Here is a 109,065-nt window from a genome sequence, read left to right on the forward strand (position 1 = left end):
GCAGCAGAAGGAACCTCCTTTGCAGGCACAGAGCTGCTGGACGCCATGGCATCCCCTCGCATCATCAAGACTCACATCCCAGCTCACATCTTGCCCAAATCCTTCTGGGAAAATCGCTGCAAGGTAATGGGTTGGAGGCGACACACCTGGAGGGACCCAGCAGAGATAAAGGGGTGACTTGCCCTGAGGGGACTTTGCGAGTCCCCATGTGTCACTGAGCCCTCTGCAGATGATCTATGTGGGGCGTAATGCCAAGGATGTGGCCGTCTCCTTCTACCACTTTGACCTGATGAACAAGTTGCACCCCCACCCTGGGACGTGGGACCATTACCTGGAGGAGTTCATGGCTGGCAGAGGTGAGACAGGGCACCTGCGGTGCAGGTGGGGACCCTGTGGATGCTGTCACCCAGTGACTCCCCGCTGGCCACTCTCTCCATACAGTGGCATTTGGTTCCTGGTACGACCATGTCAAGGGCTACTGGGAGCGGAGGAAGGATCACCCCATACTCTACCTTTTCTATGAGGACGTGAAGGAGGTAGGGCACTGAGTTGGTTGGTGATGTGGGGTCTAGGGGATGATGCGGGGATGATCATCAGCCTCTGTCCCACAGGACCCCCGCCAGGAGATCGCCAAGGTAGCCCAGTTCCTGGGGAAGGAGCTGCCAGAGGCAGCACTTGACGCCATCACCCGACACACCTCCTTCAAAGCCATGCAGGACAACCCCACCACCAACTACACCATGGTGCCCATACACCTCATGGATGTGGGCATCTCCCCCTTCATGCGCAAAGGTGAGTGTCCCCGGGGTCCTGTCCCATCGTGTCCCCTCGGTCCCCACTGAACCCCACCTTGCCCGGCCCCAGGCACCACAGGGGACTGGAAGAACCACTTCACTGTGGCCCAGAGCGAGCGCTTCGACCAGGACTACGCACAGAAGATGGCGGGGACTGACCTGTGCTTCCGAACCCAGATCTGAGACAGCGTCACCTGGCACCCTCACATCCGAACTGTGCCAATGGCACCACCGCCATGCCGGGGGCTCCTTTCCATCCCCTGGGACTGCTGCAGAGAAATAAAACGTCCTCCCTGTCCCCTCTGAGTGATGCTCAGTGCCCTGTGCCTGCTCCGACCCCCACCTAGGGCTGCTGGCCTCTCCTCAGTTGGTGTCACCACACGTCCCCAGGGAGATCACCCTGTCGAGGGCTTAGATTGCGGGGTGACAATAAAACCCTGGCAGATGTATTGTTAACCTCCTCTCCCCCCACTTCCATCTTTTGCCCCTCCCTCTCCCCCCTTCCCACTCAGGACAGGCGATCAGGAGGAAAGGAAGGACAGAGAGAAGAGAGTTGGAAAAATTAACAATGTTTTACTAATGCTACTAATAAGAATAGAGAAAATAATACAAAATATACAAAACCAATCTTGAAAGTCTCAGCAACTGCAGAGCCGACACCCAAAGTCCTGGATTGGACTCTGCAGCCAACTGGAGCTGGATTCAGTCTCTCACTAGGCCTCAGTTCGCAGGGACGACTAGCAAGGTCCTCTCCTAATGTCGGCCATAAGCAGAAGGGAAAAAGGGAAAGGGCCGAGATCCTTGTGATCTCCCACTTTTATATGAAGTATTCACGTGAATGGAATGTTATACACAGTTGGTGAGTTTCTTGGTCACTTGTTTCTCGTTGTCCCTCTCGCAAGATGTCCATCCGTGCTTATCAATAACTTTGCATTCCATTGCTAGGTTTACCAAAACATGTATCCGGTTCTCCAGGAAAATGCAGCTAATATGAAGGCTTTAGCTGACAGGTAAATTCACTAAAAGAGAAACTTGTTTTTTAACAAAACGAGGACACACCCCCAGCACCTCGTGGGATAGAGGATTTTGGCAAAACTGTGTGCAGGGAAGGCACTGGCAGGATGCAGGCAACAAGAGGTGGCCTACCCATCCCCAGGTGGGGGGACATGGGATGGGACACAGAGGATAGGGAGTCAGGGGGCTGGTGGGGCCAGACTGGTGGGTCCCAGCCTTACCAGGAAGTCAGTGATCAATAGGTTGTCCCCAACGCTTGCTCCTCCCTCTGGCACACAGCAGCCCTGGCAAACACTGCTCTGGCCACCCAGCCTCTTCCCTTCCTTCTCCTCCTGGGAACAGCCACTGTGGGCTCTGTGTCTCCCTGTCCTCCCGCTGTCAACTCCCAGTTTCACCCACTGGTGTCACCCTTCTGGCACAGAGTGTCATAGCATTCGGTGAGGTGGGTGCCCTGGGGCTGCTGCCTTGGGGAGTGGAGCTGAGTGGGTGGGGGAGAGTTTGGGGACCCCCTGCTGACAAGGAAGGGTGGCTGGGCTCAGGCTCGCAGGGCTGTGGGTTTGGGGGACTTTGGGGTGCAGCTGATACCCCTGAGCCCCTCCCACGGCGGGGGGTGCTGCCATAACCCTGGCAGCTGGTTCCCTGCCCCCCTGGGGTGCTGGGTCAGGAGGGAACGTGCCTGACTTGGGTGACACCAGCACTGAACAGGCATCCCCAGCCCTTGCTGTGGCACAAGGTGGGGCTCCTGCTGCCCCACCCCTCTCCCCAGTGTTTGGCACAGCAGGAGCCTGTGGTGACCTTGGGTCCCTGCACCAGAGGCGTCACCACTGCTCCCCAGTGCCAGGTGTCGGGGTTGTCCTGGCTGTCAGCCACCCTGGGAAGGCCGGAGCGTGTCCCCCTGCCAGTGGCCCTACACATGTCCCTGTCTCCGTCCGGATGATGGATTGGGGTAGCCACCTGTGGCAGCCCTGGCACTGTGTGCATGGCATCCCCATGGTTTGCGCCTTCACCTGGCCTGGAAGCAGAGTGGCACTGGGGCTACCGGCTGCAAAATGGAGTTAAATCCCCTTATTTTGCAAAGTGCTTGGAATTTGGCTGTTAGAACCACAAACACAAAGTGGGGGGTGGGTGTCACCACAGAGTCTTCCCTACCTGAATGGGTGAGGAAGAAACAAGGAGAGAAAGAGAAGATAAAGAACTGTGATCCCTCCTTAAGAGAAATGTCATTTTAAGTCATAATAGAATGATTACAATGGGTTTCTGGTTCTCTCTCAAATGCTGGGAGCTCCTCTGCATTGCATGATGCAGTTTCCCTATATTTCAGTAAAAATAACTCAAGCAGAGCTATCTGGTGACCCGTGGCTCCAGCCACTTCTGTTGTAAAGAAACCACATGGGAAAGTCGCTCCTGAGCCAGATGCGATTTCTCTGTGTCCAGTCACTCTGTAGTTTCGCTTTCTACAAATCTGCCTTTGAAGCCCTGGCTCTTGTGATGCTCAGTACATCCCATAGCACATTGCACCTCCTCCAGGGATTCACTTTTCCTCCACAACTTGCTATTTTAGGGTGGTTGACTCACGTATACAACTTGTTCCTTGGTATTTGTTCCAGGCATTTTCTTGCCTTCCTGAATCCCTTGCACACCTGTTGTTTGTTGCTTCTTGGATATAAATCCAGACCTTCCAACCACCCCCACTTTGCTCCTTAGACATTTGCACTTGGATAAATTGAACATGGATATTTGATTACCCCCTCAAAAAAAAAAAAATCTCTGGTCTGTTAGATGAGTTTTTGATGACACCTCTTCGGATAGTAGCTCTTATGTAATGCGAAGGTGCACATATGGTGTTCTGAGAAGTGTTTTGTTCACTACTGTCAATGAGAACAAGTTGGTTATGGTTTTTTTAATAGATACATCATTTGGTCCCAGCTCAGAGTGCAACCCTAACAATACCTACTCTCTGTGCTCTTGAAACAGCACTCGTTAGCAGCCAAAGAGACGCAATGTAACCAACTAAGGGAGTCTAACATGTCTGTGGCAGAATGCAAACCCCCCTCTCTCCCCCTCCCTCCTTCAGTATGGAAGGAGTAGGCACATCTCCCTCTCTCTCTGCTACTTGAGACTAACAGCTTCTTTTGTTTGGCCCCAGAGCACCCTGGCCAGGGCCATTAGGAGAAGGGAGTGCGGAGGCGCCACTGAGCTGCTGGGCGCCTGCGGCCAGTGTGGGGGATGTTTGGAGGCTTCAGGGGCACCCACAGCCAATGTAGGGGTGCAGAGAAGCTTCTAGAATGCCTACAGTCAGATCTGATCATATAAAAACGGGATTCTCGTCGAGACTCCGCTCATTCGCGGGTCTCTCGGAGCACAAGCAAGATGCTGCCGCTGAGAGCCCCCCTCCCCAAGATGGAGACTCCGCTTGCCCTGCCGCCACGGGTGTGAGTAAAACTTCTCGCAGGATTGCGAGTATATTTATACTTTCCGTGCAAATATGCACGTGTAAAATTAATCCTCGCAGAATCGCGAGTGTATTTTCCTTCTGTGCACATATGCACGTGTAACTTTCCGTGCACATTTGCACGTGTAACTTTCCATGCTCAATACGAGCACGTGTATAAATTATTTCCTCGCACAATCGCGAGTGGCCGCCGAGAGCCCCTCGCACAATCGCGAGTGTATTTTCCTCCCGTGCTTCCACATAAGCACGTGTAATATTCCGTGCACATTTGCACGTGTAAGTAAATTAACCCTCGCAGGATTGCGAGTGTATTATAAATTTACCCTCGCGGAATTGCGAGTGTACACTTCCCGTACTCACTACGAGTACGTGTATCTCTTTAAAAATAATCCCACACCGTGTTTAGGCAAGTGTGTACTTCTCCGGGACTCAGGGCCGGCTCCGGCATTGTTTTGAGTGAAGCCACGTGCATGCACACTGTGGACCGCCTGTTGTATTAGTTGCTGCCCCTTAGTAATTTTCCTCCACTGATATCCGAACCTTTATTTAAGTCACTTTTGGAGTGCTAAAACCCTGTTTCTCACCGGTTTAATAAAAGTTGTTTTGGACTCTGTTGTCCCTTCAATTAACCTCGCGGTGCCTCCGTGACAATTTTGGCGCAGCAAGCAGGGTATCAGAAATGGAGGAATTATTTAGAGGGTTGAGTAACATTTCTGCAGCAACTTGGCGTCTCGCCATGTGTTTCCTTCTGGCCGTTTGGTTTAACTTAGCACGGGATGTGCGTAAACTTGGCTTCCAAAGAGAGGAAGAAGTTTTGCGGCAAAACAAACGCGCGGACTTTTTGAGTGAACACCCCTCCGCCCCCCCGCTTCTCGACACTGAAAACAGTGTTGAAAAGCAGTGTTGACGAAGAAAAGGTAGAAAGAGAGGATGTGCTCTCTCATTGAAATGGAGACGTGTACGTGCTTTGTTTGTGTTGCCCCGTGTGCCGAGGGTGATCGGATATTGTTAAGTGGTAGTTCGGACGCTTCCCCACCCCCTACCAACAGAACAGCCCCATGCTGCCCATCGCAGTCGAGACCGCGACCTGTCCCTAGCCGCGGTGTCCAGACGGTCCCCGCCCAGTACCGGCAACTCGGAGGGTCCGGCATAGCAAAGCCCGACCTCGCGAGTGCTGGCGACCGCTCCGGGACTGGCGGCGCGAAACGGAGCAGCCTGAAAGAGCTGCTAGAAATACATGTCCAGTATGGGCGTGACCCAAAAAACGGAGGCAAACTTCCCCCCGTAAAGCTTCTGCCGCCTGTCCGCGCACCTTCTCCCGGCTGCCCCCCCCCCCCCTCCCCCGCCACCATTCCTGGTATCCAAGTCCTGGTAGTGTGGGGCGGGGCAGCCCGGCCTCGCGAGCACTGGCAGGCAACCACCTTCCCCAGGTTGGCCACCTCCCCCGACTCGCTGCGGGCAGGAGCGCCCCCCCCACTCTTGCAAACTGAAGTAAAAAAAAAAAAAAGCCGCGACTTGGGACCAGCGACCCCGCCCCGGCTCAGTGCTCTCTCTGAGAGTCAGAGGCAGCTCGCATTAGGATCCGGCAATGTGCCTCAGCACTGCTGCTTACTAAAAGTAGCTGTTAATATTACTTGTTATCAAAAAATTAACTGGCACTCCACTGCAGCTAAATGGGGCATTATGGAGGTCATTAATGATTTCGATAAAGAGTCAATAACAGGCAACAACTCGATAAAGACCTGCCCCCAAAACAAATGTCCAAGAGATAGTTCCTGCTCAGAAATTTCTGAGCTAGTTCAATATGTTAACTATGAAAGACCGGTTCCAAAGGGACCGAGATATGTTTTTGTGTTTTCTTGCAGGGCGAAGGAAGATGACAGGGTGGAAGAGAAGTACAGATGCGTGTATCTCCGCAACAAGCTGTCTCATATTAAGAGACTAATAGGGGATCTTGATCAGCAGCAAGCAGAGTCATGGCACTAGTCTTTGCTTCGGCCTGGACATGTGAACGAACTGTAGCTTATTTATTTAAAACTTAGGATTAGTTGCTCTAAGATTCTTTTGCATTCAGTATTAGCAGACTTAACTACTTTTGTTGTTGATGTTGCTTTTATGCATATTTGAAGCTGCTTTTTCTGGTTCCTTCTTTTCTTCAAAACTTATGTTTGTCCATTGGAATAGCAAATTGAAATGTCCTTGGGTAAATATAAGGCTGTTTTCTGGTTTGGTGTAAAGTTTTAGCTACACCGGTTCCCCATTGCTGCAGCAGCCGGGGACCCCACGTGGCCTACGGGTGTCTGGGTGCGTGTGATTTAACATGTGTGTGCACGAGTGCCTGATGGGGAATGCAAAATAAAGCTGCTACTCTTAGGTAAGCCAAACGCTCAGGTTAAAACAACTGATGAGTGTTGCTGTAGGTTTTTCCTGCAAAATCTCTGTTTCTGTTGTGGAAGAAGATCCAGCTAACACCAGCAAGGGATGGAAGAGCATCCAGATGCCTTGGAAACAACACCAACAATGACGGGGTGGAAAAGGATCCAGCTAACACCAGCAAGCCATTCAGAAGGAAGGCACTCACAGGAATGGAAACACTAACGAACTGTGACTGATGCTGGTACTCAATAATTACCTTGGGCGATTGTTGATTGTTGTAATTACTTCAATTCTATTGTTCATTGTTATTAATAACTGTTTTGCAGGGGTAAGTCAACACATGAGATATGGTGATCCACAGTGGACATTAAGGCTCACCGGCAGAAGTGTCCCCTTTTTACTTTGGAGGCAAGAGGTGAGTGCCAAACCACTCCAGAGCTATATCAGATCATGACTGTAGTCACAGGGTGGCAGAATGCAAACCCCCCTCCCTCCCCCTCCCTCCTTCAGTATGGAAGGAGTAGGCACATCTCCCTCTCTCTCTGCTACTTGAGGCTAACAGCTTCTTTTGTTTGGCCCCAGAGCACCCTGGCCAGGGCCATTAGGAGAAGTGTGTGCGGAGGCGCCACTGAGCCGCTGGGCGCCTGCGGCCAGTGTGGGGGATGTTTGGAGGCTTCAGGGGCACCCACAGCCAATGTGGGGGTGCAGAGAAGCTCCTAGAATGCCTACAGTCAGATCTGATCATATAAAAACGGGATCCTCGTTGAGACTCCGCCCATTCGCGGGTCTCTCGGAGCACGAGCAAGATGCTGCCGCTGAGAGCCCCCCTCCCCGGGATGGAGACTCCGCTTGCCCTGCCGCCACGGGTGTGAGTAAAACTTCTCACAGGATTGCGAGTATGTTTATACTTTCCGTGCACATATGCACGTGTAAAATTGATCTTCGCAGAATCGCGGGTGTATTTTCCTTCCGTGCACATATGCACGTGTAACTTTCCGTGCACATTTGCAGGCGTACTCTCCGTGCTTAACACAAGCACGTGTAACTTTCCATGCACATTTGCACGTGTAACTTTCCATGCTCAATACGAGCACGTGTATAAATTATTTCCTCGCACAATCGCGAGTGGCCGCCGAGAGCCCCTCGCACAATCGCGAGTGTATTTTCCTCCCGTGCTTCCACATAAGCACGTGTAATATTCCGTGCACATTTGCACGTGTAAGTAAATTAACCCTCGCAGGATTGCGAGTGTATTATTAATTTACCCTTGCGGAATCGTGAGTGTACACTTCCCGTACTCACTACGAGTACGTGTATCTCTTTAAAAATAATCCCACACCGTGTTTAGGCAAGTGTGTACTTCTCCGGGACTCAGGGCCGGCTCCGGCATTGTTTTGAGTGAAGCCACGTGCATGCACACTGTGGACCGCCTGTTGTATTAGTTGCTGCCCCTTAGTAATTTTCCTCCACTGATATCCGAACCTTTATTTAAGTCACTTTTGGAGTGCTAAAACCCTGTTTCTCACCGGTTTAATAAAAGTTGTTTTGGACTCTGTTGTCCCTTCAATTAACCTCGCGGTGCCTCCGTGACAATGTCATGCCCCAGAGGTTTTGGGCAGATGTAAAGAACCTGCAGCTGGTTTTGAGGCCAGAGGCGGGATGGTAGGAGTAACTGTGCCCTTGGAAGCCCCATCCAGCACAAGGAGGAATACAACTCAGGTGAAATCCTTGATGCTCACAGTACCAGTGAGCAAGGGGGCTCCCATATCACACACAGAGGGGTCTAGACCCCCAAGCAGGGGGTACCCGAAGCAGAGGATATTCCTCCTTCTCTGTCACCACCATCTCACTCCTCCAGCCTTGAAACACCATGAGCAGCCCCCTCCAAAATCCAAACCATGCCTCCACTGCAAACAGAGGAGTTAAATACAAATTTCTCCTGACAAAACACCTCCAGGGATGAAACGACATCCCTCACAGTCACAAGGGGAAGCCCAAGTCCAAACCTCCCAACCTTGTTTCCCAGAAGTGAAGGGAGGCGCCTTCACCTACCTCCAAGACAGATGCACAGAAACGCTCCTCCACACCCGATTAGCAGGTGAAACACTTGTGGACCCAGGTACAAACTTCCTACCAAACAGCAAAGCTTTCCTCCTGCAAGACACAGATGTGGCTTAGGACCTCGAACACACTGCATCTGAATAAGCAAAAATGATTTCTCATCATGTGCCCTGGCCAGAGATCAGCTTTGCTCTGCTTCCAAATTTCTTTAAACCAGAAAGCCAGCAGGGAGCTATGGTGCAGCAGAAGGGTCATGTGCAGTTGGTGGATTCAGCCAAAATGTAGCAGGGATTTCAATTTACTTCTCATTTCTCTGCAGAGCTATGAACACCCAAATGCATTATTGCATGTCTATTTATATTTATTTATAGCATATTATATTTGGACCTGTTTGAGAGGGACCAGAGGAGCCATCGAAACGATCCAAGTCTGGAACAGCTCTGCTGAGAGGACAGGTTGAGAGAGTTGGGGGTGTTCAGCCTGGAGAAGAGAAGGCTCCCGAAGACTTCATTGCAGCCTTTCTGTGCTTAAAAGGGGCTGACAGGAAAGATAGGGACAGACATTTTAGCAGGGCTTGGTGTGGTAGGACAAGGAGTGATGGTTTTCAAATAAAGGAGGGGAAATTTTTTACAGTGAGGGTAGTGAGACACTCGCCCAGGTTGCCCAGAGAGGAGGTGGATGCCCCATCCCTGGAGACATCACAGGCCAGGTGGGACAGGGCTCTGAGCAACCTGATCTGAGTGAAGATGTCCCTGTTCATGGCAGGGGTTGGACTGGATGAACTTTGAAGGTACATTCCTACCAAAACTATTCTATTTTATTTTCCTATATTTATACATTATCACTTGGCTCAGTGTGATAGTGCTGGCCAGTCCCTCAGGGGGACCTCTGCTCCATGACAGCCTGGTCTTTGCACAAATCCTCTGGACCAGTTTAACTCCTGGACCATAAACAAACTCATCCAACTCATTATTAGTGAGCTGACCTGGTACAGGGCAAGGCTTGGCACAGGACTATGAGCAACCCATGGGGAGGTGGAAGGCAGAGTGTGACTGCTCCTTTCCAGGCTGGTGAGCCATGAGATGAGTCCCACCACACTGACATCCTCGCTGTTTGCAGATTTGCTGATCTCTGTAGCATTCAGCTTCCCCTTGCCGGGGTCAGACAGATGCTGGCAAGACAGGGATGTGCCATATCTACCGGCAGATTCAGCAAGTGCCCACCACTGTGCCTCACTCTAGAGCTGGCAGTGACACACTTGGGCAGGAACATATGCCTTGGCCTGGATCCTCTCTCATTTCTTTTTTTTTTTTTTCCTGTGTGTGTGCCTACGCATTTACACACTGATGTGTCTGTGCAGCATCAGAACAGAAGAGAGTTCATCAAGTCTTGAACTGAATCAATAAAACCACATGGAATATCATCAGCCTAGTCCATGGTGTTTTTGTCCTGCAGCTGCAGGGTAGAGATTTTAAGATATAATTTAGCTGAGGAGAGTGGTTATGATAAGGCTATTCCAGCTCATTAACTTTTCTACAATTTCCTTATTACCCCTGGGGATTACATGGGAGTAGGCTTTTACTGAGCATGATGCACATGTACCTCTGCAAAATTGCTCCATCTACTCACTTTTGTTGGTACTTGAGGATGAACCAACCTTCAACATTCAAGACTTTAAAGTCTGCTTTCAGTCCAGAAGCTGCTTTTTTGCACTAAGTGAAAAGAAAACCAGAGTTGTTTAGTGCTTCTCAGGGCAAAAGCTTCCATTTTCTACACTGGCACTGGATTGTTGGGGTGCTGGCATCCCAGTTTTCTGGAAGTAACACAGGTGCTATGTATACCATCATCCGTATTCTGCAAAATTATGTGGAAAACACTAATTTATATCACCTAACTTTTGCACAACTCACCTTAACCTCAAAAAGGCTGTCGTTATTTAACAAGGTTGCATCAGGTCCTGCAGCCATTTTACTTAGTAATGCCACCTCTGTGAAATACAGACACCTAACACCACCCAGTTTCTTCAGCCCCACTTTACTCTCATTTACTGGATTTTCTCCTTTAATCTTCTCAAAATATTTATCTTCTCCGTATTAAGAGTAATCTGAGTATCATCTTTAAAAGCTGGCCACAGAAACCAGATTAATTTAACCCTCTGGTTCCCCTAATAGTTGCTCTGCTTTGTTATGGAGAAATTAGTTGCTGAGGGGCTAGGAGCTAAAGCAAAGTTTCCATCTGCCCTGGCCCACATGGAAATGGCCTTTCAATAGTTGCTGGAGAAGCTTTAAGTTTCTTATGGGACTAAGCTAGTTCTATAAACTAAGCGAACCCTAAAAAAAAAAAAAACAACAAAAAACCCACAAACAAATTACCCTGAATACAAAGATCTGTGGAGAGATCACAGTGAAACTCCTGGCTGTAGGGCCCAATTACTGATATACTATACCGGGGGAATTGTTTTGAAGTCTGAGAGATTTGGAGGAGTCAGGCTGAATATTATGGACAAAATTTAAAAGGCATGGTGATGCATCTTTAGATTCCTATATTTTCAAGTCATTAAAAACTTCCCTAGATCTCCACAATCAAGGGCCACACAGGCAGCACAGGTAACACACCAACTTTTGAAAAACCCCACAAAACCAACCACAAGATTTTCTCTTTGTTCTTGTGGACAGTTTATAAACAAGTATTATTTAACAAACTTTTCTTTTTTTCCCCAGCTGGGACCATAGAAGGGGTGAAAAATGTTTTTAAGCAGTCAGATATTGTATTTCTGAGCTACAAGGTACAAAGTGCTTCTCAGAATCTGGCTATATAATATGCCGTAGCATGGGGAAAAACATCTTGACTATTATTCAATTACTGGAGCACAACAAAGCAATGAATAATCCCATAATACCTGCCTCATTGTGGTCATCCCATATTGTATTACTTCCTATTGAAAAACAGGGTGGAATTTATTGAAGCTGCTTCTGCTCAGCACCCAACCTCACCAGAGCTTCCTGGGCACAGAGGACATGAGACACCAAAGACAGAGGTGAACCAGCAAAGCAAATTGCACCTTATGACTCTGAGCACAACACTGACCTACCTTGGAAGACCCAGCTAGGTAAGAGCTTTTTTTGCTACATTCATCCCCCAAATTGTGCTGGATCAAGTGAACCATTTCACACCTGGGGTTTAGTTGTCACTTTTGATCCAAGTGGTTAAGAGCTCCTTCCAGGACACCACACCTTACACTCAGGCACTGACCTTCCATGCAAGACCCACACCAGAAGATGTAGAGTTTGCTCCAAAAAGAAATTTCAGCAGCCAGGAGAGCCTCAGATCAGTGTTTAGACCCCCAAACCAATCCCTTAATATGGCCAGGTTGGTGCTCACCTGCCCCAGAGAGCAGCAATGAGCTCCCTGCTTCAGGAGTTGCCCAGGAGTGGCTGGAAACCACCTGCCATATAACAAAACAAAGTACATAATATTGGCATTATCATCACCCAAACAAAGGATTTGCTGCCTTCTCTCAGCAGGGGGGGACAGGGCTCTGATCTGGGTGAAGATATTCCTGCTCATGGCAGGGGTTTGGACTAGATGAGCTTGGAAGGTTCCTTCCAACCCAAACCATTCTATGATTCGGTTTCCAATTGTTTCCAATAGAATACAGGCATTTTAAAGTCAGATGTGGTTCATACATTCTCCAGCAAATCTCAGGACATCTCCAATGTAGGCAGCAAGGCCACCTGTTTGCTAATACTTACCAGTAAATCTGCCAGAATTTACTGATGCAATAATTACACAGCAAGAAGAGACTCCCTGGTATTTGCTTTCATTTCCATGATAAGTGTTTTGCTCTTCAGAGTAAAAACTACAAAAGGTATAAAAAAAATAAAGGATTAAATTCTTCTCATGGAAAGCAAGGAGCCTGAAGTCAGTAGGGACTTCTGACATCAGTGGAGATTGCTGCCACCCCTCCACTAGACATGAGGAAGAAATTTTTTACACTGAGGGTCGTGAGACCCTGGCCCAGGTTGCCCAGAGAGGTGGTGGATGCCCCATCCCTGGAGACATCCCAGGCCAGGCTGGATGGGGCTCTGAGCAACCTGATCTGGGTGAAGATGTCCCTGCTCATGGCAGGGGGTTGGACTGGATGAGCTTGGAAGGTCCTTTCCAACCCAAACTATCCTGGGACTCTACAATTCTACCCAAGGAAAGGAGCTATCTCAGGGGAAAACTAACAAGGTAGAAGGCAAAAAGGGAAAAGTTAACACAAACCATCCTTTTTTGTCCTTTCAGACCCAAAAACAAATGTGGATTTGAAAGACCCTACCTGTGCAGCTGCAAACTCCTGCCTTTGCTCAAGGTGCTTTTAAAGAACCATCTGCACACAGAGGTGGAGTGTTCCCAGTTGGAAAGAGATACTCCTGGGTTATCTAGCACTTAACCCTACCATGGCCACAAAAGCCACCAGCTCTCAGAAATACCTCCAGCTGCTCCTTCTTCAGGTCACTCTCCTAGGGCCTGTCTCCTGTGGGAAGGTATTGGTCTGGCCAACAGAAGGTAGTCACTGGCTGAACGTGAAGATAATTATACAGGAGCTCATCCACCGCGGGCACAATGTCACCATCCTGGTGTCCAATGCTTCCCTCTTCATTAAACCTGCTGAGGCCACAGAGAAGTTTGAGGTCTATAACGTGCCCTTTGAGACAGACACCGTTGAGAACTTGATCGGGCATGTAGTGGCACTGTGGCTGGATAACAGGCCAACCACCTTGACCTTCTGGCAGTTTTACAAGGAGCTGGGAAAACTATCAAAAAACTGGAACCAGATGAACAGGCTGATGTGCGATGCGGTGGTAACCAACCAAGAGCTGATGGCCCGTCTGCAAGAGTCTGTTTATGACCTGGTGCTGTCAGACCCCGTGACCCCTTGTGGGGAACTTGTGGCTCTCAAGTTGGCCATCCCCTTCATCTACTCACTGCGCTTCTCCCCGGCCTTCACCCTGGAGAGGCACTGTGGGAAGATCCCCACCCCACCGTCCTACACACCTGCAGCCCTGTCTGAGCTCACCGACAGCATGTCATTCAGCCAGAGAATAAAAAACATCTTGTCTTATCACCTGCAAGACTACGTTTTCCAGAGCTACTGGGGAGAATGGGATGTCTACTATAGCAAGGTCCTAGGTAAGCCTTCTGCTGCTTCACTTCTCATTAATCTGGGGCTAGTTCTGTTTAATCTCTTCATCAATAATCAGGACAAGGGGATCAAGTGCCCCCTCAGTAAGTTTGCAGATTACACCAAATTGGGTGGGAGTGTTGATCTGCTGAAGGGCAGGAAGGCCATACAGAGGGATCTGGACCAGCTGAATTGATGGCCTGAGGAGGTCAATTGCATGAGGTTCAACAAGGCTAAGTGCCGGGTCCTGCACTTGGGTAACAACAACTCCATGAACGCTACAGGCTTGTGGAAGAGCGTCTGGAAAGCTGCCCAGCAGAAACAGTCCTGAGGGCACTGGTCAAGGAATGGCTGAACATGAGCCAGTGTGTGCCCAGGTGGCTAAAAAGGCCAACAGCATCCTGGCTTGTACCAGCACTGGTGCGGCCAGCAGGCCCAGGGCAGTGACTGTGCCCTGTACTGGGAATTGGTGAAGGTCGAACCTTGAATCCTGGGGTTGGTTTTGGGGCCCTGCAGACATGAAAGACCTTGAGGTGCTGGAGTGAGTTCAGAGAAGGGAATGGAGCTGGAGCACAAGTGTGATGGGAGGCAACTGAGGGACCTGGGGGGTTCATCCTGGAGAAAAGGAGGCTGAGGGGAGACCTTCTCACTCTCTGCAACTGCCTGAAAGGCGGTTGGAGTGAGAGGCAGGGGGTGAGTTTCTGCTCCAAAGTAACAAGCAGTAGGACAAGAGGAAACAGTCTCCAGTTGCACCAAATGAAGTTTAGATTGGAAATTGGGAACTATTTCTTACCAGAAGGGGTTGTCAGGCATTGGAACAGGCTGCCCAGGGCAGTGCTGGAGTCACCATCCCTGGAGGGGTTGAACAGATGTGGAGATGAGGTTCTCAGGGACACAGGTTAGTGCCTTGGTTGGGTTAATGGGTGGACTTTGTGATCTTGAGTGTCTTTTCCAACCAACATGATTCTATACAGCCTCAAAACCTGCAGAGGTAGGAAATTGGCAGGGTTGCAAAGTCAAGGTCTGAGGGAGGCCAGCAAGAAATTTGTCATTATATGTGGAAAAAGGAATGAGCCACCAGGGTCCATCAATCACAACCACCCCCCTGGCAGGGTGCTGTGCTGTTATGCCACTGTATCGAGACAAGGATCAGTGGTCATCTCCATTGATGGATTTGACATTCACCTTTTTTTTTTTTTTTTTTTTTTTAAATGTGGAGGTTGCAGCAACATCCACACTATATAGGGGCCTCAGCCAGGAAAGCTCACATATTTGCCCTCAAGTGTCTGCTTTACTCATCTTTCCAGATTACTGTGACAAGGAGGGGAGGGCTGGTGAATTACAAGCCAACCCTGCCACCCTCCATAGCAATACTGAAATGCATGGTGGCTTCGTAGACTCCGCTTCCATCCCTGGGCATATGAAACCAATCCTCTCCACACAAAACCCGTTTTATTTAAAATATACCCTCCACCCATGAGCAAACAGTGAAAGCAACAAGTCATTCGTCACAGGATTTTCTTCCAGCCTGTTTTGAGTAAATACACAGAAAAAGGTATTTAGGTAAGCATGAGTCACATGTGATCAGCAGGCCCTTTTTCCTAACCTCACATTGAACTTGTGGAAAAAAGGAGCACTTCCAAATCCCACCAGGTTCAATTGCCTGCAAACACTTGCAGGCTTCAGGACTCCACAAGTACACCAAGCTGTTGGCCTGTCTGCAGCCGAGGAGGTATCTCACGTTGTCTCACAGCCCAGCTGCTTCCATCACCCTGGAAAGGATGCTCTAGGCAGCACAGAAGGAAAAACCTGGCACAACAACATGATTAGGAAAACAGCAAACACCACAGGAGCCCAGCAGTGATGGTTTTGGGCACAGTGAAGAGGGCTTACATTATTTCTTAGAGGCACATCAGAAGTATTGACCACCAGTAAAACTGTTTAACAGATTTTCAGGCTGCACTTGTGCATTTTTGGCACCTAGTAGCAGGTAGGACAGTCCACACCATCACCTGCCAGCCCTGGCCTCCTGTGATGCATGCTCTGGAGAATGTAAGTTCATATGAGGAGAGTATGATTTGATACTGGAGTCACCTACCATGGAGTTTCATTCACTTCAGGGACAAACTTGTAAGCTGCATCCCTGGATCACCATCTTAAGCACACCATGAACTGACACTCAGTGGCTTTATAAAGCTAAGCATGCCCACACGGTGGGTTAACATGTCCATCCTCTCTTTGAAACACAGAGGAGAAGTCACATCTTCTACCAAAAAACAAAACCCCAAAACCCACAGAGACCATAATTAGACAGGCACAACAGGACACAACCCTTCTGGGACCAAGCCCCACAAGGCTCACCGCTCTCCCCGCTACTCCAGAGCAAGCCCATCTTCCAGCTTCAACACATTCCTGACCACCAGATGGCATCGGCTGGCCCCAGCCACCCTTTTACCCCAGGGAAAGACACAGTTATCCAGGACGGGATTTCACACCAGAAGAAGGCAGCATCACACAGGCCCAGCCCAGTGTGAAGTCAGCCCACAGGGACACTTTCACACAGGGCTGGCGATGGCTGGGAAGGAGGTGACAGTGCTGTGGTTGTTGGCTGTGTTGGGTTGGGGGTCTGGGGGGAAGGTGTTGGTGTGGCCAGCTGACAACAGCCACTGGCTCAACATGGACTGCATACTCCAGGAACTTGTGGTGCGGGGCCACCAAGTGACCGTGCTGCTGCCTTCGTGCTTCCTCATCCTCGACCCCACTCAACCCTCACCTTTCCAGTTTGAGGTGGTTAAGGTGCCGATCACCAAAGAGGAGATGGCTGCATCACTAGAAGAAACTTTTTATTTCTTCTTTTACAAGGAGAGAACACTACCTGCCTGGAAAAGTATTTACGAGGCAATTCAAATTATGTACAAGCTGGAGAATTTAACCAAAATCATTTGTGATGAAGTCCTGAAGAACAAAGCACTGCTGGAGAGGCTGAGGACATTCGGCTTTGATGTTTTCTTGATAGACCCACTGGTGCCCAGTGGGGAGCTGGTTGCTGAGAAGCTGGGGATCCCCTTTGTGTACACCATCCGCTTCTCCATAGGCAACACGGTGGAGCGGCACTGTGGGGCACTCCCGGCACCTCCTTCCTACGTCCCAGCCACCCTCAGCCACTTAACAGATAGGATGTCCTTCCTGGAGAGGCTAAAAAACACCTTTACCTACACCATACTGGATATGATGTACCATTACGTTCTCTGGGGAAGCTGGGATCAATACTACAGTGATGTTTTAGGTAAGGCTGCTCTTATTTCCACATATTACACCTGCTGTACACACTAAAGTTCTCAGAACTTAAGAGTGAAGGCACAAATTATAATTAAAATATCCCTGAACTCTTCGCTCTCCAGAATTCTTGTGCGAAATCAAATGATCCAGTTAAATACAAGCCTTACCTGTTTATTTACACTGGTAAAACAAAGTCCATACAGATATCTTTGGAGTAGGTAAAACACTGCTAAAGCCACAGCAAACAGGACTCATGAGTCATGGCCATACATGAATCAGGACAAAGAAAAGTGAAACACACCCACTAAACACTACTACTGAATTAAAAATTTTGAAATAGAAATTAAAAATGGAAAACTACATAGCAATACTACCTTATATTTCCGCACAGCACCCTTCTCACTCCCTGGCTCAGCTGGAAAGGAAACGTAAAGGCTTCCTCTGGTCTACTAAAGGCTTGGGAGAGCAAATGACCCTGCATGCCAGGAAAAGTGGATACAACTGAGACCAAATTTGCAGTGACAGAAGGCCCTCAGCAGAGTCAGGGCTTGTTGGTTTTCTAATAATATTTAAAAGAAGTGTTAGAAGTTAGCTGTGTTTATTTTTTCCTATAGTTGTATAAGTATTTTCACATTTTTGTTTGAAGTATTTATTATTATGTTTAAAGGAAGCAGGATAAATATAAATGTTGGACAGATAAAATTGATATTATTTTAATGTGAGGTTCTACATTTTTATTTATTTTTCACTAGTATGATGTAATTTTGCTGTGAAAACTAAGTTGTCAGGAAATCCTACTATTATCACATTTGGCAGAGGCTACAAAATCTTGTGTTGGGAGGAGCACTGTTCATTGATGCCTTGTGTAAGTCTCAGGCCTGCTTAGATTTTGTGTTGGCTTTTTTATTAACTGTAAAATGTGAGGTTTGGCATTTAAGACGCAAATCAGTGCTCCTCGCTTTGTTTTTCTCTCTGGCAGCAGCCTGATGCTGGAGTTAACTCTACCAAGACTTCTTCCTTTCAGCAGTGTTTTAGGTGAATCACTAGTTGTGAATCACTGCAGAACACTTTTCACCTAGTGAGGAGATAAAAACTATACCTGACTTTACAGGTAGGTTTGTTCTTACAGGGTGAGGAAGCAAATTTAGGCTGGACTCAAGTGATAATACTGGGCTAAATGTTGTAGCTGCTGGAAATGTCTCACGGGCTGCTCAAGTGTTTCCACAGCCTGAGTTCCCGCTTGGTACAGGCAAGTGGAACTTCACCTTGAAGATCTGGTATGAGACATATGACATACTGGTTTTGGCTGGAATAGAGTTAATTTTCCTCATTGTAGCTTGTGTGGGGCTACAGTTTGGATTTGTGCTGTAAAGAGTGTTGATAACACAGAGGTGTTTTAGTTATTACTGAGCAACGTGTGTGCAGCATGGAGGCTGGGGGTGCACCAGAAGCTGGGAGGGGACACAGCCAGGACTGCTGACCCCAACTGACCAAAGGCATATTCCTCCTGTACCACATGATGATCTGCTCAGCAAAAAAAGTTGGTGGGGGGAAGCTGGCCAGGGCTGCTGTCACTCAGGGACTGGCTGGCCATTGTTTGGCTGGTGGCCAGCAAATGTTGATTTTGCACTACTTTTCTCGGATTTTTTGTCATTGTTTTGCTCATTAAGCTGTCTCTGTCTCTTCTCACGGGTTTTCTAACTTCTGCCCTTCTAATTCTTTTCCTCTCCTCCTGTGGGGGAATGAGTAAGTGACTGTTGTGCTTAGGTGCCTACCAGGGTTAAACCACAACACTGCGCAAGGGCTTCTGGGCCTCATATGCTGCAAAAAGCACTTTGTGCTCAGCAGAACCAGGAATTGCCTTTATTTCAAGAACTGGAGGAGACCCCAGCACAGGATTTGCTGCTTGCCTAGCCCTGCTGTGTATGCAGTTTTGCTTTCTGACATGCCCTCTTACCAAGCTTGGCACCAGGCAGATCTCACTTACTGGCTGGCTCTGATGTGCTGGCACACAGGAGCAGTGAATTGCTCCCAGCTTGGTCAGACTGCGGCTGTACACAGACTGCTGAGATGAAGGGGCCAAGGCTCACCTGGCTGCTGTGGACCTGCATGTGCTGCTGGAGCACTGGCTTTTGTGGAAAAGTGGTAGTCTGGCCCACTGATGCAAGTCACTGGATCAACATGAAAGTCCTACTGGAAGAGCTTGTTCACCGGGGTCATGAAGTGACTGTGCTGGTGGCTTCAAGCAACCTGCTCATCAACTACCAAGACACCTCCTCCCCCTTCACCTTTGAGGTCCTGCAAGTCCCCTTTTCCCAGCAGAGCCTGGATGCTCTCATGGAGGACTTCCTCAATTTATGGCTGAATGAGGCTTCTAATCTCTATTTCTGGGAGAAAATGCAGAGGCTGAAAAAGGACTTGGAGATCTTTTCCTACATATCAAAGCAGACCTGTGACACCTTGGTGATGAACCCTCAGCTGATAGCAAAGCTGCGGCAGGCCAAGTTCGATATTCTGATCGCTGACCCCCTGGCTTTAGGTGGGGAGCTCGTAGCGGAGATCTTAGCAATCCCTTTTGTCTACAGCTTCCGCTTCTCTGATGGGAACGTGGCAGAGCGGCTGTGTGGTGGGCTCCCGTCCCCACCTTCTTACGTGCCTGCTAGCACAAATGGGCTGACAGACCAGATGTCCTTTGAGGAAAGACTACAGAACTTTCTTTTCTACCTTTACACAGATTTATTTTTCTTGAAGTTTTGGCAAGATGAATGGGATGGGTACTACAGTAATGTCTTAGGTAAGGCAGCTGTTGAGTGGTCTCTGCTCTTGCATAGGTTGTGCCTTTTGAATGTTTTGGGAGCTCAATGGCGTTGTCTCAATATATTCTTTCTTAATGGCCAGCAGAGATGGTAATCCTGTTTGGGTCATATGGAGGTTGTGCTTTCTTTTTTAGGTCTGGTCTGGTCTAACAGACATCAGTGTGGCTTTGCTCTTGTTCCTTTTTATGGTCTTTATGGCACATAGTTTCAATTTTTGCCAGTGACGATACTGCTGCTCAGCTCTTCCAGTGAGTTGTGTGCCCATTTTAGTACTTATGGAGGAATTTGGAGGACCGTTCTTAGCTCTTCATTTTGATGATAGGTACTCCTGCAATTAAGATAGAGCAGATAGAGGCTGGAGGGCAAAATCATTCTTTAACATAGTGTAAGGCCCTGGAGAGACAGCTCCATTGGCAACACAGGGATGGAGTTAACCCTGTTCTGACTAGGAACACTGGCTGACTTTGGGCAAGTGCAGACCATAAAAGCACACTTGGTCCACATTGTGTACATTGTCTGGAGGTACCGCCTTACAACCCTGCTTAGTACATGATGCTAAGCCTGAGTTTCTACTCTCCAAGAATAAACACTAAGAACTGTCACCTTCCCCTTCACCATCCAGAGTTTGAAATAATCTCCTTAAACTATATAAATACCTGAAAGTCCTGTTCCAACACAGTACAGCTCATGCTCGAGACAAAGTCTATCAAAGCGACCTTTGGAGTTCAATGGACTTTGAATCCTGCACAGAATATCTGTGTTTAGGCAGATAACAACTCAACAGCAAGCACAAGGACGTTTATCCTGTTGCACCCGTTTTCCCTGGTTTGAGTTTTCCTGCCATGTTAAGACTTAATTACACCTTCCTATCACTCTAGTTGTAATGCAAGCTTAATATTCACTCCAGTAAGTTTCTAATTGCCTCATTACTATTTAAGTTAAAATAATAAAAATGTACTAGTGTCAATTTTAATGCTGATCAAGTAGTATAAGAAGATGCCCTACAGATAATTTTTCTTTTGTTGCTTATTTTGCTTGGTTCCTGCTTGCATTAGTCTGGCTGTGGACAACCATTAACCAACACTTCTAACCCTTTTACTCCCCAGTTACACTTTGGTGGGAAAATACTGCAAAGACAACTTGCAACATGTACCTGAAAATAGGTTACTTTTCCAAATGAGAAGCTATAAAACTGTGTGGTGTTTTTTGTTTGTTTGTTTGTTTGTTGTTGTTTTGTTTTGGTTTGGTTTTTTTCCCATAGATTGATTTTGAGAGACACTGGATGTTGCACAAAATTACACTGAAAGCATCTAGTTTTGGTCAAATTCTCTCAATATGTGTTGGAAGGAGATAAGCCAGTCACCAAGAAAAGTAGGGTTGACTGAACCTGGCTTTTATTGTAGCCTGAGCAGCCACCGACTGAGTCACCATTTGAAAGATGCAACAGAACTTTGTTTAAAACCTTTCTTTCTCCTTGACTGCTGATCATCGATTTGTGATTATTTTTTTTTTTTTAATTTGGAACTAAGTTTTCTGTGATAGTTCTCTTCCTGTGCTTGTAGTAATAACCCACTTTGAGGTAATGAAGTCGTTTAGCAGTACAAGAATGGCATTTCTGTAACACAGGAACTAAACGTTTCCCACTTACTCATGTGCTGCTCTTAATTAATCCTGAAGGTTCAAAATCCTTTTGAAGATAGTATTGCCTTGTGGCAACCTGCCAAGGCCAAACACAGGGTAGGGCAAGGAAGAGGTCTGGATTTGTCCATGTTTTAATTTCATGCACGATTTGATAGACTACACTGACTGGGAGTGCCAAAAGACAAAGGTAAGGCTCCTGTTTCACAATCTACAGCAAACAAGACCACTCCTGTGCATGTTGTAAACCCCTTGTACCTTGCCCATAGGAAGGCCCACAACCCTGTGTGAGACAATGGGGAAAGCAGAGATCTGGTTAATCAGAACATACTGGGATTTTGAATTTCCACGCCCTTTCCTGCCCAACTTTGAGTTCGTTGGAGGACTTCATTGCCAGCCTGCAAAGCCGTTACCAAAGGTATCCTGACTTGGTTCTGCCATTGGTTGGGTATCTGCCTCGCTGAACAAAAACTGTTTCTCTCCCTGATCATCACCCATGCAAGTCGTGGCCTGAGAAAGCTGACTTTTGAAGAAGGTTCTCTGCTGCCGGTGTGGAGCACAGAGCTATTTAGCAATTTGTCCTGCTTTGTGCAAACTGAGGGCTGGGTTTACAGCTTGCTCTCTGAAAAGATGAGAGCTGACATCACCCGAACCAAAGGTGGTGTTTATTTTAGGAAAAATAGGTGCTATCTCATAAGATTCATTTCTATGATAGAGACTTGCAGCCTGTGGTAACATTGAAACATTCAACACAAAAAGGCTCTATGAAGGGACAAATTCTTCAGGCAAAGCAGAGTTGAGACTTGCAGAAAGAGACTAGGTATAAATGCCTTTTCTACTGTTGCTTAGTTTAAGACATCTTAAGGGGAGTAAAATGCTCAGTCTCCAGCTTATGGTCTGATTTGACTGGAAATACTAAGGAGGCATTTGAAACTCCCAGATATTGATGACACCAACATGACATGCTCAGGTCTACATTATTGCTCCTGTAGGAGCCTTAGAGGAGACAGGGTAATTTCAATGCAAGTTGTTTACTGAAAAAACAAAACAAAACCAAAAACCTTGCAACTCTTCCTCCCTCTCCCCTGTAGCAGGGCTTGAATCGGGGGAATGGATAACTCTTCCCTTCTGGATGATATTGCTCCATTTCACATGACACTAGCTAAAAAAAAAAAAAAAAAAAAAAAAATCAGGAAGACCTATTGGTCTGATTTATATAAAAGCCACTCAGCAGTACCTGCTGTATTGCAAGCAATAGGAAAATGGATGACTAGCAAAGTGATGGCACCAACTTGATGCATCAGGATGCTGCAAAGCCCTGCCATTTTTCAGCACTCCTTCCCACGGATTTGTGAAATGAGAAGTTCTTGTTCTGGGAAAATACAGAATCTCGACTGGCTGTGCTAGGGAGGGTGTCACAGGGTACAGCCCTGTCACTCCCCTGCCAGGATCCATTCCTGCTCCCTGTGCTCTGGAAGAAATGTGTCCTGAAGCTGCTTGACTTGCTTTCTAAAAGACACCTGTATCACCTGTATCAATCAAAGACATCCTGTCACCTGTATCAATTTGTCATGCTCCTTCTTGGGGACAACCTGTCTGTTTTGTACAAGGTCAGGTCTATTTTAGTAATGCCCTTCTGTCAGCAGAGCTGCTCATATACCCCGATCATCTTCTCGATAAGCTAAAAAGATTATTCTCTCTGTTGACAGAAATCTGTATAATCTACAATGCATAATTACTCTTAATATGTTTTCTGCCTCTCCTAGGAAATGGAAGAATTCGTTCAGAGCTCCGGGGAACACGGCATTGTGGTATTCTCTCTTGGGTCGATGGTCAACAACCTCACTGATGAAAAAAGTAACATCATTGCCAGAGCCCTCAGCCAGCTTCCACAAAAGGTGAATTTTCTTTTTAGTCTAAACCAGCTTGCCTTGTTTGTTTTTTTTTTGTCACCCTGGGTTGCCTTCAGCGAGCCTTTGATGTTTCGACCAGCCAGTTTTTTCATCTGCATCTCTGCTGGATGTGCCATGGCTGGGAAGTTGGGCTCTGCAGAGAGGCAGTTTCCTCACTGGGAGTTCTGGTGTTTCCATTCCTCTGAACCAAATGACATGGAGGTGCGTCCATAGGCCGGAGTAAAAAAATCACTTAATGTGATTTTTATAATGAGCACATAATAACCAAAGAGCTAAACTGGAGCCTAAGCTATTTGAATTACTGGGAAAAGGTATGTGGGTTGGAGATAAAGACCTACATTACATGTAATAATACAGAAGAGCATGTCACATGCACTATGTTTATCTTACTCTTCCTTTGTTCAAGGTCCTCTGGCGGTACAAAGGGAAAAAGCCAGAAGCTTTGGGGTCAAATACCAGGATTTATGACTGGATACCCCAAAATGACCTGCTTGGTGAGCCTGAGTCTATCTGTGATCATTGTGCCCTTGGAAAAACTGCTTCCTCCTTTGTTTTTCCACTAAAATGGCTTATTTGGTGATAAGAACCACATAGTGCTTGTGGTGACAGTTTTGCAGCTTAAGCAGCTGAGGTTTGCTCTTGGAGCCTTTATTTCCTAGCCTGCCTTGGGCTTTAGGGTGAGTGGCTGTAAAAGAACGATAGAACAGCCTGATCTGGGTGAAGATATCCCTGCTCATGGCATGGGGTTGGACTAAATGAGCTTTGAAAGTCCCTTCTAACCAAAACTATTCTATGATTCTATGGATCTCTAAAGTCAAAGGCCCTGTCTTACAGAGCCCAGTGGCAATTGTCTGGAAGGGCTAAGAACCACCCATGGGCAGCAGTAAATATCAAAATAGCCGTGTACTCTGCAGCTGGGTTTAGCCTCTGCAGTCTTGAAAATGCTTGACCCAAGACAGGCTGCAGCAGGGGACTGTTGTGAACCTGAGACGATGCAAAACTGAGAACTGCACAACAGCAGAAGAGCTGAAGTCAGTCCGAGCTAGTCTGGAGGAACATGCCAATTCACATACTGCATTCAAACAAGAATGTGTGGAAGCCAAGTGTCCCAGCTCTGCCAATCCTAGGGTCGGGGCTGTTCCCTTCTCTAGCAGTGCATCTCCCCAGGTAGTTTGCTACGTTTGTGTCCCAGCAAATGCAGCCTGCCACAGCTTTGTCACACGTGACTTTCCCTCCCTGCTCCAGGCCACCCCTTGGCAAAGGCCTTCCTTACTCACGGTGGGACCAACGGGATCTACGAAGCGATCTACCATGGGATACCCATGGTTGGGATTCCCATGTTTGCTGACCAGCACGACAACATCGCTCACATGAGGGCCAAGGGAGCTGCAGTGGAGCTGGATTTCAACAGGCTGACAACGCAGGACCTTGTCAATGCACTGAACACAGTCATCAACAATTCCACGTGAGTTTTGTTCTTGCCATACAGCAGGAGGAGGTTATTAAAACCTTGGGCTGTTTAATGTGAGAAATTCTGCTGGCTCTTCCAGGCACCAAAAATACTGAGTGGTTGGAGTTTGGGTTTCAGATGAAAACCATCCTGAGAACTAGCATCTCTCAAAAAGGAGAGATCAGTAATTTGATTTCCTTGTACTACATTTTGTGATCCCTTTGAGACAAATAGTTCTTGGAAAGCCCAGAGCAGCTCCTGAGAGTTTTCTGCTCTGTCTCCCTCCCATATTCTCTGTCAGTCTAAATTCTCTGGAGGCTCTGGCTGACAATTTTACTTGTATTAGTCTCCTCTGTCTGCAGCCACAACAATTCTTTCTCTTGGCTTCTGAGTTATAAATATCCTTAGGTTATACTGGAACAAAAAATGCTGCAAATGTTTTCATGTTGCTTTTTTTAAAGGAGTGTTTGAAATAATTTTGAGTAACTTTTCTTTGCAGAAGATTGGCTTTGTCTGTTACTGTTTGCAACCCAGCTTCATGGCTTCAAGCAGATAGAAGTAGATTAGTAGATTTGATCAGTCTCAAATATATTTAAATAACACTGATGAAAGCAAAAGCAGGGCTGTTTACCTTCCTCAAGAAGACTGTCAGTTGCTGAATGGGTTGTTATGGGTTGTTTCAGGAATTGGTGACAAATCTCTGGGTTTTTTGTTGTTTTTTTTAATTTTCTCCAGCTATAAGGAAAATGCCCTAAGGTTATCCAAGATACATCATGATCAGCCAATCAAGCCTCTGGACAGAGCCATCTTCTGGGTTGAATTTGTCATGCGTCACAAAGGAGCAAAGCACTTGAGACCAGCCGCCCACCATCTCACCTGGTACCAGTACCACTGCCTGGATGTTCTGGTGTTCTTGCTCACCTGTGCAGCCGTTGCTGTCTTCATTCTTGTCAAATGCTGCTTATTTTGCTGTAGGAGATGTGGCAGGATAGCGAAGAGGAAGAAAGACTAGACATCCTGTTCCCACCAGTGCTTTTTCGCCTCCTAGGCTGATTCAGCAAGGTGTTTATGCACATTCCTTGGTAAATAAAATTATTAGGAGGTGCTTATCATGAAGCACTCTGTTGAATTGAGTCATGCTGAAAAGCTGTTGTGGGGTAGAGCTGCCTGCTTAGCCAGCAAATTCCTTCTGGCATAAATCAAACTGAATTATAGTTGCTTTATCCCTGTTAGCTGATCACATGGGGTTCCTAGAATGGTAACTGCTGCTTTAGCATTTCAAGTTTATTTTGGTATAGTTCATAAATTCAGCCTTGCCTGTGTTGTACTGCGAGCCCCCAAATCTGAAAGTAGTCTCCTCACCTTAGATCTGCCCTCTCCTGTAATAGCTCTTTCCAAATTGGACAGTGCAGCTAAAGTCACAGGCTGCCAAAAACAGCCAAGATGATAAAAAACTGGGAGCTGCAAGTGGCTGGTGAAGGCTGGATCACTTTTTTACAAATGCACTATTTGGGGAGTGAGCAGAGACCAGAGTCCTAAAACAAGCAGGGAAACTACTTTTCTGAGAACCATTTCTCTTTTCCATTCAGTATATGCTTAGAGTCATACTGCACGGGCAGTTTTGCAGCACTACAGGGGTGTGAAAACAGCTTCTGTGTGGCAGCAGCTTACCCATCTTAACCCACAAATGCCTCTGAGCTACATTACCTGAGAAATGCAGGAAAACCTCTAGAGATGGAACATGCCAGCAAGTAACATCACATGTGTGAATGGTGCAATAGTCCCTTGCCTTTCCTGAAATACTGAGAGGGAAAATAATGCTCCTCTTGGCTCAGAAAAGAGTGGTAGTACATGCAGAACTTGCTCACGATGCACTTACTGATGAAAGCTTACTAAAACAATGCTAGTTTAGCCCTCCTATTCCAGGTAAGGCTATTCTGTGGCCATGTCAGCTTACTCAAGAAAGAACTTGCTCAAATTTTAATGGATGTTTGCTGTATTCTGGAATGTTGCAGAATTGTTTTCAAACAAAACAGGCTGAGAAGACATGTTATAATTGTTTTAATAATTACTGTGTTAACTTTTTTATTGGCATTGTCAATAGCTTCAGCTTCAGGGCTGCTTAAATATCTTCATACAAAAGCTTAATAAACTGCTTCCAAACTAAAGAGGGGTTAGAACACCATAGCTCTTAAAAGTGCTTCTCACGGTAATACCCACTTCTGGTACACTGTTCCTATGGTGATGATGGAATGATACGCAGACATATGCATAAAAAGCAAAGTAGAACAGCACAACATTTAGGGCCCAGATCTGAAAGGTTCACAGAGCTAGGTCCCTAGGTTCAGCTCTATAGCACATTGCATCACTAACAGCACTCACTGTCCAGCTTCTACAAGCCAAAGACTTGCTGAGGGTGTTGGTTCTGTCAGAAGGCCAGCAAAGCTCCCAACACAAACAGCAGACACTGGTCACATCAGGATAACACAGGGCACAGCAACAGGATAGCAGGAAAAAGCTGGGCAGAGAAAATGCTCTGCAGTTACTTCAAGGAGGTGCTTCTTCTCTGTAACTTACTCAGAGCCCATATTACTGTCAGATCTCAAAAACATGTTTCCACAACTGTCACACTGTGGGGCCAACTGTATATCGCAGTTTATAGAAACAGCTACAGCTACTCAGCTCTGCAGTGTTGGAGGAAGCACATGTGAAACCTGGCTTTGTTACATGAGAAGGTACTGAAGCAAGGTTATGAAGAAGTCCACTGATGACATACTACCCATACAAGTTTTGCAAACTAGGAAATTGCTGAAGAAACTAAACAACTTCCACTACAAGTTTGCCTTTTTTCCACAGTTTTACCATCAGCATGTAGAATCAGGTAATTCCTAGTTAAGAGAAATAACAATTGACATGGTAATCACTACAAAGCAGATGGGGTACGAGTCTGGAAGTCACAGGACTAATGCACTCCTGGCAGATAAGAATGACTACAGCTGAGGACAGCCTATCGATAACTCAAAGATCATTTGATTAAATTAAACATGTAGAGCCTCAATAACTCCGATTATCTGCAGGAGCTATAAGTAGCTACTTCACTGTGGAAACAGAAAAGAAATTACCTGTTATTTCAGCCACCCTTTTCCTAAATTCAGCCTTCAATTTCACCTATCACAAGACCCTTTAAACTATTTTTGAACAAAAATAATTCCCTAGAACTGCCAGAATCTATCAAAGCTGTCAGGCTTAGAAGACCCAAGAAACCCAACCTGGAGTTTTAATCATTTGAACAGTTACCAATTTATTTATATATATATATAAAAATGGTAGCAATGTAGAATACAGCAATATTTTTCTAGTTCCACACACGCAGGTTGTGAACATTCCAAGCAACATGTACATTTTAGAAGGAGACTAGACAAGAGAATTGACCAAAATGTTACTGAACTTGGGAAGATTTTAAAAAAAAGGTTAAAAATTAGATATCAGTAGTGTCTTCTTAATATTGCTTTAATCACTGAAGACTGAAAAAACACTTGACTTTACAGACAGGGTTAAAAACCAGGAGGAGGTTGGAGGGAAATAAAAAAAAAAAAAGGCTGCTACAACACTGCCATATAGTCAAAAAATCATACTTCAATATTTGCATACTTGATAGCAGCATTCTCCCACCGAACCATGTGAAACTACAGGAAGAAAACATGAAAGCAAAAAGAAAAAAAAAAAAAAAAAAAGGCAGTTATCCATCAGTATTCAAAAACTGAGAATGAAGTCACTAAGTAGATGAATGCTTATTGAGAATTAACCAATATCTACATTCTTAGCTGTTTCCTGTTCTGCTCCAACAGAAACGTCAAGTTGCGTGTCAGCTTTATGCATTTTATTTTTGGCCGATTTGAGTTTTTCCAGTTCATAGTTCACTGCATGCTTGGAATAGAGAGGGTTGTTATAAATCCTTCTACACAATGAACTTCACGCAGACAGCTGAAAATAAAAGGTACTACTTGTAAACACACAAAAAATACAAGTTTTGTTTGTTTGTTTCAAGTGAGCACGGGGTCCAGATAGATTATCTTCGGTATCTACCTCTTTCACCTCTGTCTCTGTCCCGGTCACAAATCCTCTCCCTCTCCCTTTCCCGATCACGACCTCTGTCACGTTCTCTGTCTCTTCTGTTATCTCTAGGACGGTCCCGTTCCCGCTCTCGGTCCCTCTCCCGGGGCCTGCTCCTCCTACCGCTGACAACTGCTTGCGTGCGTCGAAGAAAGTCATCTACTCTCATGTCATAGTCGTGCTGTGATGAAAGGATAGCTGTTTATTTTCTTTCCCAGATTAAAACACCCTCCCTTATCCACAGAACTGGCTGCAACTCTTGGGAAAGCCAAGTATTAAAAAAAAAAAAAAAATTATGTCCACCATCCACAAGCACAAGTTTCTTCTTTCATCTTCAGGGCTGCACCATGTCTGTGCTTCCACTGTGCAGAAGCTGAAGTTCAAATGCCAGATACCAGCAGCAGAACTGAAAGCTAAGCAGCCTTCAAAACCAGCTAAGAGAAAATATTTAATCATCTGCTGTGTTTTTTGATGTGCCCGTAAAGTTATAAACCACAAACTTTTCTGCTGATAATGTAATTTGCTGTGCATGAATGCAAGTAACATCACAGGTGTGTCCTTGTTCAAAGTGGGCTTCAGCAGGAAAAGTTCACATGGAAAACGTTTGAAAGACATGTTAAGCAAACACTTCAGTTTCTGGGAATTTGGCACTTCTACATCACCTGGGAGAGAGAGCCTTTTCAAAGATGCCAGAAGCCTCTAGTTGATCTAAATAACTGACTTTTCCAAGGAAAACTAAACTGCACTTTTAAAACCTGTATTTTCAAAGTCAACAAATCTCAGGTTAGGCTACATCTGTACCCAATTCCTCCTGCTCCCCCTCTGGCCTGCATACTTGTCCCCCCTGCCCCGCTCTGTCTTTGTGGATACTTACTACTCGTTTGTCCCTGTATCTTGCATCATGTGGTACAGGATGATGTCCTGAGTAAGGAGGGTGAGCCTGAGGTGGAGGCGCGTGGTGTTGATAGTAAGTGTGGTGTGGTGGCTGCTCCATACCCGGATATGGTGGCTACAAGAAAAGTTACAGGATTGCTGAGTGCACCCAAACAAGGGAATGCATGCAAGGCTGAGAGCTGGGAATTAAGAGCAGAGGTTACTTTCATTCAGATAGAAAACATGACACCCAGATATCTAATCACAGCCTCCTAACTGAACAGCAGAATATTTTCATGTTGCTTTCATGGAAGTTCGGCCAACAGCCTCTTCAAACCCCAAACATATCTGCCCCAAAGTTATACAGCAGATAAACTCTGGCTACTTAAAAAATCAAAATCAAACCAACCACATTTAAGATCTATACATGTAGAATATGAATTTCATCCAAACTAGTGAGCTCTTACAGAAACAAGTCTTTTTAGGGCTGTTCCTTATGTATATATTCCTATCTTAAATGAACAAACTTACTCGGCAAGAAAAATTGTTTGACAAAAGGCTAGCAGATTTTTTTTTTCTCTAAATCAAGACATCCCTTGGCTCTTCCATCTTTTCAATCAGCAAAGCCTTGCTTTCCCATATTACCAAAGCATCTCTGGCCATGCTGTTGTTCAAAAATGAAATACATGGAAGTGCTAGATTTTAGGATGACTACTTGGACAGCATGCAGAATGGGTAAGAGGGGGAGAAAACAGGGTAGTATGTGGAGACCTAGCTGGGTTTGTAAAATCAGTTTCCTCCCAGTCTGACCACTTTGTTCACTTCCTTCAGTGATGACAAACCAGAGTTGTGTTTCAGCTGCTAAAGATGAGAGGCTACAGTAGCATCTCCACATCTGGTGATGCCTTTTGCTCATTCACAGTATAGCCAAGAGCCAGAAGACTCATTATAGTTATTAGAAATCAGGACCCTCAGGGCCAGAATTACTAAGTATAACCAAAGTAACTAGTTATAATGACCATTCCTCCTGACAAATGGAAGGCAAAGTAACAGTTGAATATAAGCATAAGCGAATTATCTGTTAATTTCCAAGTATCTAGTGCTATACTTATGTACTCGTACATGTGCTTATCTAACTGGAAAAGAAGTGCATTTCAGCGGAGGCTGCAAAACAGCAAGACTTATTCTGACTCCGCTGTGCAGTACATTCTGCTGTTTTCCTGCGTGTGTCACTGCTACAGCCAAAAGCAAGCCACTGCGTAACACCAGAGTATGTCAGGCTGTTCCACGAGCCTCTGCAGCAAGTCCACCTCTTTGATGCATTTTTTGCTTGAAAGAAAGCCAATTACTATGAGTATTTAGTGGAATACAGAATTTCATCATACTCTCTTACGTGGGCTAAAGGAGCACTCTGTTGTTTCCTCAGGGCTTTCAGTTTCTCATAGGTTCGAATCAAGTCAGATTCCTGCTGCCATATGACTTACTAGAATGCTGGACTACTGTCAAGAGCTAAGCAGATTACAAAATAATTGATATAAATAATTTTTACCCTAATATTTTTATGTAGTTACAGCAAAGATACATTTTAGTAAAAGGGAAGAGTTGAGCGCAGATCCGACTTTCTAGGCTTCTCCAGCGGGGAACAAAAAAAGCCATATTTTATAGAGAAAAAGTGAATTCAACAAGACACAAACCATTCCTTGCCATGGTGGTGGTGGTCCCATGTTGTGGAATTCCCTCACGTAATCATTGTAGGACTAAAATGAAAGACAGTAATATTAATATTTGTGATGTGTGTTCTTTGGAAGCGCTGAAAGCTGAATATAAAAAGTTCTCCAAAAGTCCACATGCACCAACTTACCCCATTTAAAAATACATCTCGTCGAACTCCTGAAAATCGTCTGTTGGGAACAAAAATTTGTAGAACTAAATCCAATTTATCCATAAAGACAAGTCACCAGGGCATAAAATGAATAGCATGAACACACCTTACCTGTCTATTTCGGGATATCTGGGATCCTTTATATACCCTGTTCGAACATCAAGCAGTATTAATTCAATTTACCATCTCATGACAACAGTCTTAAAAAAATACACACATTAGAAACTACCCTTTCATTTTGTGCCAGTTACAAAGCTGTACCTACCTAGCATTACCCTCGCTTTCAAGATAACTCTCAAAAACTTACAACTTCTTGCAGACAGTACGGAAAAATAGCATAATATGGTAACAAAAAAATAATATAGATATATCCATAGGAACTTTCATACAGTACAAACAAATATGCAAGGGGTTATCTGTGCAAATAAAGACTTGAATTTTAGCCAAACGAATGGGGAATGCCCACAAGCTTGAAGGGTATGGTCCCTTGGCAGTGCAGTCAGCACAGGGCTGTAACTACTTATTAGCCCTGTATTTAACAGAATCTGTTCATCTGATCAACTCTCAGAGCTGATTCCTAATAGATTTTGGACACAATGTTACAGAGAAAATTAAGAGCAACCTAAAAAACATCTGGAAAAGCCCCATAGGGTGAAGAATTGTTACAGCTTTGGTAAATCCCAGGAAGTAAACTTTTAAGAGCTCAGTAAAATGGTGTAAAACACGAGGCATGCTAATAAAATAATGCTTCCAAGCTTCATTATTAAAAAAACCCCAATTGTTCTATACTACAAACAAGGGTCTTGGAAAGTCAGGGAGCAGCAACACCACTTTTTTTCTATCCAAGAACACAGGCTTTGCAGTGAAGCTGAACAAATGAGGGTAGGTTCTTAAGAAAGATTTAGAAATCTGCTACTGAAGGAATGGCATATGTATTTCTAATAGCAGTGAAGCAAGACTCAGTAGATGACAATTTGGTGACATTTTCTTCATAATTGCTTTCTGAAAAGAAAAAAAAATCTGCGATATTACTAGTGTTGTTTCTGCATTACCACAGCAAACATTTCTTTCCAGAGAACAATAAAAATCTCTTTCTCAAACTCACAATTAGACCCTCTTGTAAAATGCAGTGAAACTTCCCCCTCCCGTCCCTCATCTCAAGCTTGTCAAAAAAATTCTCTCTGAAATCATAATTGAATATCATCTCTAAACACAGGCTGCTAGTCAGGCACTCTCAGCTGATTTTCCCAGTTGGAAACTTCTGGTGAACACTTTAATTTGATGATTTGTGCACTGACAAGTAGGTCAAACCAATTATTGTGTCCTCAGGCATTTCAAACTAGCCCACATTAACAAAACGCTTGAGAGGATCGCTCACAACAATTCTGAGGTTCTTGAAAGGGCTCTGTCTAGATTAACTCAGCTCTCTCCCTCAAAGCAGCAAAACAGTGTCACCAACTTGTGTGAGAGGTGGGTTAAACCAGCAGGCAGCACCTGGGACAAGCTCCATTTTTTCTATCCTGGTCATAACAATATTTACTTTTTTACTTATGAGGATACACTGAAAGAGAAAACACTTGTGAACTGGTGCACAGAAATCTTCATGGTAAGATATTAACCTGGTCTTTGGTGAAACTCAGGGGGATAGTCAATCCTTGGTTTCTTTCTGCTGTTATGAATATCATAATCTTCTGGTCGACGCCTACACAAATTAGATATCAGAGATTAAACAAGGTTGCTTGGAGCATTTGTCACAGCAGAATACCTCACAGGAATAGCTTGAGCTGCCCAGGATCTCCATTTAATCATTCTGAATTCCAGCTGCTTCAAAACATTCTACAGATTTAAATTTGAACTCAAATAATCAGGAACAGTCTGATTAAACACCCTCCACTGTCACTTTCTGGCTACAGGAGCTTTGATAGTTAAGGAAGAAAGTCTACCCCACTGTACCTTCATAACAAACAAACTGTAACAGATTTGCCTAAAATAAATTCAGACTTAAGCTTTAACATCACACTTTCCACACTACATTTTTAAACAACCTATTGGATAATGGAAGAATTTACATCACTAAAGACAGTGAAAATAGATGGCAAAATGTATCACTATAGTCAGAAGACATGGACATTGCTGTATTTGCTAGCTATGAGGTAAAAGGTTTAGTTCTATAACATTTATTTATAAAACTCTGCATGCTTTGTGAAATCGACTCTTTCACTGTAGCTTTTCTAAACGGGTAGGCCAATAACATTATTTCTAACAACTTCTGTTCTAGGCAATTTATCAGCACTTCATTCGTGCCTTTTACAGAAAGTTTAAGAATGCTTAAGAGTCCTAATTAAAATAATTGGGGCTCCTTTCAACACAGCCAGCTCTTTTCCAGAAAAATGCTATCTTTAAGAACTCCGCTCTCAGGGAGGAAGCTTGCTTATAAAAGAGTTACATTCCGTTTGACTGTTATGTTTATTAAAGAACTGACTGCTGATTTTGCTCCATTGAGGTACATGAACATTAATGGGAGACTCCAATGCTAATATAACAATGTTTCTCAAGACAAAGCAGCTGCAAATTAATTCCCACCCCCACCCCAGCAATATAATTCCTTACGACAAAGACAAGAAATTAACGTTTTCTAAAATTGCTTAATTACTACGCAATTTGCTCATTGAGCAATAAGCTCATGTAGCTTTTAGTTTTATAAAAAGTCATTTCTCCTCCCCCTTCCCAACTTCAGTATTTAAAGCCCACCATACCCCGTTACTAATATTTTTAAAATGAAAGCAGATTCTTTACTATGAGCAAAAAGCCCAAAAACTAAAACATGTGCATCTACAGCAAAATCAGATCAAGGAAAATAAAAAGCTGGTGTAAAGAATAAACATACCGCTTTCTTGTAGTTTTGAGAGTGCATTTACGACCGGTATAAAATATGATAGAAACAGTTCATATAGTAGTCCAACTACTGACTTTAAGCTGTAAGCCACACACATAAATGGAGGCCCTGGCAGGCTTGAGAAGGTGTGGTGGTGTTAAATGTATAGTTTGCAGTCCATTGCAAAACCTTCACTTGTATATACTGTATTGCACTGGAAACCTCTTAGCTTAACTTCAAAAGGCATCTCGGTGTTCAGTCCTTTAAAGCCAAAAAAGGGGGGTGCTGCCAGGTTTCCTCCTACCTACTTGTTACAGTGTCCTTTTTTTTTTTTTTAAGCTCAAGGAAATGGGGACTCTTGTTGGGTATCTGTACCTACCACACGATGTTTCCACAAAGAGGAAACCTAACCAAAGGTTTCAGCCCAAACCATACATCAGTCTGTATGCAAAGTGGCTACACAGGGAAAAGGTGTTTGGCAGAATGGCCAATATCAGTTCTTTGTCAAGACTTCTCCAATCCTGTAACAAGTTAAACCCCCTTTTTTTCTCTGGAAAAATGATGTTAAGTTCATATAGCAGTGATCAATAACCATGTCGATCCTCTAAAAACACTTTAAGTCCACAGGTACTGCCAGCATCTGGAAAGGTTGTATAAACAGACACAGCAACAGCCATTCTTTTGGTTTGTTGCCGGGTCTCCAAGGGCCACTTGATCCCTTTTGAAAAGAACCTACTGTTGGCAGAAGCTCAGCAAGATGTGTGAATTCAGTGGTTACCATGTTAGAGAATATTTGGCAATGGGTTTAACACATCACGGTGACAAAATTTGAAACAGTCCAAATAATGCTCCTCTTGAATATCAAAATAACTTAAATATTTTATCCCCAAAATGAGGCGGCATCTTCTGCAAAATTCTAAGTGATCCTTATAAAAGTCCCATATTTGATAGGGCTTATCTCCAGAGACACACCTGAAAGAAAAGGCTTTTACAAGATATTAACACATTTTTGGCATATAAATATTTCCTTTTCTCCATCTAGCCTGCTCATAATCAAGCCAAGCTTACCTACAGCTAGCATTACACATTGCATTATCTCAAGAAATGATCTAGTCTAAACTAGACAGCACTTTAAGAGCTTTTTTTCTGCAAAAGGAAAGATCCCCATTTTCCTCTTGAAAAATGACAGACTGGGGAACCATGTGAAATCCTCAATGAAGCCACAAACTTGTCCATGCAGCTTGATTTGAGGATTTTCTCTCTTCTTTATCGCAGGGAAAGCTTTGACGAATCACATTCCTCCATCACGTTATTCTGATACATGTGCCTATTATCAGTCCAAAGAACGTTTCTAACCTTCCCACATCCCGAATGGGGTCTCGACGGGATGGGCGTCCTCTTGATCGGGGTTGTGAGTGCATTCTTCTCTTGTGCCTCATTTTATGAATGACTTGATACAAGTCAATACTTTCATCAGGAGGGAAGAGAAGACAAAGTTGGGTTCCACATTCCGGCTCAATTTCCTAGAATTAGTTAGAAGTTCAGTAGTGGTTTATAAACCAAAGAAATGTAACTCTCCCCAAATACAGTGACAACAAACATTAAAAAATAAAATACACTTGAAAATTATTTCAGTATCACTAGAGACAGCGCAAATTTACTTACATTACCCTTCACTCTTTAGGAACTACTTAGAACTTTCATAAAATAGTCCGAAACTTGGCGCAACCATATCTTCCCATGAGACATGCAGGCCACATCACTGTTTTGCTACAAAATCAGAGGACTGTTTTTCAACAAAGAAAATTATCACCTATTACAGAGAGAAAAGTGACACATGTAGGAAAATATCCATCCCAGCTTCATATATAAAGCCATGGCCTGACGAAGTTGTCTATTACTGCTCAAAAATGAGTTCTTCAGTCTATGATAGGTCCAGAAAAAACAAGAGCTCAATGCTTGACAGCAGTCAAAACAAGCAAATTGCATGTTCAGGATTATTAGGAAAGGAACAGAATGAGAAAAACATTATATCACAATGAAAGTTCATGTTCCACACACACCTGAAATACCGGGTGCAGTTTTGAACTCTTTATCTTAAAAAAAGGAAGACAGTAGAAGAGAAAAAGTTTCAAAGCAGGGCACCAAGCGTAACTGAATGAGGGCAACAATTCCTACATACAATAACTGAGCAGGATGGGTCTCTTCAGCCTAGAATAAAAAAGGAATACATGGGGTACATGGGACAAGATGGATACAATGGGAGTGTCCGACACCACAAGTTGCCTGGAAGAGATTGGCACACAGATCAATTTGTTCACTCCCTCTCCTGGTATAAGAACTCAGGGCCATCAAAGGAAGCTAGCAGCAACCAGGTACCAAACAATCAAAAAAAGTGCTTTTTCAACTTGGTGTCTAGCAGGCCTGGGGAACACCTTCCCAAAGGATATCATAAATGCAAGAAGGTCGGTGTATACATCCTCAGAAAGAGGGATCCATTCAGGGTTACACAAAATGTAAATGGATAAATAACAACCACTTTGGGAAACAGTCTGAGTTGAAAAGCAGGGAGAGCAAGCATCAGACAATGCCTGCCCAGTACCCAACACTACAGCAATTTTACAAAAGAATACTAAAACCCACATTCAGAACTCTACAGTGAAGAGAACAAAACATTAAAAAAGAAAATCCACTTCCTTAATCATGTAACAGAAACAAAGTTAATTGATTTTTTAAAATTTTTACTAAAATAAAAACAAGATAGAAAATACCGTTTACTTTTGTTACCCAACAAACCATTGTCTACAGGCAAAATAATGCACAGAGTTTACATTTTCCAGACAGTAGGAAGATTAAGCAGCCTCCCATCTTGGCCTAAGAAAGTAGAACTCTGTATATTAGTCGATGCTGGGCTACTTGATGACAGCAGCACTCTGTTATGTCTGACAGGACACAGCCACCCCACATACAATTCACTTAGCATATACTTTATAATGGTAGAACCAATGCCTTAAGCAATACAGCAGATAAAAAAGTGCAACACGGAACGCACCTGGAAATATCAGAACATGTTGAAAACTGACGCTATAGATGTTTGCACACCATATAATGCAAGGCATGTTACATTTCAAACTCAAAATACCACATAGCTTTCAAGCACCAAACACTGTTTATCACAAAAATGCCAATAAAATTGGCACCACATATTCATAGAATGGTCTGAGTTGGAAGGAACCTTAAAGCTCATCTAGTTCCAAATCCTCTGCCATGGGCACAGACACCTTCCACTAGACCAGGTTGCTCAGAGCCCCATCTAGCCTGGCCTTGAACACTTCCAGGGATGGGGCATCCACAGCTTCTCCAAGCAGCCTGTTCCAGGGCCTCACCACCTTCATGGGTAAGAATTTCTTCCTTACAGCTAATCTAAATCTGCCTTCTTTCAGTTTAAAGCAATTAACCCTTGTCATTTCACTACATGCCCTTGTAAAAACATGTTGTCTTCTATTTCCTTCTTCCCCAAAAACATTCAAAATAAGCTGAGTGCCTTTGTCACAGAACTGCAAGTACCCTATCTAAAAAGATTCCAAATCTTCCGTACATACAAAGCAGTAAGCAGGCACTACAAGATGTGGGTTATAGAAAGGAAAAATTAACAAACCTGTCCATCACGTCCAATCTTTACTGGCTTATGTTCGTTCCAAGGATTCGTCAGGTGAGCAGACTTAGTGAATGGCAATTCACGCCTAAATATGCAAGTGGCATAATTTATAGTTTTGCCTCTATTTTTTATACAACAAAAAATTAAAAATGCATACAGCAGGACATTACATATAGAAAAATCCTGTTACCCCTTTAACTGTAAAGTCTCTGAATTAATGTATTACTACATATTATGTATTAGTAATGAATTAGTATGAATTAAAGATTTCACTTTGAATTATTCCAAAACTAACTACTGTAGTCCGTCCTACAACAGCCTATCTTATTAAAGAGCTGAGGTCTTTTTGTCTCTGTACAATATTGAGATCATGCTTGCTTATTATCTCACCACCTGAACATGCGGACCAACCTCTATGCGAGGTGGTAGCTCACAGTAGCAACTGAAACAAATCCCTGAGCGTGTGACCTAACTACAAAGCTAAAACCGCTTTGACCTGGAGGCTGGAGTCAGCAACTTCCGGAGGACCTTTCCAACCTAGATTTTTCTATAATTCAAAGCATTACCTTCCCTGTATTTAGTCTTTCTGCCAGCACAACTGCTTATGCAACCATGCAATTTATCTCACAGGAGAGATACAGCCTGTTTTCTTAAGAGAGGTTTAAAACCTTTCCTCTAAGACCTGCTCAGTAACATCAATGAAGATACTGCTCATGTCCCATATATTATGCAATATGTGTACTATTTCATATGTTATTTTAGAGTAGTAGTGTTTTCTTTGTTCAGTCAGACACCAAGATGTCAGATGAAGACAGAACTGTCCTTACAGGATTTTTTCCCTGTTATCCACAGCTGTCTATCCAAGTGACCAGCTGTTTCTACTCAAAGACTTCAGAATATGGTCTTCTGGTTTCAGTGCAAGAAATCGGTGAAGGACCACAGTCAAGTGTAAAATAAAAAAATCAAAAACTCTAATTATTTGTCTACATTTAAAAACCCAGTATTTTCTACAGTGCATGTCAGGTACAGACCTGAGTTCCAAACTCAGTAACATTGTGGTGTGAATTTGGGGAAGTTAGAGGACAGATCACTGGTTGCATCAAGTTTTCAAAAGGAAGCTGTCAGCACTCAGGTGAGTAATACATAGAAATTACATTATAATGCCTTGTTACTAAACAGCAACATAAATGAACATTTTTTACCTGCAAATCCAGTCAATTTTAAAGACACCTCCCAACATTTTTGCATTCATTCCTGCAGGCAGCACCCAGTGTATAGGTGATCCTCCATGATGGGACTCTGAAGACAGTCTTGCAAATCCTAAAGGATTTAATATGAATTGTAATAAAGACACCACAGAAAAGCTATTGCAGATAAAACTGACTTTCACTTACCTTGATAATAGCTCACTTTCTCTTACCTTGGAATTTGCCACTCTCTCTTACAGAAAAGATCAAAATAACACTCCTCGCTGATCTAAAAGCAGCATTAAGTTTCTTCTCATTCACTGGAAGTGTTGACCATACTCCCTAAAACAACAATAACAAAAAACCACCCCACCCCACCAACAAAGTATAAGAGTTAACCTCAAGTGATTTAGCTAACAGAAGTATATATTATAGATGACAAAAACAAGACCAAACAAGTGTTCTGGGATAAAAGATAATGGAAAGCAAAAGGCATTGCTAAATTCAGTTCCTTCAGAAAATAGTTTTAGTCTGCCCCATGATAAAACTTCTAAAGCACTGGCCTTTCAACCTTTTTTTGAACACTGCAGGTGCATTTAGACCACCTGTATGGCTTCAGCTGTAATGACAATCATGGGCAGATATATGACAATATCTGTCTTTAGTATTTTTAGTCTATGTTTTAAGTGACTTTGGGAGTTCATGTATTATCTAATATACATAAATTATGAAAAACCAGCAGCATTTACACTGAAAGGTGGGCATGCAGACTTCAGCAACCTTCTTTGTATGACAGGTTTGTTAAAGACAGATTGCAGACGTTAAAACGCTTTTAGAGAAAGGTCAGAAAGATGAAAGCCACCAGAGCGATGTTTTAAATTGGCAAGACAACTCCAAGCAGTTTGTCCAGCCTCCCACATCCCCACTTGCTAATTCTTACCTTTTCTTTTTCACCAGCCACATGCAGCCATGCATAACAAAACCCAGGCTAGTTTAGGGTATCAACTAAGCTGAGCTACCAATTTACCAGCTTGCTGTGTTAACTCTTCAAAAGATCAGCTCCCTAATATACCTCTCTGGGCAAACTCAGAAGACAAGTTTATGTTGGTTTAAGATGTTCAAACTTCAGCCTCAGAATACCACCCAGGAGCTACCAGATGAAATGTTCCTCCCCTTCCTTTTTTTCTTGAAGACATGTTCTCATGTCCCACTCTGTGCTCAGATTAGTGCTTGCCTGATCCTGACAATTCATTAGAGTCATCAGAGAGCTATCTGTTTTTTCCAGTTATTATATTAGCTGTCAGTCAGCTGTATACTGCTTTAGGCTGCTTGTGAAGCCCTGCCATGAACTAGAACAACTTACTACGTTGGCATGACACAAGAGCCAGTTTCAGGAAGTGCAAAGGCAAAGCAGTGATGCCTGTACACTGAGAAACAACACATCTGCTCCTAGAACTTTAGGAATAAGGATACTGTTACAGCCCCAAGCCTGGAAGCACAGAAAATATATACTCCTCTAGAGACCTAAAGCAAACAGCAGTCAGAATGGTGTTCACTGCACACACCAGACCTAAAGCCAAACCTGTCTAGGAATTTTAAGATGCATTTAATCAGTTTATTGCTAGAAAATCTTAATTGATAGAATTATCTACTCTGTGTATATTGTAGAACAGCAAATCAGCTGTTTTCTCCAGAAGCTGTTCCAAACAACACGTGCAAAAACAAAACCACCAGAATGGCCTAGTGCCATTCCTCACAGCTGAATTCCCCTGCTCTGGAATTCCCCCAAAGACCTCCCTTACACTAGCACTGCCAGGCATACATTTCTGCAATAAGGCTTCAGATCCCTGAATCAACTGAAGAAAATTACTTTTATAGCATGAACCCAAAGCCAAAACCACCTTCTGAAGCTGCTGACAGTACAGCAATATGCACACAGGTACCGATGAAAGGGAGAAAATGCCATCACAGCATTCCCAGAGTAGGTTCGCCTAGGGCATTATCAAACAGATTGAGGCCTCTCTAACTCTACTCTTGTCAAGAGAAATGACTGATGGTCTAGAAACTTTTCCAGGCTACACTGGAAGCAGCATTGCAACCCCTGAAGAATCATGGAGCAGTAGCTTTCATCCTTGTCTCTACCAAGATCTGAGTGATGGTATATATTATATTGATATATAATGCATATATCAAAACGCTTTTCTACAGTGAAGGGGATGTGTCTGAAAACAAAGCAATCAGTTTGAAGAAAGTTCAACATACCTTTGCTTTAGCAAGTGATACATTTTCATGGTTATTACTTTTGATGAGAAAGAATCTTGCATCCTGGAGAATGTATTTAAGTTTACTTGTTTGGTCTGAAAAAAATCAAAAGTGTCTAGTAAGCTGAACTGTATATATTTACAGTTGTCAAAAATGTTGCTTTGAGTGTAGATATTTGTTTGCTTCTTTCAAAAATATACTGTATCCCACCCAGTTCCCACTACATTATTATCACAATCAACCACTCAACTTGAAATTTGAAGCCTAAGCCATAGAGCACAAAATGCCCGGGGAAACCAAATCAAAACTAAAACTTAGATAGTCAGGTAAAGAAAAAAATAAATAAAATAAAAATCAGCATGAGTCAGTGATGTTCCGATATACAGGACTCACTTCCTTGCTTAAGAATCTTTGTACAAATACTGTGTAACATTTTGTAACAACACAAGTCATCCAAGAAAGGAGGCTAAAGTGTTCCTTTTTTCAGATTTAATAATTCATTTTTTGCTCTGCTACCTCTGCAAGGAGTGACAGAACTATTTGCATCTTGTTCTCAAGACATTCAAGAGCAGCTCAAGATTCATTTGTTACGCTCAGAACAATTATGTGCTCAAACTGATTTATATCGGAACATTACTACTTACAGGTAATTTAATGATTAGAGACAATGGCTTGCTATGGGGCATGCATTAAAAATTCAAATTTAAATGATACCTTTTTGGACAGCACGAACGGAAGATGATAATTTCTCATGCTTCTTTTCTGAACCTGTGTTTAGCCAAAGTACATTTGTTCAGATTGAGCCTTAATAGAGATAATATACAATTTCTACAGCCTTGTCACATACAGTTTTCATTCATGACAAATTATGCTTCCTGGCGCGCACCCACACACACAAAAAATACTATTCAATGTGCACGAGTGTTTTGTTTTTTTGGTTTTGTTTTTGGGTTGTTTGGTTTGGGTTTGGTTGGTTGTTTTTTAAAATAGTATTTGAACAATTTCCTACTCAGAAAACTAGTCACTGAATCATCATCTTCCAAGTTTAAAAAAAAAAAAAGTGAAAATTCCACTTAAGCAACAGAAGAGCATTAAAGTAACAAGAAAGCCTACTTCCCCCCAAAAGTATCCACACACAACATGCCAGAAGTCAATACCAAATTATACAAAGTAATATACCCCATAAATCTCTACAGACAGTTATGTTCATTTTAGATTACACATTAAGATTTGACACAAGTCAGGATGACATGCAATAAAAGGAAAGAATACCTGCATACGATTCTGATGCAGAACTTCCGCTTCTGTCGAAAACAATTGGAGAGATACCTCTAGCTCTCTTTCTTTCCTTCTTCTTCTCATCTGCGAAAATCCCATGACAAATAAAAACAATATTTTAAACAAATGGTAGGCAAAATTGAGATTAAAAGTACTCAGGCAGGAAAATAACGTATTTAATGGTCCAGTTAGCATTTGGTTTGCATGTGAAAATTCTAGTTGCAAAAAATATTACACACAGTATAAGCAAATGTTCATTACTCAAGCTCTTCATTCACAAAATTAACACTACTGATCTAGTAATTCTGTGCAACGTTTAGAGACAGAATTAATTTCCTAGGTGTTTTAGTAAAGGTGGTTTCAGCCTTCTCTCCAGCTTTCATCCAGATTTGCAACACAGAGTACCTGCGTAACATCACCTAGGTGCTCCTGCTCTGGAAGGGGGATTGGACTAGATGATCTTTTAAGGTCTCTTCCAATCCCTAACATTCTGTGATGGGCCTGTTTGCTCCAAGCTCAACAAAATGGCAAGAGGTATGAAAACAAAACACCGTGGCACACAGGCAATTATCTTCACTCTCAAAATAACTACTTTATACTACAGAGCTTTTTAGAACAATCTAACAGCATAACTTGTCTTTAGGTTACACCTTTCTGTTCTCTAATTCCAAACAGCAGAGCTGAGCCAAAAAAAGGGCGTTATGTTAAGCAGGATGACCACCCATGAAGATTTCAGACAAGAAAGGTACACAAGAGAAATCTTAACAGAACTGCAAGCACCTTTCTTAAGAAAATCCAACCCCAACAAAAAAAAAATGCCCAAACCAAAAGTATACCAGAGTTTCTCCACTGTACAGCAATTATAATACTGAGATCACGTTTTTCAAAGCTTACTTGATCCAAGCCCTTTATGTTTGCTCGTATGAAGACAACTAAGGGGCAACAGTTCAGCTACACTCAAAAGGTGGGTTTGTGCGAGACTGCAATCCTCCAAACAATGCAGAATTTACCTCACTAACAGTTCCTATCTCTAAGTTAGGACCAGCTATATAACTGCAAAGTATCTGTTTCTAGTTCCTGCTTAAAACATTTCTTTTTTTCCAAGTTTTCCCTAATAGTTAATCACTTCATCTTAGGTTTAGATTTCCCGTGCTGTAGGCAGCCACTAGGTTAGGGTTCAACTACCCTTCCCTGGGGAGACGGTGCTTTTACTACACCAGTCTACCTGGTCGCTCACCTAGATGAACAAAGAACAGCTTGATACCAGCTTAAAATCAACCATATGGGAAACTAAGCCACAGGGGTGTGGGGGGGTGGATCTCTTTTCTCATGTAACAAGCGATAGGATGAGAGGAAATGGCCTCAAGTTGCCCCAGGGGAGGTTTAGACTAAATATTAGGAACAACTTTTTCACAGAAAGGGTTGTCAGGCATTGTAACAGGTTGCCTAGGGAAGAGGTAGAGTCACCATCCCTGAAGAGGTTTAAAAGACGTGGAGATGTGGTGTTTGGGGACATGGTTTAGAGGTGGACTTGGCAGTGCTGGGTTAATGGTTGGACTCAATGAGCTTAAAGGTCTTTTCCAACCTAAACAATTCTATGATTCTAAGATACCCAAGAAAATTTTAACTCTAATGTTTGAACATTGTTTGAGCATTGAACAGCAAAGCCAAAGCAATCAAGAACAATATAAATCTTCACCATGGTAATCCTGATATCCACCAGTTCTGGTATAAAGTAATACTACTCTGCAGCACAATTTTGCCTTGCCTATGATATTTCAGAATTAACACCTTACTGACTTGTGCCATATTAAGCCTTACTTTTCACATGGTCAGGAAGTAGTATATTTCCAAGTAGCCCAATTTTCAAGGGCCAGGTATTTCAGACTAGCAGGCTAGATCGTACCTACCTGATGCATCTGAACCAGACGCAGATCTGACTGACCCATCTGTGAAAGAGGCAGATTCGGAATCTGAATCACTTGCTTCACTTCGTGTGTCGTAGTCATTTCCTTCCTTCTGATCTCGCTCATCCTGTTCATACTCCTCTTCATCCTCCTCCCCATCTTCTTCCACCTCTTCATCCTCCTCCCCTTCATCATCTTCCTCTTCTTCCATTCCTTCCTCCTCATTCTCTGTATTGCCTTGTTCAGAAGAGCCGCTACTGCCAGTCTCATGATCTGAACAATATTCCTCAGAGTTCACCTCTTCTTTAGAAGAATGGCTGGATCTGCTTGGTCTTCTATCCATATCATGCCTGATTCTCTGATGTTTAAAGAAAAAGTGAATCAGCGCTCATATAACATTGTCAGGATGCACACACAGTCCTAAGAGAATGTGCCTTATAAAAGCCTCATATAACTGTTTAATTTAGAAGGCAGCAAGAACATTTAATACCTCTGAGGCATCTGGTGTAGAAGACTTGGCCCTTCTATCAATATCCCTCTTCCTCATGCAAGGTTTTTCTAGTTGTCCTTTATAGGGTTCTCTGGAACTGCTCGACATGCGAGTCTTTCGATCGCCCTCTAGGCGCTTGTTTCTGTCAGATCTCTGATACTCCTCAGTCTTGTATTCCGATACCGGCTTTCCTTTTGTACTCACTATTCTCTTGTTATTGCTAACTGATGAACTAGGAGGCTTTGGCATCATCTGTCTCGACGAGTGCACAGGTTTTTGTCTCTTGGTTTCAGCGTTTTCCATCCTGTCAGTTTTTCTTTTTGAACCTTAAATACAAAGGGATATCAAATTCAATGTTATTTTGGACATCAAACTAAAAACTGTGCAGAGACTCCTACTTTCTCTACTTTTGGTAATTCCTGCATTGCAGTCATACACAGCATCTTCCAGTTTTAAGCTTTGTGATAACACTCAAAACAGTGGATGCTTAAAACATATATCTATTACTTTAAGAGAGCAACTAATCCTTTAAGGCCCGGGTGTCAAACAACTCCTATATTTATACAGTCTCGAAGTTGCATTTGGCCCTTTGAAGGCAATCGCAAGGCTGCTGTGGCCCTTGGTGAAGATGAGTTTGACACCCCTGCTTTAGGCTTTGGTAGGTGCTTTCCTAATTTTATATAGAGAAATGCTACATCGAATGCTTATTGGAATGGCCTAAAGCCAGACTAACAACTGAGCTGGAATCAGACTTTGGGATCCCCTTGGTCCATTTCCACTTAACTGAACCAAATATGCCGTCATTTTCTCACAGCAATTACGTTCACAACAAGCCAGACTCAGCAACTGCTTTTGAGACAAAAGGAAACCTCATTAAATGTTTGTTCGGAAAATCAAGTTAAAAAGCAGCTGCCCATGAAATAAAGATTTTTTTGGAACTCTTTGAATCAGGTCACAATACCTGCTACTTCAAAGACTCCAACCTGACTCGGATAGATGTTTCTTACTATTTACATTCCTGTAAGATATCCACTGCCAAAGTCACCTACCCTTTTTCTCACTTTTATCTTGCTCACTGTCAGGGTTATATAACTCATCATCTTGGTCAGGAGCATCAGTCAAAATGTCATCCAGAACATTGAGTTCACCATCTGAAAACAAACCAAAAAAAGTTTTAAACCAACTATAAAAAGTCTGAAGATGTAAACCACAGTAGAACTAATATTTACAAACCAAATACAAACCCAACCGTTTTCTTTAAGGTTACAGATCTGCCACAAGGCAAAAATTAACGTCTTCTGGATTTATTTCCACAATTTCAGTTGGAAGGACCAAGCAAAATCAGTACAAGAAATCAAGTACATCACAGGATCCATATAAACCTCTGAATAAGGTCCAAGTTGGCCCATGTCACCCTAGCTTTGCAGAGAAGCTGGCCTACAAATGAAAGCTTAACACAAAAACCTGTACGGAATTTGAAAAACAGGAGATGTCGAGATAGCCTGAGTGCCATAAGCAAAGAGGTGGGACCTCCCTCACCAAAATCCCGAAGAACTTGCACCTTCAATTATTTCCCCTCCCACCCTGGTATTTTTCTTTTAATTGCTGGGTTGGGAGAGCGAATTTTGAGGTCCCCCTACAAGTAGAAAACATGCAACAGGGCAAATTAACAAGAACATAAGCTAGGTCACTCCACTGGCAAAGGGGAAAGTAGCAGCTATTTACTGCATAATTAATTCTGAGCTGCTTTGAAAAAACACCACAATTGATTCACCTTGATAAAAAGAGCAAAAGTTTAAGAAACTTTGTGCTAGAAGCAGTAAATGACCACACTTGGTCACATCACTTTTAAAACTTGTCATAGTTTCTGACTCTATTTAACTTTGTCTGAAACCAACAGGGATACATGACAATTCTGGCAGAAGGATTCATTATCTCTAAAACAGCAGATCTATATTCCCATGACTTAAAATTAAGAGTGGGCTAAGTCTAAGCAGGTAAAGTGAAAAATAATAGAATAGGTATTAATTTCAGAATCTCATATTTATTCTCCTAAACTCTGCAATTCTTACTTCTTTCCACTTTATACTATGATCGATTCCATTTTCTTGTCTTCAGGAAAGCAGAGCAAATCCAAGGATTCAACTAGTTGACAGTATCTGTAGAAGATGCATTGTACAATATTATAAAGCAGTGGGTAAGGACTCCTCTGCTGGCTGAATTCAGGGTAAAGCAGCAAACAAAGTCCTCCACAGTTTGGCAGCTTGCCTATCTCAAAATTTTGAGCTGTGCCATAGGAGAAGTTTTACAGCTTGACATAAAAAGACACAATCCACACCAGAAATAAAAGTTAGATAGTAGAGATACAATTCTAATACTAACAGGCAATCTGAAGTCAGCCTGTGTGCCAGCTTTCCTGCTGGCTTTTCTCCGCATTTTGCATTGTAGGGGAATGCAGAAATTGTCCCTGAACTGCACGATTGCTGTAGCTGATACAAAGAGAGTGGTGCAGAGAGAGGAGGATCAAGCCTTTCCCTGGCAGTTTACAGTTAGAGGGCATTGAAATATAACAAGAAACTCTGTGACAATTCTCTCAGGAACAGAGCTTTATGTTTGTAGTTTGTATACCTATATATCCACATCAAATATTCTTGCTGTTACTGATGAGAAATAAGGGTCAGATTCACGGCTGTGCAACTGCTAAACACAGGCTGCAATTCCCTGGCTTGCATTCTGTTGCCCCCCAGACAACTAGGCAAGTTAAGAACAGAAGATTCTGTTACTGGAGACTAGTGAAAAAAGAGGTGCACTAGGCTTAGAATATCAAACATATTGCCCATCTCAGACCATACATAGTGAACCTTAACTTTGTCTCCTTTTTGGTGAGGCAGCAGCACACTCAAGTAAACTACATTTAACCTAGCTGCTGCAATAGCGTTCGGAGATGTTAAGGCTCATGTATCAGATGGTTCAGAAATAAGGGAGAACATAATCAAAGTTTAATGGAATAAGCAAGTCTCTGGAATAAGCTATACCCTCTGATAAATTCTTTCCAGGTGAGATGGGCCTGATTTATAACTGAAATCTCAAAAAAGTATTCAGAAGACGGAAGCAGGAAGGGTCATTACCAGTTGATTCTGTACATGCATCTATCTGATTTATTTAAAAATATTTTTTTTTTTAGATTTCTTTAGCATCGTAGTGATGCAAAAAGGGCAACCTGAACACAGAGTTCCCATCTCTCACTCACATCACTTATACTACTATTGACTTTGACAGGATGATTCCACTCACTGAACGGTGACTGTTCAACCCAATGAGCAAAATTACCTCAGAGAAATCAAGGTAAGCATCAGGAAACATACAGAAAAAGAAGAAAAACAGTAGAGGACAGATCTCTTACAGTTCATCACTGCTGACGGGTGAAGGTCCAAATGAGTCCTTTCAATTACAGACACTCCCAACTTGTCTCTCCTGCAACTCTTCTTTTGTGGACTCTGGGGTGTGTTGGATCCTTCCATGAACAAATTTAACTCACCTGAAACAGCAGGAAAGTAACCTGGGGAGGCCTTTTTTCCTCTGCTAGCCATAAGAGTTAGATCTATTCATGGAAGGGTCCAAGCAAGAATCTCATTTGGCAAACAGAGGGGATAAGACCAAGCAATTTCAAACTAAAAGAGATTTATTTCCACTTCCTTGAAGCTGTGAAACAGCATTTCTCTTCCAAAAAGAAGCACAGAAATAACATCGCATTTACAAGAGAAATAAATTCATTAGAAATAAATGTGCAATCACACCTGCTATTCAGTTAGAATCAGCCCTTCACAAGACAGAAAATGAAATATGAAAGATAAAATTTGTACGTTACTCATTACTTGACCACAATTAAAGATCAACTTCAACCACAGCAAAAAAACAACACAAAAATTAAAGCTCACAAATATAAATGATGATATGAATAGAAATTTACAGACGACAACACTAAACATTCCCTTTTCACTGCTCATCCACAGTGGAAGCTCACCTCTGTTTCAACACAACTTGATCACACCCTACCCCACCAGTCCTACAATAGTACCCTCAAGAATCAAACACCAGAAATAACCTTATCAGCTCTAACAAAATCCAGTGGGAATTTTCCACATGACTTAATTTCATAAGAAATATTAGGCACAACAAACTTTTGCCACTCTGATGTTTTATGGACATCTATCCTGCAGAAAAACTTGACACGAAAGGCCTTCCATAGAAACCCACAGCATCACAGTGATCTTTTACCTTTTTGATAATATTATCACCTGCATTAAGCACAAACCAGCAGTATTCTACATCTAAAATTGTTACTTCTTAAATAGACTATTTTGCAACAACTGACTCACATAACCTCATATACAGCAGGTGGATCACTTCAGCTTCCACATATAGCCATAAGCAGTCCTGAGCATTCTGAACACACATCACCCTGGAAACACTAAATTCTTTTAATTCCAATTTATTAACCCACAGTGCCCAGAAAACGTAATCGACTGTGCAAAGCCGAGGAAAAAAAAAAAAAAAATAAATCACCAAAATAATATAACAGTGCCAGCTTGCTAAAGTAACTATGTCCTTCGGCAAAAAAGTTATGCAGCAAATGCGACCAGGGATCTAAGCAGAAATAAAAGGCAGCAGATATTTTCTGCGAGACGCTGCCCAGCGGCAACTCATGGATTATATCGATGAACTTACTGCCCACCAACTCATTCCGCTGGGGCTGCCCATGTTTCCTCGCCGTGGGCCCACAGCCGCCTGGGACTCAGCGTTACGGCCGCAGTGGCCCCGTCCCCTCCGGTACCTCAGGGAGCATTTTCCCACATGCCACGCCTAAAGGCTATAAAAATGTTCCTCAAAACGAGCTTCCCGACCCCGCCGCCCCTCCGCTCTCCTCACAGACATCTCCCAGGGTGAAGGCCCAGAGTCAGCAACCAAATAGGCTCCCTGGAGGGAGAACAGCTCAGGCAGGGAGGGGTCCCCCCCCGACCCAAACTATCCCCCCTGCTTGGGCGCTAGCGACTACCCCCACAGCTACCACCACATACCTTTTACCTCCCGACTATCAGCCGCCATCCCGCCGCCGCCGCGTCACGTCCAGCGCCTAAGATGGAGGCCACCTCTTCCTGCGAGCAACGGCTCCCCCTTCCCAGCGTGCACCGCTTTGTTTACGCGCCTCGCGTCACAGGGCGCCGCGGGCGGGGAGAGAACGCACGGCGCATGCGCGGTGGGGTGGGGGGTGGGGGGGGAGTGGGATACAATTGCGTGCTTATAAAAGGCCCCGCGCGGCGGCCACTCCATCGAGGCTGTGGCTGGATGTGAGGTCAGCTGTGCGTTTGCCGCTTCTGCGCGGTGGGCTTCGTGCAGAGCGCGGCCCCGCGCACACTGTTTGTTGGAAGAGGCGCTGTGGGGCAGGAAGGAGGTTTCCGCTTCCCCTGAGCGTGAGGGAAGCCCCTGTCGCTCGGCGTGCTAGTGCTGTCTCATGAGGCGTCGGAGCTCTTGCCGTGGGGCAGAGCAGCTGTGGTCTTCTGTGGAGTTGCTGTTCCGCAGGTTTCCTCGGCTCTGTGAATGGCTGTGGTTCCCATCAGGTGTGCCTGCAGCTTTTTTTTTTTTCTGAAGCTTTTTTTTTTTTCTTGCACCTGATGATGTTCAGCTTCTTTCGTAATATGTGTCTTAAGCACGTGTCTTATCAATTTAAGTATTGTTTTTAAAAGAAATTTGGGATTAGGGCATGTTTCTACTGTAAATAGATGAAAATTGTTACTACCTTGTTGTAGTTACCCTTTAAGGCAGTTTCTGAAGAGGCCTGGCTACTCAAGTGTCCTTCAGTAGTTATTAGGGCTGTGTGTAACTTGCAATTACCAATTAAGACCTTGTTTTGTGCACTATGCTTTTTAAAATGCTGTTAGCTGGCATGTTACAGTTATAAAAGCTTTAACTGCTTGCAGCTTTTTTAACTGAGGTTGATTAATAGCTGTAAACTAAATTATAATTCTTGCTTAAAGGCTGCAAATCATTGCTAGAGTTGCCCTGATGGGTGCAGCTGGTGCACTCAGTGCGTCAAATTTTTTCCTCCAGAACATGGCAGTTCCAGGATGTTTCACTTGTGATGTTTAGTGTGTTTACTTGTGCTTGTAGTATAGCCAGGTTAGTAAAAACATCTAGTCAGCCATTGTTTAGCCTGACTAAAATGTGGTAAGGAAGCACTTTTCCACATATCCTTTCCAGTGATGAAGGCTGGAGTGCAAAAGGCTGTCTATAGCCGTGGTTGGTATTGTCCCTCTCTCTTCAGAAACGGAAAAGCAAAGCCTGAAAAGAAAATAAAAATGTCGCCTGATAAACTGGAATACTTCTACAGAGATTATAGAAATTACGGTTCTGTGAAGAGGCAAAAGTGCTGAGATGATTGTGAAGCTTGCAAAACGAGATACTTATTCTTCAGAGTTATATTGTCTTCTTGATCTGAATAAAGGTTATTTTTATTGCTGTACTGCTACAACTGATGCAGCAGTTGCTCATCCCAGGAGTCTTTATTTGTTCTCTGGAGTTTTATCTTGTTAAATATGCAGACTTGACAGTGGTAGTTTTACTGATACTTAACCTCTTGATTCTGTAGTCAGAGACTGTATCTAATCTTGTGTTTCTGTGTTCCTATTGCATCACCTGGGTAAGCTGCTCATGGAGTGAGGTTCCAGTGACTGGCAATCCCACAACAGGCTTATTTAGTGTGTTTTATTCATAAGCAATACTTACATTTTTCAGCTTTACTAGAAATTACCCTGTGGTATTGCTTTACAGGCTGTTTTGTTACTGACCAAAAAAAAAAGTGTTGATCTGCCTGTAATCCACTAGATGGTGTAGTTGACATGACTGGAAAGTCAGAAGCAGCTGCAATTGATAACAGTTCATGTAACATCTTGAATTTGCAGATGCCCCAGGACAGCTTTGGAGAATGTTTTACATCCATCTGTTGCCCTTTTGGTGGGTTTCAGGCCTTTCATGTTGCACAAAGTTCAAATATTGGTAGTATGAGCTTTTAGAACCTTTACCATAATCTATTTTAGGAAGAAAAAAAAAAAGTCTTCCAGTAAGGATAGCTGCTGAAACTTTTCATGAGACTTTAATGGTGCCAGGTAGATAAAGCCATTTCCAGAGGTCTCTTTCAACCTTAACTATTCCTCATTTCTCTTATTGATTGGCTCTTGGTCAAGAATGATGGGGTAAAAAAGGCTCCTTACTGCAGCAAAGCACCTGATAGCAATGCCTTCCCACATAGATAACAATACAGCAAGTCCCAGTGCACAGGAGGGGGGAAAACAGGACACTAAGCTTGGAAGTGGCTTTCCTTTTAGTTCTTGCTGTGCCAGATATTTGGTAGTGTTGTAGTTTAACCCAAGCTAGCAATACAATCATGGTAGCTGCTCACTCAACCCCTCCTCCACGCCCCCTCCACCCCCTCCTAGCAGGGGAGAGAATCAAAAGGGAAGGGAGAAACTTGGATTGAGATAAACACAGTTTAATAAAATAACAAAATACTAAGACACTACTAGTAAATATATATGTATATAATATAAATAAAAGATACTTGACACAACTCCTCATGAACTCTATCCACACTAAGCAGCCAGTCCCAGGAAGCAGCACCTTGGACCTGAAAAAAGAGGAAAAAGGCTGAGAGGCCTCTGCAAAATGGCAAAAAGCCAAATTAAATATCCTGCACTGAACTCCCTTGGCTGTATGCCAGAGTGAGAGAGAGTGAGCAGAAGAGCCATCTAGAATGTCCTGACTCTCCTTAAATCTGAAGTATGATCCTAATGGGATGGAATACTCTTATTGATCATTCTGGATGTCAGTCAAGTTCTGCTGCATCTGTGCCCCCCTTCCTCAATGCCTCTCACCTGTGGGCAGAGTGCTCAGCATGTCCTTGGCTCTCAGACCAGAGCAATTAAAAACATAAACTCTGTGCTAGGGTGTTATCTCTTGTTCTCAAACTAAGTCCAAATAATGAGTGTGCTAGCTATGGCGGGAAAAAAGGTTTCTAGCTGCATGAAGAAAATAAACCCATTTTCAGTCAAGCCAGCACAGCTAGGTATCTTTTTATTTTGTGGAACACATAATTGCTTTGCCTAAACCTGTTTTAACAGGAATGTAGAAGAATTCCCTTGGTGTCTGCAGGATGCCTTTCATAACCCTGTTATGACAGCAGCTTGAAACTTCTCTCTTTAAAATGGTGTTTATAACATCTTGTTGTTAGCCTGTTTGTCCATGTGTTTTTGTGCAAGTGACTGCTGATGGGCATTCTCTGATGACTGTGTATTAGAGGTGAACCACAGTTGAGGAGTGACCAGGGTGACTGACAATAATCATGCCCTAGGTTAGAGAAGAGTCTTGGGCCTGCTTTTATGTCCAGACCTTCTGCTGTCTGTCAAGGGACTGAGTAAGGATGGTTGCTGACTGCTGAAGAGGCATATTTTAGAATAAAGATTTCTTTGCGGACCTGTTGTAGCCTGTACAACTTGAAACTGTAGAGAACCAAGATGAGGTGGGGATTTCACTTTTTGTAAAGTAGGTTAGCTTATCTAAAATTAAAATGTAAAATACACTGATTCACAATTTGTTTTCTGGATCGGAGGACAGGACTTAGTTACTGCTCCTGCTCTTCTCAGAAGGCAGACTAGTACGAGACAAGTCAGTGGGGAACTGTTTCTTGTAGCTGCGTCCTGGTATGTAAGTCTTTACTGATACACCAGTATGTTTGGCTGGTGTTACCATGTGTATGATTCCCATAAAGTCTGATACCTTTCAGAATATGTGCATACTAACCCTCGCCTATAACCCTGTAACAGTAAGGTGTATGTTAAAGCGAGAATTTCCTCTACCTTGCTCCAATCTACTTAGGCCTACAAGCCTTTCTAAAGCTACTGTGCAATGGATGAAACTATTTTGGCCATGTCAGCTGATGGAAGATGTTTGCAATTTAAAAAATTTGTGTAGTGACTTTTAAAGAAAGCTGTGGAAGAGTGCTGGGAAACACTTGTCGGCATAGATAGCTGCAAAGTATTATTTGTGTTTGGTTTAATTTCTGATTCGCACCGTAAGTAAGCTGCAGGAGGTGCTAGTGCAGAAGGATAGTTTCTGTGTGGCTCCTGTTCCTGCAGTGCATTGGCAGTAGCAGCTTCCTGTTGACAAAGTAATTACTGTATTCTGGACTGAGTCTGTGTCAAGGCCAAGTACTTCAGGTTGCTGAATTTATGTCTCACAGAGTTACTTCTGTGTAAACTTGAGACTCCCTATCAGTATTACTTCAAAATGTATTTTTAGTTAGTAAGGCAATAAAAGAAGATAGAGGATGGAATAAAAAAAAAAAAAAAAAAAAAAAAAAAAAAAAAAACCAACCTAAAATTCTTGGAAGCCATCAAGTTTTTCCCTGTTTCCCCATGGATACGGGTTTTGCTGCTTTTTCTTGCTGTTTTTCCTGTTGGTAGTGTTGGCTGTGTTCTTTCTCTCACTTTTTCTTCCTCCCCGTTCTCCCCTTGGGTAATGTGATTCTCCTGCTGCTAGTGTTAAGGGTGATACCTGTTGTTTGCACTGTGTTTCAAGGAGAGTGAGATTTTTCTGAATAAATAAATGAAACCTGAGAAATGCTTTGGAAGTGCTTATTGTGAGACAGACTGACCCTGGAGAGTTGAATAGCCACTTCAGTGACAAGGAAGGACAAAGCTGAGTTTGTTGGTCATCCCATTGATCCTGGTTTTGTGGAGATGCAGGAAGAACCTGCGTTTCTTAATAATCACTGCAGTTTTTCCTTGTTTGAGCACTTCCATTTTAAAAAGTTGCAGGATGCAGCTGCCACACACCTCAAATCCTCTAAAGTAGGGTTAGATGATATAGCTGAGGCTGTCAGCATGTTTCTGCTGTGGAATGTGATGACCCCTGTTCTGTTGCTCTTATCCCTTGCTTTCAGTTGTGCTGCCACCAATTCTTGTAGTCATCACTGTCCTGATTAAAATTGCTAATCTGAAGGAAAACAGATTCATTTCTCTTTCATGAACAACTTTCTGGAATGCAAGTAGAAATGACTTTTCAAGAGGCAGGACAAACACAGAAAAGGCAACTGTCCCCTTTTGGCAGTAGTGAGTAGTGTTTAGATGCACTCACTCTAGCTGTGACTTGGTACAGCTTTGTGGGTTTTCTGGGTCAGTCTCCTATTGAATCAGGAGGTGGCAGCATCTTGCATTTGTTGCTTATTTTGATCCCGGACCAATGTGAATTATTTGATTTTTCTTTGCCGCAGGAAAGTGGCCAAGGATAGTTATGGCTGGAGGAGAGGAAACACAGCATCTGACCTATACTGCCAGCATGAGAGCACTGCTTGGCCTAGACAGACCTTGTCTGGAGATGGCAGTATTTGTTCTGGGCTATATTTTAAGTGGCAAATGTTTGCTCCTGTGCTGTGTCTGTTTTCTTGGGAAACAAGTGGGGCTGTAATGTTGCAGTTAAGGTCATCCCTAAGGTGTATTTCTCAGAACTGTTTTTGACATTTGCATATGCTTGGTCTGAATCCAGCTGGTCATTTGCAGAACTGTTAGAGCTCTTGCCTGAGTCTTATGGAAGCCACAAGGTCCTAAGCAGATACTTCAAGTTAAGCATGGCCTTATGCTCCTTGCTGAATCATGTTACAGTTAGCTCTTGTTATTGCCAATGAACCCTATACTAGGAGCTCAGCCTATATGCTATGCTGCACTAAAGGGGTGAGGAAGGTGTTTGGTGTTCTCTACTTGCTCCCTTCTGTCTGCTACGATTTAGAGTTGCTGAAAAGTACAGCTCTCTTCTTAGTTGTCATCTCACCGGAAGCATATGAACAACTAATGTAGGGTACAAACTGTCTAGCCCAACTAGGCAGGGGTTTAAAGAACAGGCTTGACAAGACTAGGTGTCTATATGATACTATTATAGACCCTGTCATTAGCTAGATAGCCCTACCTTAACTTATCCTGAAATAGATGAATAGCACCCTGATGTGAACCAAGGAATTTTTTTGGTCACAAAAATAGTGTCTATTGCTCTGTGTGCAGTAAGTGTTCACACCCACTGGTAGCAGAGTAGTTTAAAGCTATCTGTGATGGACAGATAGCTTCCAGAAACGTAATGGGAAGAACATGTCAGGTTTCCCTGTCTCATGCCAGTGTATTTTTCTGTTATGTATTGTCTGAGGAAAAAAATGCAGGTTTTTTTTCTGGTAGTACAGATTGTCAAACAAGAATTGCAAGAGAGGCAGCACTGTGTGCTGCTGAGGTACTGGATTGTAAAGGTCACCTTTTCCAGCTCTCACTGTTGCAGCTGAGTACAGCAAGAGCATCTACATGCTGGCAGTTCTGAACATCTGCTTAGTTTCTGACTGGAAAGAACTGTTCAGGTTTGGAAGTCTGATTAAAGACTGAATATAATCATTGGGATAATGTTGCTGGGAAGTTACCTTTAGAGAAAGAAAGAGGCTTGCGTTTGAGTTTGCAGGGCGTTTTCTGCTAACAAGTAGTTCTTTGGGAGGCCTAACTGAAGCAGAACCCAGTTACCCATCTGTCTTTAGCAGAGTTTCTTGTATCTAACAAGGTGTGAGCATAAATAACTTGTTCTTAATAGGGGCAGTAGCCTCTTTTCCCACCCTTCTTCCCTGTCTGTCCTTCAAAGTTCTTCAAATTTCAGAGCCCGCTGGGCTTGTTGGCAGACACTTGTCTGTATTAATGGTCTTTCTTCTAAGAAACCAGGTTCTAAGTAGCAGCTGCTCAAAGGTTCAGACTGCTAGAAGCAATATGAGTGGAATTGAAGAGCAGGAAGCAGCTAAGAAAAATGTAATCCATCTCATGATTGTAGAAATGTTTGTTTAGCATGCTTGTCTGTGTTTTGAGATAGAGGTTATGTATGTATCCATTTCGTGACCCCAAAAACATTAACCCCAGCAGAATGGAACTCAATTATATGCTGTTCATAAAAAAGGCAGCATGCGAATAGACACTAGCAGTTTGTGTGAGGAGTTAGTTTTATTCTGCACATATAAGCATGTGAATAGTGGTCAAGATGAGACACATATGCATGTTCTACTGTGGCAGGAAATTTCTTTTCTCCCAGTATTGTTCCTTCTGTGCATCTGCAGTCTTTATGGTCAGAGTCTTGGTTGTGAATAAATGTCTTGGTTGAAATTTCAAAAGTCATGCTGATTTAAAATCTGGCTTACTGTAGTTGATTGGGGGTGACTGTGTGCATCACAATTGGCAGGTAAGCTGGTAAGAGCCACTTAAGTGTTTGGTGGCTTTTGTTTCTGTGATGGATATAGTTTTTCCCTATGACTTGTTCCCATGGAGCCAGGTTGCCCTGTTCTTAACCTCTCATTCCAGCACCAAAGGAGCTTTTAAGGCTCTGACTCTGTGTGTTGTCATTTCAATGCAAGTTTTGGCTTGTCTCTTGGTTTTGTTCTCTCCTTGTCTTCCAGGTGAATCACTGCTGTTATCTAGTATCACACCCTATTTTTTAAACCACAATGCTCTTCTGTTTCTAGGGGTGCTGTGCTTCATAGCACTGGCATTTAAACTTGCTCTTTCTGTGTCCTGTTCCAATTGGTTCATATTATGTTTAGTTTTTTCTGTGTTGGCTTACTTATCAAATGGTTACCAGTGTTGCCCTCATTGGATCCTTAAAATCGTGAATCAGATGGCAAAGCTATGAGGTTTCATAGAAAACAGCAGAGGTACAATAGAAGCTAGGGCTGAAAGAGTATTGGTGGGTTTTCAGATTCTTCCTCCACCACATGCATGATCAGCTAAAGTTTAAGTGCTCCTGATTGTTTATTTAGAGAAGCTTTAAGTATCTGTAACTGAAGCTTGGAAGAACAGGTTGGACAATTAAGTGCTCAGATACCATTAGGGTGGGTATTCTATTGCCTTTGCATTTTAGCATGAGTAGGATTCATACTTTAGTGCTTTGCCTCACCATGAATGTTAAAGGAATGAAACTACATTACCAGGAAGTATCTTGTCTACAGTAGACAAGTGGGAAGAGGTGTAATGTTGGAAGGAAAACATTAGACTGAATCAGTGATCAGAATCAGTATTGACAGGATAGCATGTGTTTGAAGCCTTGATCTCACACAGAAGGTTTCAGTATAGCACTGAAAAAGTTTACCTCAATTAAGGTCATCCTTCTCAGTAAACTGTCCATGAATTGGATTCAAGAAATGTCTCTTACTTGGGATGGCACTTTGGCCTGTGTGTATGTCCCGCTAGAATCATTCAAGTTAATAATATTTTAAATTATGTTCTGAAGGGCTTCTGCACATTTAGAACCCTTAAGCTTCTCCTGACTATGCATGTCAAGGTGTGTCCCTCCCCACCACCCTTCCATCGTAAAACAGAATACAATGTGCATAAATCCCTCTCCTTGTACAGTGTGTTTGTGGTTGAGTGCTCTAGCTGGTTAAAATATGTGAGCGAACTCTTAATGACTGAGTCCTGCTGCTGGAAGCTGTGGTGCTAGTTGTGTGGCAAGTGTTCTTTTGGGGCTTGATAAGCCTCGCTGATAAGCAGTGACTTTCAGGGAGACAGAACCACCCAACCTTGCCAGAGGTTGCAGGAGGGGCCTTATGCAATTCCTGTGCCTTTGCAGCCTTTGTCCCAAAGAGGAGTTATGGTGGGAGCAGACAATGAAATAGAAGAAATTTGAGATGGAGGCTATCAATGATGGCTCACTCTGGAAAAGCTTAAGCATTTGTCTTGGTGTCTCAGTTATTCTCTGGGAGCATGCACCTATCAAGCTTCTTCATACAGCTCTCTGACGAATTTGAAATATTGCTTTTTCTTTCTCTCTCAGCCTTGGTTCTCTATCAGTTAGCTGTTGGACTGATCTACTTCTGCAGCTCATTGCAGTTTTACTGTGAACGGTCATTGGTTCTGTCTCCTTTCTGCCCTTCCTCTGCCACCTGGCTTTCTCTGCAAGGCACTGACAAGTTCAGCTGCAAAGCAAGTCAGCTGAGTACAACTCACCTTCTCTGACCCAGGTATAGAAATTCTTGCATGCTGAGGTGTTTTTTTTCAGGCTCAGCTTGCTGGGCAATTATTCACATGAGTCATAATACATAGGTCTAGTTTATTCTGCAGGGTTTCTTTTGAGTTTGTCAGCACCATTGGGTCACAAGCTCCACTTGTCTGCTTGTTTCTGATGTAGAATTTAATGTTTCATTTTTAGGACACTTTGGCAGGTCTTGGACTCCTCAGGCATGGACTGCAAGACCCAAATGAGCATGTTTGTGGTTTTAGATACTTTTGAGTTTTTGCTCCTTTTTTTCACAACTGTGCCTTGCACTTTGCTGAAAACAGTTAATACGAGCCTGAGGATCTTCTATTCTGCATCTCCTGAAGTGGAAGCAGATGCAAAAATATGTAGTGTCATTGCACTATCTGCTTTATCCTTGTACTGGTCGTTTAGAAGCCCTTAGCTAACTGTCTTTGATTTAATAGAAAAACTACAAGCTCTTTTTGTTTTCTACTCTTGAAATCCCTAGCTATTACAACAGATTTTCAATTCAGTTGTAGTTTTTCATTCTGGTGTCCTAAGATGTTCAAAACTTGCTTTAATCTGAACTGCATGATGCCCAGTTCCTTGGTTTGTCAGGGGTAACTTTGTCTTGGGTGACTCTGAGGGGAGCTGACCCTGGTCAGCAATGGAGCACCCACCAGCTGATGGCTCAGGGCCACTCAGTGGTATGAGGGAGAAAATCAGAAGAGCAAAAGTGAGGGAAAAACTTGTGGGTTAAGATCAAAATGGTTTAAATGAAGGATGGGATGTGGGAGGAAGCATGATGGGTGATGCAAAGACAACAACTTGCCCCTTCCACAAGCAGTGGGATGCCCAGCCAGTCTCTGAACAATGACTGTTTTGGAAAATAGTAACCTGTGGGTTTTTTGCCAAACATGATGTTATGTGGTGTGGAATTTCTGTTTGATCTATGTGGGTCAGCTGTCCCAACTGTGATCCCTCCTGATCTTTTGCTCACCCCTATCCTCCTTGCTGGTGAGGAGAGGAAGAGCAGTGTGAGAATCAAAGACAACCTTGATGCTGTGCAAGCACTATTCAGCAATAGCTGAAATATTGACGTGTTATCAACACAGTTTTGGTCACATATGGTACCATATGGGCGGCCGTGATGAAAATTAACTAATTGCAGAGACTACTACCACAAGAGAGTATACTTGTTCTGGCTGGGATGGAATTAAGGTTTTTTAATAGCCTCCTGTTTTATTTTATAGCCTATTATCTGCTACTATTTAAGCTCTCTTTAAACTTGTATTGTGTAACATGTTAGTTCTTCTTAAGAGTATTAAAGTAGAAATATTTATTATGTGTATCTGATAGGTTAATTATCTTAATTATGGCTTCCTCAGGTATTACAGTTGCTTCAAATGTGGATATATTAGATGAAAACTTAATTCAAAGAAGAGCAAAAATAAATTTGCTTTGGGAGCAAAAAAGTTTTTATGCAAGGTCATTCTGATAATGCTGGATCACTTAAATCTTAAGGCTTCTGTAGTTTCATTAAAAAGTCTTAAACTGAATTTTTTGAAGCCGTTCGTAATGGCAAACTTCCTATTCTGCTTGTAATGTCTCTAATTTTGAGATACGACTGCAGAACCTTTTGCTCAGCTTGAGTAACTATCTCCTAGTCTCAAGCCTGACAAGGAGCCTGTGACACTGAGGAAATGGGAACCTTCAGACTGGTTCCTGAGCCATGTTTTCACCACATCTTAGAAGATGGACCTGGCAACTGTCCCTCCTTGGAATAGGCTTTTCTAGGTTTTGAACATGCTGTGGTTCTCAGCTGCTTTTTTTTTTTTTTTTTTTTCTTCCCCCTGTGGGAGCACGTGGGCCCTATTTGGTGGCTCAGCCATCTTGCAGTGCTTATGGGATTGTTTGTGAGAGGTACCAGTTTCAGTTCCTGTGTTATCAAGCAGATCATGTAACATTCAGATAGTTTAATTTGAGCAGTGAATTCAGAACTCTTAAATGGATGGGATTACATTGTGTTCACAAAGATGAGCAGTGTGGACCACCTGAAGTTTGGTTTTCCCAAAAGAAAGACGGGAACAGTAGAAGGTCGTGAAGCCTACTGCTTAAGACATAATCTCTGCTTGACTGATAAGTGGCAGAAGGGATGCCAAAGCGCTGGGCGTGCCCCACTGAAGGGAAGATGCTACAGACTTGGGGAGCAGCTGGCCAGACCTCTTGTGATGGACAGAGCAACTTCCTTGAGGAAGGGATTGTACAGGATTTGCTGCAATCCAGAAACCCACTAGATTGACTGGAATCAAACCTAGGAATGGAGAGAAGTCTCTTAAGAGAGACCTCTCTAGAATCTGATTTATTTTTGTGTTTTGCATAGGCACTTTGATTTTTCTGCTTAAGAATTTAGATTCTAGTAAAGCCTGGTACAGATCCAAACCCAGATCTGCTACTTCACTTGTAGTCCAAAAGAAAAATGGAAATACTAGAAGTGGATATAGTTTGATCCGGTCACTTCTAGAATAATGCTGTGGGAGATCCTGTAAGGATATACTTGCTGCTTATTCTTTCTCTTTTCCTCTACTGCTTTGTAATGCAGTCATCTAGGTGCAAGTGGGGAGACCAGAACAGTTGTACGTTATAGGTTTAACTAATGTGGTAACTTGTCTCTTGGTGGCCAGTGGCTGTTGTGCAAGGAGTTATATAATTCCTTGGGATGTCCTTGTTTTTACAACCTGCTTGCTGGTCACTTTGGAACATGCTAAGTGAGGGCTTATGCAGTGTAGTCTCAGCTGGAGACATATTCCCTCTAGTTACGAGTGATGTCAGCCCAGAACTGGCATGATTTTAAAGCTGGATGGTCAACTGCTTTATATTTTTTCATGAATATTACAAAGCCGTTTGTCACATTTATATCCCACAGTAAGGCAGTAATTGTATAATGTTTAAAAACCCACTGTAAACTCATTACTTTGCATTTTGCTAAATGCCTGTAGCATTTGCGTGGTCAAACTTTGGAAGTGCTGCAGCTTAACCTGGTCTGTAGATGGTTAAGTTGTGTCTCTTGGTTGTTGGAGGAGATGACAAGTGCTTAGTGTTTCAAATAAAAGCACTTTACACTTCCATGTTGTAGACCCCTATTTCAGTTCCTTGTTTACCAGTTTTGGATGTGATTGATTTTTCTGCCTGCTCTTAATATGAGTGGTATATTTCAAGTAAGCTCAGTGTCAACAGTTCAGCTATTTAAAGCCAGGGAGAATGATCCTATCACCCTGTGGCTCTGTAATCATGTTGTGGAAAGATTAAAGGACATCAAAGAGCAGGCAAGCTGTCTTCCCTTTTCCACACAGCTAATGTTACAGTGAGCATTCTCACTATCTTTGCTCATTTTGAGGCGTGAGACTTAAAAATGAGAATGATCAGATTAATCCTTTAGTCCTTACTGGCTCTTAGGAATGGTTCTAGGAATGAGATTGTTGGGCTGTGTACATGGTCGAAAGTGTTTCCACACTGACCTTGTTCTGAGACTCTAACTTCCAGCTGGGAAACCCAGCCCTACCTTTGACAAGGCAAGTCGGTGGCTGCATATACTGCAGTAAGTCAAGGCAGCCTCTGCAACAGACTGGGAGAAGGCCAGATGCTGCAGAGGCTTGTCTAGATCAGGACAGTTTCTGACCTTGTTGTGTTTTAACCTGAGCTAGCAATACAGCCATGACAGCTGCTCACTTACCCCCTTCCCCCTCCCGCCGCCACAGGGGAGAGAATCAAAAGGGAAGGGAGAAACTTGGATTGACATAAACACAGTTTAATATCATAACAAAATACTAATACACTACTAGTAAATATATATATAAAATAGAAATAAAAGATACTCAAGGCAATTCCTCATGAACTCTGTCCACAACTGAGCAGCCAGCCCCAGCAAGCAGCACCTGGTCTCCAACGGTGAAAAAAGAGGAAAAAGGCAGAAAGGCTCAGAGGCCTCTGCAGAAGGGCAAAAGCTGGACTAAACGTCCTGCACTGAAAATTCACCCAGCTCTGACAAAGAGTGAAGAAAAGAAAAACAACGCATGCAAGAGAAAGCACCTGAGAAGCCAGAGAGTGAAAGTGATCAACTCCTTAAATATGCAACATGACGCTAATGGGATGGAATACTCTTATTGATCAGTCTGGATGTCAGTCAAGCTCTGCCCCATCCATGCCCCCCTTCCTTGATGCATCTCACCTGTGGGCAGAGCACTCAGCATGTCCTTGGCTCTCAGACCAGAGCAATTAGAAGCATTAACTCTGTGCTGGGCTGTTATCTCTTGTTCTCAAATTAAGTCCAAATAATGAGCATGCTAGCTATGAAAAAGAAAAGTTTGTAGCTGCATGAAGAAAATTGACCCATTTTCAGTCAAACCAGCACAGACCTAGTGGGATGAGTATGGATTTCCCCCAACTCTTCTGAAGTATGATATTAATATTTCTGTGAGTGTGTCATGCCATCTTAATGAGAAAAATCTGAGAGAAGGCACTTGGCTTTTTCCTCTTGAGAAAGGGGGAGGATTATTCTGACAACGGGTGCTTAGAAATGTTGGCATGGATATTTGAAAATACAGACTGATTAAAACTAACATACTGTATAGTCTCCTGCTACTTTGAAGGCATGTTTGGTTGCTTGCCGCCTTGGTATGTGGACTGCTGAGGTTTTCTAGGCCTCTAGGTTTTTATCCCATTCTGTCTTGAGGTTTAGGTAAGAACCCAGTAGAAATTTTGATGCCTGTCGCACTCCTGTTCTTGTGTTCATTGCCATGAGCTGATGGTCTCCATTTGATTTGCCAGCTACCTTATATGTGAGAAGTAACATCTTGAGAATCAGATCAGGTCTTAGTCTAGCTGCCCTCATAAGTCTCAGTCTTTGGGAGAAGGGGTTTCTGTTCTCACCTCCCTTCTGCTTCCCTTTGAGAGAGTTCTTTGAATGTTTGGGTGAATATTATCAGACCTCAGTCAAGTGGTAATGGAATAATGAATAAAATAAAATTCCATTCTTTTGACACTAACTTTGGGTAGAACATAGGAGATAATGTATCTCTAAAAAGAGGTTCCAGAATATGAACTTCCCAGGGCTGGTGTGAACAACTTTCCTAACTCTTTGTTTTGAATGCATCTTCTGTTGATATTCCTTTAGTAGTCTGATAGGCTGAGCCTATAGACTTCCTGCTCTAACATGCTGGAAAAGGATTTATTAGTGAGATTGTCTTGATCACATTGTTCTTTGAATTTTTACCTGAACCTTTTTTATGTTTTGTTGGTGTTTTGTGAACCAGCGGTGTTTTTGTCATCTGCATTTGGACATATCTTCAGCTTCTTGAAGGGCATCTTCTTAATAGACTCCCTTCCACTTTTCTGTGTTGCCTCTTTCTTCCCTTGTTTCTAAAGCCTGTCTTGTCACAGGAGAATAATTTTGTTCGAGGCTTCCAGCATGGTGACCTTAAACAACCTTCATATTTCTTACACGAATTTAGCCCATTTAGCTGTTGAAGCCTGATAGGTGAGACTAAGAATAGATGCAACATGCGCACGCTGCTGTCACTCACAGGACTGGATGTGTGACAGACATCCTGCAGGTAGCATTAAATTGGTTAAACTGCATTCTGGAAGATGTCTGACCAGCTAAGCTCAGTAGAGATTGTCAGAGCTGCTCAAGAGGCTGAGTGAATAAATATTGCAGTTAACCTGCAATAGTGCTGTGTATCTACTTCTCTTCTTGTTTGAGTTGAGCTACTGTGGTGTGTTTTAGGCTGGTTTGGTTTGGGTGCCAGTAGCTACTCAGAGAAAGTTCTGCATGCACATTGGGTACATGCTCTGTCTGTGCAGTCACGGTGTCATGTCTGGAAATGTATTTCTAGGGGTTGAGGGGTTTGCCTCCAGCACTGTCATTTTGTGGATTCTTTCCTGTTTCCTCCTTTGTCAGGAAGAATCAGAGGTTGATTCAGCCTTCCAGCCAGTTTTGCAGCATCGTTGCTGTGGAAAACTACTGCAAAAGATGTCTGTGGACAACTTTGGCTGGTTCATAAGGGTGTGGAAGGAGTTACTGGTGGCAGCCCATGTGCAAGGTGTCTCTTGGAGGAAACAGGAAGAGTGTGAGAATTTGAACAAGGACTGCTTTATCTCTGTGTTGGGAAAGAAAAAGTTAAGATCATCTTTTAGGTGCAGATGAGCCTGACAGCATGTTCGAACTGTTTTTTCAGTCATATGAAAGCTTCTCTATGTAACACATAATGATGCTTAAACAAGGAGAAAGAACAATTCTTCCTACTATAAGCTCTGTCAGGGCAACAGTGTGAGCTGTGTCAGTAACAAATGTTTCTTAATCCTTTGTGTGGGTCATGGGTTTAAATACCCAGCTAGAGTGGCTGGGGACAGGTAAGCCCAAGGTGGAAGCCATAAAAAGCAAAGCTCAGCTGCGTTCCCATGGCTTCACCATTTCTGGTGTCTGTTGTGCAGAAGAGGTAGTTCATTAAACGTGTGTGGTGAAAGCAGGGCTGCAGAATAAAGAAGGGGATAGAGGTATTGCACTCACTGAGTTTCCTTGTCCTGCCTCCCCTCCTGCAAGAGTTAGGAAGTACTTGGTTAATGTTAATGCCAAGTACATGTTAATGTATAATTGCAAGCAGCAAACCAATTCTGGTTTTCCTTTCCCTATAGAAGTTGACTGAAGTTTTAGGTGGTCAGAATCTAGGTCCTAGAGAAGCCTCTTTCAACTAAAGCATGTTTTAGTCTTCCATTTCATTTTCAGCAGGCTTTTTCATGACTGCTGTCTAGGTTCAGGCAGTAAGAGTTAGTCCTCTCCATCATGGAGGTGCAACTGAATGTAGTTGGTAATCAAGCTGTCATTTTAAAATCTGCAGTGCACAGAGGAAAAAAGCATGGTTGTCACCAGAAGTGGAGGTACGGAAGGTCAAGGGAGACTGGTCTTCAAGACAGAAAGGTGGTTGGAGACATTTGTCTGGAATATAGAACAATGTAATGTGTCCCATTCTGATTGCAGGTTACAGCTACAACAAAGCATGCTGCTTCACTTAACCGTTAGGAATGTCTGATGAAGATCTAGTAGCTTAGATTACATAAATGAGTCTTCACTCCTCACACAATTAAGTTATCCATGTTACTGACAAACTTTACACTTGGAGTAGAGCAAGATGAGCTTACATTTTGTTTAACTGATTATATTTAGATTTCTGTCAGGCCTTGGTAGGGTGTGTGGGAGAATTCTGCCTGTTAGGTTTTTATCTTAAATCTTTTGGCTAGTGACAGACTGCTTCTTCCTGTTACAACAGCAGCTCCACCTCTTTCCAACATCAATTAGGAGAGATTGCATGAAATTTAAGTAAACTGGTCCTGGGGCTATTTGTGAGGATGACCACAAAGATACAGAACATGGAAGAGAGAGGGAGGGAAGAAAAGCTACATTTTAACAGGTTTCTTGTTTTTGGATTTTTGTATTTGTATTTTCCTTCAGGTCAAGGGAAGGGTTTAACAGTGAAATACTGGTGACCTGGCAAAGATGCCGCACCCCAGTGTTGCAGGAAGAATCCTTGGGGACGCCGGAAAAAGAGGTGACCTTTGGATTGCCTTTGTTCAGTGCGGTGCAGCTCAGCTGAGTCATGTTGACTGTATGCTGGTTTCTATCCCATCATGGCACAAAGCGAAATTATATTAGCTTAATGTGTTGTAAATTAACTGGAAGTAAGTTCAGGTTACCCTGCAACTGGCAGTTGCAGATAATTGGTAGCCAGCTAACATGTGGTGACTTGACTGTTAGCAGTCATCTCTCTCTAGCCTTTAATCCTTACAGGACCACCTCATACCACTTGTTCTTTGCGATTCTGTTAACTTTTATGGGATTTAAGATGGGTAGTTTTGAAAGAGAAGCTGGTGTGTTCAACCATAGGACTCTCAAAGCTGCTAGAAACACAGGTAGCTGTTTCTTTCAAAAATCCTTGGAGCTGTTTGTGTAGATGAATAGACATATGTACTACCAGGTGAAAGCTTTCAGTTTTGGTGCAAATTTAGGACAGAATGATGACTTCACAGAGTATCCCACAGGTTGCTTTTGATGTATGTACCCTGCATTATTTAAGGAATAAACAGAACTTTCCTGTGTGGTTGTGTCTAGGAACTAATTTCCCTCCAGCAGTGTTGAAGTTTTAGGGAGGATATTTAGTGTGTTATACCACCAGTGTAATGGAGATTCCTGTCCCTGTACTAGGAAGGGCATTGTCTCCTTGGGTTTGATTCAGTTATCATATTGGCATCCAGCAGCATCTGAGACACCTTGGGGTGTCTGAAATGTCCTCTTGTGTCTGTTTGAAGTGTGGCTAAATAGTAAGAGTTTCTGCCTCTGTCTCTGGCCAGAGATGCTGGAAACCTGTTTTCCTTTTCAAATGTATTAGTGCTTATTCTGGTCTTGCTGGTGGCAGAGACAACTTGAGCTAAGCATCTTTGAAGAGTGGTATTTTTTTTTTTTTGTTGAAGACTTGTCTTTCTCCAAAACCCATGTCTTGCTGACCCTTGTGGGCATGTCAGGCACAGTGAAACACCTTGAATACATATTCTTCCTGTCCAGTGTGAGATTTAGGGTTGCCAAGCACTTCCAAAGTGTTTGGCCTGGGGAAGTTCTTGGGTATTTGAACTAAAACACTGTTTACAATGGATGAGTACTGGTCTGTGTGAAGTCAACTGCTAAACCCTTGTAGAGTCACCATCATTGCAGAGAGTTTTTGTGGACCGTGTCAGTGTGAGTCTTAATGACTTCCTGAATAAAAAAATAATGCAAACTTGTAGACTTTTGCATGATGCTTGTGCTGGCACCTGTGGGATGAGCTTTGGACCAAGCACAGAGGGCATTTGCATGCCTTCAGGTTGTAACAATATTGGTTATCTTTACTGAGCATCATTCAGTGAGGAGGAAAAAAGTTTCCTGTTCATGTTAGCATGAAATGCTAGAAAATGTCTTGCAATGCTTGTTTTTACAAAGCATCTCTTCTAGAATGGGTGCAAGAACAGTTTTTAATTAATATTATGCACTGACTCTGGCTAATCCTTTATGTGCACCTCAAGACTCTAGCTTTTGAGAGAGGGCTTCCCAAGTGTCTCTGATCAGTTGCCTGTGAGGCCATGTGATGACCTGAGCTCACCTTGCAGTGAAATTGGTTGTTTTGTGTGCCATCCTACAAGGAAGCCAGCCTTTTGGAGAGGCAGCCTACAGATAAAGGCTGAAAAGTCAGCATTTGTGTGTGTTTCTTCTCCTGAAAAGCACCACAGTTTGTCTGCAAAGCACAGAACGATTCTGTCTGTTGCCCAGCAATGGCAGTTGTTCCATGGGCTGGCTTGTAGTTTATGACACTGCAGCTGTTTGTAATTCCAGCTATGTCTCATAGTGGAATAACAGCCAAAGCAGTTTTTGATTGTCTAGCTCTTGTCCTCCATGTCCTTTTAAGGTGGACTTTAAGCTCGGTCTTCCATTTTTTTTGTTGTTAAACTTGTAGTTTTTACCCTTTTCTTGTAAGAATAGATTTCCATTGCTTTCATCCTCTTGAGAACCCTCTTTGTGTCTGCTCTAGGTGTGGTTCATCTGTGGCAGCAGAATTTTACACAATGCTCCAGAGGGAGCCTGGATTACTGTGCATGGCATACTACTTTTGTCTCTGTAGCTCCAATACTGACTGATTTACATTTTCCTTTTTGATGGCTGAATGACAGTTTTGGTTCCAAGCCATTTCATGAATGCCTACAGCCTGGTTAAGTATTTTGCCCTTTTCAGTGGGTGATCTTTCAAAATTTAAGACTTCTTGTTAAGCCTCCAAGCGTTTGATCTTGCACTCCCAACTTTTGCATTCTGTTGTATTTGTTACTTGATTTACTTCTGAATTAAATCCTGATTTGTTTCCAAATACCTGGAACCCACTTCTGTCTGCGTACTGTCACATTGGTCTATGATAGCTTTCAGAGCTTTTTATTTTCTGTCCTTGCTTGTAATAACCCTTTTGTTGAGGCCATACAGTTGGGTGTATCATCCTTTTAAGATCTTAGGGTTGCTGGCTTACAAGCAGACTGAAGGCTGTGTCTCTAGAGGGGAGAGTGGGCTTGGTGTCTCTTGCACTGTGCATACTGACTTTGCTCACTGCCGATGGAGGACATGAGTTAATGACTGCAGCAGCAGCAGGCCCTTATCTGCCCACTCGGTCCAGCTCTGCTCCCCTATCAACCTGGAGCAGAGAAGAGAATGACGATTTGTGCCCATTTGGCTCAGAGCTGTTGTCCCTTCCTTCCTTGCAAATGTCAGAGTACCATTTAATCAACGTCTCCAGCTGTACCTAAATGCTCTTGCAAGTGATCTTGCTGATTTTGTCCCCATGCAAGTGCAACACAGGACCTGGCTTATCACTGCCAAAGCTTCTCCCCTTGTAATTGCTTTACACTGGAGTGTGCTGGCCTGGCTCCCTGAGCACATGCTACCTGGCAGTGTCTGTGGAGCAGAGATGATGTGGGAGAGACAGGGGCTTCTTCCACTTAACTCCGAGAGCCTCATCTCTCCACAAGTAAGGGAGGTACCCAGACTGTTTGTAGAATGCAGACACAGCCTGAGCAACTTGGCTGTCACCAGCACTGTTTGGTTCCATCTCCCCACCCAAATGCGTTATGAGCCTGCCTCCCTGCACCAGCCTTCTCTTTTTTTTAGCAACCCAGGCCAGGCTCTGTCCCACCCAGTCTCAGCAAGCAGGGAGGGTGGAACATCCCAAGGACTTTATCTGTCAGCAGGGAGATCACCCGTATGCTCAGCACAAGGATGTTGTTATTGCAGCCCTGTTATAGCTAAGCATTCCATATGTATGTGTCCTTCTGATTTACTGTAAATATGTGAAAGTACTGGCACCAGAGTGGGGGCAGTCCTCTTCTATTTAAGAGGAGGAAGGAAAAAACAATCCTTAAAATCCTGTGTTCCGATTAGTAAATATCTTGAAGTACTGTGAGTCAGTGTTTGCAGCGGAAGGTTGCTGGTTTTAGAAAGGTAGAAGGATGCAGGCAGTTGGGTGCAGCCCAGGGACAACACTGGTTTTGCTGGTGATGGCCTAGTGCAGCTCTGCACAGTGTGGGTGGGAGCAATGAAAGGTAACAGGACATGGATGGTGTCCCTCACAGCTACCTGTATGGTGCCTTTGCTCTGCCTTCCCCAAGAACTGTATCTTTGTAGTGTGACTGTGACAAGCCCCTCAGTGTGGCAAAGGGGCTTCTGGATCCATGAGACTGCAGGGTCCCCTAGGCTGGTACTGCAGAGCTGTTCCTTTGTGCTGTCCAGCAGTTCAAACAGTGATACGCCTTCATTTGTTGCTGTAGCCTCTCATTTTCCCCATTTATGGAGGTTAAAAGCAGGCACGGGAGTGATGCAAATTTCTTAATGTTCTTTTTCTCTACTTATCTGAATTTAGATCCTTGTCATACATGGCAGCCTCAACCTTCAAGGGCAAATGTTTCAAGATCTGATTTGCAGTATTTTTTTATTCTCATCCTACTGTTCCTCACCACCACCTTCCCTTTCCTGATGTAGAAACCAGAGCAGTGTTCAAGATCGCATCCACTTACATTTCCTTGAGTCTCTTTCTTCATAAAGGCTAATGATAACCTGGAAATACTTTGTGTCAGGGACATGTTATTATTTTCATCCTTCACAATAAGAATGAGGTAATTAAAGTTATCTTCAGCTTAATACTAGCTTTGTAGAACAATTGTGTTAAACAGAAAATGTGAATACAAAATTGCTTTACTCTTTAGAGTTGTCTTTCATCCCCTCAAGATGAACATAAACCCAGAAACAAATTACAAGGAGAGGTATTTTTCTTAATCTCTCTGTTCCATCTCTACTTTTTTGTTACTTTTGCCTTTAACAAGACTTGTAGCTTAGTATTTCAACACACACATTGCGTGTACCTGAATGGCCATCCCTGAAGCAATGGGAAGAAATTTTCATCTAGTGGTTATTAGCACAGCTCAGTATCAGGTAGCTAAATGAAGATGACTTGCATCAGCTGTAGACCTTTGCCTGCATATCAGTTTTTATTTTTGCATTGACTTCTACATGGGCACTTCATTACAACAGTGGATGATTCTACTTGCTTCTCTGGATTTAAAGAACTGTCCAAGGAGAGGTTAAATACTCTTGTGATAGCATTTGCTGTAGTCATGTTTATGTCTCAATGTCATTTAAGGAAGAAAATGAGAGCTGTCATGGCAAACATGATGGGGAGGAGTCACAAGGGCTGTTGAAGCAATTCCAGTGACACATTGGTATAGCAAGATCACAGATCTTGTTGAGGCTTAGTGATCAAGACAATTCTTCAGCACTCTGCAAGTCAGGGCAGTTCTAGATAATGTACATTTCTCAATTAGGGAAGAGATTGACAAAGCAGCAGGAGGCTCCCACCAGAAAATTACTTCACAGTAGTTTAATAAGGAGGAGGTTTTTTAGGATTATCATAAATGAGAGACTGAGTAAATGCATCTTGACTCAGAGCGCTGGGTGAAACTACACAATCCTAGGGGCACAGGAAGCAACAGAAGAGGGGGGGGGGGTGGGGACGGTGGGATGACAACAAGTGAAGAGTCACAGGCATAAAAAATTTCTTCTCTATCCACTAACTTTGAGTCTCCCCCACCTGCTTGCAACATGCATGAGTTTAATTAAAATTAGTGGTACAGCAATCAAAAATTTCCTTTCTTAAGGAAATCTGTCGGTTTGGTTTGGTTGTGCAGTAAGCTCTACTGTAAGCCATTTCCAGTTTGGACACAAGCTGTTTAACCAGGTTGCTGCTGAACAGAATTGTGGATATTCTGTAACTTGTGCTGATACAGGTCTAGCAGAGCAACCTCGTTAGTGTTTTATTACTGACAGATCAAAGTGCTGTGCTAACAGGAGGTGGTTAGAAAGTGCCTTTCCAAAGGCTGAAACGGCATTTACCTCTGTTTGCTTATGGCTTTCTTGCATTCTCCTTTATGCCAGGAATGAGACCAAAGTTGGGGTTATTGCGTGACACTAAAGGCAGCAGAAGATTTGTGGACCAGCTGGGACGGTGAGGTCTGTGGGGGGTGGAACTGCTCACTGTGTGCATCATGTAGGAGACTGTGGTTCTTAAGATGAAGCTGTGAACCTGCTCTGGGAGTCAGCTACCTGCCTACCATTTCATGGATTTTTTTTTTTTTTTTTTTTTCCAATTCTCTTTGATAACAGAAACAGGGTTAAGTTATACACTTGCTTTGCTGCCATGGCATGTGTTTGTTCAGATACCATAAAAAAAAAAAATCTAGCTTTCTGTCAAGTTTCTTCCAGCTTCAGTTCTTCCAGTTATTATGTCTGAGTATTACTTTAATTCCCTTGTTCAGGGAGAGCTGGCATCAGCAAGATGATCTGAACACAGAGGTAGACCAAGTGTCAGGCTAGAGCAGGCTCTGGAGTTGGACTGAAGACTTCAAGTTTCAAGTGTATTTTGACTTGAATTAAACTGACTATTAGTAAAATAAACCTGGCAGCAAATCCTCTGGTAACTAATCAAACACAGCCCTAGGAGAGTCTCAGCTGCAACAGTGCTACATAGGAAAAAAAGGCAAAAAGTGAATGAAGGTCCTTGTGTATTTCAAATTTCTCTTATTTACTGAAGTTTTGTAATGAAGCATACTCATTTGATAAAATCAGAAAGGAAAGTGAAGATTTAATAGCTGTTGTTTGGGGGGACCTGATAAGGATATTGATGGCTTCTGAAAAAGTGACTTGATTTTGTTTTTCAGGAGCTGTATTTTAACTACGAGATCAGGATTTGTAACTAGAACTTAATAGGAGCAGAGGCAGGTCTGTACCAGGACACCTGTTGTGCTGGTTTGTGCTGATGTGGCCTGAATGCTACTCCTGGGGCAGAAAGGGACCTGAGCACTGGCCAGCGTGCGAAGCTGCAGGCACGCTGTGTTCCTGCCTGCTGGTTTGTGTTTAGTGAAATTTGTTTAACTAGAGTTGATCCCTGCACATTCCATGTATGTAAATTTTTGCTGCTCCTAAACACCTGGTTTTAAGAATCATGGTTTGGAAGCTAGGGTTTTGAATCCCTTGTTAGGGAACTTTGAGATTATGTGAATATGCAGATTTTCTCTTTGGAAACCCACTTCACAGAATCACAGAATCAACTGGGTTGGAAAGACCTCAGAGATCATCAAGTCCCAACGCTTGGTCCAACTTCAGTCCATTTACTAGACCATGGCACTAAGTGCCATGTCCAGTCTCAGTTTAAAAACCTCCAGGGACGGTGAGTCCACCACCTCCCTGGGCAGGCCATTCCAATGCCTGATCACTCTCTCCGTAAAGAATTTCTTTCTAATATCCAGCCTAAATTTCCTCTGCCAGAGAGTTTAAGCTCATGCCCCCTTGTCCTATTGCTAACTGCCTGGGAGAAGAGACCAATCCCCACCTGGCTATAACTTCCCTTCAGGTAGTTATAGAGAGTGATGAGGTCACCTCTAAGCCTCCTCTTTTCCAGACTAAACAACCCCAGCTCCCTCACCCTCTCCCCACAGGTCTTGTGCTCAAGTCCCTTCACCAGTCTTGTTGCTCTTCTCTGGACCTGCTCCAGTACTTCAATATCTTTCCTGAACTGAGGGGCCCAGAACTGAACACAATACTCCAGGTGTGGCCTCACTAATGCAGAGTACAGGGGAAGGATCACTTCCCTTGTCCTGCTGACCACGCTATTTTTGATACAGGACAGGATACCATTGGACTTTCTGTTGGCTCATGTTGAGCTTCCTGTCAGTTAGTACCCCCAGGTCCCTTTCTGCCTGACTGCTCTCCAGCCACTCTGCGCCCAGCCTGTAGCGCTGCAGGGGGTTGTTGTGACCAAAGTGCAGCACCCGGCACTTGGCCTTGTTGAACTTCATCCTATTGGAATCAGCCCATTTTTCCAGTCTATCCAGATCCCTTGGCAGAGCCCTCCTGCCTTCAAGCAGGTTGACACTCCCTCCCAACTTGGTGTCATCAGCAAATTTGCTGATGATGGTCTCAATCCCCTCATCTAAATTGTCAATAAAGATGTTAAACAGGACTGGACCCAACACTGACCCCTGGGGAACACCACTAGTGACTGGCCGCCAGCTAGATGCAGCCCCATTCACCAGCTCTCTCTGGGCCCAGCCCTCCAGCCAGTTCTTAACCCAGCATAGAGTGCACTTGGCCAAGCCGTGGGCTACCAGCTTTTGCAGGAGTATATTATGGGAGACAGTGTCAAAGGCTTTGCTGAAGTCTAGATAGACCACGACTACAGCTTCCCCCTCATCCACCAGGTGGGTCACCTGATCATAAAAGGAGATCAGGTTGGTCAGACAGGACCTGCCCCTCCTAAACCCATGCTGGCTGGGTCTGATCCCTTGTCCATCCTGAAGGTGCTGTGTGATTGCATTCAGGATGATCTGCTCCATAACCCTGCCAGGCACTGAGGTCAGGCTGACAGGCCTTGTACAGAGATGAGCCAAAATGATCTTTGTGTGTCAGTTTGTGCAGTCTAATAATTGGTGTTTGTAAAGACACGTGAATGTGACTGAAATGCAGTGGCAGATACGCTTGAGTTGTGCATTTTATGGGAAATAACACTTGAACCTAGGGACAAGTCATGTTGTAAGGCATGTTGGGTGTATACCGTGCTTTTTCCTCATGCGAAAGTTTGAATATACCTTTCCTGGACAGTTTTAAAGAAATATTTAAAAAGTGTCCTTGCTGAATATATAAAATATTGCTAATATATTGCTAATATATTGCAAGATACTTGTGTGTAATCATGAGGAAAAGTGTAAGCCATGGACTTTGGACTTGTGTTTGTCATGGGTGACAACAGAGCTGCACTGCTAATTTTTTTTGTGACTTCAGTTATACAGACCTGGGCTTTTCCATTCCAACTTGCACTGCCTTGAGGCAGCTTTTGTTTCTTTTGCAAATGAAGATCAAACTGAAAGAGTTGCTATGCCCTGCCTTGGGGATTGGACTTTCCTAAACTTGTGGCTACAAAGGTAGCACTGAGTTTCCTTCAGCCTTTTTTTTCAGGAAGGCTCCAGGGTCGCTCCCTGCCTCAAGAGCTGTATTTGGGGTGACAGCATTGGGATGGTATTGACTTTTTCTTGAAGAAAGTGCTATTGTCTCAACAAAGGAGCTAAGCAATTTGTCTGGCAAGAGCCTTCGTAAATACAAATGTCCTCTCAGGAGTTTTCTATCCTAATATAAGTTTAGGATTGTTATGAATAAAGTGTCTTTTTTTTTTTTCCTTGGCAGGTACCTTGGTAACTGGCCACCTTTGGAGGACAAAAGATGAAGAACACACTTGGCTCACTGATCACTGATGAACTGATGTCATCCCAGTGTCCACATGTGAAAGAAAAAAGTCATGTTCTGCCTTGAATTCAGGTAAGTGCCTGTTGTATGTTGTACCTGGCTTGACAAGCTTTGAGGCTATCTAGGAAAATCACAGTGTGTGTCTGAAGTTAATTTCCAAAAACACAGTGGCAAGTTTCAGTCATGTGCAAGATATGAGGTGTTATCGCTTCTGTGACATCCCTTTAGGCTCTATCAGATCAGAAGAACACCATCGTGTTTACCTGGGAGTGCCACAGCCCCTTTCTGGAGTCTGATAAGTTATCAGATACAGACACCGTACTGATATGGCCATCTGCTGCAAAGCACAAGCTTCCTCTGGAACCTGAGCTGAATGTGCTGTTGGATGCTGAGAAGCATGATGTCTACTTTCTTAGTGGTTGAACTAGATTGTTGTAGGACCCTTCCAAATGAACTATTCTATTCTGTTCTGTTTTGGTAAGCAGGCTGCCATGGTTCTTAAACTAAGAGCAAAGACACTGATGCATCATTTCTGTGGCTACTGATCTAGCTAGGCAGGTCAGATGACATTTTATTCAGGAGATAGATGGGAAAACAGGGATCCCAAGCTGGCAGTTCTATCACAGGATTAATAATGCTTTATTATTATTAAGAAGGAATGCCTGGCAGCGAAATGAACTTGAGACTTGGGGACAAGTCAGTGGAGGACACCTAAGGAAGATGCGAACTCAGCAGTCAGGGTATGGTGCTGATAGTGGTTTCTAAACATCCAGAGGTTTGACATGGAAAATTCTTGGATCACAGAGGTGAAATAATCATATTCAAGAGCTCCGTGGTGGATTTTTCTTACAGAAAAGTGATCATCCCTTTTAAATGTGTAAATATTTGACATTTTACATAGCTTGCAGCAAGGAGTCCTGTACCTTGCTTTTATATTATGCTTGTTTTAAACCTGGCACTCTTGTTTCAAGTCTTCTAGCTACTGTATTAGAAGAACAGTGAGTAGTGTTTTCCTGTTCACTTTCTCCATTCCACTCTCTAGACCTTTGTCCCTGCATACCACTCTCAGGTTGCAGAATCCTGGTCTCTTCAGGCATCCCATGTTTTGAAGCTTCGTTCCTTTAGTCAGTTGTGCTGCCTCTTTCAGGATCTTTCATGATTGCTCTGTGTCAGCTTTGAGATAGGCAAATGGATACAGTTGTGATGTGGATTAATGTTGTGATATAAGTTGGTTCCTTTTTTGTGTCTGTGTTGTCTTTACAAGTACTTTGTAGCATGTCTCTCATTTTTTGACTACTCACGAGTTGTTCTTGTTGGAGGTGCTTTCTCAGTCTTTTCCCTGAAAAAAATAACCAACTCAACACCTGACACTTAGTAGGTGAGGTTAGTACTGTTTATGTGTGAAACTACATTCTTTTCCAGAGTTTACATATTTTTTTGTTACATAGTATCTCAGTCTTATATGTTTCTGCACTGTGATGTAGTAGGTTTTTGTCTTTACTGCCATGAGTAGACAGTTATGATTGATTGATTGTCATCTCTTTATTTCTTCTTTCCAGACAACTTAAGAATATATAAGAGATTCTGGTGAGGTGTTAACCTGGCTTCACAAAAAGCATTATCATTTATTTGTCTCTGTTTCCTATCAGCTGGCTTTCCATCTCAAGCCTTCATATCCCATGGCAGCTCAGATGTTTTAAGAAGCTTTTGTGAGAGATCTTATTTGACTTTTTTGTTTGGAAATCCAAGCAGACATTATCAATCAGTCCTGCCTCATGCACCAGCTGTTGGCCTGCTCAGGAATTGAGATAGGTTTGCAAGGCAGGAATTTTGTTTTGTAAAAGATGTGATTCTACCCCATACAGCATAGTTATAGAAATACCTGCTACTTTTATTACTTAATTGCTTGTGCTGATGTGGCCATTTTGTGTATCTTACTACACTATCAAAGGTTCCCCATGCTTCCTTTAGAACACTTTTTTTGGCAATATTTCCCTCAATCTTCTGGGTTTTCCCCCAGTCTCTTACACTGATACTTCACTCCTGAGAAATATGAGCCAAATGCTTCTGGCATACTTCTTCATCATATTTTTTCTTTTTTGTCGTTTACATGCCTGAGTTTATAACTATTGTTTTTCAGCTCTTTTCAAGTATGCTTTCTTGCTTCCAATATTTTGAGTTTTTATCTACTATGTTTACCTTTGGGCTTCCTGAAAGCATTTTTCTTTAACAGGCAGGATGCATTTGCTCAGCGACATGATGTCTTAAAATAGTCTCTCTCTCTCCAGAAAACATGCAGTTTTTCAAGGTTCCCCTTTTAGGTTCTTGAATTTCTGTTTTTTGTGGCTCCTATATTTGAAATTGGGCATGGCAGTAGCTGATCTTCTGACTTTGGTGTCTCTCTATAGAAACGCTAAATCAAATGCTGATATAATTTAGGTACATGGCAGAAGTGTGATGAACCATCTGGTCAGGACTGAATCAAGAGTTGCTTCTCATTTTGTGGGTTTTCTGGCTGTCTGTTCCTGAAACAGTTATTCACAGCATCTAGAAATCTAGTATTGCCTCAGTGGTTAATGTAAAGGCTTCCCATTTTACTTCAGAGTAATGAAGATAATTTGAAACAGTGGTTCCCTGGGATTTTTGTGTTCTGTTGCCTTCCTGCTGTCATGTTTCCTTTACACCTGCTTTGTCCATGTCCTTGTTTAAGGTCAGCCTTCTGGATCTGTGCCATCCTTAAAGAACTGTGTGGAAAGCATTGCTTTGGCTTTCTGTCTCTGGATCTTCTTCATATCAGATTGGGTTTTTTTTACTACTTGACTTCCATCAACTTCCATCCTTGTCTTTACCTGATATTGCAGTGCCTACTGGGGTATTCAGAACAGCACATCCTTTGTGTACCAGTCTGCTTTTTCCTGCTCATCACCTCAAAGTCTGTGTGATCTTTCTGATGTGAAGTGTAGATCCCACTTCCCTCAGTTCAGGTGGAAATCTGGTGATCCTTTACTAGGTTTAATCTACTTAAGAAGCTTCCCTAGTCCCTGACGAACCTGAGCCTCTCTTCCTTATTTCATTGCTTTAGTTGTGGGTTGAGACTTTGCCTCTGTGCCAGCTGTGTTATGATGGGGGTCCTGGTATTTGGCATCGCATGTTCTTCCTCCAGAATCTTCTTTCTTGTACTTGGTACCCAGATGGACCACAATCCCTGCCTCCTCCCCAGCATTTCCCAACTTGTCTAGGCTTTTTTTGAATTTTATTGGTGTAGCATCAGCAGGCACATCAGTACGCTGTCACTGGAATCGGGAGCCAAACCTGTTAGGTATCCGATAACTGAACCACTGGTGGCAATTGCCTGTCCCTTTTTCTCAGGTGGTGTTTCTGCCCCAGGGAAGTATTGTCAGTCCAAAAAGATGCATAGACACTTTGTGCAGCAAGGGGACTGTTGATCAGAATTATCACCTCCTTAATCAGTTTGGTGCCTTCCTGCCATGAAACTAGGGCTGAAAGAGCTTTTCAGTGCCCTAAAAAGCCTGCTGAGTTGAACTTCTCTGCGTAAGCAGCAATGGGTTTTTTGCCTATAGGTGAGACTGTTCAGAGATTGCCATTAAGCCTCTGTGCTGTGCATTACTCCACCTGTGCCACCATCAAGTCACAAGAAAGGGCTCTGAGGATCACGGACTGCCTGAAATGGATAGGTCTTCACCCCACCTATACACGGGTCAGGTAATCATATGACACTTGATCCTTCACTCTTGGACACTGTCACCCTCTAGGTAGGCTTCTGTCTGTATTTCTCTGGACTGACTGAACAGAAGTGTTCCTATATGGGATAGCAATGCAGCTTTCAGTTAAAGTATTGAGAAGTGATTACATGATGTGCATAGTTAGCAACAGTACTCATTGCATTTTGTAACAAATGATGCTGAGACATTGACTGAATTGAAATGATGAGAAGCTAAGGCTACCTTTAGCCTAGGTTTCATTCTAAAGAAGCTAACCTTCTCAGAAAGGTAGTGTTCCTGTTACTTGGCTATGGACATGACATAAGGTGAAAGGAAGAGCTCCAGGCAGGTAAGATGTATTTGCATCACTGTGTTTCTCAGCTGGTGATCCCTGAACTGTAGAGAGGTCAAATGAAGGCAATTCAGGTGGAGAAAGAGTCCCTAGATGTTTAAAACTTTACTGCAGCAAAGAAAATATTCTGCCACCCATCACCCATCTGTCTTGTTGTGGTATTCTGGCATCTGTATTTGCCTTCTGAAACTAATCTGTCTGTAAGGTTGTGTGGGCATATATATGTATTAGTAAGTTTGGAACTGAGAACTTATAATTGAAAAAAGAGGTCCCAAGGAAAGACTGAGAAATGCTACCTTAGGTTAGAGTGTTTGTGCTTGTGTTGCTAATTAACTTGCTGTAACTAACAGAAGTAGACATAATTATATCTAGATGACCTGCATATGTTTATATCACAAATATTTGACCTTGAATATTTTTTCCAGGATGGATGTGTGCGTGTGGCTACCTGGCCACAAAGAAAGTCAATGTCAAAGGAGAAGAATAGCAAACCTGAATGTAGTTGTTGCTATAGGAGCAAGTTCTTGCCTGACCAAATGACCCATTTCAAGGAAGTTCATGGAAGTTGAGAGGCACGTGCTGTTGAATCTACATCAATTTATGTCAGCACCTGATCAGACCTGGGACTGAACACTGTCTCTTTGGAACATGCAAATTTTCTGCATTGGTCCTGCCCATCATTTCTGATTTGTTTTTAATTATACCAAAGAAGGAAATAAACTCTGCATCCTTGCAAAATTTTCATGGCTGTTCTGATTTGGGGTGTTGCAGGGTGTAGTTAATGCTCTGAAAAGGCTTTGAGATTCCTGGATGAAAGGTGTGATGAAAGAAGTGTACTGTTATTGTTTTAGGGGAGGAATCAGGCTACTGGGTAAGCCTCTGTCACTAGAGACTTGCTGGACTCGTTTGTTCTGACTTGGCTATGACTCCTTTCTTTCCTAATTCAGGAGATAAAGCCTCAAGTCTATGCTGAGATGCTACACACTGTGTTGTGGCGTTGGGGACAGTGCATCTCCCACACAGAAGAGCTGCTTGCTGACCTCTCAGAGGTGAGTGCCACAGCCATCTGACTTACTACTGGGTACTTTGAGCAGTGTGGCTGTCTTGGGCTTTCTAGGACAGTTTGAGCTTTCACTGAGGGTGTGGGGAAAATGGCACTACCTCTGAGTGTACCTTTGATTTGAGCTGCCTTCCATGCATCAGTAATCCTTCTGATACTTCTCCCTTTCTCCTCACCTGAAATGCATTTGTTTTCCAGGCATTCTTTGGCTCCTCTACAGCATGGTATGGTTGACAAATCAAGCTGGTCTCTGGCCACTGAGGGGTGGGAGGGCAGGTGAGAGTCCTCTCACTGCACCCCCTCTCTCATCTGCCCTTTGTGCTGGTGTGCTTAGAATGCGTTACAGCCACAGCTGCTGAGCTAACAGCGTGGTACAAGAGGGTGAGTGCAGTAAAGTAGTAAAAGTAGCTTCTTGCGCTCTTGTGTATTTTCATGGACTTCTTATGCAGCCAGTGAAGTGTTAATCTGTGCAGAATCAGCTTGGAAACACTCTGAATCTGGCACCAGACCATTTCACCCACCCTACCTTGGAATGAAAATCAGACTGAGAAACCACAGAGACTACAACTGCTTGTCTGGTATCTCACTTCTGGAGTGGATTTCAACCTGTCAAGGGGGAGGAAAAGGAGGCAGGCAGAGCTGCTGTCAAACGCTAAAAAGCGGAGACCTACTGCTGTGTTCTGGCACTGCCGAACTGACATAAGATACCTGTCTATGAATGCAGCTGGAAGTAGAAATTGTGAGGGGTAGAAGATGTTGTACACATTGCAGAACCTTATCCTAAGCTGGTTGCAGTCAGTGTCTGTGTACCTAATATTTCCCTTGCACTGGGATGGCCTCTCACACATTCATGCAGGTTATAAAGTCCTGATTTATTGAGTAGCCCTCCTAGTTCGACTAAAGCTTATTACAGAACACGGGAGTTTTTCTCAAGATGGTGGCTGTGGCAGTCAACTGCAGAAAGATGTGTTATTGATTTAGGTTATTTTAGTTTTTGGCCTTCTATATTGTTGTAGTAACACATTAGGCCAGCTCTATCTGAGCAGTTAAAGAGCTCACAACATCCAAAAAGCTGTGTGCAAAACAAATGAGAGAGTAAGGAAAAACAGACACTTTGTCCTGATTGCTAAGGTGATCAAAATAATTGGTAAAGCCTGTGTGAGTAGCATTTGGATGTTATGGATACTGGTAAACTCTGAGTTAAGACACCCCACAGAGTGAACGCTGCCATTGAATGTTTCTGCAAATCACCAGAACAGTATTTGGAGCTGTTGTCGTTGTCCAGCTGAAGTGTGCTTCTGGGAAGCAGCAAGACCTCCATAGAGCTGGATGGTGGTTAAGGGGAGGAGTTCAATTAGTAAGTGGCAAGGACATTAGGGATGCTTTATCTGACTGCAGAGGGGTGGCACGCAGCACCTACTGTTTTTGTGGGATGTTGGAGGGTGTGGGAAGATGAAGCTGATTCAGCATGACACATAGAAGAACACACACGTTTTGTTTCCATCAGCAGATGCCTTCAATATTTGCAGGTCTACCATTGTATCAGATTTGCTTTAGGACATACCAAGCATTGAGAGACTGAGGCTTGTAGGTAACTGACCTCATCCAAACAAGGCTCCTGCAGTACTTGGGGACTAGCTGCTTCTGTTTCAGTGCCCAAAGTAGTGGCAGAGGATCTTGTCCCATTCTTTTCTGAGTGCGTGTAGTCATTATGCTGTAGGAATGGAGGAGAAGCGTTAGGTTGGCACGATTGCTTGTGGCAAAGGTGGGAGTAGACTTGGCATGTCTGGCTTCCTGGCCCCACGCTTGTGCTACAGCATGCCTGGGGTAAGCCCAATGCTCTCCGGTTGCTGCCTTTGCCAGCCACCCTGCCAAGGTAGGTAGCTTCAGGGATGTAGTCTGGATTTTTAATTGGCACTTCCCAGGCCAGCAGATTAGTTGGTTGGCTTGTCTTATGAAAGGTCCCATTTCTAGGAAGAGCAGTTATAGGGATGTGCTTGAATTAATCTTTGAATGGAAAACCGATCATGGCTGTAAATGTGGGGAGACCCTTGTTGGCAGATGTGCTGCCCAGGCTCTGTGGCTGCCTTTTCAGAGAGAATTGCAATACCAGTGAGCAGGAGTATAATAAATAATACAATAATTTTATTATAGTAAGACAGCAGCAGATCAGATAGTAGAAAGAAAAAGGTTGCATATTTTTCTCTATCTTGAGTGGGGCAAATAGGTCGGATTAAATAGCTGGTCCTGCCAGGAAACATGGTTTAGATAAATCTAAAAGCAAATGAGGTGCTATGAGGGCTTAGCTTAATAAGTCAAAAATAGTCAAGGGCAGATCCTTAAAACAGAACAGGGTAGCTGCTCCCTGCTTGCTGAGCAGCTCAGTGACTAGGGCCCTTTCCAAGGACGTGGGTGATAAAGTTTCACTTCTTTTCCTTGTCTGAACAGATGTTTTCTGGTCAGTTTTCTAGTATTGTTGTTACTGAGGCTTTTGATAATGCACAGTTGCTCCACTGGAAGAGATCAATAAGCTAAATGTAGCTAATACAATTCTGTCAGGCAGAGGTGGGAGCTGAGTTTTCATCACTTGCGTTGTGAATGAATGTAGTAACCTTTTAGGGAGTTTGGTATAGGGTGAGAGGAAAAACAGCTGATCACCCGTGTATTGTGCTAGTCATTTGCTTTTGGGTGAATGGTCCACAAGGCCAAGAATTCATTTGGGGCTGATCACAGTTTTACTGTGTTTAAAAGAACTTAATTCTATACAAACATAGCTATTTCCAAGATAGTTAATTTGGATGGGTTTTTAATGATCAAAACGCATTCTTTGCCTCAGAGCCAAGGTGTGTAAACTAGGAGACTAACAGTTTGCACTTCCAGACCCAAATGAACTATGGATGAAATGGTCAGATGCTACTGTCTCCATGGGTTGTCTTGGGCTCCTTAGGAATTAAGCATGTTTTAAATGAGGGCAGGGATGGCTGAAGGAGGTCTATGTTCATCCATACTATTGCCAAGATAAGCAATTTTGTACTGAACTTAAGGTCTTGAGTTGGAAACTTCTTGGCAGTTCACTTCAGACTGAAAGCTGCCAGACACAGACTATGAGTAGGTTGTTTTCTGAGCAGAGAGCACTTGGCCTTTGAGGTCTTCTGGTGGAGTGTGTTTTCTCATCTCTTGTTAAGGTTTGCTCTTGAGGAATTAAGACTATCCTCATCTATGCTGGAGGACAAATGCATCCATGTTAGCTGAATTTCCCTCTCTGCCCTCCTGAGAGCTAATTTGTAACTTACTGGAGTTAGGGCAGTAAAAAAAAAAAAAACAAACAACAACAACAAAAAAACCAAACCAAATCAAAGAGTGTGGTGTAAGGAACCAAGAAACATGAGGCTGTACAAAATGCCTGAGTCTGGAAGGTGTCTACAGAGATGGTGGTGTTGGGGGCAAACACCTATCTATTAAGCAGTGCTGCTTTGCCACAAGAAGAAAGGAAGGATGCATCTATGGTTGAAGGTGATATCATCTCTGCTTCTGCACTCATTAGTGCTGCAGAGGATCCGTGTTTTTCTGGCCAGGGAGTGTTGCTGGGTGGAGCAGAGTTTTCTCAGTTACAAGAGCGCAGATAAGACCACACAGAAATCTGATTCCTAAATAGGGAGAACAACCTGCTGCTGAACTATTGAACTGTGGAGATGGATGTCTCAAGCCACAGAAGTCCCTCTTGGGGGGTTACTCTGGTAGAGCAGAAAAATTCTGCCCTCCATAGCATAATAGCAAAAAGACCAGGGCAGTAAAGGGGCTGGCTGGAGGTAAACTGCATGTGATTAATGACTGGGTGCGGTGAGTGGACATAACCTGGATGACAACTGTCTTTCACTAAACATCCGAGTAGGTCTCAGCAGAGCCAGCCTCAAAACCAGACCTAGTTGTGACTGGGATTTGTTTTGTGTATACATCCCCTAGCATGTGAGAGGCCATCCCATTGCATGGTTGTGGGCACAACTGGAAATATATGCTGCTCTAATACAAGAAGTAAACATTTGATGTTGCCTGTGCTCAAGCTGTTATTCAAAGAGTAAAGGATAGCTGCTCTTGGGTCACAAAGGACCATCTTCCCTGCACTTGTGCTGATTCCTGAAACTGGTGCCAAAAGATCAGGTATTTCTTAAAAAGCTAAAACCAGGAGAGTTTGTTCTTTCTCAGTCCTTCAGCACAGCTGGCGACCAGCATGTCTGCTGATGGAGTAGACAGAAACATGTGGGCTACTGAGTTGGGTCCTGCACTCAGACATTGCTGCTGAAGCACATGTATTGGCAGTTGTAAACTGCAGGAGGTGATGACACTTGCTGCTTCCATTGCATGACAGATTTTTTTTTTTTCTTTTGGTACTTATCATACCAAGATGGAAGTCAGGAGCATCCTACTCAAGGGAGGAAACTGGTTTGGGTTTACAGAGGTGTTTTCACTTTAATTTGTATATTCTATGTACAAATTAATTACTGATATGAATGTAGAAATATATGAAAGTGCTTCCTGGCAAATTTCTTTATAATTTTAAAGTGAAGTGAATTTTAAAGTGAAATTTGTGTCAGAAGTGGAGTTTTTTTGGTGTTTTTGTTTTGTTGGTTGGTTTGTTTGTTTGTGGGTTGTTTTTTTTTTTTTACATTTTTCACACGTTTCCATTACCCCCAGAACTGCAGGAGTTCCTAGGGTATCTGTTTCCCTTTGTAAGTCTGTGACCTGTGGAAAGCAAGTGGTTCTGAAATGCTGGAGGAGGAGGGGGGTCTGTGCTGCCAGTACCTGTCCATGTAGCTGATGTTTGCACAAAAAAGAAATACAGATTGAAATGCAGCACGGCACTGCCTGTCAGAGCATGAGTCCCACAAGCAGCGAGGTGCTTGTTTCTCAAGTGGGAGTCTTAAGCTTTTGTAGCTTAGGTGTAAGGCCAAGTCTTGAGGAAATCTCTCTGTACTTAGTTCAAGAAAGCCGGTGGCTATGCAATGAGTGCTGTTGCCTGGGTGTTTGCAGAGTCAGCTGTACACTGTCAGGTCTGTGCTGTGTGTTCTCTGTGTTGGGAGCGAAGGGGGGATGTTGCTCTGATTGCTGTTGGGGTGGGAGTGCAGCTGAAGGGCAGGGAACCAGGCTGGTTGAGTTTCTTGATGGGGGGGGCGGGGCTCAGACTGGGTGGTGAAGGCTATCCAGTGACGGGATCAAAATTGGGTGCTAAGGCAGCATCTTTAAAACATGAGGGATGGTTAGCCAGGGAAGAACAGAGTCATATTGCCATAGAGGGGTTCTGGTTAGCCAAGTGAGACACCATGAGCTGTGAGATGAGGATGCCCCAGGGGAGACTGCAGCATGTTAAAGAAATTGAGGCAGGACAGTCTCACTGGTCTTCAGTTTTTATCTGAATTTCTGCATCTGTTTAAACCCTCAGGAGTAATGGACAGAGTGTGCAGTGAAAGTCTAGATGGCCAGAACTTATTACGGCCTCTATGGATCAGCTTAGCTCTACTGTCTGTATATGATATGCTCCCTGCAATGTGCAGTTTACAGGTTAAGTAATCCTGTCTAGCCTGGGCTTCTAGGCTGCTCTAAAGTCTGCTTTGCAGAGCCTTGCCATCAGGGAACTGAGCCAGTCTGGTGGGGAGACAGCTAGATTTGGGGAAAACTTCAACTGTGCATTGCCAAAACAGGTTTGTCCCCAAAAAAGCAGGCACAACAGAAGGAGAGGTATCAGGCTTCTCCACAGAGAGTGACACTGAAGCAGAAGGTTTCACCCTGGTCACCTGCCCTGTGTATTTTATTAACACTTAGTTGCGGTCTGTGACTACCTGCATTTGTGGTGTTGGCCGAAGCTACCCTGCTTAACTTTTTTTTTTTTTCAGTGTGCTGCCAGTTTGAGGGGGGGAAAACTTGCATCCCCTTCTTAAGCAATGGACTGGGATACCTGCCAGCACTCTCACTAGCCAAAACCAAGCTTTTACGTGAGGATATTAAACTCTGAGTTGCTTCCAACATTCCTGTCCCTTGCTGAGCACGCTCTTACTGTGTGCAGACCTCTCAGCTGCTTCCTCCTTGGCTCAATTTTTTCTGGTTTGCCTTGCATGCCATCTCTTCCTTGTAGCTTTGCTCAGCTTCCTTGCCCTCAGGGCAGAGTGTAAAACCCCACTCTGCTCTCCCACCACTTCACTCTTTTGCTGTTTTGGGTTTGTATATCACACCCTCAGATTCACCGCTGATTTACCCTCTCAGCTCATCTCCTAAAATAGAGCCTCTGCTGTTATTCTGCTCTGTATTGTATTGTCTTGTCACCTGATAGAGAACCTGCAAAGCCTTGTTCTCTCTGACTCCTCTTTTGTGCCTTCTTGCTACTTTTTCCTCAGAAGTGGTTGTGCCATAGGCCTGCAAAGGGGAAAAGAGCATTTTTAGCATGTCTGGTCCACAGCAATACAAACATGGATCAGTGGGTGAGTAGCCAGCCGAGTTCCTCCTCCCCAGAACTGGCTGCTGCCACTGGCCTCTCCAGGCACCTTTGAGAGATTGTCGCATGTGTTTTTCTAGTACTCTGTACTGAATACCCGCCATGATGTGGAGACTCAGTGCATGGCATGACAGCAATTACTACATAGCGGACTGGGGAATTACCGGGGATCTGAAATAATTGCACTTAAGGCTTTGTATCATCCTACAACAAAGCCACTGGGAACATGCATAAAAAATGCAGTTTTCCTAACGTTCTCTTGCTTAATGCTGCAGAGGAGGATGTAAATGGAGGAGAGAGGCTTGTGTGCCTTTGTTCACATGTGAGTCAAGTTCCCAACCCTTTTGTGAGTCTGTTGGCTTTCAGCAAGTCCCTATTTCTGGGTCTTGTTGCCATATCATGTTTACACATGAGTAGCTATTTCTCTTCCCACTGACAGGCTGCCTGGCAGGGTACAGGATACGGTCTCTTACAATGTACATGTGGTTCTGGTGCAATAAAACCCAAAGCCTGTAGGGGATCGATAAATTTTATTACTCATACCAACTAAAAATAATTCCAAGCTGTGTGTTATATGGCATCTCTGGTAACCTAGAGTGTCCTTGGTGCAGAAGTTACTTCATCAGTCCTGAATTATTAAATTTATGTTCAGTTTAAGCACTTGTGTGTGCAGCCAGCTACACTTGAAATCTGTGTAATATTTCTTGATGGGAAATTGTCTTTACTAGCCATACCTGTGCAACCCTAGGCTTTTCTCAGGGGTGTGTGTGAGGCAATGGAGGCAAATTAGAGCACAGAAAATTCTGACTAAGTGTAAAGAAAAAGCTTTTGCCATGAGGGTGGTCAGAAACTGGACCAGGACCCCTGAGAGTCCGGAGGATCTCTGTCCTTGGAGATATTAAAATTTAACTGGAGAAAGCCCGGAGCAACCTGCTCTGGTGAGACATGGTTTGGGCAGAAGGTCAGACCTGCAGAGTCCTGAGGTTCTTCCCAACCTACCTCATTCTTGGAGGTTTGTCAGCTGAGCTAAGCTGTAGAGTTGAATTTCCACCTGTTGTTTCCTTCAATGCAGATATTGATCCAGATGGACAGAGCAACGCAGCGTCTAGAGCCATGGAAGATAGCAGTCATTGTTGTGGCGGTGATAGCAGGCTTAGCCCTCATCATTGGCTTACTAACATTGTATTTGTGCCATGGTAAGCATACCACTTTTTTGTTGTCACAAGACTTTTGGAATATGTTGTGTTTCACTTGGTATTGTGGTCTTACCTGATGATTTAGGTATAAAATTCACCCTGGTATAGAATCCACATGAGAAGGTGTACTAGACTGTACTTGAGTTCTGAATTGATTAGAAAACCTGCAGGAATGGTTAAAATATCACTTACTTGAAACAGGCATTTTAGTATTGTCCATCTATTTGTTTCTTGTTTTACCGTGGTGCCTGCACTGGTATCCATGGTTAACCAAAGGCCAGCAGGCTTCCGTGGTGTGGCTAGAGCTCAGGCTATGCAGAGTAAGCTTGACCTTGAACAAAGCTTATCTTTGCTTTTTGTTAACTCCGCATTATGGAGCCCCTCTCTGCTGGTCACCCGAGAGCCAAATTTTCAACTTGCCTGCTGAGTGGATGCAAACAGCTCTGAGGCACCTGCCTCTGTGTCAGAAGGGACATATGTGACCTGATATGTCCCACGCTGTGCTCACCTCAGGCTGATGTGAAGATGGTCCCCAGAGAAATATTGTAGTGGGTGTAATATCAGGCTGCTTGGGACGGTCCTCAAAGTAGAAATGAACCCCTAGTTGGTCCACGGAGTGGTAAGGTGGCTCAAAGCCCACCTCAGCTACTTTAATCTTAGCAGCTTGATGTGCTTGTTGGTTGTTTAGATGTTTCTTGGTGGCTCGACTTTTAGGCACATGAGCATCTACATGACGAACTTTCACAGGCAGGCTCTCTAGCCGAGCAGCAATGTCTTGCCACAGTGTGGCAGCCCAAATGGGTTTACCTCTGCGCTGCCAGTTGCTTTTCTTCCATTGCTGTAGCCACCCCCACAAGGCATTTGCTACCATCCATGAGTCAGTGTAGAGATAAAGTATTGGCCACTTCTCTCATTCAGCAATGTCCAAAGCCAGCTGGATGGCTTTCACTTTTGCAAATTGACTAGATTCACCTTGTCCTTCAGTGGCTTCTGTAACTTATCATGTGGGACTCCACACAGCAGCTTTCCACCTTCGATGTTTTCCTACAAGACGACAGGATCCATCTGTGAACAGTGCATACTGCTTATCAGTCTCTGAAAGTGGAATATGCAGTGGTGCTTCTTCAGCACATGTTACTTCCTCCTCATCTGGAGACATCCCAGAGTCTGCTTTCTGGCCAGTCTGTAATCACTTCTAAGATCACTGGGCGATTGGGATTTCCAATTCGAGCTCATTGCGTGATCAATGCAATCTGTTTACTCCACGTAACTTCGGTTGCATGATGTTGAGAGGGAACCGTCCCTTTGAACATCCAGCTCAGCACCGGCAGTTGAGGTGCTAGGAGGAGCTGTGCTTCAGTACCGATCACTTCGGAAGCAGCTCGAACTCCTTCATATGCTGCTAGTATCTCTTTTTCAGTTGGAGTATAGTTGGCCTCAGATCCTTTGTATCCTCGACTCCAAAAACCTAAGGGTTGACCTTGGGTTTCTCCTGGTGCTTTCTGCCAGAGGCTCCAGGTAAGTCCATTGTCTCCGGCTGCGGTGTAGAGCACATTTTTAACATCTTGTCCAGTCCAAACTGGTCTGAGGGCCACCACATGAGTTATCTCATGCTTAATTTGTTCAAAGGCTTGTCGTTGTTCCGGGCCCCACTCAAATTGGTTCTTTTTAGGAGTCACTCGATTGAGAGGGCTCACAATCTGGCTGTAGTCAGGAATACGCATTCTCCAAAAACCTACAACGCCCAAGGAAGTCTGTGTCTCCTTTTTATTAGTAGGTGGAGACATTGCTGCAGTTTTGTGGATCACATCCATTGGGATCTGATGACAGCCATCTTGCCATTTTATTCCTAAAAACTGGATCTCTCGTGCAGGTCCCTTGACCTTGCTTCGTTTTATGGCAAAACCAGCACCCAAAAGAATCTGAATTATTCTCTCACCTTTCTTGAAGACTTCTTTTGCTGTGTCACCCCGTACAATGATGTCATCAATATATTGCAAGTGTTCTGGAGCTTTACCTTGCTCCAGCGTGGTCTGGATCAGTCCATGGCAGATGGTAGGACTGTGTTTCCACCCCTGGGGCAAGCAATTCCACGTGTACTGGATGCCCCTCCAGGTGAAAGCAAACTGCAGCCTGCACTCTGCTGCTACAGGAATAGAGAAAAATGCATTAGCAATGTCAATTGTAGCATACCACTTGGCTGCCTTTGACTCCAGTTCAAATTGCAGTTCTACCATGTCAGGCACAGCAGCTCTCAGTGGTGGCGTAACTTCATTCAGGCCGCGATAGTCTACAGTTAGTCTCCACTCATCACTAGGCTTACGCACTGGCCAGACTGGGCTGTTAAAAGGTGAGCGAATCTTACTGATCACACCCTGGCTTTCCAATTGACAGATCAACTTCTGGATAGGAATCAAAGAGTCTCGATTGGTGTGATATTGCCGGCGATGCGCCATCGTGGTAGCAATTGGCACCTGCTGATCATCAGCCATCAGCAGTCCTACAACAGAAGGGTCATCTGAAAGACCAGGCAAATCAGACAGCTGTTCAATTTTCTCAGTGTCCACAGCCCCCCGCTTTTGGGTCCTTAAAATACCCTCTCCTGAGGTAGTCGATGCCAAGGATGCACGGAGCATTTGGACCAGTCACAATGGGATGCTTTTGCCAGTTTTTTCCAGTTAGGCTCATTTCAGCCTCTACAACAGTCAGTTCCTGGGATCCCCCAGTCACTCCAACAATATTGATGGATTGCGTTCCTTTATAATTAGAAGGAATTATTGTGCATTGAGCACCAGTGTCCGCTAAAGCTTTGTACTCCTGGGGGTGTGTTGTACCAGGCCATCGTATTTGTACAGTCCAATAAACTCTGTTATCCCTTTCCTCCACCTGGTTGGAGGCAGGGCACCTCTGATTTCTGTTTTGCACAGTCTCTGGGTGTGAATTAGAGGTTCCTTCAAGAGCATCAGAATCTCTTCTGCTCCTTTTGTAAACTGGAGCAGCCACCTTCCTAGGAGTTTTTCCTTTTATCTCACGTACTCGTTCCTGAAGTTCTGAGGTAGGTCTTCCATGCCACTTATTCATGTTTTCTCCCTGCTCATGTAGGAAGAACCACAGTGAACCTCTTTTTGTGGACTGCTTCTGTCCATTCTCTCGAGACTGGAAACGCCTTTTCCTAATAGCTGAAACATAGGTTTGTGCAGGTCGTGAATGGTACATGTCTTCTCTGAGTTCTTTGATTTCTTGCAACAGCTTTTCAAACCGGTCATCAGATTTTTCACATAGTTTCTCCACAGCAGAGACACAAGCCCACAGAGAACCAGCAAGGCTGTCCTCAGAGTCTTGGAGCTGCTCAATCACTTCAGTAATATTTTGTACACCTCCAGATGACCAGACCATTCCTGCCAATGACTTAGCGTATACAGATAGTGCACTTTGTACAAATCTGCGCCACAGAGGTCGTGTACAATTGATTCTGTCTGGGTCTGTCCCCTCTTGGCTGTTTGGTTCAAAATAGATGATCTCTCGCACAACTAATTCTCTCAGGAACTGGATACCTCTCTCCATAGTATTCCGTTTCCCTAACTTGGATACACAATCTTCCTTGTAGGGAAATCTTACTTTCATAGCTGCCAGGAGTCGGGTCCAGAGAGTAGTGGCATTAGGCTCTCTTGAAATTGCCCTATCAATGGTGGAATCTCTTGACAGAGATCCCAGCTGCCTGGCTTCACCACCTTCTAATTCAATTGTTTCTGCCCCATTGTCCCAGCATCAAAGCAACCAGGTTAAAATATTCTCGCCTTCACGACGACTAAAGTCTTTTCGCAGACCTCTCAGCTCACCTGGAGAAAAGGACCGAGTGGTGGTCACTTCATCTCCTCCCTGTGCTGATGATGCCCCTTGGGTTGATGTTGGCCATGTGCCATCACCTGCTGCACGGGTAGTCTTTCTAGTGACTTTCTTACAACCGGCAACTGATGCCTATATGGGTTCACCATCATTTGATTCATTTCCAGAGTCTGAATGACTGTCACAGTGATTGCTGTGGTTACAGCAGCAACAGTGACCAGTGTGTGAAGAAGGGGGGGCTGCCTTTGAGGCTGGAGAAGTAATGTTATCTGCTGCGACCTTGGCAGAGGAACTCTGCGTAGGAGCTGTAGCTTCAGCCTGTGAAGCCACCGTTGTGGGGGCGGTGGCTGCAGTGGCAGCTTTTGCTGTTTTGCTTTTTCTCAAGCGGCTAGGAGTGCTTTTTGCTAAAGCTTCTGAAGACACACCGCAAATCTCAGGACTAAAAAGAGACTCAAACCTCCTATTGAACCTCATTTCTCTTAACAGTAACACAAACTGACACACATTCAGCAAAACAGATAACACCATCACAGTTCTATCAAAGCTTCAAGGATATTCAAAGTTCTCTAAAACACTTGCAAACTGTCTTAGTGAAAAAACGAAAGTATTATTAGTCAGCCTTTCTAAAGAGTCACTCGACCAATTAGCAAACACAGAGCCGTATTGCTCTTTAATCTCTCCAGGAGGCTTTTCAAGGTAAAGCAGAAACGAGTAGAACTTCATTAGTGGCTGCAGTATAATGAAATAAACCAATGCCAAACCACACAGTATCATCAGAACCATCGTCCAGTTTCTTGTTGTTATATAATGAATACTTAGATTTAGAAAGAAGGCCCAGCACAGATGTGGAATCAGTGAGCACAATGTAGAAAAGAAGTGATACAACTTATGCCATAACATCTTTAAATCGATGTAATTCACTTTGCCTTAATACCACTAAATAATGTCCGAAGCAAACAGACGCACGAGTATCACAACTCTGAGTTGGCACTGTGCCAAGAAAATTGAAAGGTACGTCAGAGAAGTAGAAAAGCCAAAAAATCTTTAATTTTACCCCTTTCTCTCGCTGCACGTTGGGCGCCAATTATCTGTCGAGGGTTTAGATTATGGGGTGACAATAAAACCCTGGCAGATGTACTGTTAATCTCCTCTCTCCACCACTTCCCCCTTTTTGCCCCTCCCTCTCCCCCCTTCCCACTAAGGACAGGCAATTGGGAGGAAAAGAAGGACAAAGAGAAGAGAGTTGGAAAAAAATTAAATATGTTTTACTAATGCTACTAATAAGAATAGAGAAAATAATACAAAATATACAAAACCAATCTTGAAAGTCTCAGCAACTGCAGAGCTGGCACCCAAAGTCCTGGATTAGACTCTGCAGCCAACTGGAGCTGGATTCAGTCTCTCACTAGGCCTCAGTTCGCAGGGACTAGCAAGGTCCTCTCCTAATGTCGGCCATAAGCAGAAGGGAAAAGGGAAAAGTGACGAGATCCTCGTGATCTCCCACTTTTATATGAAGTATTCACGTGAATGGAATGTTATACACAGTTGTTCAGTTTCTTGGTCACCAGTTTCTCATTGTCCCTCTCGCGAGATGTCCATCCGTGCTTATCAATAACTTTGTATTCCATTGCTAGGTTTACCAAAACATGTATCTGGTTCTCCAGGAAAATGCAGCTAATATGAAGGCATTAGCTGACAGGCAAAATTCACTAAAAGAGAAACTTGTTTTTTAACAAAACCAGGACAGAAATGCTGTACATGTCTGAACTGTACTGAAGAAGATAAGCAACCTTTCCTTCTCTGTAGATCAGGACCGGTATTACAATGCATCGTTTCTAATCACCAATGTCAAGTACAAACCTCAGTATGAAAGACAAACCACAGAAGAGTTCAGAGACCTGAGTGAAGAGATTGAAAGCATGGTAAGCCAAGATGTTTCTCTGTTTCTGCTTCACCTATGGTGAAGAGTCCTGTGACTGGAAAGTGGGTTGGAGGTTATTATGCCTCATACTTATGCGGCTGGCCTCACCTTTCAAACCTCACTGTAGTGAGTTAAAATGACCACTGACTGTGTGCAAGGAGATGGTAAGCACAAATGCTGTCTGTTCCAGCAGCCTTGTGGTGGAACAGGCACCTTCAAGAGCAGAAGGGACATCAAAAATCTGCCTACTCAGCTGTTTATTTTGGTTCTGCAATCTCTGATGGGAATTTAGAGGTAACTTTGGTGTAGAGGTGGAGATCTGAAGGCATTTTTTGTTTCAGAGGCTCACAAGACTTACCTTGGAAGTGTGTACATATTAGAGGTGTATTTTAACATGTTCTTTTCCTTTAACAGATGTCTGCAGTGTTTAAGGGGTCCTTTCTAAGTAAAAGGTACATCAGGTCCCACGTTGTCAGTCTAAGGTAAGTAACATGAAGGTCAGGAATAAGCAGGGGTGTAGATAAATACCCTTTCTTCCTACCTCTTGACCATATGGAGTGTGCTTGGTTAATGCTTCCTGTGGAATCTTGAGCTGGTGTTTGTGTCTCTGCATAGTGTACAGCAGAATGTGACTCTTCTCCCTCTCTGAAAAGGTCTGAAGGAGTAAGTTGATTCCATTGTGAGATACCGGCATACAGAGTTAAGGGAAGGAAGCAAGTGGGACATATGGGTCTAAAGGTCCTGTGGGAGATCTTTAAAGTCTTCTCTGGGCAGTGATTATGTATTCACTCTCAGCAATAAGTCATTGCTTCCCTCTTCACATTACTTTTGATTTGGAGTTGTAGTTCTTGAAGGTTCAATTCCACTGTAGAATATTTTCCCTAGAGAGCAAAGAATACTAAACTTGCCACAAATGTCCTCCTTCACAGTGCTTCTGGGGTCTCTTGTATTTACCTGTATCTAGATGGAATGAATCATTTCCTTGAACACATTGTTTTCTGCTTCTGGTGTCTTCCACAAACCTCCCACACTGTGTATTGTCTGAAATCACAGAAGTTGAGGGCTAGACTTGAACCAACCTCTTAAAATCTTTTGGGTTGACCAAACAATGTGTATTTTCCAAGCTTGTTTTTGTTACAGATACCTTATTGTGCAAATGAGCGCTGGCCCAGCCTAGCTGTATAGCTGCTGTCTTTTCCTCTAGGCTTCAGCTGGTTTCCCTTTAGACTGTGAGCCTAAAGTATTAGGCCAAATATTTTATACAGCCAGTAAGTGACCATGCCTTGCTCTGGTAACTTAAGCTATTGAGATTTGTTTCTAGATCCAATGGAGCTAACTATCCAATAAATGGACAAGTGACTTAAATGGAAAGAGAGACCAAACATCTGTGTTAATCTTCTGTGGCTCTAAACTGGGTCTTTTGAATGGCTGTTAGGAAGGACTTGTTGGGTACCTGTTGAAGGGTTTTAACTTGTTGCATTGCTCCTATTGCTGTCTGTGTCCTACTGACTATGAGCTGTGTGGAGACCAAAGGGAGTGATCCCTCCATGTCTTTCTCAGCTGTACTGCTTATAACAGCTCCCAGAAGATTCCCTCTGATCCCTGCTTACCTGCTGACATATGTAGTCATCTTCCTTTACTTGTGCACAACTATGCTATTCATTTTATGCACCTTGGAAGAGCAGATCTGTTCTCATATAAGGAAGGCAGATGGTGCAAAGCAGAGCAAAGAGGATTGGTGAGCAAAGAGAGAATGACACCACTTTGTTTTTGTTGGTTTGTAGCCCAGATCCTGGTGGAGTGCTGGCATCGGTTGTTCTGGTATTTAAATTTGTCTCGGCTGACAGTCAGGCGACAAGCTTGGGTCACATCAACCGTGTGTTACACATAAGGCTGCAAACAAGCTCGAACTCCTTGAATGTTGACCAGTCTACCCTTATTATCACAGGCAAGTGCCTTAGGTTTGTTTTTTTAGGTTGGAATTTCTTCCTCATACTTTGCTGTTCTCAGTCCAAGGAGTTTCACTTCAGTATGCAAATGTATGGGCCATTACTGTTTTATCTTGTTAAAATCATGGTACAGCTGACAGCCTGTGAACTTGCGAAAAAGTAGGTGGAAGAGAACTAAAGCAGACGGGCACTGACTTAAGAGTATGAGCTCTCCTCTGTGCATCAGAGGCTTTTTCGTGTGACCTAGCTCTGTTAAATGGCATTGTCCCCCTGCGCAGTTAATCCAAAAAAGGCCTAACTTTGTGACCATGGCTTCACAGATGATTTTGCTAAGGCACACAGTGAGTTGGAGAGGAACCTGTAACACCAAGCACTCAAATGCTGAGTCTTCAAGCTGTTAAAAAAAAAAAAAAAAAACAAAAAATATAAACAAAAGCAAAACAAACAAAAACAAAGAAACACACACACAAAAAAACACCAAAATACCCCAAAACAACCAAAAACCAACAGCAGAACACAAGGCTGAAATGGTTCTGTTCTTCCCCCCTTGACATTTCCTTTGCCTCTTTGGTAGTTTGCTGTAGTGAGTGATCATAACAAAAACCTGAGGTGCCCTGGGCAGTAATCATCTCCCATGAATCTGTTGTTGGTTACCATCAGAATCTGGCAGAGGGTTTTTTTGTAGGGAAGAAATCTGTAATGTTACCATTTAGCTCCTGGTGCTGAGGATTTGTGAAGGCTATTTTGACCACCTTGCTATACTGAACCTGCACAAATGCCTATAGGCTTTTATATAATAGCCCACAGCACATGTAGTTGTTACTTGGACCTATTTGCACTTAGTTGCTGCTTTTTATTTTAGCTTTAAGCTGAGGCAAGAAAGATGTATCTTTGGCCTTACACTTTCAGTGAGAAAGAGAGGCTTAATTGAACTTCTCCAACAAAGCAAATTATCCCTTTTACCATACTGTCAACTTCATGCAGCAATGTCATTTAATTTGTGTTTGTTGAGTACAGGGAGGGAGTCTCTGCTAGATCACGTGGCAGTATGAGAGGTACACAGTGTTGTTTGCTTTTCTTTTCAGAGTTGAATAAGGAAAAGGGAGACAACCTTCTAAACAACTGTAAGTACAACTACTCTATAAAAAAGGTCCAGGGACATGGTGCTATAGGTTCTGTATTTACAAGATTCTTATGGTTTTGAGATGCAAATTGAAAAATAACCTGTTAAAAATACTAGAGCAGTAGATAAAACATGAGCCAGGGAAGACCTCAGCTCATTTTTTTGCAGTTAGGCTGGCTCTGTAGTGTTTGCAGAATTGAGCATTCTGGCTTGGTGGTGGGAAGCACTTGCTTTAATGTTGGTAATGGGAAGTGGGGGCATGTAGGTGAGTTGCTGTTGGTGAGCTTTACATGAGGATTACACTGACATTTCCATGTGGTACTAAGAGAGGTTTTGTCTTTAGATGGAACTTAGATGCTGTTTTTATGAAAGGTATATGAATATAAATGCTTAGGTTGATTATCAGTGCATGTCTTCATGTGTGACCATCTGTGTGTGTACCTGTATGCACAGACATGGTAATGAGTATGTACATGTACAGCTCTGATCAAATATCAAACAAAGCAAGGTTTGTAGAGGGGCAGTATTCATCTTTTTAAACTATGTAAATAGTTATAGTTGGGGGAACTAAACAGTGTGTCAGAGGCACAGCCCTCAGTTCCCATGGGAGCACATATGGACTGGTGTGTCTTAAAACTGGCTTAATGACCAAGTAGTGACTCTTCTACCAAACTTCTTTGTTTACTCCACATCAGTCCTGAGATGCTTGTGACTGTGATGTGTGGTTTCCCTGCGATGGGAGGCACTGCTTTAGGTGAAGGCTGTCTCTTGGCATCACTGCCCCATTATGCCTGTGCCTGCAGCCATGTGGGCCTTTCCCAAAGCAAGACCCTGACTTCCCTCCATCGGCTAAAGCAGAGCTGCCTTTTCTTTGACAGGCTGTGGAATACGCAAACAGCCATTTTCCTTCTCAGGAGTGGAGAGAATAATTGACGGGCAGCGTGCTCAGGAGGGGGAATGGCCGTGGCAGGCTAGTATTCAGCTCGATGGGTCCCATCGCTGTGGTGCATCAGTGATCAGTAATACATGGCTAGTGACTGCAGCCCACTGCTTTAGAGGGTAAGTCATCAGCACCTACATGATCCTACAGGCTTTAGGACTTGTGGGTGCTTTGACAGGTCTGCTCTGACCTTTTGTGGCTCGTTTATGTCTGTATCTGCTGAAAGATAATGAAGTTTGGCTCTACTCTGCCACTTGGGCAAACCTGGCCACGTTGCATTTTGGTGCATAAATGGAGAGTTAAGCTCCTTTGGGGATCTTGTTTTGTGTGGCTGTGACATAACCTCCAATATCTTTCAGAGTACAAGATCCTCGGAGATGGACTGCCAGCTTTGGAATTCTGCTGAGACCTCCAAAACAGAAAAAATATGTCCGAAGAATTATCGTTCATGAAAGATATGGCAACTTTGTCCTTGATCATCAGTATGATGTGGCTGTTGTGGAACTTGCCTCTCCTATTGAGTTCACAAGTGATGTGCACAGTGTCTGTCTTCCTGAAGCATCTCACGTATTCCCAGAGAACACCTCCTGTTTTGTCACAGGTTGGGGAGCTTTGGAGAATGATGGTGAGTGTCTCTTGCCCTCCTATGCCCTGTCATGCATGTATTGGAGAAGACTGCTGTTAGTTTTATGGCTTTTTGTTTGTTTGTTCTGGTTTCCTTAGACCTGGTGTATGTGTGATAGGTGCTTCTGCTAGTGATGGACTAATGGACTTGGTTTGCCGCTTTTTCCCCCCTCTCTTTGTCACCAGCTTGGAATATGGGGGGGGGAAAATCCTTGCAGGTTAGCCTTACAGGAATAAGAGCCACTTTTTTTGCTGGTGCGTGCATTGTGGTGGTTGAGTGCATTCTGTTGTCCCTTCCCACTGGCACATTCCTGGGTTTAGCTCTGACATGAGTTCTTTGCCCATTCAGCTTTGTCTGTCATAGATAAATTATAACAGTCTTCAGTTTTTCTCTATTTAGTCATAATTCAGACTTCATTTTATCAAAAGTCTTGAATGAGCTTTGTTCAAATTAGTTGATGTTAGTAAGATTAGAGATGATGGGACTATACATGGGCTTACGAGAGTCATTGAACTATACGTTGTGTTCCCTGGTAGACTCTTGGGGTGTGTAGTGGTTGTCCAAAGCTACATTGCAGTTAACCAGTGCATCTTTCTAGTGACATAGAAGACATATTTTGTAGCCTACAGTTGAATTCAACACTGAAATGTGCAAAAGTCCCTTTGCCCATTATACTAAAGAGCATCTGGTGAGAATAAAGCATGGAGAAGGGTTATGAACAAGCAAAGGACTTCAGAGGAAAAAAATTACTTTCTTCTTCCTGAGATATTGGCTGGGTAGCTCACTTTGCTGCCTATAATGGTAGAAAAGCTATAGGAAAAACTGACTGCTCCTAATCCTTGTGTGTTTTAGGTTAAAAATGCTAGTGTCACTTTTCCTTCTAGGCCAAAGTGTTAATCAGCTTCGACAAGCGGAAGTGAAAATTATAAGTACTGAGGTTTGTAATAGAAGAGCAGTGTACAATGGAGCGATAACACCTGGAATGTTGTGTGCTGGATACTTAGAGGGGAAGGTGGATGCCTGCCAGGTAAGTCTGTTCATAAGGTAGCAGTAAGAAGGAAGTGGGGTGGGAGGTGTTGTTTCCTAGAAACAAGAAATGCAATAACACTGGCTAATCTTAAATTGATGGGCTTCAGGATATTGACAGATGTAAACTAGAGCTTTGCTTCTGCACTGAAGTCTGTACTGAGGTGCTTGGGTTTTATATGTAATGCACATGTGAGAGAACGCAGATGTGAGGGTGTGGAGTGGGAGAGATGGAGTTAGACATAAACTGTAATCCTCTGTCTTCTGATTAAATTGTGTAGAGGTTGGATTATAGCTGTGGTCTAGAAACAAATATCTGTCAGTTGTAGCAGAACACTTTGTGGCTTGCTGTGTTGGTTAGGTGAGCACTGTTTACTTTTTGTTCCTGCCTGCTGATGTTTTTTCTCCTTAGGGTGACTCTGGTGGCCCACTTGTGAACGTGAACTCCAGAGGAATCTGGTATCTCGTGGGAATAGTGAGCTGGGGAGATGAATGTGGCAAGCGAAATAAACCAGGAGTGTATACGCGAGTGACTTACTATCGAGATTGGATCGCCTCCAAAACGGGCATTTGAAACCTGCAGTGGGTTAAGTTTTGTGGGCTGTAAGGCTCTTCCTCTGACACATTCTGCTCTGTGGCTGCCCTCTCACCAGCTGCTGGCCTAACCTGTGGTCCTGTATCAAGTGCCAGTGAGCTTGGAGTAGTCTAGGACTTGAAGTTGGTTTGGCCTAAAACCAGAAAGGAACGGACTTGATCCATGTGACAGCTTGTTTGTCAGGAAGTACTCTGACAAAGGGACAACTGCCTTGGTCTGTATGCAACATACTGACCATTTTTTCTCTGTGGCCATATGTCTTGGCCCCTATTTTTACAGCCAGGCAAAGTGTCTGAGCTTAAACTATCATTTAGCAGCATCTGTGACATCTTCTGTGTGCTCCTGAGGCCCCATTGATCCATAGACCAGCTGGAATCCAGCCCCTGATTTGAAGGCTGCTGCACTTTGGAATTCTTTTTGAGCTTTTCTCCTGCCTCATTCCAGGGAGCATACTCTAATGAAGACCAGAAGATGGCTTAGAGTGGTTCCTGGTTCCTAATATCACATCAGAGTGTTACCTAAGTGAATAGAGAATTTTTCCTTGCTGTGTTGTCCTGAAAAAGAGATTGGTCAAAACCATCAGCTTCTGTCCACCTTCTTTGAACAAGCCCACTCATCGTTTCATATGAACAGTTTCTACCACAGCATTTGCTGTGAGAGTGATTACTGGACTTACCAAACCACTTTATGTTTATTCCAGTCTGTCATATCAGAGTATGTGGCTGAATTGACTTCCATTTTTAACTTTCCAGATTGTATTGTTCTGAATAAAAGTCTTTGGCTTCTCATGCATAGTGGAGGATTGTAACAATCTTAGTGTGACCATTGCCAAAGAACCCCCTCTAAGGCTCCTTATTTGTGTGAATGGTGTTTTCAAGTCTTCATAATTTAATCTTCAGCTGTGTCAGGAAAAAAAAAAGCTTTTGTGTTATGGCGGAAATTCCTGTCTCCTCCAGAGCTTCTGACTGACCCAGTGATCTCATGTAAAGATCTCTCTTCAGTCAGGAAGCAAGAAGAGCCTGTGTCTCACTGCCAGACCATGGCTAACCTGTTTCATCTCAAGCACACAAAATTAATATTCTCTCTGATTTCATGTTTTTGGGAGTCTGTGTTTCCTTCTCCCAAGTAGATCTCAAACACTTTCTGCACCCCAGCAGCAGAACACACCTGTTCCTGGTGGGGATGCTCAGGGCATCTGCATCCTCTTTCCAACACTGTGTATGAATGCTGATCCTGACAACAGCAAGTGCTGTGGCCTTAGTTGCTAGATAATGAGCCACTCAATTGCTCTTTGTTTTTTCTCTGTGGTCAGAAGAGAAAAGAACTTGGGAAAAAAACAGCCAGAGTGCCAAGACTCAGAGCTGGTCTGGTGTGGAAGCAAGCAAGAATCTTATGCCAGGCTAGAAAGGCAAACAGCAGGCTTTTGTCCTGCTCATAGGTAGATTTGGGGAAAACAGGCCCTCGGTGATTAAAGGCTTAGGATCAAAGTGATCTGGCTGCTTGTGAGTACAGAGAACTAGAGTTTTCCAGAATCTCACTTGGGTGCCCAGAGAAGGGCCTGCATGAAAGACAAGGGTCTGAAGCTGTTGGGTGTTCTATATTTGTATATATAAGGAAGACCTGGCACTTAAAAAAAAAATCTCAGGAAACTGTTTTGTGGAATGTTGTGAACTTCAGATACAAAACCTTGGTGGCCTTAATTCTAGATAAGGAGTAAAAAGTGTCAGACTGGTTCTGTAGGTCTGTTGAGCCCAACAAATCTCATTTTAGTCTCTTAAGCAGAACACAGCTTTGTAGTATATTGTTTGTAGAGGAAGCTTAAAAATAGTGTATGGAAAGTACACATGATTTTTTTTTTCTTCTTGGTAGCAATTGTCTTACCAATACAGTGAATAAGATTTGAGTCTTTGTGATGAAAAAGCATCATTAAAAGACACTATGGATTTCTAGTTTGCTAAGCACTTTAGGCTTGGGTGTTCAAAGGGCATAATGGTTTCCCCATCCTGCTGGATTTCACTCTAACTTAGAAACATAATATTTTTAGGCTTGCAAATTCCCAGCTATCTCACAGATTCCCCCAGGCAGGTAAGTATATGCCCAAAAGACTAATTCTGCATCTGTGATCTTTCCAGGTGTGCTCATTTTGAGTACAAAATCAGAAAGCCTTAAGCATTTTCCCCTGTGGTGTGCACAAGACTGAAATAGCAAACTTGTCATCTGCTTAATGACACACAAGTTCTGAGAATCTCCTCAGAGATCCAGTTCCTCATTCACCTGTAAGGCCAAGCACCAGCACAGTACATCCAGAGGAGCAGAGCTGAAGAGGACCTGACATCTACACAGTGTATGTTTTAGGAGCCTTTATTGACTGCATTGTGAACTTTGAGTTTTCCTCATAGCAGCGGAAACAAACTTGTGTGATCTTTTCTTTTTTTTTTTTTTTTTTCTTTCCAGAAGCAATGTAGTTTAAGTGCTCTGAGGCCTCTTGGTGATGCAAAGCAGTGTTAAGGAAGGGGACTGTCAAGAAAAGGACTTGGAAAAACATCCCTCAAATTATGGAAACCTCAAGCAATGTTGGTGGCCAAAATGCTTTACTTGGTTTGGACAACCGAACAGATCTGTACTTCTAAGCTGCAGTCTCATCTTTTTATGAAGCCACGAGCTTTATGTGTTCTCAGCTATCTTCTCATAGTAATTAACATTTTCACTCAAGACTAATGGGATGTGTCTAACTGTACAATCCTGCATGACACACAGGAATGTAATTTATATGTAAATTAAATAAAACCTGTTAAATAATTTGCCTTCTGTTTCATGTACTTGTTAATTGCCTGCATCACAGTAAGCAACTATAAGATGAGGACTGTTTAAGAACATGTTACATGGATCCTATACCATGTATTTATGTACTGGCTTTGATGTAGTCTTAACCATCTGGTTTTATTGACTTGTTAGAAGAACATAGCTGAAGGAAGAGCACAACACCCTCCAGACTTGAGCAGGATTTACCTCCCTGGCTGGAGGTTCCCTGAATTTGTGTGCATGCCAACAGATCTTGTGGCAGCCACTAGAGGGTATTATCTAAGAGCCTTGAACTCTTGGCTGTTGATGCTGCTATGTTTCAGCTCTGTAGAGAGGATCTGGAGGACAAGGAACCGTTTTGGTGTTGCCTCAAAGACATGCTACACTTGCAAAGTTTGAGAAAACTGCAGCCATTCAGCTTTTAGTGCAGAACTGGGCAGCACTAGGTGAATTTCAGTCTCTTCCCCCATCACCAAGTTGGTGTTAAATGCTCCCTTTCAGTTGCAGGAGTATGCTATGGCTATGTGCAGGGGGCTGAGCAGGTGTGGTTTTTTTGTTTTGTTTTGTTTTTTTCTTTCTGCCAGACTGTAGCCAGACCTTTGTCCTGTGGAAAAGTAGACTGGAAAGGCACATTGTCACGTGGTGCTGGCATCAGTGGTCCATTTTGTCAGCTTGTTTAGCCTTTCTGCAAACAAGATAGCAAAGAGCATAAACAATTTTGAGAATCTTATAGGCTGGGAGGTTTTCAAGTGGCATACAGCTGCTGTTTGCTTTGACCTCCTGTTTTGAGAACTCCTGATTATTCCTGTAGATTGAAGACACATCTGATTTCTTCTCGCCCTTTCCTGTCAGGATGGGAAACTTGATACAAATAGCACCATATTCTGAGGTAGAAAAGCAAGTTCTTGATGAACAAAACATGGTGGAGTTCCTTGATCATCCTGGTCCATAATACTTAATAGCCAAAGCGGTGGTCTTGGAATTTGAAGTAGTCCAAAAGGATAGAATGGAGTACAACAGCTTTACTGGGTCACGTGCGATAGAGGGAGTCTGAAATCAGAGGCAGGCGACTTAAAAAAAGTTGTAACAAATCTATTTGGTTTTTTTTTTTTGTTTGGGTTTTTTTAATATAGCTTAGGGGAAACTGAGTTACTGACAGAGCGTGTACTCTGTGTGTGACACTTAAATAAAGCATTTATGAGCATTCAGTAGCTGGTTACTGTGCCATGACCCAAGGTTAGGTGCGGGTGGTGTGGTTTTATCTGGCTGGGGGAGCCATGTGGGTGGAGTTACTGACAAAGGGTTTGAAGTGAAGAACATCTCTCGTCTGCTCCTGTATGTGTGGCTGAACCTGGATCCTTCTATAAAACACAGCTGTCAATATTTCAGCTTGTTTAAGGTCTTTAATCCGTTATTGCCTCAAAGGAACCTTTAAAAACTTATCTGGTTAGAATATTTCAGAAGCAAATACTACAGACTGCAGTTAATCTGCTTTATCTTGGGGTAAACTTTTCTTTGTAATTGAACCCATCCTTAAATGACACTACTTTGAATGCTATTTGATGATTGCATGCCGCCATTTATTGCTAGTGGTGCAAATAGACTGTTGCCATAAAGACAGAGAGAAGTCTTTTGGGAACTTATTATTAAAAAATGCATTTATTTTCTTTTATGCAAGCTTTGATAGGTCCAAGGAATGCATGGCATGTCTCTGATTCACCAGATTAGCTAATGAATTCCTTTTTCCTTCCAGTAAACCTGAAAGGTTGTGCTTGCCATGTGATGTTTGTCCCCTCAGCTCCTGTGCTATCTCCCAGTTGTGCCACTGGGCAGTACAATCCTGGAAGAAGGACTGAGTATCAGCCAAGTGTCCAGAGCCCGTTTTAACCACAGATTGTTCTTTTAAAGTCAGTACAGACAGTCAGCTGCCTGCAATTGTCACACATCTCTGACCTTGCCCAAACTCTTGGGTTCACCCACAGTCTTTGGAGTTGTGACCTAGACAGTCTGGCACTGTTCTCCAGGCCAGCAGAGGTGACCTGCATACCAAAGGGACCTGTTACTGGGATCATTCCTTCCCTAGTGGACAGACCAGGTGGAGGGACTGTACTAGGAAACCATTTCTCCCATGCTAGAGGGTGGTGCAAATATAAGAGTGAACTTTATTGTGAGAATGATTGAATATTGAAACAGGTTGTCAGGAAAAGTTATGGAATCTCTGTTGTTGGAGATATTCAAAACTCAGTTGGATGTGATCCTGAGCAACCTGGTCAAGCTGTCCATGAGAGACTTTGGGTTAGACCATCACCAGAGGTCCCTTCCTACTTCAGCTACTCTGTGATTCTGTTATCCCAAAGTGCCTGGCAGCTTTGGGGAAACAACCATGGCCAAGTGGTGGGTACTATCTCAGATGAGCTGACTGCCCCTCAGCTGTTCCAGTGACAGAGAAATGCTCTGGCAGACACTCTAAAGAAGGCTGATGCCAGGTCATCTTCATGCTTGACCCCTAGATGCAGTATGCAGCACAGTTGTCCCCAACTTGTCTGGCACTGTTGCCACTGATAGAGTAAGCAATGAAAATAGCAGGGCATGGAATGGAAAACAATCCATTCTGAGCAGGTTACCAGGGAGTGAGTGCTGCCAGGAGGTCACACAGGGAGCCAGAAAACCAAGTGAGACCCTCATTTGGTACTGAGCAGCCCTGAAGCATGCTGTGTTTTTCGGTCATGGTGACTGGGCTCCTGAACTGTGGCTGGAAGGACAGCCAGAGTTGAAACTGCTGCAGGATAGTGATCTTGGGTCTGATTTTCATTTTGTCTAGTTTAGTCTATGAAGCCTCAAAGGCTAATGCAGTGTATGGTAAATCGGGTTATTGCTGACAAGAATCCCATTTAGGATCTTGCATGCTGCTACAGAAAAAAGTGGGGCAGAAAACAACTGTGGCAGAAAGCACAGGTGCTTGGTCTTATCAGGTGCTCACAGAATCACAGAGTAATTTAGATTGGAAGGAATGTCTGGAGGTCATCTTCTCCAACCCCCTGCTTGAAGCAGGTCTTAATTAGGTTAATTCAGGTTGTTCAAGGCCATACCATTTAAACAACATTTCTGTCAGTTCTATTACATATCACTGGGAAGAGTTTAAAAGTAATGACTGAGCGCTGTCTTTCATCTAAAATTCATGGCCCGGCTTGAGTAATTGGTAGACAATTATGTAAAATATCTTTGCTTGTAAATTCTGAAGATGTTCTTGCTCTAGGGCTGGTCAATGGTCTTCTCCAAAGGCGTTCTTCACCTCTACAGCCAGGCTGCCTATGTAAGTATGCAAACATAAATCAAGGTAGCCTGTTATTACCATTCTTAGGTGAGCAGTCTGTCTGACCAGCTGGGCTGACTTGGCAGCATTGAACACAGACAACGGTCATTAACATCTTTTTACACTTTCATTCACAAAATCCTGTGCACCCACATTCTTAGATTTCATGCTTTGATAGATGGTTTCTGTACTGCTTCCCTGCTATTAACCAAAAAATATTACTAACTGCCTCTGCTTACTGAATGACCTCATAATATCAAGCACTTTGCAACTTGCTAATTTATTGTGAAGAAAATTGTTCCTTAATGAATGCATTTTCTTGGCCTGTCTGTACCATTGTTCCTGGGGGATAGATGTGTGTAAATTGATTTTTCCATAATCTGACACAGCTGTGAGTGCATTTCTTTGTTTTCCACTGTTTTCCAGGACAGTTCATTTTAATGGTTAATTTGAAAACAATTTTTACTAGGCAGGTTGCAACAAAATTGTTGATTGTAAGGAAATAATGTTCTCTCTTGCCCATGCTTAGGAGTAACAACAGGAAGGTCTGTCCTAGTGATATGTTACCTGAAGTTCATTTATCTGTTGTCCAAGACTCTTCCTCCAGTGCTACTTCCTGACACCCTTTGCAACTTGATGTTCTTCTAAACAATAGTCTTCCTCTCCACAACTCTTCAAACTTATTGTGTAGACCAAGATTTCAGGAAACCTTTGCCTCAGACTCCAACTGTTTGCTAAAACCCAACTCTGGTATTTGGTTTTTACCAGACTTAGGAGAGTAGAGGTAGCCCTACAACTTCTGGGCACATCAGGGAAAATTCTGTGTATCATTACTTCAAGGGGACCTTTTCCTGATGTGCTCAGCCTGGGTACTCAGAGCACCTGATTAGTGATCTCTAAATACTAATGAAAAAATTAATGTTAGTAACTCATTAACAATTCTGCTAACTTTTATCTCTGTGAACAGCTCACTGCACACAGCCTCAGCCTGACAACAAAAATTGCTACCTGCTTTTTTGCATTGCATCCAAACTTAATTAAACTTTTTCTGTTCTTAGAGTGTGTTTTGTAAGGGTGACAGGTTTTGTGATCACAATATTAAAAGAGAAAAAAGATCATTAAACCAAAGAATTCTAAGATATTCTTATGACTCCTAGATTGAATCAGTTTATCATTGATCTCCAGCACCCTGAGTGCTGAAGTTTCTGGGGGTATCCATATGATACTGGGTAGAGCAGAGATTTCTTTTGTGCACGAGCTCTTTTGAGTTTTGCTAATCTTGAAGAAGAAAATAATGGGGCTGGCGGGGAAGGGAAAGGAAGGGCCCAGGGAGAATATTAGTACTTGACAGGTGACTATGTTTTCAGTCAGTAAAGCCCCATGTAAAGTAGGTAACTGCAACAATGTTCTTCAGGGAGCTAGGAGAAGTCAAAAAAACCCCATTTATTAGATCAAGGGAAAGGAAGAAATCAGCGTTGGAAAAATAGGAGATGCCATGCAACAGTGCTCAGCTTTCCCCACTGTCCCAAAGACTGGCTATCCAGACACTTGCTACTATAATTACGTTGAAGTGCCTGTGAATGGACATCTCTGGGGAAAGATGGAAATGGACTACATATGATTAGGTGAAAATTTCCTCTGGCTGTTTCCCTTCTACCCTCTGCTACTGAAGTTCTTTCTGTAAGATAATGTTCCCACAGTGAAGAGTGTTCCCATAAAAATAACTGTGAAGCCTCAGTACTTCATTGAAAAATCAAATGCTTCAAACTTTTTGGCACAAATCCCAGCACATCAAAGGCTGGAAACAAGGAGTTTGGTTTCTGGTAACTTTTGGTTTTGGTTTGGAGTTTTAGATGCAAATGCAGAATTTCTCACTAGAGAATATCCATTTTTCCCAGTTCCAGCTGACTCTGAGGAATCATGTTTGTGCTGGGAGAAGGGAATTCCGGGGACACTGGTGGCCCTTTTCACAGAGTAAGCATTTTCCACAGGCGGGGTTATGCCAGCCATTAAATGACTAACGTGTAATTAGGGGGCTGGATACTTATAGTTGTCATGTCCCTGATGCCAAGGGAGTACAGGACAGCTGTGGAGGAGTGAGCATCGAGGGAGGTTGGACTTAGCTGACTGAGCCATTTATATCTGTAC

The 109,065-nt window shown here is 43.3% G+C and overlaps 4 protein-coding genes across 16 annotated transcripts in view; 3 read left to right on the forward strand and 1 right to left on the reverse strand.

The window, feature by feature from the left end:
* The window catches only part of LOC309439184 (sulfotransferase 1B1-like), a 2,469-nt gene extending 1,369 nt beyond the window's left edge, over positions 1–1,100 (forward strand). For all 4 annotated transcript variants that reach the window (XM_082051379.1, XM_082051380.1, XM_082051381.1 and 1 more), the window contains 5 exons: positions 26–123; positions 230–356; positions 442–536; positions 612–792; positions 865–1,100. In XM_082051379.1, coding sequence (XP_081907505.1) covers positions 26–123; positions 230–356; positions 442–536; positions 612–792; positions 865–977 — 614 coding nt within the window. In that variant the 3' untranslated portion in view covers positions 978–1,100. The remainder of the gene's footprint in view (positions 1–25; positions 124–229; positions 357–441; positions 537–611; positions 793–864) is intronic.
* A 12,039-nt stretch (positions 1,101–13,139) lies between these two features.
* Positions 13,140–25,972, forward strand: LOC309439089 (UDP-glucuronosyltransferase 2A2-like; the record flags this gene model as incomplete). Its single annotated transcript, XM_082051218.1, has 6 exons — positions 13,140–13,872; positions 21,867–22,015; positions 23,364–23,495; positions 23,917–24,004; positions 24,756–24,975; positions 25,696–25,972. 6 exons carry the CDS (start codon positions 13,140–13,142, stop codon positions 25,970–25,972), a joined length of 1,599 nt encoding a protein of 532 aa, XP_081907344.1.
* A 1,045-nt stretch (positions 25,973–27,017) lies between these two features.
* On the reverse strand, positions 27,018–50,703 carry YTHDC1 (YTH N6-methyladenosine RNA binding protein C1). 10 transcript variants are annotated; one of them, XM_082052133.1, is made up of 19 exons: positions 50,564–50,661; positions 48,889–49,023; positions 46,535–46,636; positions 45,486–45,811; positions 44,999–45,353; positions 43,083–43,172; positions 42,525–42,578; positions 41,811–41,905; positions 39,782–39,890; positions 39,564–39,681; positions 38,362–38,446; positions 36,060–36,226; positions 33,448–33,530; positions 31,940–31,976; positions 31,808–31,847; positions 31,641–31,703; positions 29,948–30,082; positions 29,047–29,254; positions 27,018–28,646 (listed from the first exon to the last, which is right to left on the reverse strand). In XM_082052133.1, exons 1-19 carry the CDS (start codon positions 50,589–50,591, stop codon positions 28,597–28,599), a joined length of 2,280 nt encoding a protein of 759 aa, XP_081908259.1. In that variant the 5' UTR covers positions 50,592–50,661; the 3' UTR covers positions 27,018–28,596. The 10 variants fall into 10 exon arrangements, with proteins under 10 accessions (XP_081908259.1, XP_081908260.1, XP_081908268.1 ...); XM_082052134.1 differs by lacking the exon at positions 48,889–49,023 and adding an exon at positions 47,558–47,644 and having other exon boundaries at positions 50,564–50,644; XM_082052142.1 differs by lacking the exon at positions 50,564–50,661 and adding an exon at positions 47,558–47,644 and having other exon boundaries at positions 48,889–48,978.
* An 87-nt stretch (positions 50,704–50,790) lies between these two features.
* Positions 50,791–101,590, forward strand: LOC309438572 (transmembrane protease serine 11E-like). The gene is made up of 13 exons (XM_082050159.1): positions 50,791–51,103; positions 75,904–76,035; positions 79,545–79,686; positions 80,985–81,086; positions 88,654–88,777; positions 94,430–94,545; positions 94,959–95,026; positions 96,329–96,492; positions 97,579–97,617; positions 98,495–98,675; positions 98,916–99,181; positions 100,066–100,208; positions 100,620–101,590. Exons 3-13 carry the CDS (start codon positions 79,651–79,653, stop codon positions 100,779–100,781), a joined length of 1,401 nt encoding a protein of 466 aa, XP_081906285.1. The 5' UTR covers positions 50,791–51,103; positions 75,904–76,035; positions 79,545–79,650; the 3' UTR covers positions 100,782–101,590.
* The last annotated feature ends 7,475 nt before the right edge of the window (positions 101,591–109,065 follow it).

This window comes from Streptopelia decaocto, assembly GCF_964273445.1.
Source record: "Streptopelia decaocto genome assembly, chromosome: 4".
Lineage (NCBI taxonomy): Eukaryota > Metazoa > Chordata > Aves > Columbiformes > Columbidae > Streptopelia > Streptopelia decaocto.

Coding starts and splice junctions, on each gene's coding strand:
- YTHDC1 (XM_082052133.1), bottom strand. CDS start 50,591: ATGGCGGCTGATAGTCGGGAGGTAAAAG. Junction 31,848..31,939: donor AGATATCCCGAAATAGACAG/GTAAGGTGTGTT, acceptor TGTTCCCAACAG/ACGATTTTCAGGAGTTCGAC. Junction 30,083..31,640: donor CACCACCATGGCAAGGAATG/GTTTGTGTCTTG, acceptor CTTTTCTTGTAG/CCACCATATCCGGGTATGGA.
- LOC309438572 (XM_082050159.1), top strand. CDS start 79,651: ATGGATAGGTCTTCACCCCACCTATACACGGGTCAG. Junction 95,027..96,328: donor TCCCACGTTGTCAGTCTAAG/GTAAGTAACATG, acceptor GTTGGTTTGTAG/CCCAGATCCTGGTGGAGTGC. Junction 96,493..97,578: donor GTCTACCCTTATTATCACAG/GCAAGTGCCTTA, acceptor TTTTCTTTTCAG/AGTTGAATAAGGAAAAGGGA.